Source organism: Gadus chalcogrammus, chromosome 5, assembly GCF_026213295.1.
Source record: "Gadus chalcogrammus isolate NIFS_2021 chromosome 5, NIFS_Gcha_1.0, whole genome shotgun sequence".
NCBI classification, from domain to species: domain Eukaryota; kingdom Metazoa; phylum Chordata; class Actinopteri; order Gadiformes; family Gadidae; genus Gadus; species Gadus chalcogrammus.
The window spans coordinates 22,256,109-22,382,485 of record NC_079416.1 but is presented as its reverse complement, the minus strand read 5'-3'; the positions used below and the strand labels follow the sequence as shown (position 1 = coordinate 22,382,485).

At 47.5% G+C, this 126,377-nt stretch overlaps 10 protein-coding genes and 1 long non-coding RNA gene across 25 annotated transcripts in view; 4 read left to right on the top strand and 7 right to left on the bottom strand.

Moving 5' to 3' along the window:
- The window catches only part of mapkbp1 (mitogen-activated protein kinase binding protein 1), a 23,146-nt gene extending 20,258 nt beyond the window's left edge, over window positions 1–2,888 (top strand). Inside the window, 3 exon segments of the mRNA XM_056589796.1 lie at window positions 38–1,261; window positions 2,085–2,161; window positions 2,667–2,888. Coding sequence (XP_056445771.1) covers window positions 38–1,261; window positions 2,085–2,161; window positions 2,667–2,888 — 1,523 coding nt within the window.
- Window positions 2,889–5,597: 2,709 nt separating this feature from the next.
- On the bottom strand, window positions 5,598–34,271 carry LOC130382187 (rootletin-like). The gene is made up of 92 exons (XM_056589795.1): window positions 33,089–34,271; window positions 32,333–32,395; window positions 31,862–31,945; window positions 31,703–31,765; window positions 31,298–31,423; window positions 30,581–30,685; window positions 30,266–30,382; window positions 29,994–30,047; window positions 29,713–29,775; window positions 29,541–29,603; window positions 29,286–29,372; window positions 28,778–28,846; window positions 28,594–28,656; window positions 28,459–28,521; window positions 28,236–28,298; window positions 27,920–28,006; window positions 27,451–27,603; window positions 27,308–27,370; window positions 27,113–27,175; window positions 26,797–26,883; window positions 26,331–26,399; window positions 26,146–26,208; window positions 26,003–26,065; window positions 25,801–25,887; window positions 25,444–25,512; window positions 25,259–25,321; window positions 25,115–25,177; window positions 24,952–25,014; window positions 24,637–24,723; window positions 24,167–24,235; window positions 23,982–24,044; window positions 23,839–23,901; window positions 23,637–23,723; window positions 23,030–23,098; window positions 22,845–22,907; window positions 22,701–22,763; window positions 22,538–22,600; window positions 22,223–22,309; window positions 21,935–22,003; window positions 21,750–21,812; window positions 21,606–21,668; window positions 21,443–21,505; window positions 21,128–21,214; window positions 20,709–20,777; window positions 20,523–20,585; window positions 20,379–20,441; window positions 20,216–20,278; window positions 19,888–19,974; window positions 19,702–19,770; window positions 19,517–19,579; window positions 19,374–19,436; window positions 19,172–19,258; window positions 18,533–18,685; window positions 18,390–18,452; window positions 18,193–18,255; window positions 17,877–17,963; window positions 17,296–17,364; window positions 17,111–17,173; window positions 16,968–17,030; window positions 16,805–16,867; window positions 16,490–16,576; window positions 16,071–16,139; window positions 15,886–15,948; window positions 15,743–15,805; window positions 15,400–15,462; window positions 15,084–15,170; window positions 14,786–14,854; window positions 14,601–14,663; window positions 14,458–14,520; window positions 14,256–14,342; window positions 13,763–13,831; window positions 13,578–13,640; window positions 13,435–13,497; window positions 13,128–13,190; window positions 12,812–12,898; window positions 12,307–12,459; window positions 12,172–12,234; window positions 11,973–12,035; window positions 11,661–11,747; window positions 11,042–11,188; window positions 10,899–10,961; window positions 10,702–10,764; window positions 10,386–10,472; window positions 9,835–9,903; window positions 9,650–9,712; window positions 9,502–9,564; window positions 9,304–9,366; window positions 9,087–9,140; window positions 8,335–8,397; window positions 8,165–8,227; window positions 7,419–7,547; window positions 5,598–7,161 (listed from the first exon to the last, which is right to left on the bottom strand). The coding sequence occupies exons 1-92, from the start codon at window positions 33,480–33,482 to the stop codon at window positions 6,881–6,883; spliced, it is 7,413 nt and encodes a 2,470-aa protein (XP_056445770.1). The 5' UTR covers window positions 33,483–34,271; the 3' UTR covers window positions 5,598–6,880.
- A 1,277-nt stretch (window positions 34,272–35,548) lies between these two features.
- On the bottom strand, window positions 35,549–39,526 carry jmjd7 (jumonji domain containing 7). The gene is made up of 8 exons (XM_056589794.1): window positions 39,357–39,526; window positions 38,911–39,064; window positions 38,275–38,413; window positions 37,649–37,763; window positions 37,379–37,435; window positions 36,406–36,501; window positions 36,102–36,178; window positions 35,549–36,019 (listed from the first exon to the last, which is right to left on the bottom strand). Exons 1-8 carry the CDS (start codon window positions 39,418–39,420, stop codon window positions 35,549–35,551), a joined length of 1,173 nt encoding a protein of 390 aa, XP_056445769.1. The 5' UTR covers window positions 39,421–39,526.
- Window positions 39,527–39,806: 280 nt separating this feature from the next.
- tbpl2 (TATA box binding protein like 2) lies at window positions 39,807–43,960 on the top strand. Its single transcript, XM_056590944.1, has 8 exons — window positions 39,807–39,943; window positions 40,728–40,884; window positions 40,984–41,230; window positions 41,500–41,587; window positions 41,927–42,018; window positions 42,647–42,814; window positions 43,502–43,596; window positions 43,682–43,960. Exons 1-8 carry the CDS (start codon window positions 39,896–39,898, stop codon window positions 43,756–43,758), a joined length of 972 nt encoding a protein of 323 aa, XP_056446919.1. The 5' UTR covers window positions 39,807–39,895; the 3' UTR covers window positions 43,759–43,960.
- A 66-nt stretch (window positions 43,961–44,026) lies between these two features.
- atg14 (autophagy related 14) lies at window positions 44,027–54,336 on the top strand. 2 transcript variants are annotated; one of them, XM_056590941.1, is made up of 11 exons: window positions 44,027–44,509; window positions 44,961–45,023; window positions 46,108–46,150; window positions 46,272–46,353; window positions 46,925–47,162; window positions 47,401–47,633; window positions 47,841–47,958; window positions 48,211–48,301; window positions 48,471–48,556; window positions 49,693–49,867; window positions 50,544–54,336. In XM_056590941.1, exons 1-11 carry the CDS (start codon window positions 44,238–44,240, stop codon window positions 50,664–50,666), a joined length of 1,524 nt encoding a protein of 507 aa, XP_056446916.1. In that variant the 5' UTR covers window positions 44,027–44,237; the 3' UTR covers window positions 50,667–54,336. The 2 variants fall into 2 exon arrangements, with proteins under 2 accessions (XP_056446916.1, XP_056446918.1); XM_056590943.1 differs by having other exon boundaries at window positions 44,028–44,509; window positions 47,404–47,633.
- A 9,488-nt stretch (window positions 54,337–63,824) lies between these two features.
- fbxo34 (F-box protein 34) lies at window positions 63,825–68,566 on the bottom strand. The gene is made up of 4 exons (XM_056589793.1): window positions 68,384–68,566; window positions 66,523–66,667; window positions 65,241–65,787; window positions 63,825–65,135 (listed from the first exon to the last, which is right to left on the bottom strand). Exons 3-4 carry the CDS (start codon window positions 65,784–65,786, stop codon window positions 64,080–64,082), a joined length of 1,602 nt encoding a protein of 533 aa, XP_056445768.1. The 5' UTR covers window position 65,787; window positions 66,523–66,667; window positions 68,384–68,566; the 3' UTR covers window positions 63,825–64,079.
- Window positions 68,567–69,207: 641 nt separating this feature from the next.
- On the bottom strand, window positions 69,208–76,163 carry lgals3b (lectin, galactoside binding soluble 3b). 4 transcript variants are annotated; one of them, XM_056591173.1, is made up of 9 exons: window positions 75,924–76,163; window positions 74,025–74,041; window positions 73,606–73,711; window positions 73,177–73,198; window positions 72,937–73,134; window positions 72,795–72,894; window positions 72,237–72,325; window positions 71,878–72,043; window positions 69,208–70,145 (listed from the first exon to the last, which is right to left on the bottom strand). In XM_056591173.1, exons 1-9 carry the CDS (start codon window positions 75,994–75,996, stop codon window positions 69,987–69,989), a joined length of 930 nt encoding a protein of 309 aa, XP_056447148.1. In that variant the 5' UTR covers window positions 75,997–76,163; the 3' UTR covers window positions 69,208–69,986. The 4 variants fall into 4 exon arrangements, with proteins under 4 accessions (XP_056447148.1, XP_056447147.1, XP_056447149.1 ...); XM_056591172.1 differs by having other exon boundaries at window positions 72,937–73,198; XM_056591174.1 differs by lacking the exon at window positions 75,924–76,163 and adding an exon at window positions 74,570–74,736 and having other exon boundaries at window positions 69,210–70,145; window positions 72,937–73,198.
- Window positions 76,164–90,043: 13,880 nt separating this feature from the next.
- LOC130383247 (B-cell receptor CD22-like) lies at window positions 90,044–97,574 on the top strand. Of its 4 annotated transcripts, none has more exons than XM_056591356.1 (11): window positions 90,044–90,116; window positions 90,217–90,302; window positions 91,334–91,720; window positions 91,941–92,162; window positions 92,974–93,237; window positions 93,392–93,652; window positions 93,839–94,093; window positions 94,214–94,304; window positions 94,385–94,442; window positions 95,786–96,021; window positions 96,132–97,574. In XM_056591356.1, exons 2-11 carry the CDS (start codon window positions 90,248–90,250, stop codon window positions 96,202–96,204), a joined length of 1,902 nt encoding a protein of 633 aa, XP_056447331.1. In that variant the 5' UTR covers window positions 90,044–90,116; window positions 90,217–90,247; the 3' UTR covers window positions 96,205–97,574. The 4 variants fall into 4 exon arrangements, with proteins under 4 accessions (XP_056447331.1, XP_056447329.1, XP_056447330.1 ...); XM_056591354.1 differs by having other exon boundaries at window positions 94,382–94,442; XM_056591355.1 differs by lacking the exon at window positions 90,044–90,116 and having other exon boundaries at window positions 90,123–90,302; window positions 94,382–94,442.
- Window positions 97,575–99,665: 2,091 nt separating this feature from the next.
- Window positions 99,666–126,377, bottom strand: part of LOC130382752 (uncharacterized) — a 35,671-nt gene continuing 8,959 nt past the window's right edge. For 4 of the 6 annotated variants that reach the window (XM_056590643.1, XM_056590640.1, XM_056590642.1 and 1 more), the window contains exon 6: window positions 99,666–104,877. In XM_056590643.1, coding sequence (XP_056446618.1) covers window positions 100,423–104,877 — 4,455 coding nt within the window. In that variant the 3' untranslated portion in view covers window positions 99,666–100,422. Of the gene's footprint in view, window positions 104,878–105,160; window positions 105,246–105,348; window positions 105,549–105,756; window positions 106,295–108,024; window positions 110,094–126,377 lie in introns of those variants that run through there. The other 2 variants (XM_056590639.1, XM_056590638.1) reach the window with 2 other exon arrangements.
- On the bottom strand, window positions 116,375–122,827 carry LOC130382755 (uncharacterized). Of its 2 annotated transcripts, XR_008895618.1 has the most exons (6): window positions 122,462–122,827; window positions 122,099–122,168; window positions 119,003–119,176; window positions 118,634–118,833; window positions 118,448–118,532; window positions 116,375–117,372 (listed from the first exon to the last, which is right to left on the bottom strand). It is a non-coding gene; the product is annotated as an uncharacterized LOC130382755 (long non-coding RNA). The 2 variants fall into 2 exon arrangements; XR_008895617.1 differs by lacking the exons at window positions 122,099–122,168; window positions 122,462–122,827 and adding an exon at window positions 119,965–120,238 and having other exon boundaries at window positions 116,377–117,372.
- Window positions 123,614–126,377, bottom strand: part of LOC130382754 (uncharacterized) — a 5,332-nt gene continuing 2,568 nt past the window's right edge. Inside the window, exons 4-8 of one of the 2 annotated variants that reach the window (XM_056590644.1) lie at window positions 126,112–126,146; window positions 125,596–125,795; window positions 125,410–125,494; window positions 124,666–124,782; window positions 123,624–124,315 (exon numbers count right to left, since the gene is read on the bottom strand). In XM_056590644.1, coding sequence (XP_056446619.1) covers window positions 124,292–124,315; window positions 124,666–124,782; window positions 125,410–125,494; window positions 125,596–125,795; window positions 126,112–126,146 — 461 coding nt within the window. In that variant the 3' untranslated portion in view covers window positions 123,624–124,291. Of the gene's footprint in view, window positions 124,316–124,665; window positions 124,783–125,409; window positions 125,495–125,595; window positions 125,796–125,981; window positions 126,147–126,377 lie in introns of both variants that reach the window. The other variant, XR_008895616.1, reaches the window with a different exon arrangement.

Here is a 126,377-nt window from a genome sequence, read left to right as displayed (position 1 = left end):
CACACACACTTTCCTTACCTTCTCTCTCTCTCTCCAGCAGAGAAGCCCATCTCTCGCCCCTCCAGGGAGGTGGCCCCCCTTCCCCAGCGCCCCACGACCCTCCCCTCCTCCCCCCGACGCCCCGCCCCCTCTACCCTGCCCACCTCCCCCCGGCCACGCCCATACCCGCTGGCGGTCTGCCCCGTCGCCATCAACAACCACAGCAGCAGCGCTAAACTCAGCCCCGTCAGCGCTAGCATCCCTGCTGGCGTCGTCGCTAGCAGCCTCGCCGCTAGCAACGTCACCGCTAGCAACATCCCTAGCAGCCCCGTGGCTAGCAGCGTGGCTAGCAGCGTGGCCAGCAGCGATGCGTACGTTAGCTTCCCTGCTAGCGACGCGGCGGCTAGCGGCCTGCGGCGCGCGTCCCGCTCCTACATGAGCCCGACCACCAGCTCCATGGCCAAGATGTCCCGCTCCGCCTCGCTGGGGGACGGCCTGGACACCCTCGCCGAGGACCGCCCGCCAGGGGGCGGGGCCTGTGCTATGCCCGCGCCCCCCAGCGCCAGCGTGGTCCCCACCCTCATCTCCGGCCCATCCGTCGTCGCCGCCTCCTCCTTTGGTAACCACGGCAACCTGCAGGCGAAGCTCAGCGTGGAGTTTGGCCACGCCCTCCCCGACAAGCCCAGCCTGGCGGCGTTCTCGCCGGCCGCCAGGACGGCCCCTGGCTCCTCCTCTTCCTCACCAGCGCCCCTGCGGACCCCCCAGGGCCCCCAGGCCCCAGTGCAGAGCTCCACCTCAGAGACCTGGAACGAAGGGGTGGTCCCCACCGCGGAGCTGCACCACCAGACCTCCCAGGCCCCAGTGCAGAGCTCCACCTCAGGGCCCTCGAGTGTGGAAGTGGTCCCCACCGTTGAGCTGCACCACCAGATCCCCCAGGCCCCAGTGCAGAGCTCCACCTCAGAGGCCTGGAGTGAGGACGTGGTCCCCACCGCGGAGCTGAACCACCAGACCTCCCAGGCCCCAGGGCAGAGCTCCACCTCAGAGCCCTCGAGTGTGGAAGTGGTCCCCACTTTGGAGCTGCACCACCAGACCCAAGCACAGAGCTCTACCTCAGAATCCTGGCCAGAAGGAGGGGTCTCCACAACGGAGCTGCACCACAAGGACCCAGCGCAGGGCTCAACTCCAGATCCCTGGAGGGAGAGAGTGGTCCCCACCGCGGAGCTGCACGTCCAGGCCCTAGACACCAGCCAGGACGAGAAAAGAGGCGATGACGAGTCTTCAGGTGAACCTCCACAAACTATCACCTGTCTTACCTCACCATCTGTCTCTCCCACACCTTGTGACCTGTCTGTGGTGCCCCTGTCTCACCTGTCTGAGGTGGCTGCCTGTCTCCCTGACCTTTCTCCCTGACCCGTCTCTCTGACCTGTCTCTCTGACCTGTCTCTCTGACCTGTCTCTCTGACCTGTCTCTCTAACCTGTCTCCCTGACCTGTCTCTCTGACCTGTCTCTCTGACCTGTCTCCCTGACCTGTCTCTCTGACCTGTCTCTCTGACCTCCCACCCTGACCTGTCTCTCTGACCTCCCACCCTGACCTGTCTCCCTGACCTGTCTCTCCGGCCCGTCTCTCTGCCCTGTCTCTCTGCCCTGTCTCTCTGCCCTGTCTCTCTGACCTGTCTCCCTGACCTGTCTCTCTGACCCGTCTCTCTGACCCGTCTCTCTGACCCGTCTCCCTGACCTGTCTCTCTGACCCGTCTCTCTGACCCGTCTCCCTGACCTGTCTCCCTGACCTGTCTCTCTGACCTGTCTCTCTGACCCGTCTCCCTGACCCGTCTCTCTGACCCGTCTCTCTGACCCGTCTCCCTGACCCGTCTCTCTGACCTGTCTCCCTGACCTGTCTCTCTGACCTGTCTCTCTGACCCGTCTCTCTGACCTGTCTCTCTGACCTGTCTCTCTGACCTCCCACCCTGACCTGTCTCCCTGACCTGTCTCTCTGACCTGTCTCCCTGACCTGTCTCTCTGACCTGTCTCTCTGACCCGTCTCTCTGACCCGTCTCTCTGACCCGTCTCTCTGACCTGTCTCTCTGACCTGTCTCTCTGCCCTCAGTGAGCCTGGAGGTCTGCAGAGAGGCGGCTGCTGAGCTCCAGAGGACCTTCAGGAGGGCAGCGCACCTCCACAGCCTGGTACACACACACACACACACACACACACACACACACACACACACACACACACACACACACACACACACACACACACACACACACACACACACACACACACACACACACACACACACACACACAGCCTTGTACACACACACACACAGTCACACACACACACACACACACACACACACACACACACACACACACACACACCTCCACAGCCTTGTACACACACACACACACACACACACACACACACACCTCCACAGCCTTGTACACACACACACACACACACACACACACACACACACACACACACACACACACACACACCTCCACAGCCTTGTACACACACACACACAGTCACACACACACACACACACACACACACACACACACCTCCACAGCCTTGTACACACACACACACACACACACACACACACACACACACACAAACACACAAACACACACACACCACATAGGTTACATGTTTGTGTGTGTGTGTGTGTTTTACCTCCAGGTGAGCAGTAGCTCCGCCCCCGCCTCAGCCCCTGATAAAGATGAGATGAACAAGGTCCTATCAGAGGCCTTTGGCAGCCTGAGGGCGGAGCTAAACACCCCAACCCTGGGAAGGCTGGACCCGCAATGCATGCTGGGAGGAGAGGAGCGGGCCCTGGACCTGCTGGAGCGCTACTCCCAGCTCCTCCTGCAGGCTGTGGAGAAGAAGCTGGAGCCCCACTAGACACCCCCCACGAGACCCCCATCACCTCCTGGACCACTGGACCCCCCCCCCCCCCACGGGACCCCCATCACTTCCTGGACCACTGGACCCCCCCCCACGAGACCCCCATCACCTACTGGACCACTGGACCCCCCCCCACGAGACCCCCATCACCTCCTGGACCACTGGACCCCCCCCCACGAGACCCCCATCACCTACTGGACCACTGGACCCCCCCCCCCCCCCACGAGACCCCCATCACCTCCTGGACCACTGGACCCCCCCCACGAGACCCCCATCACCTCCTGGACCACTGGACCCCCCTCTCCCCCACGAGACCCCCATCACCTCCTGGACCACTGGACCCCCCCCACGAGACCCCCATCACCTCCTGGACCACTGGACCCCCCCCACGAGACCCCCATCACCTCCTGGACCACTGGACCCCCCCCCCCACGAGACCCCCATCACCTCCTGGACCACTGGACCCCCCCCACCTCCTGGACCACTGGACCCCCCCCCCCCCCCCCCCCACGAGACCCCCATCACCTCCTGGACCACTGGACCCCCCCCCACGAGACCCCCATCACCTCCTGGACCACTGGACCCCCAACCCACGAGACCCCCATCACCTCCTGGACCACTGGACCCCCCCCCCCCCCCCCCCCCACGAGACCCCCATCACCTCCTGGACCACTAGACCCCCCTCACCTTCTGGTCCTGGTCCTGGACCACTGGACCCCCTCCCCTTCCGGTCCTGGACCACCTGGCCCCCCCCCCTGTACTGAGGCCCGTGCTGACGTTCCTCCTGGTGTCTCCGGTTCCTCTGGGTTACTGTGCGGATCTTCAAAGAACGCTATGCTCTCCGTGGACCTCAGGACCTCAGGACGCGTCCTTTAGAACAGTGTTCAGTCTAGACCATCTGGGCGAGAGGACTACAGTGTGTGCGTGCGTGCATGCGCGCGCGTGTGGTACATACATGTAGTTTATGGGAGCCGAAGTGAAGCAGCCTCCCCTCCGTTGCTACGACAACCAGACCGACAGTCGCTTTGTCGTCGGACCTTCCTTAGTCAGTCGCTATGGCGACGGCGTGAACACGCGCTCCGTGTGTATTCCCGCCGGCACAGCGCAGTCCTTTGTGTGCAACGCACTGCACACAGAGCACTGCTACTAAACTAGAGTACTAATACTGATACTATGCTAAAATACTAATACTGCTACTACACTAGAGACCCGAGTAAAGTCCACTCCACTACGTTTCGGGACCTAGTTCATTATTTATTAACAGTTTCTTATTTTTCAGCACAGTAACTTTTGAGCTGTAACATAATGTTACCATTGTTTGCACTCAAACCGTGTTATACTAATAATAATGATTATATTATGATAATATATTGAAAATGATGTGGAAGACTGGTTGGACAGACCAAATCTGATTGGTCCAGACACCCTTCCTATCACCACAGACAGGAAACAGTTACAATAGACCATGTATGGGACTGCCCATATATGGTAGTGACGCTGCGCTAGCTGCAGTTGAAGCTAGTCTGTTAGCTTGTTGCTATCATGTTAGCTTGCTGACGAACCCTGACCTACACTACGAGGTCGACACTACAGCCATGCGCTACATAGGACCAGTGCCTTGAATGACAACCAGCAGTCTACTGGAGTTCAAGCTGGAACTTGAACTGGTTTTTAAAAAAAAGGCTACTGATCGCTAAATCGACACAAGGTACCCAAAAGAAAGTACTCTGCTGTTGTCAAAGATAGATTAGCAAGTCTGCATTTAATAATCCAGCTCGACCTTTCGTCTTCCTGTAAGAGTCACCATCACCAGTTGTATTTATCCAATGACCAGAGGTCATGTTGTACAGTAGGCATTCCGTTGTTCGGGCGTTTAACCAGGTACATTTTATTCCTTACAGTGTTAACTTAACGTTGTCTTCCTGCAGAACCCTGGTTCTGAGCCTGTGAATAATCATGAACAAAATCAGGTGAACTTTTCCCCCTTAACGCCGTTTACATGACCCGTGGTTTATAACTCCTATGTGCACAAGATAGAACTTAAATTCCTCTTTTTCCATCACTGTACATTCTTAAATAATTGAGTCTTATTTGAATAACGTTTTTTTTTAATAACCTTGTCTATTTAATATGTCCTATTTAATATGATGATCTCGAAGATTTCCGTTTAGTTCCTTTTGGCGACCCCTATGGCGATAAGTGGTAATTTCAGGTGTTTTTGGACCTCAGTTCCATGGCCTCCCAGAGAGCCCTCTGAAGTCTCAGTTGGCATTGGCCCCTTGGCCACGCCTCAATAACTAAACCAGTTGGGTTCGGTTGGCTTTGGATTTGCACTTGTTTCTTAAGTTTCATTGTCTGTAGTGATGGATCTTTCTGGCTTTGTTCGGCCTTAGTTTCCGTTTAATCGCTAGCAGACACGAAAAAACCCTACGCCGGCTCACACACACAAAGAAACACACAAAGAACCACACACAGAGAAACACGAGACTGCTTAGAGCCAGAAGGACTTGATGTCGCTTTTCAGTGTCGTAATGGAATAACTGGGCTTATCGAAAGAGATATTGTGTTTTGCTCGGCTCATCTTTGCTCATGTTTGTTCAGTGTCCTCAACCTGGCAACCAACATGAGCTTGGAGTCTGGGTGGAGACAACTCTCCACTGTTGTACGTTTGGGCTTCACTGCAGTAATCATTTTGAACACTCTGGGTCCATGTTTTATAGCACCTTTAATTAAGAACTAATTCTTAGTTACAATAATGGCCTGGCAAGAGAGCACTGCTGGGTGTTACCTCATTCGGTCTTTTAACAGACATTTATTAACATGCATTTTCGAGATTAATACTTTAAATAAGGTTGTTTAAGCAAACCACGGCCACACGGAGCCGTCATGCATGGTCAGTGGCGCCCCCTATTGGTGTTTTATAATATAACGGATTTGTAGTGCAGACGACGCTCCATTTCTCTGTTAGAGATGACTAACAGATGGCTTTTGTAAAGGGTTAAGGGTCACACCGCTTTGATTTTAATAAAACAGATCTTAATAATGTGTTTTTAAAGACCAAATGTATATAAATGGGTTAAATTACTGCTTGTCTTTGCACTGCTGGCGTCAACGTATTCTTCCTACTGTTTGTTCTCCTCTCCCCTGAAAGACAATAAAAGATTTGGTGACACGTTTTAAGAGCTTCTCAGGCTCCATCAGTATCACCATGGAGACGCATAACATGTGTAGTCCATAATTATGGATTACAACATGACGTAACTATGGACTATAACATGACCGTAACTATTGACTATAACCATAACAGGACTTTATCAGGCTATAACGGGACTTTATCAGGACTATAACAGGCTTCATCAGAACTTTATCAGGCCTAAAATGATGGGCTATATAACAATGGATGGATGAGGCAAAAAGTTGTTTCCTGTTCAGACCGTGATGACCTTGTTTAGAAACCAATCACTAATCAATACATCTGACCATTCATCTTGAGTCCAGGTTCCATAGATCTGCATATTGATTGATCGATTGCAAGGTCTCTATTGATCAATTGATGCATCGATCTATAGACCATGAATCTATCTATAGATCGATCAGTCTATTGATCTATAGACCATGGGTCAATCTATAGATCGATCTGTCCATCAGTCTATGGATCTATAGACCATGGGTCCATCTATAGATTGATCATTCCTTCAGTCTATTGATCTATAAACCATGGGTCGAGCTATAGATCGATCGGTCCATCGGTCTATCGATGTATAGACCATGGGTCCATCTATAGATCGATCAGTCTATTGATCTATAGACCATGGGTCCATCTATAGATCGATCAGTCTATTGATCTATAAACCATGGGTCGAGCTATAGATCGATCGGTCTATCGATGTATAGACCATGGGTCCATCTATAGATCGATCAGTCTATTGATCTATAGACCATGGGTCCATCTATAGATCGATCAGTCCTTCAGTCTATTGATCTCTGGATCACAGAGGGAAGAGCAGGAATCCTGAGAAGAGGCTGAAGTTGCGGTTGTCGTCATAGAGACGGTAGCTCCCAGGGAGACGGAGGCTGACGGTTTCCCCGGCCTCCAGGAGGAGGGGCGTGGCGGCCGAGCTGCTAGCGTAGCCGCCGTGGCCGTTGAGCTCCAGGCTGAACAGAACCCGCTCCTCGTTCCGGTACAGGTACACCCCCCGGTAGCCCTTCAGGAAGTCCGCCACCGTGAACAGGAAGCAGTAGAGGCCTCTCAGCGGAGCCCTGAAGATGCCTGCAGGAAGTCATCATGACACACGGATGAACGTGAGCACGCTATAGGCTGACCCGAACCGCGGTTTCCGCACACTTCGGCAGAGGATCCAAACACACAGGAACCGGATTGGCCAACCCAGAGGTAATCAGGAAGTTACGAGAGATAGACACTCCCCTTTCTGTCCATTTACAGAAGGTACAAACGATAGAATGCTACCTCAACACCCCACTGAGTACGAGTTAGTGTTGGCTGTAGTAGTTAGCACTAGTTAGTACCCGTGGTCTGGTTGTAGGCCTGGCCGACGTTGGCGAGGGTCTTGGTGAACACCAGGGTGGTCTCCATGCCGAAGGGTCCGATGGCTCCGGAGTCGCTGAGTCCGGCGGAGAAGGCCACTCGGGGCCGTTCTGGGAGGGGAGGGAGGTTTTAGGGTGAGGTACCGCTGCAGGCCACCCGGGGGCGCTGGCGCTCTACCTGGACAGGTCTGGGAACCGCACATTCATTTTCTCGTATTTGAGGCGTGGTTTACGATTGCCCGGAGTCGTTTATGGGCGCTACGAATGTCTATCATATGAGTCTGTACGCAGCTCATAGCCAATCAAAGCCGGTTGGTAGCACGGCAAAGACATCCTTCTTGGTAATAAGAGTTTAACGCCGAAAGTTGTTATTTTTCAAAATAAATTTGCGTTCTAAACTACTTAGAACACTATCTAAGGCTGCATCGAAAGGTAACGCGTCTGTTGCCATTTTGGATCCGTAAGCTTCGGTGTGTCGCATAGACGTTGTCATCTTCTTGCCGTCCCTCCCCGTTCTGTGATTGGTTCCCTCAGGCGAAAATCGGATCCATGGACCATGCTGCCTAGCAGCGCGAAATTAATTCGCACGCAAGGCAGCATGGGTGGAACCCTACAGCTCAATGCGATGTATTCTGACGTTTCGGATTATACGTCATGAGATGGCCATCTCAAACCCGAAGTCTATCTGAGAGATTCTCGTTCATCGTATATAACAGCAGGAGCCCAACCTCGGTTCTGACTCATCCACTGGTCCAAACGCCGCTCGGTTCTGTCCGTCCGGATCTCCATGACTACAGACAGACGGGTCCAGAGCAACACGCATCGTGGATAACAGGTTTTTAGATAAGTTACTACATGTGGCCACTAGAGGGCGATGTGGTGCAGGTAGACGGCAGACCTGAGGCGTTGGCGTGGAGCTCCGCCAAGAGCCGGCTCAGAACCCCGGCCCTGTCAGCCACACCTCGAGGAGGAGGAGGAGAAGAAATACCAGGACATTTTTGTCATTATGTTAATAGCAATCAATATAGGATGTTTTAACAATTCAAAACAAATCTGTATGGAGCCACGGTGTTCCTAGAGCTGATTCTGTAGTAGGAGGGGACTACTGAAATGTATGACACGGCTCTTCTCAATGCGGTGGAATGCTCCGTTCACTTGCATGGTCCTTCCCGACTTCTGGCGGTGAATAATTTTTCAATAATTGACCGTTTCTAAGCATATAGTAACCGCTGTCAAGGAAAGAGAATTTTTTGCCTCTGATTTACGTCTTTGGTATCACTCCGCAAGGTTGCGGAGTGATACCACGGTTGCTAAGCGACGTCAAATAGTCAGTTTTGGGCGGACTATTTCTCTGCTGATCAACACTATGGTAAATGTAAAAAGACACCGTTGTGAAGTTATTTTTTCGTTTTGGCAAGTAGCCGTGTAATAAACGGGATAATGTATAGAACATCGCCGGTCAAAAACGAAAATAGGCCCCTTCAGGGCGAGGAAAGACACCTCCGCTTCGCGTCGGTGTCCTGTTCGCCCTGTCGGGGCTTATTTTCCCGATAATGACCGGCGTTCTATACATGATCCCTTACGTACAAAGAGATGTATCTCTTGAAAGGGTATAAAGGGGGCGAAAACATTACAGCAAGTCCTCCATACTTGCTGTTGTATTCTCGCTGGCGTTCATCCTGGCCTCCAGGGTAGACAGTTCAGCTGAGTGACCTCAATCAGAAATTAATAATGTCAGTGATTACACTGGAAACAGGCAAATTTAGGCTACAGTTAGGTTCTTGTAGGCTGTAGCCAGGCTAATGTAGGCTGTAGCTAGGCTACTGTTTGCTGTAGCCTAACTAAAGTAGGTAGTAGCTAGTCTCACCGTTGTTCTGGGTGTGCAGCTCCTCAACAAGGATCTGTGTGGATCTCAGTTCTTCCTCCAACCCTGAGGAATGATAACACTACAACTAGACAGGACCTGAATACCAATGTAGGCGATAGACACACCCTCGACCTGAGTCTAATGTAGGCTAAGTACCTACGATCATGTTGACTGTCGCTACAACAACGTAGGCTATACCTGAGCTCTCTGTCTTCAGGGTCTTCAAAGAGTCCTCCTCAGCCTCCAACCTGGACTCCAGTGCTGTAAATATACATCTCTGATACAATATATCCGAACTATCCAATCAAACTATTTGATTAACGGTGTGGAAATGTACCGGTTTTACCTTCTCTCAGGTTCTCCCCAGCGGTCACTCTGGCTGCCATGGCAACCCGCTCACCTTCCTGGACTGAGAGAGTCGTCATAGCAACAGAAGAGTCAGAGGCGCTTCTCGAGTCTGGAAGTCCAGAACTTTCCAGCGTTCAGACAGTAGCTCAGCAAATGTATGGGACCAGTTAAGAAGTGAAATACCTTTGGTCAGTTCCTGCAGTTCCTCCAGCTGCCTGTTGGTGGCGCTCCCTGTGGCCTCCAAGTCTGAAACTAGAGTAGAGAATGACATGACGAGGTCTGGATTCATCTGGACATCACATCTGGAGGGAGGACATTCAAGGTTTCTCTGGCCAATGGAGGACGTCTTAGTTTAGATCTTAGATATCTAGAGGATCTTCAAGTCCAGCAAATCTAATTTTTCACATATTTTACGCAGATGTGGAAACATGGGAGCAAAGGATGGAGGAATAATCTATTGTGCTATTCTTCTCTGAACACATTCTTGTCAGGTGTACCAGTACTCTGTTGGGTCTTCAGGTATTACTGTGTGGGGTCCAGAGGTGTTCCTGTGTTGTGTTGGGTCTACAGGTGTTCCTGTGTAGCGTTGGGTCTAGAGGTGTTCCTATATTAGGTCTAGAGTTGTTCCTGTGTTGTGTTGGGTCTAGAGGTGTTCCTGTGTTGTGTTGGGTCTAGAGGTGTTCCGGTGTTGTGTCTAGAGGTGTTCCTGTGTAGTGTTGGGTCTAGAGGTGTACCTCTGTTCAGTTGGGTCTCCAGGTGCTCCATCAGGGATTGGCTGATGTTGACTCTGGTCTCCAACCTCAGCAGCTGGGAGGTGTGGTCTGGAGGCAGAGAGAACAGCTGCTGGGAACCAGGACAGACTGACCTACAATGAGGAGGACCACACCTCCTGTTCTGGCCAATACCCTAGAAGCACCTCCTCATACCCCCTCCTCACATTGGAGGAGATACAAGGAGAAGTAGCAGCCTTAGGGTGAAGAGGAGAACCTTGAAGAACCACCAGAAAGCAGCTAGGGAACAGGAAGTCAGCAGAACCTCTAGCAGACTCACTGTTGTTCTGGGTGTGCAGCTTTTCAACGAGGATCTGTGTTGATCTCAGTCCTTCCTCCAACCCTGAGGAAAGATCACACTATAACTAGACTGGACCCGAGTACTAATGTAGGCTATAGACACCCTGGACCTGAGTTATAATGTAGGCTAAGTAGCTAAGCTCATGTAGGCCGTTGCTATAGTAATGTAGGCTGTACCTGAGCTCTCTGTCTTCAGGATCTTCAAAGCGGCCTCCTTAGCCTCTAACCTGGACACCAGAGCTGTAAATATACATCTCAGACATGTTTTAATCATCCAATCAAACAAGCAGATCAACGGCATGAAAATGTAGTGGTGTTACCTTCTCTCTGGCTCTCGCCAGCGGTCACTCTGGCTGCCATGGTAACTCCCTCAGCTTCCTGGGCAGAAAGACTTGTCGTAGCAACAGACAAGTCATGTTGCAGTTCCTCCAGCTGCCTGCTGGTGGCGCTCCCTGTAGCCTCCAAGTCTGAAATTAGAGTAGAGAATGACATGAAGAGAGGTCTGGACTCAACTGGACATCACATCTGGAGGGAGGACATTCAAGGTTTCTCTGGCCACTGGAGGACGTCTTAGTTTAGATCTTAGGTTAGATATCTAGAGGATCTTCAAGTGCAGCAAATCTCATCTTTCACATATTTTATGCAGATTTGGAAACATGGGAGCAAAGGAAGGAGGAATAATCTATTGTGCTATTCTTCTCTGACCACAGTCTTGTCAGGTGTACCAGTACTCTGTTGGGTCTTCAGGTATTACTGTGTTGGGTCCAGAGGTGTTCCTGTGTTGTGTTGGGTCTAGAGGTGTTTCTGTGTTGTGTTGGGTCTAGAGGTGTTCCTGTGTTGTGTTGGGTCTAGAGGTGTTCCTGTGTTGTGTTGGGTCTAGAGGTGTTCCTGTGTTGGGTCTAGAGGTGTTCCTGTGTTGTGTTGGGTCTAGAGGTGTACCTCTGTTCAGTTGGGTCTCCAGGTGCTCCATCAGGGATTGGCTGATGTTGACTCTGGTCTCCACCCTCAGCAGCTGGGAGGTGTGGTCTGGAAGCAGAGAGAACAGCTGCTGGGAACCAGGACAGACTGACCTTCAATGAGGAGGACCACACCTCCTGTTCTGGTCAATACCCTAAAAGCCCCTCCTCATATCACCTCACATTGGAGGAGATACCAGGAGGAGAAGCACCATAAGGGGAAGAGGAGAACCTTGAAGAACCATCAGAGAGCAGCTAGGGAACAGGAAGTGAGCAGAACCTGTAGCAGACTCACTGTTGTTCTGGATGTGCAGCTCCTCAACGAGGATCTGTGTGGATCTCAGTCCTTCCTCCAACCCTGAGGAAAGATCACACTATAACTAGACTGGAGCCGAGTACTAATGTAGGCTATAGACACACCCTGAACCTGAGTACTAATGTAGGCTAAGTAGCTAAGCTCCTGTAGGCCGTTGCTATGCTAATGTATGCTATACCTGAGCTCTCTGTCTTCAGGGTCTTCAAAGCGGCCTCCTCAGCCTCTAACCTGGCCTCCAGCGCTGTAAATATACATCTCAGATATATTTCAATTATCCAATCATGCAAGCAGATTAACGGTGTGAAAATGTTACCTTTTCTCTGGCTCTCGCCAGCGGTCACTCTGGCTGCCATGGCAACCCGCTCAGCTTCCTGGGCAGAAAGAGTCGTCGTAGCAACAGACAAGTCATGTTGCAGTTCCTCCAGCTGCCTGCTGGTGGCGCTCCCTGTAGCCTCCAAGTCTGAAACTAGAGCATAGAATGACATGAGGAGGTCCGGACTCATCTGGACATCACATCTGGAGGGAGGACATTCAAGGTTTCTCTGGCCACTGGAGGACGTCTTAGTTTAGATCTTAGGTTAGATATCTAGAGGATCTTCAAGTCCAGCAAATCTCATCTTTCACATATTTTATGCAGATGTGGAAACATGGGAGCAAAGGATGGAGGAATAATCTATTGTGCTATTCTTCTCTGACCACAGTCTTGTCAGGTGTACCAGTACTCTGTTGGGTCCAGAGGTGTTCCTGTGTTGGGTCCAGAGGTGTTCCTGTATAGTGTTGGGTCTAGAGGTGTTTCTGTGATGGGTCTAGAGGTGTACCTCTGTTCAGTTGGGTCTCCAGGTGCTCCATCAGGGATTGGCTGATGTTGACTCTGGTCTCCACCCTCAGCAGCTGGGAGGTGTGGTCTGGAAGCAGAGAGAACAGCTGCTGGGAACCAGGACAGTCTGACCTACAATGAGGAGGACCACACCTCCTGTTCTGGCCAATACCCTAGAAGCACCTCCTCATACCCCCTCCTCACATTCGAGGAGATACAAGGAGGAGTAGCAGCCTTAGGGTGAAGAGGAGAACCTTGAAGAACCACCAGAGAGCAGCTAGGGAACAGGAAGTGAGCAGAACCTCTAGCAGACTCACTGTTGTTCTGGGTGTGCAGCTCCTCAACCAGGATTTGTGTGGATCTCAGTCCTTCCTCCAACCCTGAGGAAAGATCACACTATAACTAGACTGGAGCCATGTACTAATGTAGGCTATAGACACACCCTGAACCTGAGTACTAATGTAGGCTATAGACACACCCTGAACCTGAGTACTAATGTAGGCTATAGACACACCCTCTACCTGAGTACTAATGTAGGCTATCGACACACCCTTGACCAGAGTACTAATGAACGCTAAGTAGCTATGCTTATGTAGGCTTTCGCTAATCTAAAGTAGGCTATACCTGAGCTCTCTGTCTTCAGGATCTTCAATGCAGCCTCTTCAGCCTCTAACCTGGACTCCAGCGCTGTAAATATGAATCTCAGATATATAAAAATTATCCAATCAAGCAAGCAGATTAACAGAGTGAAAATGTCCTGGTGTTACCTTCTCTCTGGCTCGCCCCAGTGGTCACTCTGGCTGCCATGGCAACCCGCTCAGCTTCCTGGGCTGTAAGAGTCGTCATAGCAACAGACGAGTCAGAGGCGCTTCTGGAGTCTGGAAGTCCAGAACTTTCCAATGTTCAGACCGTAGCTCAGCAAACGTGTGAGACAAGATAAGAGTGTAAATACCTTTGGTCAGTTCCTGCAGTTCCTCCAGCTGCCTGCTGGTGGCGCTCCCTGTAGCCTCCAAGCCTGAAACTAGAGTAGAGAATGACATGAGGAGAGGTCTGGACTCACATGGTCATCACATCTGGAGGGAGGAGACTAATGGTTTCTCTGGCAACTGGAGGACATCTTAGGTTTGATTTTAGATAAGATATCTAGAGGATCTTCAAGTGCAGTTGATGACAAATTTCATCTTTCACAGATATGGTTTGCAGATGAGGAAACATCGGAGCAAAGGATGCCGGAATAATCTTTAAGTGGTTTTATTCTCTGACCCAAGTCTTGTCAGGTGTGCTGGTTCTCTTTTTGGTCTAGAAGTGTACTAGACCCTGTTATGGTGAGTCTAGAGGTGTTCCTGTGTTGTGTTGGGTCCAGAGGTGTTCCTGTGTTGGGTCCAGAGGTGTTCCTGTGTTGGGTCTAGAGGTGTTCCTGTGTTGTGTTGGGTCTAGAGGTGTACCTCTGTTCAGTTGGGTCTCCAGGTGCTCCATCAGGGATTGGCTGATGTTGACTCTGGTATCCACCCTCAGCAGCTGGGAGGTGTGGTCTGGAAGCAGAGAGAACAGCTGCTGGGAACCAGGACAGACTGACCTTCAATGAGGAGGACCACACCTCCTGTTCTGGTCAATACCCTAATAGCCCTAAACTAAGGTAGGCTATACCTGAGCTCTCTGTCTTCAGGGTCTTCAAAGCGGCCTCCTCAGCCTCTAACCTGGACTCCAGCGCTGTAAATAAGACCTCAGGTATATTTCAATTTTTCGAATCAAACAAGCAGATTAACGGCATGAAATCGTACTGCCATTACCTTGTCTCTGGCTCTCCCCAGCGGTCATTCTGGCTGCCATGGCAACCCGCTCAGCTTCCTGGGCTGAAGGAGTCGTCGTGGAAACAGACAAGTCAGAGGCGCTTCTGGAGTCTGGAAGTCCAGAACTTTCCAATATTCCGACCGTAGCTCAGCAAACGTGTGAGACGAGATAAGAGTGTCAATACCTTTGGTCAGTTCCTGCAGTTCCTCCAGCTGCCTGCTGGTGGCGCTCCCTGTAGCCTCCAAGTCTGAAACTAGAGTAGAGAATGACATGAGGAGGTCTGGACTCATCTGGACTTGAGCCGGGTCTAGAGGTGTTCCTGTGTTGTGTTGGGTCTAGAGGTGTTCCTGTGTAGTGTTGGGTCTAGAGGTGTTCCTGTGTTGTGTTGGGTCTAGAGGTGTTCACGTGTTGTGTTGGGTCTAGAGGTGTTCCTGTGTTGGGTCTAGAGGTGCTCCTGTGTTGTGTTGGGTCTAGAGGTGTACCTCTGTTCAGTTGGGTCTCCAGGTGCTCCATCAGGGATTGGCTGATGTTGACTCTGGTCTCCACCCTCAGCAGCTGGGAGGTGTGGTCTGGAAGCATAGAAAACAGCTGCTGGGAACCAGGACAGACTGACCTTCAATGAGGAGGACCACACCTCCTGTTCTGGTCAATACCCTAAAAGCACCTCCTCTTATCACCTCCTCACATTGGAGGAGATACCAGGAGGAGAAGCAGCATAAGGGTGAAGAGGAGAACCTTGAAGAACCACCAGAGAGCAGCTAGGGAACAGGAAGTCAGCAGAACCTCTAGCAGACTCACTGTTGTTCTGGGTGTGTAGCACCTCCACGAGGATCTGTGTGGATCTCAATCCTTCTTCCAACCCTGAGGAAAGATCACACTATAACTAGACTGGACCCACATACTAATGTAGGCTATAGACACACCCTGAACCTGAGTACTAATGTATGCTATAGACACACCCTGAACCTGAGTACTAATGTAGGCTATAGACACACCCTGAACCTGAGTACTAATGTAGGCTATAGACACACCCTGAACCTGAGTACTAATGTAGGCTATCGACACACCCTTGACCAGAGTACTAATGTACGCTAAGTAGCTATGCTTATGTAAGCTTTCGCTAATCTAAAGTAGGCTATACCTGAGCTCTCTGTCTTCAGGATCTTCAATGCGGCCTCTTCAGCCTCTAACCTGGACTCCAGCGCTGTAAATATAGATCTCAGATATATAGAAATTATCCAATCAAGCAAGCAGATTAACAGAGTGAAAATGCACTGGTGTTACCTTCTCTCTGGCTCTCCCCAGTTGTCACTCTGGCTGCCATGGCAACCCGCTCAACTTCCTGGGCTGTAAGAGTCGTCATAGCAACAGACGAGTCAGAGGCGCTTCTGGAGTCTGGAAGTCCAGAACTTTCCAATGTTCAGACCGTAGCTCAGCAAACGTGTGAGACGAGATAAGAGTGTCAATACCTTTGGTCAGTTCCTGCAGTTCCTCCAGCTGCCTGCTGGTGGCGCTCCCTGTAGCCTCCAAGTCTGAAACTAGAGTAGAGAATGACATGAGGAGAGGTCTGGACTCACATGGTCATCACATCTGGAGGGAGGAGACTAATGGTTTCTCTGGCAACTGGAGGACATCTTAGGTTTGATTTTAGATAAGATATCTAGAGGATCTTCAAGTGCAGTTGATGACAAATTTCATCTTTCACAGATATGGTTTGCAGATGAGGAAACATCGGAGCAAAGGATGCCGGAATAATCTTTGAGTGGTATTATTGTCTGACCCAAGTCTTGTCAGGTGTGCTGGTTCTCATTTTGGTCTAGAAGTGTACTAGACCCTATTATGGTGAGTCTAAAGGTGTTCCTGTGTTGTGTTGGGTCTAGAGGTGTACCTTTGTTCAGTTGGGTCTCCAGGTGCTCAATCAGGGATTGGCTGATGTTGACTCTGGTCTCCACCCTCAGCAGCTGGGAGGTGTGGTCTGGAAGCAGAGAGAACATTTGCTGGGAACCAGGACAGACTGACCTACAATGAGGAGGACCACACCTCCTGTTCTGGTCAATACCCAAAAAGCACCTCCTCATATCACCTCCTCACATTGGAGGAGATACTAGGAGGAGATGCAGCTTTAGGGTGAATAGGAAACCTTAAGGAACCACCGGAGAGCAGCTAGGGAACAGGAAGTAAGCAGAACCTCTAGAAGACTCACTGTTGTTCTGGGTGTGCAGCTCCTCAACGAGGATCTGTGTGGATCTCAGTCCTTTCTCCAACCCTGAGGAAAGATCACACTATAACTAGACTGGACCAAAGTACTAATATAGGCTAAGTAGCTAAGCTCATGTAGGCCGTTGCTATGCTAATGTAGGCTATACCTGAGCTCTCTGTCTTCATGGTCTTCAAAGCGGCCTCCTCAGCCTCTAACCTGGCCTCCAGCGCTGTAAATATAGATCTCAGGTATATTTCAATGATCCAATCAAACAAGCAGATTAACGGAGTGAAATCATACTGCCATTACCTTGTCTCTGGCTCTCCCCAGCGGTCATTCTGGCTGCCATGGCAACCCGCTCAGCTTCCTGGGCTGAAGGAGTCGTCGTGGAAACAGACAAGTAAGAGGTGCTTCTGGAGTCTGGAAGTCCGTAACTTTCCAAAGTTCAGACCGTAGCTCAGCAAACGTGTGAGACGAGATAAGAGTGTAAATACCTTTGGTCAGTTCCTGCAGTTCCTCCAGCTGCCTGCTGGTGGCGCTCCCCGTAGCCTCCAAGTCTGAAACTAGAGTGGAGAACGACATGAGGAGGTCTGGACTCGCATGGTCATCACTTCTGGAGGGAGGACATTCAAGGTGTCTCTGGCCACTGAAGGAAGTCTTAGGTTAGATATCTAGAGGATCTTCAAGTCCAGACAATCTCATCTTTCACATATTTTACGCAGATGTGGAAACATGGGAGCAAAGGATGGAGGAATAATCTATTGTGCTATTCTTCTTTGACCACAGTCTTGTCAGGTGTACCAGTACTCTGTTGGGTCTTCAGGTATTACTGTGTGGGATCCAGAGGGTCTAGAGGTGTACCTGTGTTGTGTTGGGTCTAGAGGTGTTCCTGTGTTGTGTTGGGTCTAGAGGTGTTCCTGTGTTGTGTTGGGTCTAGAGGTGTTCCTGTGTTGTGTTGGGTCTAGAGGTGCTCCTGTGTTGTGTTGGGTCTAGAGGTGTTCCTGTGTTGGGTCTAGAGGTGTTCCTGTGTTGGGTCTAGAGGTTTTCCTGTTTTGTGTTGGGTCTAGAGGTGTACCTCTGTTCAGTTGGGTCTCCAGGTGCTCCATCAGGGATTGGCTGATGTTGACTCTGGTCTCCACCCTCAGCAGCTGGGAGGTGTGGTCTGGAAGCAGAGAGAACAGCTGCTGGGAACCAGGACAGACTGACCTACAATGAGGAGGACCACACCTCCTGTTCTGGTCAATACCCTAACAGCACCTCCTCATATCACCTCCTCACATTGGAGGAGATACCAAGAGGAGTAGTAGCCTTAGGGTGAAGAGGAGAACCTTGAAGAACCACCAGAGATCAGCTTGGGAACAGGAAGTCAGCAGAACCTCTAGCAGACTCACTGTTGTTCTGGATGTGCAGCTCCTCAACGAGGATCTGTGTGGATCTCAGTCCTTCCTCCAACCCTGAGGAATGATCACACTACAACTAGACTGGACCCGAGTACTAATGTAGGCTATAGACACCCTGGACCTGAGTTATAATGTAGGCTAAGTAGCTAAGCTCATGTAGGCCGTTGCTATGCTAATGTATGCTATACCTGAGCTCTCTGTCTTCAGGGTCTTCAAAGTGGCCTCCTCAGCCTCTAACCTGGCCTCCAGCGCTGTAAATATAGATCTCAGGTATATTTCAATGATCCAATCAAGCAAGCAGATTAACGGCATGAAAATGTAGTGATGTTACCTTTTCTCTGGCTCTCGCCAGCGGTCACTCTGGCTGCCATGGCAACACGCTCAGCTTCCTGGGCATAAAGACTCGTCGTAGCAACAGACAAGTCATGTTGCAGTTCCTCCAGCTGCCTGTTGGTGGCGCTCCCTGTAGCCTCCAAGTCTGAAACTAGAGTAGAGAATGACATGAGGAGGTCCGGACTCATCTGGACATCACATCTCAAACTCACATTTTTCAAACTCGCACACAACGTCTAACTGATCACTGTTTTGTTTGTTTTTTTGTTTTGTTTTGTCTTGTTTTTGTTTTATTTATTTCTTATTGCTTATGTTTATTTATTTATTTATTTATTTATTTTTTCCACAATGTCTTGTTTTTTAAAAAATGTATGATGACTATATGCTCTGTAAGGTGACCTTGGGTGTTTTGAAAGGCGCCTCTAAATTAAATGTATTATTATTATTATTATCTGGAGGGAGGAAATTCAAGGTGTCTCTGTCAACTGGAGGACGTCTTAGTTTAGATCTTAGGTTAGATGTCTAGAGGATCTTCAAGTCCAGTTGATCGCAAATCTCATCTTTCTCGTCTAGAGGTGTTCCTGTGTTGTGTTGGGTCTAGAGGTGTTCCTGTGTAGTGTTGGGTCTAGAGGTGTACCTCTGTTCAGTTGGGTCTCCAGGTGCTCCATCAGGGATTGGCTGATGTTGACTCTGGTCTCCACCCTCAGCAGCTGGGAGGTGTGGTCTGGAAGCAGAGAGAACAGCTGCTGGGAACCAGGACAGACTGACCTACAATGAGGAGGACCACACCTCCTGTTCTGGTCAATACCCATATAGCACTAAACTAACGTAGGCTATACCTGAGCTCTCTGTCTTCAGTGCCTTCAAAGCGGCCTCCTCAGCCTCTAACCTAGACTCCAGCGCTGTAAATATACATCTCAGATTTTATCCAATTTTCCAATCAAACAAGCAGATTAACGGCGTGAAAATGTACCGGTTTTACCTTCTCTCAGGTTCTCCCCAGCGTTCATTCTGGCTGCCATGGCAACCCACTCAGCTTCCTGGGCTGAAGGAGTTGTCGTGGAAACAGACAAGTCAGACGTGCTTCTGGAGCCTGGATGTCAGGAACTTTCCAAAGTTCAGACCGTAGCTCAGCAAACGTGTGAGGCGAGATAAGAGTGTAAATACCTTTGGTCAGTTCCTGAAGTTCCTCCAGCTGCCTGCTGGTGGCGCTCCCTGTAGCCTCCAAGTCTGAAACTAGAGTAGAGAATGACATGAGGAGATCTGAACTCATCTGGACTTGAGCCAGGTCTAGAGGTGTTCCTGTGTTGGGTCTAGAGGTGTTCCTGTGTTGTGTTGGGTCTAGAGGTGTACCTCTGTTCAGTTGGGTCTCCAGCTGCTCCATCAGGGATTGGCTGATGTTGACTCTGGTCTCCACCCTCAGCAGCTGGGAGGTGTGGTCTGGAAGCAGAGAGAACAGCTGCTGGGAACCAGGACAGACTGACCTACAATGAGGAGGGCCACACCTCCTGTTCTGGTCAATACCCTAAAAGCACCTCCTCATATCACCTCCTCATATCACTTCCTCACATTGGCGGAGATACTAGGAGGAGATGCAGCTTTAGGGTGAATAGGAAACCTTGAGGAACCACCAGAGAGCACTCAGGGAACAGGAAGTAAGCAGAGCCTCTAGAAGACTCACTGTTGTTCTGGGTGTGCAGCTCTTCAACAAGGATCTGTGTGGATCTCAGTCCTTCCTCCAACCCTGAGGAAAGGCCACACTATAACTAGACTGGACCCAAGTACTAATGTAGGCTAAGTAGCTAAGCTCATGTAGGCTGTCGCTAAGCTGACGTTGGCTTTACCTGAGCTCTCTGTCTTCAGGGTCTTCAAAGCGGCCTCCTCAGCCTCTAACCTGGACTCCAGCGCTGTAAATATAGACCTCAGGTATATTTAAAAATTTCAAATCAAACAAGCAGATTAACGGCGTGAAATCATACTGTCATTACCTTGTCTCTGGCTCTCCCCAGCGGTCACTCTGGCTGCCATGGCAACCCGCTCAGCTTCCTGGGCTGAAGGGAGTCGTCGTGGAAACAGACAAGTCAGAGGTGCTTCTGGAGTCTTTATGTCCGGAACTTTCCAAAGTTCAGACCATAGCTCAGCAAACTTGTGAGATGGGATAAGAGTGTAAATACCTTTGGTCAGTTCCTGCAGTTCCTCCAGCTGCCTGCTGGTGGCGCTCCCTGTAGCCTCCAAGTCTGAAACTAGATTAGAGAAGGACATGAGGGGAGGTCTGGACTCATCTGGACATCACTTCTGGAGGGAGGAGACTAATGGTTTCTCTGGCAACTGGAGGACATCTTAGGTTTGATTTTAGATAAGATATCTAGAAGATCTTCAAGTGCAGTTGATGACAAATTTCATCTTTCACAGATATGGTTTGCAGATGAGGAAACATCGGAGCAAAGGATGGCGGAATAATCTTTGAGTGGTATTATTCTCTGACCCAAGTCTTGTCAGGTGTGCTGGTTCTCTTTTTGGTCTAGAAGTGTACTAGACCCTTTTATGGTGAGTCTAGAGGTGTTCCTGTGTTGTGTTTGGTCTAGAGGTGTACCTCTGTTCAGTTGGGTCTCCAGGTGCTCCATCAGGGATTGGCTGATGTTGACTCTGGTCTCCGCCCTCAGCAGCTGGGAGGTGTGGTCTGGAAGCAGAGAGAACAGCTGCTGGGAACCAGGACAGACTGACCTACAATGAGGAGGACCACACCTCCTGTTCTGGTCAATACCCTAAAAGTACCTCCTCATATCACTTCCTCACATTGGAGGAGATACTAGGAGGAGATGCAGCTTTAGGGTGAATAGGAAACCTTGAGGAACCACCAGAGAGCAGCTAGGGAACAGGAAGTAAGCAGAACCTCTAGAAGACTCACTGTTGTTCTGGGTGTGCAGCTCTTCAACAAGGATCTGTGTGGATCTCAGTCCTTCCTCCAACCCTGAGGAAATATCACGCTATAACTAGACTGGACCCAAGTACTAATGTAGGCTAAGTAGCTAAGCTCATGTAGGCTGTCGCTAAGCTGACGTTGGCTTTACCTGAGCTCTCTGTCTTCAGTGTCTTCAAAGCGGCCTCCTCAGCCTCTAACCTGGACTCCAGCGCTGTAAATATAGACCTCAGGTATATTTAAATTTTTCCAATCAAACAACCAGATTAACGGCGTGAAATCATACTGCCATTACCTTGTCTCTGGCTCTCCCCAGCGGTCACTCTGGCTGCCATGGCAACCCGCTCAGCTTCCTGGGCTGAAGGAGTCGTCGTGGAAACAGACATGTCAGAGGCGCTTCTGGAGTCTGGATGTCCGGAACTTTCCAAAGTTCAGACCGTAGCTCAGCAAACGTGTGAGACGAGATAAGAGTGTAAATACCTTTGGTCAGTTCCTGCAGTTCCTCCAGCTGCCTGCTGGTGGCGCTCCCTGTAGCCTCCAAGTCTGAAACTAGAGTGGAGAATGACATGAGGAGATCTGAACTCATTTGGACTTGAGCCGGGTCTTGAGGTGTTCCTGTGTTGGGTCTAGAGGTGTTCCTGTGTAGTGTTGGGTCTAGAGGTGTTCCAGTGTTGGGTCTAGAGGTGTTCCTGTGTTGTGTTGTGTCTAGAGGTGTTCCTGTGTTGGGTCTAGAGGTGTTCCTGTGTTGTGTTGGGTCTAGAAGTGTACCTCTGTTCAGTTGGGTCTCCAGTTGCTCCATCAGGGATTGGCTGATGTTGACTCTGGTCTCCACCCTCAGCAGCTGGGAGGTGTGGTCTGGAAGCAGAGAGAACAGCTGCTGGGAACCAGGACAGACTGACCTACAATGAGGAGGACCACACCTCCTGTTCTGGTCAATACCCTAAAAGCACCTCCTCATATCACTTCCTCACATTGGAGGAGATACTAGGAGGAGATGCAGCTTTAGGGTGAATAGGAAACCTTGAGGAACCACCAGAGAGCAGCTAGGGAACAGGAAGTAAGCAGAACCTCTAGAAGACTCACTGTTGTTCTGGGTGTGCAGCTCTTCAACAAGGATCTGTGTGGATCTCAGTCCTTCCTCCAACCCTGAGGAAAGACCACACTATAACTAGACTGGACCCAAGTACTAATGTAGGCTAAGTAGCTAAGCTCATGTAGGCTGTCGCTAAGCTGACGTTGGCTTTACCTGAGCTCTCTGTCTTCAGGGTCTTCAAAGCGGCCTCCTCAGCCTCTAACCTGGACTCCAGCGCTGTAAATATAGACCTCGGGTATATTTAAATTTTTCCAATCAAACAAGCAGATTAACGGTGTGAAATCATACTGCCATTACCTTGTCTCTGGCTCTCCCCAGCGGTCACTCTGGCTGCCATGGCAACCCGCTCAGCTTCCTGGGCTGAAGGAGTCGTTGTGGAAACAGACAAGTCAGAGGTGCTTCTGGAGTCTTTATGTCCGGAACTTTCCAAAGTTCAGACCATAGCTCAGCAAACTTGTGAGACGAGATAAGAGTGTAAATACCTTTGGTCAGTTCCTGCAGTTCCTCCAGCTGCCTGCTGGCGGCGCTCCCTGTAGCCTCCAAGTCTGAAACTAGAGTCGAGAAGGACATGAGGAGATCTGAACTAATTTGGGCTTGAGCCGGGTCTAGAGGTGTTCCTGTGTTGTGTTGGGTCTAGAGGTGTTCCTGTGTTGGGTCTAGAGGTGTTCCTGTGTTGGGTCTAGAGGTGTTCCTGTGTTGCGTTGGGTCTAGAGGTGTTCCTGTGTTGGGTCTAGAGGTGTTCCTGTGTTGGGTCTAGAGGTGTTCCTGTGTTGGGTCTAGAGGTGTTACTGTGTTGGGTCTAGAGGTGTTCCTGTGTTGGGTCTAGAGGTGTTCCTGTGTTGTGTTTGGTGTAGAGGTGTTCCTGTATTTGGTCTAGAGGTGTTCCTGTGTTGTGTTGGGTCTAGAGGTTTTCCTGTGTTGGGTCTAGAGGTGTTCCTGTGTTGGGTCTAGAGGTGTTCCTGTGTTGGGTCTAGAGGTGTTCCTGTGTTGGGTCTAGAGGTGTTCCTGTGTTGTGTTGGGTCTAGAGGTGTTCCTGTGTAGTGTTGGGTCTAGAGGTGTTCCTGTGTAGTGTTGGGTCTAGAGGTGTACCTCTGTTCAGTTGGGTCTCCAGGTGCTCCATCAGGGATTGGCTGATGTTGACTCTGGTCTCCACCCTCAGCAGCTGGGAGGTGTGGTCTGGAAGCAGAGAGAACAGCTGCTGGGAACCAGGACGGACTGACCTTCAATGAGGAGGACCACACCTCCTGTTCTGGTCAATACCCTAATAGCACTAAGCTAACATAGGCTATACCTGAGCTCTCTGTCTTCAGGGTCTTCAAAGCGGCCTCCTCAGCCTCTAACCTGGACTCCAGCGCTGTAAGTATTCATCTCAAAGTTTATCCAATTTTCCAATCAAACAAGCAGAATAACGGTGTGAAAATGTCCTGGTGTTACCTTCTCTCCGGCTCTCCCCAGCGGTCACTCTGGCTGCCATGGCAACCCGCTCAGCTTCCTGGGCTGTAAGAGTCGTCGTAGCAACAGACGAGTCAGAGGCGCTTCTGGAGTCTGGAAGTCCAGAACTTTCCAATATTCCGACCGTAGCTCAGCAAACGTGTGAGACGAGATAAGAGTGTCAATACCTTTGGTCAGTCCCTGCAGTTCCTCCAGCTGCCTGCTGGTGGTGCTCCCTGTAGCCTCCAAGTCTGAAACTAGAGTATAGAATGACATGAGGAGAAGTCTGGACTCATCTGGACATCACATCTGGAGGGAGGAGACAAATGGTTTCTCTGGCAACTGGAGGACATCTTAGGTTTGATTATAGATAAGATATCTAGAGGATCTTCCAGTGCAGTTGATGACAAATTTCATCTTTCACAGATATGGTTTGCGGATGAGGAAACATCGGAGCAAAGGATGGCGGAATAATCTTTGAGTGGTATTATTCTCTGACCCAAGTCTTGTCAGGTGTGCTGGTTCTCTTTTTGGTCTAGAAGTGTACTAGACCCTCTTATGGTGAGTCTAGAGGTGTTCCTGTGTTGTGTTGGGTCTAGAGGTGTTCCTGTGTTGTGTCTAGAGGTGTTCCTGTGTAGTGTTGTGTCTTGAGGTGTACCTCTGTTCAGTTGGGTCTCCAGGTGCTCCATCAGGGATTGGCTGGTGTTGACTCTGTTCTCCGCCCTCAGCAGCTGGGAGGTGTGGTCTGGAAGCAGAGAGAACAGCTGCTGGGAACCAGGACAGACTGACCTACAATGAGGAGGACCACACCTCCTGTTCTGGTCAATACCCAAAAAGCACCTCCTCATATCAATTCCTCACATTGGAGGAGATACTAGGAGGAGATGCAGCTTTAGGGTGAATAGGAAACCTTGAGGAACCACCAGAGAGCAGCTAGGGAACAGGAAGTAAGCAGAACCTCTAGAAGACTCACTGTTGTTCTGGGTGTGCAGCTCTTCAACAAGGATCTGTGTGGATCTCAGTCCTTCCTCCAACCCTGAGGAAAGATCACACTATAACTAGACTGGACCCAAGTACTAATGTAGGCTAAGTAGCTAAGCTCATGTAGGCTGTCGCTAAGCTGACGTTGGCTTTACCTGAGCTCTCTGTCTTCAGTGTCTTCAAAGCGGCCTCCTCAGCCTCTAACCTGGACTCCAGCGCTGTAAATATAGATCTCAGGTATATTACAATTTTTCCAATCAAACAAGCAGATTAACGGCGTGAAATCATACTGCCATTACCTTGTCTCTGGCTCTCCCCAGCGGTCACTCTGGCTGCCATGGCAACCTGCTCAGCTTCCTGGGCTGAAGAAGTCGTCGTGGAAACAGACAAGTCAGAGGTGCTTCTGGAGCCTGGATGTCCGGAACTTTCCAAAGTTCTGATCGTAGCTCAGCAAACGTGTGAGACGAGATAAGAGTGTCAATACCTTTGGTCAGTTCCTGCAGTACCTCCAGCTGCCTGCTGGTGGCGCTCCCTGTAGCCTCCAAGTCTGAAACTAGAGTCGAGAAGGACATGAGGAGATCTGAACTCATTTGGGCTTGAGCCGGGTCTTGAGGTGTTCCTGTGTTGGGTCTAGAGGTGTTCCTGTGTTGGGTCTAGAGGTGTTCCTGTGTTGTGTTGGGTCTAGAGGTGTTCCTGTGTTGGGTCTAGAGGTGTTCCTGTGTTGTGTTGGGTCTAGAGGTGTTCCTGTGTTGTGTTGGGTCTAGAGGTGTTCCTGTGTTGGGTCTAGAGGTGTTCCTGTGTTGGGTCTAGAGGTGCTCCTGTGTTGGGTCTAGAGGTGTACCTCTGTTCAGTTGGGTCTCCTGGTGCTCCATCAGGGATTGGCTGATGTTGACTCTGGTCTCCACCCTCAGCAGATGGGAGGTGTGGTCTGGAAGCAGAGAGAACAGCTGTTGGTAACCAGGACAGACTGACCTTCAATGAGGAGGACCACACCTCCTGTTCTGGTCAATACCCTAATAGCCCTAAACTAAGGTAGGCTATACCTCGGTACTCTGTCTTCATGGTCTTCAAAGTGGCCTCCTCAGCCTCTAACCTGGACTCCAGCGCTGTAAATAAGACCTCAGGTATATTTCAATTTTTCGAATCAAACAAGCAGATTAATGGCATGAAATCGTACTGCCATTACCTTGTCTCTGGCTCTCCCCAGCGGTCATTCTGGCTGCCATGGCAACCCGCTCAGCTTCCTGGGCTGAAGGAGTCGACGTGGAAACAGACAAGTCAGAGGTGCTTCTGGAGTCTTTATGTCCGGAACTTTCCAAAGTTCAGATCGTAGCTCAGCAAACGTGTGAGACGAGATAAGAGTGTAAATACCTTTGGTCAGTTCCTGCAGTACCTCCAGCTGCCTGCTGGTGGCGCTCCCTGTAGCCTCCAAGTCTGAAACTAGAGTAGAGAATGACATGAGGAGATCTGAACTCATCCGGACATCACTTCTGGAGGGAGGATATTCAAGGTGTCTCTGGCCACTGAAGGAAGTCTTAGGTTAGATCTTAGGTTAGATCTTAGGTTAGATATCTAGAGGATCTTCAAGTCCAGCAAATCTCATCTTTCACATATTTTACGCAGATGTGGAAACATTGGAGCAAAGGATGGAGGAATAATCTATTGTGCTATTCTTCTCTGACCACAGTCTTGTCAGGTGTACCAGTACTCTGTTGGGTCTTCAGGTATTACTGTGTGGGGTCCAGAGGTGTTCCTGTGTTGTGTTGGGTCTAGAGGTGTTCCTGTGTTGTGTTGGGTCTAGAGGTGCTCCTGTGTTGTGTTGGGTCTAGAGGTTTACCTCTGTTCAGTTGGGTCTCCAGGTGCTCCATCAGGGATTGGCTGATGTTGACTCTGGTCTCCACCCTCAGCAGCTGGGAGGTGTGGCCTGGAAGCAGAGAGAACAGCTGCTGGGAACCAGGACAGACTGACCTTCAATGAGGAGTACCACACCTCCTGTTCTGGTCAATACCCTAAAAGCCCCTCCTCATATCACCTCCTCACATTGGAGGAGATACAAGGAGGAGTAGCAGCCTTAGGGTGAAGAGGAGAACCTTGAAGAAACACCAGAGAGCAGCTAGGGAACAGGAAGTCAGCAGAACCTCTAGCAGACTCACGGTTGTTCTGGTTGTGCAGCTCCTCAACAAGGATCTGTGTGGATCTCAGTCCTTCCTCCAACCCTGAGGGAAGATCACACTATAACTAGACTGGAACCGAGGACTAATGTAGGCTATATACACCCTGTTGAGTGTGTAATGTAGGCTAATTAGCTAAACTCATGTAGGCCGTTGCTATGCTAATGTATGCTATACCTGAGCTCTCTGATTTCAGGATCTTCAAAGCGGCCTCCTCAGCCTTTAACCTGGACTCCAGAGCTGTAAATATACATCTCAGATATGTTTTAATTATCCAATCAAACAAGCAGATTAACGACATGAAAATTTAGTTGTGTTACCTTCTCTCTGGCTCTCGCCAGCGGTCACTCTGGCTGCCATGGTAACCCCCTCAGCTTCCTGGGCAGAAAGACCCGTCGTAGCAACAGACAAGTCGAGTTGCAGTTCCTCCAGTTGCCTGCTGGTGGCGCTCCCTGTAGCCTCCAAGTCTGAAACTAGAGTAGAGAATGACATGAGGAAGGGCCTGGACTCATCTGGACATCACATCTGGGGAAAGGACCTTCAAGGTGTCTCTGGCCACTGGAGGACGTCTTAGTTTAGATCTTAGGTTAGATATCTAGAGGATCTTCAAGTCCAGTTGATAGCAAATCTAATCTTTCTCGTCTAGAGGAGTTCCTGTGTAGTGTTGGGTCTAGAGTTTTTCCAGTGTTGTGTTGGGTCTAGAGTTTTACCTGTGTTGGGTCTAGAGGTGTTCCTGTGTAGTGTTGGGTCTAGAGGTGTTCCTGTGTAGTGTTGGGTCTAGAGGTGTACCTCTGTTCAGTTGGGTCTCCAGGTGCTCCATCAGGGATTGGCTGATGTTGACTCTGGTCTCCACCCTCAGCAGCTGGGAGGTGTGGTCTGGAAGCAGAGAGAACAGCTGCTGGGAACCAGGACAGACTGACCTACAATGAGGAGGACCACACCTCCTGTTCTGGTCAATACCCTAAAAGCACCTCCTCATATCACTTCCTCACATTGGAGGAGATACCAAGAGGAGTAGCAGCCTTAGGGTGAAGAGGAGAACCTTGAAGAACCACCCGAGAGCAGCTAAGGAACAGGAAGTCAGCAGAACCTCTAGCAGACTCACCGTTGTTCTGGGTGTGCAGCTCCTCAACGAGGATCTGTGTGGATCTCAGTCCTTCCTCCAACCCTGAGGAATGATCACACTATAACTAGACTGGACCTGAGTACTAATGTAGGCTATAGATAGAACCTAGGCCTGAGCCTGTAGCTAGGATAGTAAAGCGTGTAAATTAGCTATGTTGTAGCAAAGCTCATGTAGTTTGTGGCTGAGCTAACATAGGCTATACCTGAGCCCTCTGTCTTCAGGGTCTTCAAAGCGGCCTCCTCAGCCTCTAACCTGGACTCCAGAACTGTAAGTATACATTTCAGGTATTTTCCAATCAAACAAGCAGATTAACGGCGTGAAAATGTACTGGTGTTACCTTCTCTCTGGCTCTCCCCAGTGGTCACTCTGGCTGCCATGGCAACACGCTCGGCTTCCTGGGCTGAAAGAGTCGTCGTAGCAACAGACGAGTCAGAGGCGCTTCTGGAGTCTGGACGTCCAGAACTTTCCAATATTCCGACCGTGCTCAGCAAACAAGTGAGACGAGATAAGAGTGTAAATACCTTTGGTCAGTTCCTGCAGTTCCTCCACCTGCCTGCTGGTGGCGCTCCCTGTGGCCTCCAAGTCTGAAACTAGAGTAGAGAAGGACATGAGGAGGTCTGGACTCATCTGGACATCACATCTGGAGGGAGGATATTCAAGGTTTCTCTGGCCACTGGAGGACGTCTTAGGTTAGATCTTAGGTTAGAAATCTAGAGGATCTTCAAGTCCAGTTGATAGCAAATCTCATGTTTCTCGTCTAGAGATTTGCCTGTGTTGTGTTGGGTCTAGAGGTGTTCCTGTGTTGGGTCTAGAGGTGTTCCTGTGTTGGGTCTAGAGGAGTTCCTGTGTAGTGTTGGGTCTAGAGGTGTTCCTGTGTAGTGTTGGGTCTAGAGGTGTTCCTGTATTGGGTCTAGAGGTGTTTCTGTGTTGTGTTGGGTCTAGAGGTGTTCCTGTGTAGTTTTGGGTCTAGAGGTGTTCCTGTGTTGGGTCTAGAGGTGTTCCTGTGTAGTGTTGGGTCTAGAGGTGTACCTCTGTTCAGTTGGGTCTCCAGGTGCTCCATCAGGGATTGGCTGATGTTGACTCTGGTCTCCACCCTCAGCAGCTGGGAGGTGTGGTCTGGAAGCAGAGAGAACAGCTGCTGGGAACCAGGATGGACTGACCTTCAATGAGGAGGACCACACCTCCTGTTCTGGTCAATACCCTAATAGCCCCTCCTCATATCACCTCCTCACATTGTGGGAGATATAAGCAGGAGATGCCGTTAGGGGGAGTAGATAAACGTACCTGATACCTTCCTCTGTAGCTCCAACAGAGTGCTCTCATTGGACATCGCTTTGGACTCCATTGCTGGAAGGAAGTCCCAACACACAGGCTTTCATTATGTTAATATTAAATATATTGGTTTATTGTTACACACACTGCTGGACTACATAAACCACTGCGAATCCCTCCATACCTTCAGTCCCGTTCGCACTGACATCTAGCCGGTCCTCCAGAGCAGACAGCGAGCTCTCCTGGTCTGAGAATCAACCAATCAAAACCCTCAGTTACTGCCATAACCAATCACATGATTACTGTCAAAAATAATCACATTACCTAGAATACTGTCAAAACTTGAAACCATCACATCCACAGTTATAAACCATGGTGTCTATGAGTCCCCACATTACATTACAAAACTCGACTTAACAGCTCTGCCCGAACATGCAAGCACTGGCATCAAGATGGGGGTCCTACCTGTTAGCCGGCCGTCAAGTTCCCTTAGCTGCCCCCTCACAGCGGCTAGCTCAGCTGAAAGGACCAATTAGACCTTTATCTTTCATGTGTTGGGTTAGGCCCTAACCCAAGTTATGCATGTTTCAGCTAACCCTAACCGTTAGGGATAGCTGAAACACTTTGGGTTAGCCAAAAGGGATCTACCAAGTGACACGTTTTTACCTGCAGACATGTAAGTATCTCTGCAGGTGTGTTACCTTTGCAGGTGAGTGCACCTGTGCAGATGGGTGTACCTGTATAGGTGGGTGTACCGGTGGAGGTGGGTGTACTGGTGGTAAGTCTGGTCATCAGATCCAACCGGTTCTCGGTTTCGTTCATCCTTCTCCTTAAATCGGACAGTTCAGTGGACCCTAGAGAACATTAGGATCCATAAGAGAACGTTACTGAGTAGAGAGAATTACTGCCTAATATATTACATCTAGATTTTATTATATGACGTTCTTTTATATTTCATTAAATGAAATTAAAGGGTTTTATATTTTAGATTATTTAGTTTATTTGTGACCATCAATACTGGCTCCTATGGAAGCGACCAGGTAGCTACACACCTGTACTTCCTGCCAACAGCTGCACCACCTGTATGGAGGTCGAACCCAGATGCATCTCTACGGAAACTAGTCTGGTTTCCATGGATACCAGTGTCTCTGTATGGTCTGAAATCATAAACCACAAACCCCTGCTGGCCTCTGATACAACCTCACATATTTGTATTCATCACTTCCTGTTGTACACCTTATGCTTTTAATCACATAGGGGTGTATGTCAGGTAGGGTTAGGTTGTATCAGTGGCGGACTCAGGGGGAGGGGCAGGGGCAACCGCCCCCCCCCCCCCCCCCCCCCCCGTGCCTCCATGGTTGAAATAGTGCCCTCAAGAGTGGCGAATACGAGAGAAAGTGCCATATTGGCTGCCCCTTTACATGTGAAAAAAATGATTGGGTGCCCTCTGCTGCACCTTCATACAACAAATTATGATGATGAGCCCCAGAACAAGAAAATTCGATAACGTGCCTCAATGAGTGCCCTCTTCATGCCCTTACAGTGCCTACATGGTTGAAAAGAATTGCCTCGAGTGGTGAATACGAGAGAAAGTGCCATACATGATGCATCATAGCTTTTTGCAGGCTGGTTGGGCCCCATGTTGTGCAGAATGTGCCCTTTTGATTTTTTCGCCCCTGCCCTTCAAACAGTCTGAGTCCGCCACTGGGTTGTATAAAGTAGGTTAGGCGTATGGGTTAGGGTTAGGTGTATGGGTGTACGACCCTTACTGTCATTCTGTGTCTGGAGGATGTTCAGCTGGGCAGAGCAGGAGTCCATCCGGTTCTGCAACTCTGCCATCTTAGCACTTCCTTCTGAAGTCCCAGAATTATCTCCTGGTCGCACCACTGAGAACACTGGAGACCAGGTTACCAGCTAAACTACCCACTGGACACCAGGTTACCAGCTAAACTACCCACTGGAGACCAGATTACCAGCTAAACTACCCACCGGAGACCATGTTACCAGATAAACTACACACCACTAGAGACCAGGCCACCTACTGAACTAGATACCACGAACCATTTGGTTAACGGCTAAACTACACACTGGAGACCAGGTTACCTGATCAGGTTTCTTTATGGTTTTGTGTGTTCTTTTGTCGATGTGTGTAAACGTGTAGTTGTGTGTCAGACCTGAACGTTGTCTCCTGAGTTCCTCCATCTGATTCTCAGCGGAACACATCCTGGCCGACAGCACTACACACAGACACACACACACAATGCAGAGTTGCCGTGAGTAGTAGTGTATAGTTAATGGGACGCTGGGACCAGGCAAAGACAGGTGAGTCTCACCTGCGTTCGTCCTCCTGAGCTGCTCCACTGTGCTCTCGCTCGCTCTTAGCCTCATCACCAGGAAGGGCAGCTTCTCCAACAGCTCTGCAGACAGGACACACACACCTGGTTACCAAGGCAACCCTGGTCAGGTGTCAGTCAGGTTACTGCTGAGGGAGACAGGTGAGGGTGAGACAGGTAACCGTGAGGGTAAGACAGGTAACAGTAAGGGTGACACAGGTCACAGGTGAGTTAGACAGGTGACAGGTAACAGATCAGGGTTAGAGAGGTGATGGAGAGATCGGTAAAAGGTGAGTCAGACAGGTAACAAGTGAGGGTCAGACAAGTAGCAGGTCAGAGTTACAGAGGTAAGGATGAGGCAGGTCCCAGGTGAGTGACACAGGTAACATTTGAGTTTGACTGGTAATAGGTGAGTGAGACAGGTAACAGATGAGTTAGACAGGTTACACAGGTGAGAGTAATAAGACCCACCTGTGTTCTTATTCTTCAGGTGATCCACCTCGGCCTCCTGGGCATCCAGCCGGGGCTCCAGAACTGAAACCACATCACTCATCACCCATCACTCCATCATCCATCACTCATCACTTCATCACTCATCACTCATCACCCATCACTCCATCACTCATCACTCCATCACTCATCACTTCATCACTCCATCACTCATCACTCCATCACTCATCACTCCAGCCTCATCACTTCATCACTCATCACTCCATCACTCATCACTCCAGCCTCATCACTCCATCACTCCATCACTCATCACTCCATCACTCATCACTTCATCACTCATCACTCCATCCTCCCTCCAACATCCGGTCCCACTTCCACGTGGCCCACATCCATTACTGCTCAAGGTTACTACGGCCACCTCCCGGTAATCTAGAGGCATGGAGTCGTTTCCTCCACCAGGTTCTTCATAGCACTGAACAGGTTGGCTGTCAACAACTGTCCCGTCCATCTGTCTAGAACGAGGAACACTGTGGGGAGGAGCTTATGGAACAATCATGGCCTAGCCCAGAAAGTGTCGCCACAGAGAGCGGAGCGGAAAACCTTTGAGATGACCGTTTACGTCAGCAGTACAACAAGCGAGTGGGAACAAGCACCAGGTCAAGCACGTTGGACCTGAATCCGGCCGGCTAAATCAGCCGCCGGTTGACTTTGGTTCTAATTAATTCCCGAGGAAAAGACCCAGGCCAGCTCAGAGTCAAGGCCTGGGTCTGAGTTTACCTGAGTTCTGCTCCTCCAGATCCTCTATCCTGGTCAAGGACCGGGTCAGTCCGAGCACCTGGTCCTGGGTGAGGTTCACCTGGACCTGCAGGACCTCCAGGCCCCGGACCCGCTCCGAGGTCTCCAGGGAGGCCAGCTGCTGGTCCTGGACCCTGGTCTCCAGGCCCCTGAGGACCAGCCGCTGGGACACCGCCTGCTCGCTCAGCCGGAGGACCAGGTCCTTCAGACCCGTCAGGTGGTCCCAGAGGACCAGCACGTCTACCCCCTCCCCCTGGACCCCCACCGGGCCCGGGTCGGGCGTAGACTGGGCCTGACCAGGACCCGAGGACCCGGCTAGACCTGGTCCGGAGGCCAGGAGAAGCAGGACAACCAGCAGCACCCCAACACAGCTCATTCTGCTGGCAAGTCTGGCAGGATTACACCTCCTGGTACACACACACACACTTATACACACACACACACACACACACACACACACACACACACACACACACACACACACACACACTTATACACACACACACACACACACACACACATACTTATACACACACACTTATTCACAAACACACACACACACACACACACACACTTATACACATACACACTTATACACACATACTTATACACGCACGAACACACACACACACACACACACGTATACAAACACGCACACAAACTTAAATACTCACACACACACACTTATACCCACATACATACTTATACACACCCTCGTACACACACACACACACACACACACACACACACACACTCGTTTGCAGCACTCAGTAAGGGACACACATGGTTGGTTTGAGGATTCTTCTGGAATATTCTAATCAATGTGTCTTTCTTCGAAGTAAGATCTACCTATTTAAATACTTATTTTGTAACATTCAGTTTAAACTCAAACCACAGGAAAAAATGGAGATTTGGTGTTGGCATACCTAACATAGCAGAGGGCTAATCTCTTTTAGCTCTTGCTAAACACATAGCGTGACGGCTAAAGATTTCACACACTCACACCTCCATCCCATGACCCTCTAACACGCGAGCATTGTCAGATAGTGCGTTGGTTAATGACCGTTCTCTGTATTCACTGTCCACCCCCTACCTGCTCCTTAACGACCTGTCTCTGTACTGTCTAACCCCTACCTGCTCCTTAACGACCTGTCTCTGTACTGTCTAACCCCTACCTGCTCCTTAACGACCTGTCTCTGTACTGTCTAACCCCTACCTGCTCCTTAACGACCTGTCTCTGTACTGTCTAACCCCTACCTGCTCCTTAACGACCTGTCTCTGTACTGTCTAACCCCTACCTGCTCCTTAATGACCTGTCTGTACTCTCTAACCCCTACCTGCTCCTTAACGACACACGACAACAGCATCAGTACTGCTGTGTGTAGTCGGAGAGCAGTAATAGTGCAGTAGTAGCAGCAGCAGTAGTAGGGAGGGACGTAGCAGTAGCATTAGTGATGTAGCTGTAGTAGCTGTAGTAATAGTGACATAGCAGTAGTGATAGTGCAGAAGTACCAGTAGCATTAGTGACGTAGCAATAGTAGTAGTAATGGTGCAGCAGTAGTTCTGACGTAGTAGCAATAGTAGTAACGCAGCAGCAGTAGTGACGTAGTAGTAGTAGCGACGTAGCAGTAGTAGTGAAATAGCTGTAGTATTAGCAGTAGGTAGCAGCAGTAGCAGTGAGTTAGCAGCAGTAGTAGTGAGGTAGTAGCAGTAGTAGAGAGGTAGTAGTGAGGTAGTAGTGATGCAGTAGCAGTATTAGTGAGGTAGTACGTAGTGAGGTAGCAGTAATGATGTAGCAGTAGTAGTGAGGTACTAGTGATGTAGTAGCAGCATCAGTAGTAGGGAGGGACGTAGCAGTAGCATTAGTGATGTAGCTGCAGTAGCTGTAGTAGTAGTGACATAGCAGTAGTGATAGTGCAGAAGTACCAGTAGCATTAGTGACGTAGCAATAGTAGTAGTAATAGTGCAGCAGTAGTTCTGACGTAGTAGCAATAGTAGTAACGCAGCAGCAGTAGTGACGTAGTAGTAGTAGTAGCGACGTAGCAGTAGTAGTGAAATAGCGGTAGTATTAGCAGTAGGTAGCAGCAGTAGCAGTGAGTTAGCAGCAGTAGTAGTGAGGTAGTAGCAGTAGTAGAGAGGTAGTAGTGATGCAGTAGCAGTATTAGTGAGGTAGTACGTAGTGAGGTAGCAGTAATGATGTAGCAGTAGTAGTGAGGTACTAGTGATGTAGTAGCAGTAGTGGTGAGGTAGTAGTGATGTAGTAGCAGTAGTGGTGAGGTAGTAGTGAGGTAGCCGTAGTAGTGATAGTGCAGCAGCAGTAATGACGTTGCAGCAGTAGTAGTGAGGTAGTAGTGATGTAGTAGCAGTAGTAGTGAGGTTGTAGTAGCAGCAGTAGTGAGGTAGTAGTGAAGTAGTAGCAGTAGTGGTGAGGGGGTAGCAGTATTAGTGAGGTAGTAGTGATGTAGTAGCAGTAGTGGTGAGGTAGTAGTGATGTAGTAGTGAGGTAGTAGTGATGTAGTAGCAGTAGTGGTGAGGTAGTAGTGATGTAGTAGCAGTAGTAGTGAGGTAGTAGTGATGTAGTAGCAGTAGTAGTGAGGTAGTAGCAGTAGTAGTGAGGTAGTAGTGATGTAGTAGCAGTGAGGTAGTAGTGAGGCAGCACCAGCGATGCAGCCCTGGCTCTGCCTGACGTGGTAGTAGCATTATTAGTGAGGTAGTAGTGATGTAGTAGTAGTGAGGTAGTAGTGAGGCAGCACCAGCGATGCAGCCCTGGCTCTGCCTGACGTGGTGGAACCAGAGGGAGGGGAGGTACAGCATCTCGCCCGCCGCCACGCGGCACAGCAGGGGTCTGGCCCCGCGGTACGACCCGTAGCGCTCCAGGTCCGGGTCCAGGGGGTCCAGGGGGATCCAGGGCACCTGGGGGGAGGGGGTAGGTGTTGGTCATGTGACGCTGTGTGAAGAGTGTGACGAGGAAGAGGACGACGACGAAGACTCCAACCTTCTCGGCGTCCGTCTGCTCGTCCACCTCAAAGCGTCCGTCCGCGGCCTGCCTGTAGACCGCCGGCGGGTACAGGCCTGGGGAAAACACGTTGCCATGGTTACCACCTTCGGTGACGCGCGTTCCCATGGTTACGGGGGAGATGTACCTGCGGAGGCACTCGTGGCTGTTACCGTGGTTACCTAACACCGTGTGAGAGTATGACCGGCGGTAAAGTGTGTAGCGACGGTCACCACTCACATTGTTGCCACGGTTACCGCTAAGAAGTGTCACTCTGGTGACGGTGGTCGGTTGTCACGGTTACCGTATGGGATGAAAGGCCGGTCGCTCGGCGGGAGGAGGATGAAAGTCTTCTCTCCAGAAATCACGCAGTACAGGTTCTCATAGTGGTCCTTGTGTACTACACACAAACACACACACACACACACACACACACACACACACACACACACACCCAAACACAGATTTTTATTGTGTGACTACTAGGGGTGAAACGGATCAGTGTGTCCACGGTTCGGTTCAGATAACCGTTTTGGGCCTCGGTTTCGGATACGGTTCGGATTAGGATCATGTCCGTGATAGTAAATAGGCGGACTTTTTTTTGACGGAGGGTTTGGGGGAGAAACACAAAAATGAATGAGACCCACAGGCTATTTGCAATGTGTTAATTGACTGCAATCAGACAACTTGCAAGGCTTTTTTGTGCAATAAATGTTCCCCTAAATGCATTTGAAAACATGGTGCACTGAGTGTAACATGTAAGGGATAACGGCCGACGAGGCTTAGAACTCTGGCGACGAGCGCAGCATGAAGCCAGAGTTGCCTCTACCTGTCCATTATTTCCATCGAACCGGTCGACCTCGAAGGCCGTTATCCCGCTTATCACCCGTTTGTATTTATCTCCTGTATATTTAGAATATAATTGTATCAATTACTTTCTTTAAATTTAGGAATCGTGCGCTTGAAAAGCCCAGTTTGTTTTGAACGCTGACAGGCTGAAGGGAGGGGCGGGAAAAGTCTCATTGGCTCGGGCAGCACTGGAGAGAATGCATTCCGCTGGGTCCTAAACACCCTTTTGTATCGGACGTAGGCTACAGTAGGCAAAATACGCTACATAAGGCAATGCCTTCATGAAACCGAAATCCGCGGATCTCCAGAATGCTCCGAACTGTGGTAAACGAACCGAACGGATTCGGATACAATTCGAATCCGCTGCAGGCCTAGTGACTACTAGGACCAATGTGATGTTCCCATGGCAACCTAGACACGGTCCTTACAGGAAGTGACAGCACTGGCTTCTCCCATCCAAAAGTTCACCGCATCAGGTGACCTCCCTAGAGAGAGAGAGAGAGAGAGAGAGAGAGAGAGAGAGAGAGAGAAAGAGAGAGAGAGAGAGAGAGAGAGAGAGAGAGAGAGAGAGAGAGAGAGAGAGAGAGAGAGAGAGAGAGAGAGAGAGAGAGAGATTAGTGTTGTGTGTCATGTGTGTGTGTGTCATGGACGTGTGTGTGTGTGTGTGATAGGGACCGTGTGTGTGTGTGTGTGTGTACCCAGGGCCTGGCTCATCCAGGGTATGTCCTCCTCTATGTCCGCTGTCAGCTCCGGCAGCTCCTCCGTCAGGTTGGAGCACTGCTTCTGGACGTAGTACACCCCCGGCTGCTCCACCTGCACATACACACACACACACAACCACACACACACACACACACACACACAACCACACACACACACACACACACACACACACACACACTGATGTTCACCTTCCTGCAAAAATGTTCTGCCTGTCCAGACGCTGCTTCCTGTGTAGCTGTTCCGATTCCTATGTATATGTTCTACTTCCTGTGAACATTTTCTGTTGCCTGCCTCGATATTTTGCTGCCCGGGTAGTCTTTCTGTTTCTTGTGAAGATGTTATATTTCCTGTATAGAGGTTGTACTTCCTGTCTGGAGGTTGTACCTCCTGTCTCGAGGTTGTACTTCCTGTCTAGAGGTTATACTTCCTGTCTAGAGGTTATACTTCCTGTCTAGAGGTTGTACCTCCAGTCTAGAGGTTGTACCTCCTGTCTATAGGTGGTTCTTCCTGTATAGAGGTTGTACCTCCTCTCTGGAGGTTCTACTTCCTGTCTGGAGGTTCTACTTCCTGTCTGGAGTTCCCACTTCCTGTGCGGCCCCACCTTGCCCTCGATGACGTCCAGCAGCGAGGAGAAGGTCATGCTCCGCTCCTCCGGCATCACGAAGCGCCCGTCGCTCACCGCGTCCGCGTAGCCGTCAGGGGTCACCGCCACGCTGATGACCTTTGACCCCAGCTTCTCCCTGGTGGGATGACATCATGAGCTCTGGTCTGGGTTCTCGAATCTCAAATCTAGGGATTGTATATAAACCACACCAGACCTCATGGACTATCTAGAATCTAGAGGTGTCCGGTCTGGTTAATACAGTATACACTCAAGGTTTCTAGATAGTTCTATAAACCCGGTGCTCTGCTCTGGTTTATATACACTCAAGGTTCTAGATAGTTCTATAGACCCGCTGGTCATGCTCTGGTTTATATACACTCAAGGTTCTAGGTAGTCTAGAGACCCAATGGTCTGGTCTGGTTTATATACCTCTCAACCTCTAAATCAGTCTTCACTCCCGCACCTGCTCATTGACCTGAAGTCATCCGTGTCCATCACAGGCGTTTCTAAACGAACTCACTTGCTGTGTTTCGTGTTGCTAGCACTGGACCACAACCATATATGGGCGTCCCCTTCGAGTTCAGCACACATCAGTCTGAGGCATGACACGGTTCACCTCCAGTGGTGTCTGACCTGAAGTAGTCTGGGCTCCATCTGGACAGGGCTGGCCAATGGTTGAAAGCATTGCGGATGATGCAGGGCTTATTTGGACCAATCCAGTCGCGGTAGAACTCCAGTGGGGCGGGAGGGAGCTCGAGGTAAGGCACGGATTGGTTCAGGTAAAGTTCTGCAGACAACCAATGAGATGTTCTTATTTCACAGAAGTCAGGCACTCTGCTGAGTGATCAGAACAAACATCCTCATTCATAATAACGTAAAGTAGTGCTCTAGAAACATTCACAGACCACATGTCCTCACGGCTCTGCGAGTATTCGTTTAACTTTGTTTCACTTTACAAATTGTAAACCCATTGATAAAGTCGCCAGTGGTAGACAGTAATAGATAGTTAATAGTCATTAAGCAGCTCTATTACAACTTTGTCTTGTCGTCTGCTTTATTATTCCCATCTATAAACTCGCCTCGCGCTTCTTCAGAAAAGTCTCGCAAACATTTGTTCAATCCCTCTGGTTTCTCCGCCATCATGGATCATCAAAAAACGATTAAGTTAGTAATCTAGACTATATATTAGATATATGTTTGTATAAAATAATAGAGGACAAGATTTTGACAACACGCCATGCTGCTTTGTTTACATGGTGTGCGCATGTGCAGTGAGGTTTTCCTTCCGGTGTGGATTCTAGGAAAGAAAAACAGGCCGACTGTCGCCCTCTATTGGCAAGAAAATTGTTAAAATTGTTAAAATAGTTCAATAGTTGAGTTTAAATATCATCTGATATTTAACTCAATAGACTTACTTCAATGTATCCACATATAATCCTATATGTACCGGCAGTACTGCAATAGCAGTTTATTAAACTGAAATACCTATACAAAGAAAGAACTAAAGAGGTCCACTTTCATCACACCTGCAGCCAATCGAGCCTGAACCGATCATTAGAGAGCCGGCGGGTTGTAATCATGGGAATGATATCGTCTCTATTTAACCGCCCGAGCAGGCATGGATGATTGCGCGTTGGAGCGGTTCTTTGACGATTCAATTGCAAATGTAAGTAGGAAAGGATGGCTGCTGAGTGCAATGTTTGAGGGAGTATTCGGTCACCCTCGGTCTCACTCCGTCCTACTCGGTGTCACTCGGCTGCACTCAACTTTGTTTTGTTTGTTTGTTTGTAAGGGGTGAGGTTTTATCCCGTGTAAAATAAAAAAGGTTGCAAAATTGGTTTTAAAGGTCTCGTTATTTTGTCTGTGAATGGATGTTGGTTGTGATAAACGTCAAACATTGGGATCCGGACATGAAGTTAGGATAGTTTAGTGAACAGGTAAGCCAGCAGAATGAGCTGCTTGGTCCACAAACTAGGCATCCTTGAGTATATATGTTTCACCCCTACCTGCTCCTTATTTGTATGCATGTATGCAAGGGTTAACTGACCGTTACCCTTATATCATATGTATGTGTGTATGTATGTTTCATATAGCTACGCTTTGGATTAAAGTGTGCCAAATCCAGTAGGCCTATCAGAACTTAAACTCAAACCATAAGATAAAATCGTTAACAGCATTGAGGGAACGAACTGCACTCGGATGAAATGGAAACCCTAAATCAATCATTTGGTCTTTCCCTGTCTCTATCCTTCTGTCTCTATTTTCTCTATCTCCATCAATCTGTTTTCATTCTTAGTTCTACGTGTTGGTTTGTCGTCCAATTTTGACTTGTAGTTCTCCGCGTTTGACTTGTAGTTCTTCACGTTTGACTTGTAGTTCTTCACGTTTGACTTGTAGTTCTTCATGTTTGACTTGTAGTTCAGTGTTGATCTGCAGCGGTGTGTTTCCAGGATTTGGCCTTCTTGATTGACGAGGGCCCCGAGGGGCCTGCTCCGGACGGCTCCTTCGGGGGGGCGGAGCCTAAGAAGAGCCGTGAGGGAGACCTGGACCTCAGCTTCCTGCCTGATGACCTCAGCTCGCAGGAAGCAGCCAACCGCAGCTCGGCCGGTACTGATGCTGCTAGCACGGCTAGCAACGGTTGAAGGATGGGAGAGGATGGAGGGACAGGGTGCTGATGTGCTTATGTCTGGTGTGGTCATGTGACAGGTCATGTGACGGGTCACGTGACGGGTGATGCCAGTGAGTCGGTTGGAAATTATGAAGGCGCCCACAATGTCTCCCAGGACAGCGGCATCTGTCCGGACTACAGTACCCAGAACCCACCTGGGGCCCAGCAGCCAGCAGGGTCCATGGCGGGAATGGGGGCTTCTCCCTTCTGCTCCATGACCCCCATGACCCCTATGACCCCCATGACCCCTGTGACCGAACGCTCTGGAATCATTCCGACGCTACAGTTAAGATTTATCCCTAACTTACCTTAACCCTATTATTAACTAACCCGGACCAACCCATATCTTAAGATGAACTAGTCCTCACCAATCGTAACCCTATTATTACCTTGCCCTTGTCTAAACAACCCAAACCCTAAAACCAAAAGACATTGTGTGTGTGTGTGTGTGTGTGTGTGTGTGTGTGTGTGTGTGTGTGTGTGTGTGTGTGTGTGTGTGTGTGTGTGTGTGTGTGTGTGTGTGTGTGTGTGTGTGTGTGTGTGTGTGTGTGTAGGAACATTGTCTCCACGGTGAATCTGGGCTGTTCCCTGGACCTGAAGTTCATCGCCCTCCAAGCCAGGAATGCAGAATACAACCCCAAGGTACACACACACACACACACACACACACACACACACACACACACACACACACACACACACACACACACACACACACACACACACACACAGAGAGACAGACAGGGAGAGTGATACACACACACACACTGAGACACACACACACACACGCACACACACACAGAGACAGACAGGGAGAGTGATACACACACACACTCACACACACACACACACACACACACACACACACACACACACACACACACACACAGAGACACACTCACTCACTCACTCGATCAAGTCTGGTATTGGTCATATATGTTGTGTGTATGTGTTGTTGTTGTATGACGATGTGTGTGTCAGCGTTTTGCTGCGGTCATCATGAGGATTCGGGAGCCGAGGACCACAGCGCTGATCTTCAGCTCTGGGAAGATGGTCTGTACCGGAGCCAAGAGGTAGCACCTCTACATGTTCTACATCTATAGCCCTCTCATAATGTACATCTATATGGCTCTACATGGTGTCCATCTATACTGCTCTACGTGCTCTACATCTATACTGCTCTACATCTATACTGCTCTACGTGCTCTACATCTATACTGCTCTACATCTATACTGCTCTACATGGTGTCCATCTATACTGCTCTACGTGCTCTACATCTATACTGCTCTACATCTATTCTGCTCCATATCTCTACTGCTCTACATGGTGTCCATCTATACTGCTCTACGTGCTCTACATCTATACTGCTCTACATCTATTCTGCTCCACATCTCTACTGCTCTACATGGTGTCCATCTATACTGCTCTACATCTATACTGCTCTACATCTATTCTGCTCCACATCTCTACTGCTCTACATGGTGTCCATCTATACTGCTCTACGTGCTCTACATCTATACTGCTCTACATCTATTCTGCTCCACATCTCTACTGCTCTACATGGTGTCCATCTATACTGCTCTACGTGCTCTACATCTATACTGCTCTACATCTATTCTGCTCTACATCTCTACTGCTCTACATGATGGTGTCCATCTCTACTGCTCTACGTGCTCTACATCTATGTGTGTGTGTTGCAGTGAGGAGCACTCTCGGCTGGCCGCCAGGAAGTACGCCCGCGTGGTGCAGAAGCTGGGCTTCTCCGCCCGCTTCCTGGACTTCAAGATCCAGAACATGGTGGCCAGCTGTGACGTCTGCTTCCCCATCCGCCTGGAGGGGCTGGTGCTGACCCACCAGCAGTTCAGCAGGTAGGCTGTCTCACCCTCCAGCAGGTAGGCTGTCTCACCCACCAGCAGTTCAGCAGGTAGGCTGTCTCACCCACCAGCAGGTAGGCTGTCTCACCCACCAGCAGTTCAGCAGGTAGGCTGTCTCACCCTCCAGCAGTTCAGCAGGTAGGCTGTCTCACCCACCAGCAGGCTGTCTGACCCACCAGCAGGTAGGCTGGTCTGACCCACCAGCAGGTAGGCTGTCTCACCCTCCAGCAGGTAGACTGGTCTGACCCACCAGCAGGTAGGCTGTCTGACCCACCAGCAGGTAGACTGTCTCACCCACCAGCAGGTAGGCTGTCTCACCCTCCAGCAGGTAGGCTGTCTCACCCTCCAGCAGGTAGGCTGTCTCACCCACCAGCAGTTCAGCAGGTAGGCTGTCTCACCCACCAGCAGGTAGGCTGTCTCACCCACCAGCAGGCTGTCTAACCCACCAGCAGGTAGACTGGTCTGACCCACCAGCAGGTAGGCTGTCTCACCCACCAGCAGGTAGTCTGTCTCACCCACCAGCAGGTAGGCTGTCTCACCCACCAGCAGGTAGGCTGTCTGACCCGGTTCTCTCTGTGTGTGTGTGTGTGTGTGTGTGTGTGTGTGTGTGTGTGTGTGTGTGTGTGTGTGTGTGTGTGTGTGTGTGTGTGTGTGTGTGTGTGTGTGTGTGTGTGTGTGTAGCTACGAGCCGGAGCTGTTCCCAGGGCTGATCTACCGCATGGTGAAGCCTCGCATCGTCCTGCTCATCTTCGTGTCGGGGAAGGTGGTTCTGACAGGTTGGTTGCTAAGGGTTGTGTTGTTGCTGTCAGGGTAGCGCTGTATGTTGTCACGGTAACACTGTGCTGTGTCTCCTCCTTCCAGGTGCTAAGGAACGAGAGGAGATCTACGAGGCGTTTGAGAATATTTATCCTATCCTTAAAGGATTCAGAAAGCAGTGAATGTTGTTGCTGATGCCGGCCACTCACATCGCATTTATTTACTGTACAGTTTAAGTAATTCTTAATTTGACTTATTATGCATTCAGCTTAGTTTATTTAACTTATAGATTGTGTTATCTGTGTCTGGTTTGGATGACAAAGCAGCTGATATTGGTTAAAATGTATTTGTCGGTCTTGGTCAATAAAATCTTATTGTCATATGTGGTTGACTCCGCCCCCTGTCTGGCCGTGACTCCGCCCCCCCCATCCCTCGTCACCACATAAACAAACACTGTCACGTGGTCAGGAGAAACAGAAAGCGAGTCGCAGTTTCGTAGTTCAAAACAAACCACTTCCCTGGTGTTGTCCTGTAACGAGCGCGTTTGTTCTCTGAATATTAATATTTACGATCGAGATGAGGACCTAAAGCCCCTCTAAACGAGGCACTGTAAGCCTTCTAAACTCCGAGCTGTGGTTAGCTTAGCATCGAGCGGGGCTCCATGGACTCCCCAGCGGGATGTGGGGTCCGCTCGCTCGGCCCAGGTGACGCTGCCGTCCCCGGGCCGCAACCCGCGGGACGGCCGCCTCTTCGGCCGTACCACCTGCACGGCTCCCCGGGGAGCGTGACGGTGGAGTCGGTGGACGACGCGGAAGGTCTCTCCGTGGCCGTGGAGCGCTGTCCTCTCTGTGGCTCCGCTCGGAGGAAGCTCACCTGTAGCCGCTGCGTTCAGTCCGGGGACTTCGTGTACATCGACGGGAGGAACCCTGAACGGTGAGTGTGAGGAGGGGGAAGTGGGGGGGGTCCATGACACGTTGCTTGTGTCGGATCTGAAGTTCGAAGAGACGACAGCTAGCCTGGCTGGTTAGCATTAGCAGATATCTTCTATATTTACATAACCGTTAGCCGCAGGCTAGTTAGCCCCCGTTGTTTTTGTCGACCCAGTTTTCCGAGAGTCGTTATTTTGGTTTCCAGTCAACCTTTTATAGTAACATTACCTTGAAACAGCAATAAGCCTTGCCCTTTATTCTGTCAATCCTGCCGATGTCAGAATCTATTTGAGGTCCTGAGTGTCGTCTGGTTCTTAGAATCTAGCGGCCAGGCTGTTGTTGATCTGATGGTACAGGATCCCAGCTACTGCTGGACTGCTAAACTCGGAGCGTTTGTTTGATGTGGTCGAGCTGGCGGGTGTTTAGTTGAACTTCCCCTTCGCCCTGCTGTGTAGATACATAGAGAAGCTGGAGCGACTGACAGCGCTTAAAGAAGAGAAGGACCAGCTGCAGAAGAGGTAAGATGCACCTTGATAAAGGAAGGTAAATGACATATACTTTATTGGTATACAGTGGTATCATTTATCTGCAGGCACTACAGGTTATATATCATGTATAGGTAAACTACAGGTTATTAATAACATCCAGAATAAAGCCAGACTAAACTTAGGATACAGGTTAAATGGTAAATGGACCGCATTTATACAGCGCTTTTCTAACCAGTGTTCACTCAAAGCACTTAACAATATTGCCAAACAGTCACACATTCATGCACACATTCACACACGACGGCGGTGTCAACCATGCAAGGTGACAGCCAGCTGGTCAGGAGCAGTTAGGGGGAGGCGTCTCGCTCAGGGACACCTCCACACTCGACAGGTGGAGGTAGACATGTCAACGATGTAGAATACAGGTATCAGCACAACCGGTGTAGTGTACCTTGGTGCGGACTGACCTGTCTCTCCCCGTCTTGACCTGTCTCTCCCCGTCTTGACCTGTCTCTCCCCGTCCTGACCTGTCTCTCCCCATCCTGACCTGTCTCTCCCCGTCTTGACCTGTCTCTCCCCGTCCTGACCTGTCTCTCCCCGTCTTGACCTGTCTCTCCCCGTCTTGACCTGTCTCTCCCCGTCTTGACCTGTCTCTCCCCGTCTTGACCTGTCTCTCCCCGTCTTGACCTGTCTCTCCCCGTCTTGACCTGTCTCTCCCCGTCTTGAACTGTCTCTCCCCGTCCTGACCTGTCTCTCCCCGTCCTGACCTGTCTCTCCCCGTCCTGACCTGTCTCTCCCCGTCTTGACCTGTCTCTCCCCGTCTTGAACTGTCTCTCCCCGCCCTGACCTGTCTCTCCCCGTCTTGACCTGTCTCTCCCCGTCCTGACCTGTCTCTCCCCTTCTCTCCCCATCCTGACCTGTCTCTCCCCGTCCTGACCTGTCTCTCCCCTTCTCTCCCAATCCTGACCTGTCTCTCCCCGTCCTGACCTGTCTCTCCCCTTCTCTCCCCATCCTGACCTGTCTCTCCCCGTCCTGACCTGTCTCTCCCCGTGTTGACCTGTCTCTCCCGTGTTGACCTGTCTCTCCCCGTCCTGTTCTGTCTCTCCCCTCTCAGTGTGATCGCAGCGATGGAGCCCACCCTGCAGGCCGACCAGATGGTGAGTGGCTCCGGGGGGTTCTCTGCATGCTCGGGTTCTCTCACTCCCTCCCAACCCCCCCCCCCTGCCGTCGGCAGCTTGTCGCCGTGACGACTTAATGTCACCTGTGGTCCTCCCACAGAAATGGAAGATCATGGCGTGTAAGATGAAGATCGAGCAGCTGAAGGAGGCGGTTGCCTGGGGCAACGAGGAGGTCTGCAGCGGTACGTTCCCCGTATAAGTAGAAGTGTTGTTGATGAGCCAATGTTTCATACGATAAAAGAAACGTAGCTGAAGTCTATTGTAACCATGGAAGTACCACTATAGTATTCTAGTAGTAGTAGTAGTAACATAAAGTTGGAATTATACTGTATTGTACTATAGTCAGTGATTGAGAACATTCTGGTGGACCACCAGAATGTTGCCCTGATAACCAAAGATTTGCCTGACGTAGGACCCCTGTCGCCTCCTCCCCTCCCCCTTTACCTCTTCATCTCCTCCTCCTAAACCTCCTTTAACTCCTCCTCCACCTCATCGCCACCACCTTTACCTCCACCTTCTCCTCCCCACCTCCTTCATCACCTCACCTCCTCCTCGATCTTCTTCTTTTGACTTCCTCCCCCTCCTCCTCCACTTCCTCCCCCTCCTCCTCCACTTCCTCCTCCTCCTCCACCTCCTCCCCCCCCTCCTCCTCCTCCTTCACCTCCTCCTCTTCCTCCTCCTCCTCAGCCCCCCTCCCCTCCTCCTCCTCCTCCTCCTCCTCCTCTTCCTCTTCCTCTTCCTCCTCCTCCTCAGGTAAGGAGCTGCTCCTTCGCTCCCAGGAGGAGAGCGGCAGGCTGCAGCGGCGGGCGAGCCGGCACCAGGAGAAGCGGGACAAGATGGAGCGCCACACGCGGCGGCTGGCGGAGCTCCTGGAGCGCCGCGGCCGCGAGCTGGGGCAGCGCCTGGAGAGCCTGGCCCAGGTCCGCCGCGAGCAGGTCCTGGACCTCACCGCCCACGTGTTCCCCACGCGGGAGGACAAGCTGCCCAGCAGGTCCACACACACACACACACACACACACACACACACACACACACACACACACACACACACACACACACACACACACACACACACACACACACACACTATAGAAGACGTGTTGTCGTCTTCGCTATCGTCTAGCCCGCTGAGGTCACGGTTTCCGTTAGTCGTCTCCCTTCAAACCACGCCTGGACTCCAAGTCCCACGATGCACCTGGCCCCTCACCCCCCCCCCCCCCCCCCCCCAGCAGGGACCCGGCGGACGTGGCCCTGGAGAGCGAGCCGGCGCTGCCGTCCAGCACGGTGAGCGAGCTGGCGGAGGCGCGGCGCACCACCTACCTGTCGGGACGCTGGGTGTGGGACGACCACAACGGGGACACCAGCATCAGCATCACCGGGCCCCACGTCACGCTGCCTAGCAACGGGGACTGCTCCGCCTACTACAGCTGGGCCGAGGAGAAGGGCGCCAGCCAGGGGCCGGGTGAGCGGAGGGGTGGGGCGGGGCCAGAGGGTCTGAGGGTCGCTGAACTGAGGGGGGGGGGGGGGGGGCTGTGTTCTGATTTCAACGTGTGTGTGTGTGTGTGTGTGTGTGTGTGTGTGTGTGTGTGTGTGTGTGTGTGTGTGTGTGTGTGTGTGTGTGTGTGTGTGTGTGTGTGTGTGTGTGTGTGTGTGTGTGTGTGTGTTGCAGAGCTGGAGCACATAAGCCCCGCCCACACCATTAGCGCAGCGCTGTGCTACGCCACCCAGCTAGCTAACATCCTGTCTCACATCCTGGACATCAACCTGCCCAAGAAGCTCTGCAACAGGTAACGCATGACCCCCCCCACTGTCACATGACCCCCCCTTCACAGGACCCCCGTCACATGACCCCCCCCCCCGTCACATGACCCCCCCCCCCTTCACAGGACCCCCGTCACGTGGCCACTGTCGCATGACCCCCCCTGCCACATGACCCCCCCCCTGTCACATGACCCCCCTATAACTTTACCCCCCATCACATGACCCCTCTATCACATGACCCCCCCCCCCCCCCCCCCCCCCCCCCCTTGTATCTGCAGTGAGTTCTGTGGGGAGAATCTGAGCCGGTACCGCTTCACCCGGGCCCTCGCCAAACTCAACACCAACATCCTGTTCCTGTCCTTCTCCCAGGTCCACACACACACACACACACACACACACACACACACACACACACACACACACACACACACACACACACACACACACACACACACACACACACACACACACACACACACACACCCACCCAAAGTCCTTGTTTGGGAATAAAACTGTGTGTGTGTGTGTGTGTGTGTAGCACGTCGACAGTGAGAAGCTCCACCCTCACCACACCCTGAGGAACGTCATGTTCCTGGTCTCCCCCGACAACAAGAAACTGGGCAGGTGAGAGTCACCTGTAGAGTAACCAGCTAACCAACACTTCCTGTGTGTGTGAGCAGGACGGGTTGGTTAGCTGTAGGTTAACCCTGTGTGTGACAGGACGGGTTGGTTAGCTGTAGGTTAACCCTGTGTGTGAGCAGGACGGGTTGGTTAGCTGTAGGTTAACCCTGTGTGTGTGAGCAGGACGGGTTGGTTAGCTGTAGGTTAACCCTGGGTGTGAGCAGGACGGGTTGGTTAGCTGTAGGTTAACCCTGGGTGTGAGCAGGACGGGTTGGTTAGCTGTAGGTTAACCTGTGTGAGGCAGGACGGGTTGGTTAGCTGTAGGTTAACCTGTGTGTGGCAGGACGGGTTGGTTAGCTGTAGGTTAACCCTGGGTGTGAGCAGGACGGGTTGGTTAGCTGTAGGTTAACCTGTGTGTGGCAGGACGGGTTGGTTAGCTGTAGGTTAACCTGTGTGTGGCAGGACGGGTTGGTTAGCTGTAGGTTAACCTGTGTGTGGCAGGACGGGTTGGTTAGCTGTAGGTTAACCCTGGGTGTGAGCAGGACGGGTTGGTTAGCTGTAGGTTAACCCTGTGTGTGAGCAGGACGGGTTGGTTAGCTGTAGGTTAACCCGGGGTGTGAGCCGGACGGGTTGGTTAGCTGTAGGTTAACCTGTGTGTGGGCAGGACGGGTTGGTTAGCGGTAGGTTAACCTGTGTGTGGCAGGACGGGTTGGTTAGCGGTAGGTTAACCTGTGTGTGGCAGGACGGGTTGGTTAGCGGTAGGTTAACCCTGTGTGTGGCAGGACGGGTTGGTTAGCGGTAGGTTAACCTGTGTGTGAGCAGGACGGGTTGGTTAGCTGTAGGTTAACCCTGTGTGTGGGCAGGACGGGTTGGTTAGCGGTAGGTTGACCTGGGTGTGAGCAGGACGGGTTGGTTAGCGGTGGGTTGACCTGTGTGTGGGCTGGACGGGTTGGTTAGCGGTGGGTTAACCTGTGTGTGGCAGGACGGGTTGGTTAGCGGTAGGTTGACCTGTGTGTGGCAGGACGGGTTGGTTAGCGGTAGGTTGACCTGTGTGTGGCAGGACGGGTTGGTTAGCGGTAGGTTGACCTGTGTGTGGGCAGGGCGGGTTGGTTAGCGGTAGGTTAACCTGTGTGTGGCAGGACGGGGCCGTTCGAGGTGGCCGTGGACCTGGAGGAGTCCATGGAGTTCGTGGAGCCGGAGGCGGACGGGCCGGCGGAGGAGAGCGCCGAGGAGGGGGTCACCGACGACGAGACGGACCTGGGGGTGGACTGGGAGACGGTGCCCAGCCCCCGCTTCTGCGACATCCCCTCCCAGGTAGACCCCCACCTGGTAGACCCCCCCCCGACCCAGACCCAAACCTGGTAGACCCCCCCCCCCCCCCCCAGACCCAAACCTGGTTCCTCCCTGGTTTAACCCAGGTACCTAACACGCAACGCAAGGGGGTTACGGACCCCTTACGTCCTTGCGGACCCTAATTGCGGACCCTCCTTGCGTTCACTGCGCCTCCCAAAAATTGCGGCAGCAAGGGCTGTGATTGGTCCGTTCACAAAAACCCGACGCAGACCTTGCGTTGCGTGACGAGGGACCATCATCAGCCCTAACCCAAACCCCTTCCAAGCTCTAAAAGCAACCGGGACCTCTTTTGGTTGTGTTAAGAGTCACGGTTCGCAGAGACTGGTAAAATATTATATTATTCCTTTAATCATAATATGTATGCCCAGTGTTGAGAGGATGGTTGCATGTCCTCCATGTTGTATGAATGCTGCTGTAACCCTGGGATGGTTGTGGTTCCTCCGTGTTGTGTGTTGCTGATGCTGTACCCTGGGGATGGTTGTGGTTCCTCCGTGTTGTGTGATGCTGATGCTGTAACCATGGGGATGGTTGTGGTTCCTCCGTGTTGTGTGAATGATGCTGTACCCGGGGGATGGTTGTGGTTCCTCCGTGTTGTGTGATGCTGATGCTGTAACCATGGGGATGGTTGTGGTTCCAGCCCATGGAGATGTCCCAGAGCGCTGCCCTCCAGCTCTCCCAGCCCGCGGCCCCCGGGGGAATGATCTCCTCCGCCGCCGCCTCCGTCACCTCCTGGTTCAGAGCCTACACGGGCCAGCGCTGACCACCTCCGCAAACCTCCTCCTGGTCTAGACCCTACACCACCTCCTGGTCTAGACCCTCCACCTCCTCCTGGTCCAGACCCTCCACCTCCTCCTGGTCCAGACCCTCCACCTCCTCCTGGTCCAGACCCTCCTCCTGGTCCAGACCCTCCACCACCTCCTGGTCCAGACTCTGCACCACCTGGTTCAGGGCCAGCCCCCCTAAGGAGAACCTCGTGGTCCAGAGCTGAACCAGTACCGGGCTGCAGATGATGTTCACCTGCACTTGAAGAATGTGTCTTCGTCTTCTTCTGATTGGTCCGTCAGCATGATGACATCACGTCCTGGTCCAACCCTGGACGGGTTCCAGGAGGACCTACAGGTCGACACGTGTCCCTTCGTCTGCCTAGAGGTCTCTGTATGCCCGCTGAGCGTGAGTGGGTGGTGGTGGTGTTTCTCCTCTGAGCTCTGGAGGAACCAGCCGCAGAAACGCTCATGTTCTCATCAAAACCCTGATTTAAAACCCATTCAGCTGAAAACGGTCACCTCCTTCCACACTCTGAAGAGTGGCTGCTGGGCTGGACTTAAGTACGGTATCATCTGTGACGTTATGAAAATACAATCCTTTGTGTATTAAAAATAAATAAAAAGATGCCACAAATGACCACAACACCTAGCTTGATGTGATACACTGACCCGGGGTCTGAAGGAGCAGAGATTTAGGGAAATATTGAGTCCAAACCAGGGATGGAAGACGGGCGGCCACATCCTCACTCAGACTGGCCCACACATAATTAAAAAATATATTTTTTATTATTTTATTTTTTTCGAGTTACAGAAAACTCGGTCAAGAAAGAGGAAGCTGAGTAACTGTTCATGGAATTCAAAGGCAAACCCATGTGTCTAGTTTGATGTATGTGAGCCCTTTGCATTGATAAAAATACTAATCGTTCATGTGGCTGTTTAAGCATGGAAAACATGAAATTAGTGTATGTTGGTTCAATTCAATCAATTCAATCATACCGTGCATAGGTTATGAATCTGGATGATTTTTTTAGGTAGTGGCCATCCCCAAAATGCAACAAGAATACAGGAAATCCTATCTACCAAATTCATTCAATTTTGTAGCTTCTCTCAGCTTACGTTTATTTGAAGTGCGCAGTCATGTGGCCCTCTTTATCATGAAAGTTGCCAATCCCTGGTCTAAACTGAGAACATAATGGGAATAGAACAATTCTTTAAAGGTGACATATTATACCACCAATTACAATTAGGGCAATTAGCAGAAGCGTTTATCCATAGTGACTCACATCGGTTAATACAAACATTGACTCCGAAGGCAGAGTCAACCATGCAAGGCGACAGCCAGCTCGTCAGGAGCAGTTAGGGTTAAGTGTCTTGCTCAGGGACACATCAACACTCAACTAGGAGGGGGACCGAACTAGCAACCCTTGACAACTGCTCTACCTCCTGAGCTAAGCTGTTCCCCCCTGCCACCAGGTGTGAGTTATTAGTCATTACAAGCCGTTTTCAAAATCTTCTGACATCTTGCGTGGCCACCTAGATGTGTGCTGGGTAGATGAGCAACATTTGCTAAAGTCCACCGGGTAGGCTGATAGACTGATCTATCAGTCTAACAAACATCTAGGCAGACACGCCCACTTGTGATGTCAGAAGAGGCCAATTTTCAAAACGGCTGGTAACGGCTAATCACTCACACCTGGTGGTATAATATGTCACCTTTAAATTAAACGCAACATACCCTCAGCTTGTCATGAGGGGACTTTAACCGTGATCTCTAGTGATCTGGGGTCTCATTTATAAAACTGTGCGACGCGTGGGTGTGGGTGTGCGTGTGTGTGTTTCTATTCTATTCTATTCTATTCTATTCTATTCTATACAGTGTTACCCTTTACGTTTCATTTGATAAAAACAACAGTGTTACCCCTTATGTTTTTTTCATGACGACCAATAAAAAACAACAGTGTTACCCCTTGTGTTTTTTTTCATGACGGCCGATAAAAAACGAGTGTTACCCCTTATGTTTTTTTTCATTACGACCGATAAAAAACAACAGTGTCACCCCTCATGTTTCATTTGATAAAAACGACAGTGTTACCCCCTATGTTTTATTCGATACATTTTGACAGTGTTACCCCTTATGGATTTTTCATGACGACAGATAAAAAACGACAGTGTTACCCTTTACGTTTCATTTGATAAAAACAACAGTGTTACCCCTTATGTTTTTTTTTCATGACGACCGATAAAAAACGACAGTGTTACCCCTTATGTTTTTTTCATGACGACCGATAAAAAACGACAGTGTTACCCCTTAGGTTTTTTTCATGACGACCGATAAAAAACAACAGCATTACCCCTTATTTTTTTTTTCATGACGACCAATAAAAAACGACAGTGATACCCCTTATGTTTTTTTTCATGACGACCGATAAAAAACGACAGTGTCACCCTTTGTTTTATTCGATACATTTTGACAGTGTTACCCCTTATGGATTTTTCATGACGACAGATAAAAAACGACAGTGTTACCCTTTACGTTTCATTTGATAAAAACAACAGTGTTACCCCTTATGTATTTTTTCCCATGATGACTGATGAAAAACAACAGTGTTACCCCTTATATTTTATTTGACAAGGACAATTATTTATTTATTTTCAAATATGTTTTTTTTCATGACGACCAATAAAATATGACAGTGTTACCCCTTATATTTTATTTGACAAAGACGACAGTGTGACCCCTTATTTTTTTTTCATGACGACCGATAAAAAACGACAGTGTTACCCCTTATGTTTTTTTCATGACGACCGATAAAAAACGACAGTGTTACCCCTTATGTTTTTTTCATGACGACCGATAAAAAACAACAGCGTTACCCCTTATTTTTTTTTTCATGACGACCAATAAAAAACGACAGTGATACCCCTTATGTTTTTTTTCATGACGACCGATAAAAAACGACAGTGTCACCCTTTGTTTTATTCGATACATTTTGACAGTGTTACCCCTTATGGATTTTTCATGACGACAGATAAAAAACGACAGTGTTACCCTTTACGTTTCATTTGATAAAAACAACAGTGTTACCCCTTATGTATTTTTTTCCCATGATGACTGATGAAAAACAACAGTGTTACCCCTTATATTTTATTTGACAAGGACAATTATTTATTTATTTTCAAATATGTTTTTTTTCATGACGACCAATAAAATATGACAGTGTTACCCCTTATATTTTATTTGACAAAGACGACAGTGTGAGCCCTTATTTTTTTTTCATGACGACCGATAAAAACACGACAGTGTTACCCCTTATGTTTTTTTCATGACGACCGATAAAAAACGACACTGTTACCCCTTATGTTTTTTTCATGACGACCGATAAAAAACAACAGCGTTACCCCTTATTTATTTTTTCATGACCACCGATAAAAAACGACAGTGTTACCCCTTATGTTTTTTTTCATGACGACCGATAAAAAACGACAGTGAAACCCCTTCAGTTTTTTTTTCATGACGACCAATAAAAAACAACAGTGTCACCCCTCATGTTTCATTTGATAAAAACTACAGTGTTACCCCTTATGTTTTTTTCATGATGACCGATAAAAAACGACAGTGTTACCCCTTATATTTTATTTGGCAAAGACAACAGTGTGAACCCTTTTTTTTTTTCATGACGACCAATAAAAAACAACAGTGTTACCCCTTATGTTTTTTTTCATGACGAGTCGTCATGAAAAAAAACATAAGGGGTAACACTGTTGTTTTTCATCGGTCGTCATTGACGACCGATGAAAAACGACAGTGCTACCCCTTATGTTTCATTTGATAAAAACTACAGTGTTACCCCTTATGTTTTTTTCATGATGACCAATAAAAAACGACAGTGCTACCCCTTATGTTTCATTTGATAAAAACGACAGTGTTACCCCTTATATTTTATTTGGCAAAGACAACAGTGTGACCCCTTTTTTTTTTTTCATGACGACCAATAAAAAACAACAGTGTTACCCCTTATGTTTTTTTTCATGACGACCGATAAAAAACAACAGTGTTACCCCTTGTATTTTTTTCATGACGACCAAAGAAAAACAACAGTGTTACCCCCTATGTTTTATTTTATGAATATCGACAGTGTTACCCCTTATGTTTATTTCATGACGGCCGATAAAAAACAACAGTGTTACCCCTTATGTTTTTTTTTCATGACGACCAATAAAAAACAACAGTGTTACCCCTTGTATTTTTTTCATGACGACCAAAGAAAAACAACAGTGTTACCCCCTATGTTTTATTTTATGAATATCGACAGTGTTACCCCTTATGTTTATTTCATGACGGCCGATAAAAAACAACAGAGTTACCCCTCATGTTTTTTCCATGTTGACCAATAAAAAAAGACAGCGGTACCCCTGTCGACGTTTTTGCAGGGATCCGAACCAGAGCTGTTTGGAGTATTAACCTCCGAAGTTATCAATGCACCATCAAGACACCGAATAAAGTCAACACAATGGTTATACTTGACTTTATAATTTGCATGAAATAGAAATAAGTGTCTTCCAACAGACGACATCAACCAGACTTGAACCCCGGTCCCCAGGGGGTTAGCTCACAGCTCTCTCCACTTCCCACTGAGATTTATTACTAAAAAATGTCTGTGGTTATATATGACAATAAAAAACAACAGTGTTACCCCTTATATGGTTTTTCATGAAGACCAATAAAAAACAACAGTGTTACCCCTTATGTTTTTTTTTCATGACGGCCGATAAAAAACAACAGTGTTACCCCTCATGTTTTTTCCATGTTGACCAATAAAAAACGACAGCAGTACCCCTGTCGACGTATTTGCAGGGATCCGAACCTGAGCTGTTTGGAGTATTAACCTCCGAACTTATCAATGCACCATCAAGACATCAAATCAAGTCAACACAATGGTTATACTTGACTTTATAATTTGCATGAAATAGAGATAAGAGTCTTCCAACAAAGGACATCAACCAGACTTGAACCCCGGTCCCCAGGGGGTTAGCTCACAGCTCTCTCGACTTCCCACTGAGATTTATAATTTAAATATGTCTATGGTTATATATGATGATGCAATAGACATGATAGCATTACGTTTGAAATTAAAGATATTGTGTTTTCTACAGAAATTGAGCCGCTGTCTCCAGTGGGTTAGGCAGAGTGCACTCCACTGCACCACTGAGGCGATGACAATTCACACTGATCAATCATCAATAAAGAGGATATACATGACATTAAAATGTATGTGTGTGACAACCAATAAAAAACGACATTGTTACCCCTTATGGTTTTTTCATGACTGATAAAAAACGACAGTGTTACCCCTTATATTTTATTTGACAAAGACAACAGTGTTACCCCTTATGTTTTTCTTCATGACGACCAATAAAAAACAACAGTGTTACCCCTTGTGGTTTTTTTCATGACGACCAATCAAAAACAACAGTGTTACCCCTTATGTTTTTTTCATGACGGCCGATAAAAAACAACAGCGTTACCCCTTTTTTTTTTTTTCATGACGACCGATAAAAAACGACAGTGTTACCCCTTATGTTTTTTTTCATGACGACCGATAAAAAACAACAGTGTTACCCCTTATGTTTTTTTCATGACGACCGATAAAAAACAACAGCGTTACCCCTTATGTTTTTTTCATGACGGCCGATAAAAAACAACAGCGTTACCCCTTTTTTTTTTTTTCATGACGACCGATAAAAAACGACAGTGTTACCCCTTATGTTTTTTTTCATGACGACCGATAAAAAACAACAGTGTTACCCCTTATGGTTTTTTTCATGACGACCAAAGAAAAATGACAGTGTCACCCCTCATGTTTCATTTGATAAAAACTACAGTGTTACCCCTTATTTTTTTTTTCATGACGACCGATAAAAAACGACAGTGTTACCCCTTATGTTTTTTTCATGACGGCCGATAAAAAACAACAGCGTTACCCCTTAATCTTTTTTTCATGATGACCGATAAAAAACGACAGTGTTACCCCTTATGTTTTTTTTCATGATGACCGATAAAAAACGACAGTGAAACCCCTTACGTTTTTTTTCATGACGACCAATAAAAAACAACGGTGTCACCCCTCATGTTTCATTTGATAAAAACTACAGTGATACCCCTTATGTTTTTTTCATGATGACCGATAAAAAACGACAGTGTTACCCCTTATGTTTTTTTTCATGACGACCGATAAAAAACGACAGTGTTACCCCTTATGTTTTTTTCATGACGGCCAATAAAAAACAACACCGTTACCCCTTTTTTTTTTTTTCATGACGACCGATAAAAAACGACAGTGTTACCCCTTATGTTTTTTTTCATGACGACCGATAAAAAAGACAGTGAAACCCCTTACGTTTTTTTTCATTACGACCAATAAAAAACAACAGTGTCACCCCTCATGTTTAATTTGATAAAAACTACAGTGTTACCCCTTATGTTTTTTTCATGATGACCGATAAAAAACGACAGTGCTACCCCTTATGTTTCATTTGATAAAAACGACAGTGTTACCCCTTATATTTTATTTGGCAAAGACAACAGTGTGACCCCTTTTTTTTTTTCATGACGACCAATAAAAAACAACAGTGTTACCCCTTATGTTTTTTTTCATGACGACCGATAAAAAACGACAGTGTTACCCCTTATGTTTTTTTCATGACGGCCGATAAAAAACAACAGCGTTACCCCTTTTTTTTTTTTTCATGATGACCGATAAAAAACGACAGTGTTACCCCTTATGTTTTTTTTCATGATGACCGATAAAAAACGACAGTGAAACCCCTTACGTTTTTTTTCATGACGACCAATAAAAAACAACGGTGTCACCCCTCATGTTTCATTTGATAAAAACTACAGTGATACCCCTTATGTTTTTTTCATGATGACCGATAAAAAACGACAGTGTTACCCCTTATGTTTTTTTTCATGACGACCGATAAAAAACGACAGTGTTACCCTTTATGTTTTTTTCATGACGGCCAATAAAAAACAACACCGTTACCCCTTTTTTTTTTTTTCATGACGACCGATAAAAAACGACAGTGTTACCCCTTATGTTTTTTTTCATGACGACCGATAAAAAACGACAGTGAAACCCCTTACGTTTTTTTTCATTACGACCAATAAAAAACAACAGTGTCACCCCTCATGTTTAATTTGATAAAAACTACAGTGTTACCCCTTATGTTTTTTTCATGATGACCGATAAAAAACGACAGTGCTACCCCTTATGTTTCATTTGATAAAAACGACAGTGTTACCCCTTATATTTTATTTGGCAAAGACAACAGTGTGACCCCTTTTTTTTTTTCATGACGACCAATAAAAAACAACAGTGTTACCCCTTATGTTTTTTTTCATGACGACCGATAAAAAACGACAGTGTTACCCCTTATGTTTTTTTCATGACGGCCGATAAAAAACAACAGCGTTACCCCTTATGTTTTTTTTCATGACGACCGATAAAAAACGACAGTGTTACCCCTTATGGTTTTTTTCATGACGACCAAATAAAAACGACAGTGTCACCCCTCATGTTTCATATGATAAAAACTACAGTGTTACCCCTTATGTTTTTTTTCATGACGACCGATAAAAAACGACAGTGTTACCCCTTACGTTTTTTTTCATGACGACCAATAAAAAACAACAGTGTTACCCCTTATGTTTTTTTCATGACGACCAATAAAAAACAACAGCGTTACCCCTTATGTTTTTTTTCATGACGACTGATAAAAAACGACAGTGTTACCCCTTATGTTTTTTTTCATGACGACCGATAAAAAACAACAGTGTTACCCCTTATGGTTTTTTTATGACGACCAAAGAAAAATGACAGTGTCACCCCTCATGTTTCATTTGATAAAAACGACAGTGTTACCCCTTATGTTTTTTTTCATGACGACCGATAAAGAACGACAGTGTTACCCCTTATGTTTTTTTCATGACGGCCGATAAAAAACAACAGCGTTACCCCTTTTTTTTTTTTTCATGACGACCGATAAAAAACAACAGTGTTACCCCTTCTGTTTTTTTTCATGACGACCGATAAAAAACGACAGTGAAACCCCTTACCTTTTTTTTTCATGACGACCAATAAAAAACAACAGTGTCACCCCTCATGTTTCATTTGATAAAAACTACAGTGATACCCCTTATGTTTTTTTCATGATGACCGATAAAAAACGACAGTGTTACCCCTTATGTTTTTTTTCATGACGACCGATAAAAAACGACAGTGTTACCCTTTATGTTTTTTTCATGACGGCCAATAAAAAACAACACCGTTACCCCTTTTTTTTTTTTTCATGACGACCGATAAAAAACGACAGTGTTACCCCTTATGTTTTTTTTCATGACGACCGATAAAAAACGACAGTGAAACCCCTTACGTTTTTTTTCATTACGACCAATAAAAAACAACAGTGTCACCCCTCATGTTTAATTTGATAAAAACTACAGTGTTACCCCTTATGTTTTTTTCATGATGACCGATAAAAAACGACAGTGCTACCCCTTATGTTTCATTTGATAAAAACGACAGTGTTACCCCTTATATTTTATTTGGCAAAGACAACAGTGTGACCCCTTTTTTTTTTTCATGACGACCAATAAAAAACAACAGTGTTACCCCTTATGTTTTTTTTCATGACGACCGATAAAAAACGACAGTGTTACCCCTTATGTTTTTTTCATGACGGCCGATAAAAAACAACAGCGTTACCCCTTATGTTTTTTTTCATGACGACCGATAAAAAACGACAGTGTTACCCCTTATGGTTTTTTTCATGACGACCAAAGAAAAACGACAGTGTCACCCCTCATGTTTCATATGATAAAAACTACAGTGTTACCCCTTATGTTTTTTTTCATGACGACCGATAAAAAACGACAGTGTTACCCCTTACGTTTTTTTTCATGACGACCAATAAAAAACAACAGTGTTACCCCTTATGTTTTTTTCATGACGACCAATAAAAAACAACAGCGTTACCCCTTATGTTTTTTTTCATGACGACTGATAAAAAACGACAGTGTTACCCCTTATGTTTTTTTTCATGACGACCGATAAAAAACAACAGTGTTACCCCTTATGGTTTTTTTATGACGACCAAAGAAAAATGACAGTGTCACCCCTCATGTTTCATTTGATAAAAACGACAGTGTTACCCCTTATGTTTTTTTTCATGACGACCGATAAAGAACGACAGTGTTACCCCTTATGTTTTTTTCATGACGGCCGATAAAAAACAACAGCGTTACCCCTTATTTTTTTTTTCATGACGACCGATAAAAAACAACAGTGTTACCCCTTCTGTTTTTTTTCATGACGACCGATAAAAAACGACAGTGAAACCCCTTACCTTTTTTTTTCATGACGACCAATAAAAAACAACAGTGTCACCCCTCATGTTTCATTTGATAAAAACGACATTGTTACCCCTTATGTTTTTTTCATGATGACCGATAAAAAACGACAGTGCTACCCCTTATGTTTCATTTGATAAAAACGACAGTGTTACCCCCTATATTTTATTTGGCAAAGACAACAGTGTGACCCCTTTTTTTTTTTCATGACGACCAATAAAAAACAACAGTGTTACCCCTTATGTTTTTTTTCATGACGACGATAAAAAACGACAGTGTTACCCCTTATGTTTTTTTTTCATGACGACCGATAAAAAACGACAGTGTTACCCCTTATGTTTTTTTCATGACGACCGATAAAAAACAACAGTGTTACCCCTTATGTTTTTTTTCATGACGACCGATAAAAAACAACAGTGTTACCCCTTATGGTTTTTTTATGACGACCAAAGAAAAATGACAGTGTCACCCCTCATGTTTCATTTGATAAAAACGACAGTGTTACCCCTTATGTTTTTTTTCATGACGACCGATAAAGAACGACAGTGTTACCCCTTATGTTTTTTTCATGACGGCCGATAAAAAACAACAGCGTTACCCCTTATTTTTTTTTTCATGACGACCGATAAAAAACAACAGTGTTACCCCTTCTGTTTTTTTTCATGACGACCGATAAAAAACAACAGTGTCACCCCTCATGTTTCATTTGATAAAAACTACAGTGATACCCCTTATGTTTTTTTCATGATGACCGATAAAAAACGACAGTGTTACCCCTTATGTTTTTTTTCATGACGACCGATAAAAAACGACAGTGTTACCCTTTATGTTTTTTTCATGACGGCCAATAAAAAACAACACCGTTACCCCTTTTTTTTTTTTTCATGACGACCGATAAAAAACGACAGTGTTACCCCTTATGTTTTTTTTCATGACGACCGATAAAAAACGACAGTGAAACCCCTTACGTTTTTTTTCATTACGACCAATAAAAAACAACAGTGTCACCCCTCATGTTTAATTTGATAAAAACTACAGTGTTACCCCTTATGTTTTTTTCATGATGACCGATAAAAAACGACAGTGCTACCCCTTATGTTTCATTTGATAAAAACGACAGTGTTACCCCTTATATTTTATTTGGCAAAGACAACAGTGTGACCCCTTTTTTTTTTTCATGACGACCAATAAAAAACAACAGTGTTACCCCTTATGTTTTTTTTCATGACGACCGATAAAAAACGACAGTGTTACCCCTTATGTTTTTTTCATGACGACCAAAGAAAAACGACAGTGTCACCCCTCATGTTTCATATGATAAAAACTACAGTGTTACCCCTTATGTTTTTTTTCATGACGACCGATAAAAAACGACAGTGTTACCCCTTACGTTTTTTTTCATGACGACCAATAAAAAACAACAGTGTTACCCCTTATGTTTTTTTCATGACGACCAATAAAAAACAACAGCGTTACCCCTTATGTTTTTTTTCATGACGACTGATAAAAAACGACAGTGTTACCCCTTATGTTTTTTTTCATGACGACCGATAAAAAACAACAGTGTTACCCCTTATGGTTTTTTTATGACGACCAAAGAAAAATGACAGTGTCACCCCTCATGTTTCATTTGATAAAAACGACAGTGTTACCCCTTATGTTTTTTTTCATGACGACCGATAAAGAACGACAGTGTTACCCCTTATGTTTTTTTCATGACGGCCGATAAAAAACAACAGCGTTACCCCTTATTTTTTTTTTCATGACGACCGATAAAAAACAACAGTGTTACCCCTTCTGTTTTTTTTCATGACGACCGATAAAAAACGACAGTGAAACCCCTTACCTTTTTTTTTCATGACGACCAATAAAAAACAACAGTGTCACCCCTCATGTTTCATTTGATAAAAACGACATTGTTACCCCTTATGTTTTTTTCATGATGACCGATAAAAAACGACAGTGCTACCCCTTATGTTTCATTTGATAAAAACGACAGTGTTACCCCTTATATTTTATTTGGCAAAGACAACAGTGTGACCCCTTTTTTTTTTTCATGACGACCAATAAAAAACAACAGTGTTACCCCTTATGTTTTTTTTCATGACGACCGATAAAAAACGACAGTGTTACCCCTTATGTTTTTTTTTCATGACGACCGATAAAAAACGACAGTGTTACCCCTTATGTTTTTTTCATGACGACCGATAAAAAACAACAGTGTTACCCCTTATGTTTTTTTTCATGACGACCGATAAAAAACGACAGTGTTACCCCTTATGGTTTTTTTCATGACGACCAAAGAAAAATGACAGTGTCACCCCTCATGTTTCATTTGATAAAAACTACAGTGTTACCCCTTATGTTTTTTTTCATGACGACCGATAAAAAACGACAGTGCTACCCCTTATGTTTCATTTGATAAAAACGACAGTGTTACCCCTTATATTTTATTTGGCAAAGACAACAGTGTGACCCCTTATTTTTTTTTTTTCATGATGACCGATAAAAAACGACAGCGTTACCCCTTATGTTTTTTTTTTTCGGCCTCGCAAACACACTCCCACTCACTTCTCTTTTGTTTTGCATTTATCCCTGTTGACAGGGTTCCAATAGCATATGCTTGCGCATTTCTAACTTGTGGAGCAAAATCTCGAGCTCAGACTCCGTGAAGTTTCGTTTTTTGCCTCTGTTCATGGTGCCAGGTGATCGGATTAAGAGGTGAATCTCAGGTCCAGAGGCCTATTTAAATGAAATTGCATATTTACATGAGGGCGTGGACAGGGAGGAGTTTGGCACCTCGGCATGTGCGCTCAATTCCACGTTGATCGAGATGTACAAAAGAAACGTGCTTGGATCCATGCGTTCGCACACTTTGATACATACATCTGAATTTATTTGTGCGTAAGACAGTTTCTGGGTTTTGGCGTACGCCAAGTTTCAGTATGAAATTCACGCAAGTCTTAGTACATGAGGGCGAGGCCCCTGGTCTTTTAGAGTGCCCTATCCAATGCGCTACAGAGCTGAGCATTGGGACATTGCCAGGAGTAATATTCAACATTATATTCACACCCAATGAGGCAATACAATTATAACGAAATATGTATGAACGACATTCCTCAGGCAAAGTGTTAACCATGAGGTGTTGTTCAATTCTAGATGTTTATGGTCTTTGATACCATTACATCAACAGGTTCCATTCTGTATCTATTCTACATCATTTCAAACCTTTGATCATCTGAGACAACCCAACTACTGACAGACACCAGTAGGGGGTATCCATGGCAACCCTATATCCATGACTACACTACTACCAACCCGTGTCCATGACAACGCTCCTACTAGCATCGGAGGTCACAGATGTTCAGCATTAGCGTGTGAGGCCAGCTCAATAAAAGGAGTCGCATTCTTCGATCATAAAACCAAACGGATGCACTTTATTAAGCAAAATATCATTCAGGAACAGCCGCCAAACCCAAGGACCTTAAACAATACAAAGATAAGAGTTCCACATTATAGTTTCTCATGGCAAAAAAATAGATTTTTTTTAAATTCTCAACTCCAGCATTGTTTTGTAAAGCGTTTCTTTGCCGCGACCGGGGACCTGGGGCATTGTGGGTAATACATTCAAACCTCCCAACTTCATAAATATGTACAGAGATCTTCTTTCCTCACATGTCATTGGTTCCAGTGAGTGTTGCGCTGAGCCGTGCGGGGGGGGGGGTGGGGGTGGGGGGTGGGACGTAGAGATGGCGCGGCACGCGGCCCCCTCACAGGAAGCAGACCCATGGCAGAGAGGACTACTTCCTGCTGGTCGTGTGTTTGGTGGGCGGTGGGCAGCAGAGGATCAATCCCCACATGCTAATGGCAACACACACACACACACACACACACACACACACACACACACACACACACACACACACACACACACACACACACACACACACACACACACACACACACACACACACACACACACACACACACACACACCTCAGGCCTCGTCGGCGGACTCCCCCCTCCTCCTCATGTAGAGGGCCGAGGTGAAGCTGTGGAAGTCCGGCACCCACCGGTTGTCGTGGAGACCCACGTTGCAGCCGGGCGCGTCCTTGCGGGTGCCGTGGCAACACATCCAGTGGCCCGGGCCGTAGGGCAGCGCCTGGCAGTAGGGCTTGTGGTGCCAGCGGCACAGCGACACGTCGCCGCGGCGATACCGCCGCTTGCACTGCTTGCAGGGGTCGTCGCGGTAGCGCGGGTCGCCCACCCAGCGGGAGTCGGCGGCGCGCACGCCGTAGGCGTCCATCAGCGAGGCGAAGTGGCGGCAGCAGCACTTGAGCGCGGCCAGGCTGTGCGTGGGCAGCAGCGACAGGATGTGCAGGAGGAGGTGCTGCGGGAGGAGCAGCAGCGCGGGCTGCGGCTCCAGGAGGAGCTGCAGCTGGAAGCGCGCCTCCAGGAAGTCCTGGGAGGCGCCGGGCTCCTGCTCTAGTGCTCCTCCTCCTCCTCCTCGGGGCGGTGCCCTCCTCACGTCCAGCTCTGGGGCTCCACAGGAGTCGGGGCTGGGGAGGAGGAGGAGCGGCGGGGAGGTGGGAGGAAGGGCCCGTGACGACCTGCTCCCTCCTACGGCTGGTTCTCCTCGGGGCCGGGCGGAGGAGGAGGAGGAGGAGGAGGAGGAGAAGATCTGGACCAGCGGCGAGGAGAAGAACAGCTTCCCTGGCTCCTCCTCCTCCTCCTCCTCCTCCTGCCCACAGCGCAGGGTCTGGGGGTCTGTGGGGGGGCGGGCCCGGGGTCTTTGGACCTCCAGCCGGGCCTCTGAACCGGAACCCGGGGCCGGCGTGGGCGGGGCCGAGGGAGGCTGGGGCGAGGAGGAGGAGGAGGAGCAGGAGGAAGAGGAGGAGGAGGAGGAGCAGGAGGAGGAGGAGTGGGTCAACAGCACGCGTCCCACCCCCCTTAGGAGCCGCCGGCCGGGTCCCGAGGGGCCCTTCACACACTCGGACTCCAGCCGGGCCACCAGGTCCCAGACGCGCACCGCCTCCCCCCCGCCGCCCGGCCCCTCCTCCCCCGGCCCCCCAGCGGGGGGCCGGGGGAGGGCGGGGCCGGGCGGCGTGCGGGTCGGGGTGAGGCTGGAGGAGCTCCGCTGGAGGGCGAGCAGCGGGACGGAGGTCATCCGCTGCTCCAGGGAGGCCACCATCTCGCCCACCGACACCGCCTCCTCAGGCTCCGCCCCCCCTCCCCCCGCCGCGAGGCCCCGCCCCCCGGACCGCCGCGGCCGCTTGGCAGAGCGGCTCTCCCGCTCCCAGCCCCCCTTCACCTTCAGCCCCCCCCCGCCCGTGGAGCCGAAGGCCTCCTCCGGGTCCTCGGCGCCCGTCGGCGGTGGCGGCGGCGATGGCGGCGGCGAGGAGGCGAACATGGCGATCTTCTCCCGGACGTAGCCGGGCCGCACCACGCTCCACGGCTCCTCCTGGTCGTCGTGGCAACCCGGCGGAGGGGGGGCGGGGCCGCGGGACGAGGTCTTGTCGTTGCCGCGGTGGGTCGGCCCGTTGCCGTGGCGATGCGACGTGTTGCCGGACAGGACGCTCAGGGGGTGGCGGGTCCCCCCTCCCGGGTTGCCGCGGTTACCGGCGGCGGCGGCGGCGCGGAGGACCTCCCCCTGCTGGGCCCTCCTGGGGGAGCGCTGGGGGAGGGGGTAGGCCTGCAGGTGCATCCTGCCGACAGAGGGGCTCATCAGCTTAGGGTGGGGTGAGACAGGGTGGGGTGAGACAGGGTGGGGTGAGACAGGGCGGGGTGAGACAGGGTGGGGTGAGACAGGGTGGGGTGAGACAGGGTGGGGTGAGACAGGGTAGGGTGAGACAGGGCAGGGTGAGACAGGGTAGGGTGAGACAGGGTGGGGTGAGACAGGGTAGGGTGAGACAGGGTTGGGTAAGACAGGGTGGGGTGAGACAGGGTGGGGTGAGACAGGGTGGGGTGAGACAGGGTGGGGTGAGACAGGGTACGGTGTGGTAAATAGGTACTGTAGGGTAAGACAGGTTATGGTGGGGTAAGACAGGGTACATCAATGGGGTGAGACAGAGTACGGTAGGGTAAGGCAGGGTAGAGTGAGACAGGGTATGGTAGGGTAAGACAGGCTATATACGGTAGAGTGAGACAGGGTATGGTAGGGTGAGACAGGCTATATACGGTAGAGTGAGACAGGGTATGGTAGGGTAAGACAGGCTATATACGGTAGAGTGAGACAGGGTATGGTAGGGTAAGACAGGCTATATACGGTAGAGTGAGACAGGGTATGGTAGAGTGAGACAGGGTACGGTGGGGTAAGAGCGGCTACAGTGGGGTGAGACAGGGTAGGGTGAGACAGGGTACGTATGCTACAGCAGACGGCCTCACCAGAGGGTCTACTATACAGCTGCACGACTAAGAACCAAGTGCTGGGAGGAGCCTACCTCCAGACAGGCTGACGATTGGTTGGTGCTGAGGTCGTCGGGGGCCGTCGCTCGTCACATCACAGTCTCGCCACACTCTGACTGGAGGAGGAGGACGAGGAGGAGGAGGAGGTCAAACATCGAGTGGGTCACACAGCGGTTTTCTCTAGAAAAGGGTAGGAGTGCATCTTCATAGTGAGCATGTGTGAGGACATGTGATGGGCAGGGTGTGGCTGTGTACATTTACATCCAGGGCATTTGGCAGACGCTTTTAACCAAAGCAACTTACAATCAAACATTTGTCGTCAGAAAGTGAAACAAGGCCAAGCACTAACTAATCTCTAGGTTAACCCATTCCCCGTACACAACCAAGATAGATAGGATAGGATGCACAACTGAGTACTATAGTATGATTGAGTATGATTAAGTGCCAGGACGACGTACAACATACTATAAGTAGGAGGGTTTGGGAGGGAGGGACTGGCTTCTGCAGAAGCTGGTGAGCAACACTGCTGGGAAAATCAGCAGGGAGCTCGTTTCACCACTGCGGTGCCACAACAGAGAAGAGCTAGCAGGAGCAGGTCAAGGTAAGGTAGACCCCGCTAGCCTAGCCATAGCCACACACATCTACGCTACGGCTGGGGGGCTCATCTCAGGGCCCCTGGGGGACAACCCTGCTCTGCATGCATGCATAACAAAAGTCAGGTTGATGGAACGTTGCAAGAAAGGTTCTGGTCCAGTAGGGTCGGAGGGAAGAAGCTCTGAGGACACAGCGAGCCGTCACTAATCACCCACCACCCACCACCGGGATGACTGATCTCCGCCCGCAGCCAAACCCAGCTCATCATTCATGCGCTGACACACCGACATGGCTGTCACTAAGGGGAATGGGAGCTGGGATTAGCACCAGAAGCCCTCTGAATCAGCAAATCAATCGTTGAGTACATGTCTGTCATCATGAGAGAGAGACATGTCCTGGAACAGCTGAGGACCTGTCTGTCATCATGAGAGAGAGACATGTCCTGGAACAGAAAGGACCTGTCTGTCATCATGAGAGAGAGACATGTCCTGGAACAGCTGAGGACCTGTCTGTCATCATGAGAGAGAGACATGTCCTGGAACAGCTGAGGACCTGTCTGTCATCATGAGAGAGAGACATGTCCTGGAACAGAAAGGACCTGTCTGTCATCATGAGAGAGAGACATGTCCTGGAACAGAAAGGACCTGTCTGTCATCATGAGAGAGAGACATGTCCTGGAACAGAAAGGACCTGTCTGTCATCATGAGAGAGAGACATGTCCTGGAACAGAAAGGACCCGTCTGTCATCATGAGAGAGAGACATGTCCTGGAACAGAAAGGACCTGTCTGTCTTCATGAGAGAGAGACATGTCCTGGAACAGTTGACGACCTGTCTGTCATCATGAGAGAGAGACATGTCCTGGAACAGAAAGGACCTGTCTGTCATCGTCGGAGAGAGACATGTCCTGGAACAGTTAATGACCTGCCTGTCACTAGCAGCGAAGCTAACCTGCTAACTATGTCCCATCAAGAAGCTAACAACTGCTACATAGCTAACAACACATACAGGTAACCGAGTGGTGGTTCCGTGAGGACAGCTTTAGAACACCTTAGAACAGCTGTAGGACAGCTTAGGACAGCTCTGTAGAACACCTTAGAACAGCTCTGTAGAAACACCTTAGGACAGCCCTTAGAACACATTAGGACAACTCTATGACACCTTAGAACAGCTCTGTAGAACACCTTAGAACAGCTGTAAGACACGTTCACATCATGAATAAGCCATGTTAACATGGTCGGTGTTGTGTGACGTTAGACCAGTAAACCAGTAAACAGTAAAAGGGGCCAAGGGGCGACACTGACCTGGAGACTCGATCAGAGGAGCGCGTCCCCGCGGCTCGATGAGAGATCGATCGGTTGACGCCGTTGTTGAGATGCATGAACACTCCTCCTGAATCTATAGGGTCGGTCTCATGTTCGCCCCCCAGCCCTTTAATGCGGGCGAACTTCCCTGACTGAGCTTGTTTGCCCGAGACGTGACGTCGCGACGCTCAGCGCAACGTCTTGACGTCACGCCGCAGGTTTCGCGGCGCACTGAACGCGCGCGCGACCTGACCGGCACGCCCGTGCACGGAGCATGACGCGCGCTGTGGCCGCGCCCAAACACCCGCGGCCGCGAGTTCTGAGTTTCCTAGAAGAACATCTGAAGAATGTTGTTCTCCGCCATTCCTCAATATCACAACCTGTCATGTTCTTAGCAACTGCTTCCAATATTTCTGAAGAACTCAACTTATTTCATTCCATTCTTGCCAACTTGTTTGTTGGAGAAGTGCTAGCCAAACAGGAAGTGTAGTAGATAGAGTAAATAGGTAAACAAAAAGGTAAAATCTACAGTAAATAAGTTAAAAAACGGAAGAAATGGTGTAGTTGCTAGTAACTTAGCATACACGTAGTTGCCTATACTTATGTATGTTTCTATACTATTATTGATAAATAATGATTATATCGTAATATATTTGATTCAGTGAGCCGCAATACATTACAATGAGGTACAAAATATTGTTAATAGTATATAAACTATAAAATCAATATTAACCAATACAAATACATTAACTCTCAATGTCACAATATTATTTATATCTTAAAGAAATATAAGATGTTCAGTTCGAAGAATCCCAGTTAATAAACAAAAAATCCATAAGAAATTATCTACAAAGTAAGAAACAAACATCCTTCAGATATCTTTAAGGGATTTTTTCTTATTTTTAAATCCAAGGTGTGATTATCTTGCTCTTAAGATACTTTTACTATTTACTTTTATATGCAAGTGAGTTTTAATTTAGTTATGAAGTAGTTAGGTATTCAGAGTGTGTCTGTTGATACCTATTGTTTTTACATTTACATCATAACTGTATTATAGGTGTAACTCGATAGCTTAGGTCCGGAGATATGTTTGATGGTAAGAACCGGTTTTATAAAACTGCATTGGTGTTCAAAACCAGTTCTGAAATTCAGCCCAAGCTATTGTCATTCGACATGGCCTTATATTTGTTTGATCATGGGTCTTGCCTACCTTTGCGCAATGAACAGAAGAGACATTGGATCATTTAACAGCTTTGATTGTTCCTATTTTGTAAGTGGCACTGAATAAAAGCATCTGCTAAATTACTTCAAGTGAATGCAAAATATTTCAGAGATCTGTATCAGTAATGGGATGGTTGAGTCTGGAGATATCTATTGGGTTTAATAATCGCTTTATTGTCGGACTACATTTAATATTTCAATCTCCATGCTCTCACTACACCCCATCAATCTATATATATAAAACACATTTTCAGTTTTCAACCAGCAACCAGTAGAAGTTAATTCATAAACAACCTAACATGAGCAACAGCAATAAGGTATCTTTTGGTCCTTTGTATCCACCGACCCCGAAGAGGTGGGGGGGGGGGGGGGGTTAGGGTCTTCAGGGCAGGCGGTCGACGAGCACGGAGGTGAGGGTGACGTCTTTGTAGATGGACAGCAGGTTGATGGAGCGCAGGTCCTTGACGCGGTGCTGGTACTCCAGCAGGTGGGAGCCGTTGACGGCGACCCTGTACGCTGTGCTGGTGCAGAGAACCTTCATCTGCCAGGAGAACCGGGGGGTTAGTACCGCTCAGGTCCTGGTCGCTGCCTGACCCCGAGGGGTGGGCGTCGGTACTCCACCCCTTTAAAAAGGTGTCGACCAAAACAACCCAGTACAGAGTAGCATCGAAACTTCCCCGTTCAATCGATAACTCCATTCTATACGTTTTGTATCCAGATATAGTAAAATATAATTTTCCCAACGATACCCAGCCCTACCAACCCCAATTGGTCATTAATGACCTGTTGGTACTGTCTAACCCCTACCTGGTCATTATTGACCTTTCTCTGTACTGTCTAACCCCTACCAGATCCTTAATGACCTGTCTGTCTCTGTACCGTCTAACCCCTACCTGCTCTTTAATGACCTGTCTCTGTACTGTCTAACCCCTACTTGGTACTTAATGACCTGTCTCTGTACTGTCTAACCCCTACCTGGTCCTTAATGACCTGTCTCTGTACTGTCTAGCCCCTACCTGCTCCTTAACGACCTGTCTCTGTACTGTCTAACCCCTACCTGCTCCGTAATGACCTGTCTCTGTACTGTCTAACCCCTACCTGCTCCTTAATGACCTGTCTCTGTACAGTCTAACCCCTACCTGCTCCTTAATGACCTGTCTCTGTACTGTCTAACCCCTACCTCCTCCTTAATGACCTGTCTCTGTACTGTCTAACCCCTACCTCCTCCTTAATGACCTCTCTGTACTGTCTAACCCCTACCTCCTCCTTAATGAACTGTCTCTGTACTGTCTAACCCCTACCAGCTCCTTAATGACCTGTCTCTGTACTGTCTAACCCCTACCTGCTCCTTAATGACCTGTCTCTGTACTGTCTAACCCCTACCTGCTCCGTAATGACCTGTCTCTGTACTGTCTAACCCCTACCTGCTCCTTAATGACCTGTCTGTACCGTCTAACCCCTACCTGGTCCTTAATGACCTGTCTCTGTACTGTCTAACCCCTACCTGCTCCTTAATGACCTGTCTCTGTACTGTCTAACCCCTACCTGCTCCGTAATGACCTGTCTCTGTACTGTCTAACCCCTACCTGCTCCTTAATGACCTGTCTCTGTACTGTCTAACCCCTACCTGGTCCTTAATGACCTGTCTCTGTACTGTCTAACCCCTACCTGCTCCTTAATGACCTGTCTCTGTACTGTCTAACCCCTACCTGCTCCGTAATGACCTGTCTCTGTACTGTCTAACCCCTACCTGCTCCTTAATGACCTGTCTCTGTACTGTCTAACCCCTACCTGCTCCTTAATGACCTGTCTCTGTACTGTCTGACCCCTACCTGCTCCTTAATGACCTGTCTCTGTACTGTCTAACCCCTACCTGCTCCTTAATGACCTGTCTCTGTACTGTCTAACCCCTACCTACTCCTTAATGACCTGTCTCTGTACTGTCTAACCCCTACCTGGTCCTTAATGACCTGGGTCTGTACTGTCTAACCCCTACCTGCTCCTTAATGACCTGTCTCTGTACTGTCTAACCCCTACCTGCTCCTTAATGACCTGTCTCTGTACTGTCTAACCCCTACCTGGTCCTTAATGACCCGTCTCTGTACTGTCTAACCCCTACCTGCTCCTTAATGACCTGTCTCTGTACTGTCTAACCCCTACCTGCTCCTTAATGACCTGTCTCTGTACTGTCTAACCCCTACCTGGTCCTTAATGACCTGTCTCTGTACTGTCTAACCCCTACCTGGTCCTTAATGACCTGTGTGTTGGCTCACCTCAAAGGGCTGTCCCTGGACGAAGGGGAAGGCCCCACCCCGCTCCTCCTTGCCCCACTTCTTGCTGATCTCGCTGTTCCTCACGATCACCTTATGGCCTCCCTCGTTGAAACGCACGTTGAAGTGGAACGCAAGGTCATGGCTGCTTTTGATGTTCATTGTGAACCTGTTACACACAAACACACATACAAGCCGAAACACACACACAAGCACAAACACATGCACCAACAAACACACACACACACACACACACACACACACACACACACGCACACACACAAACACACAAGGTATATGATTATTATTGGTTGATTCTGGTTATTAATGGTGGCAGATTTGTGGATCCAGCGTTCACTCACGTGTTTGCGTGGGGTTTGACAGTGCCCTTGACGGTGATCAGAAGTTTGTCAAAAACTCCATTTGGAAGCTTTTGATCGAAGGGTACATTCTGTGAACACAACAACAGGTTAACTCTGCCTGTCTGTCATAAATATGTCTGTCTGTATGTCTGTTTGAAATCGATATGTCTGTCTGTCCTTCTGTAATCCATCCATCTGTCTATCTGTCTGTCCGTCTGTAGTCTGCCTGTATTTCCTGCTGTAATCCATCTGTCTGTCTGTCTGTCGATCTGTCTGTGTGTAGTCCGTCCGTCCGTCCGTCCGTCCGTCCGTCCGTCCGTCCGTCCGTCCGTCCGTCCGTCCGTCCGTCCGTCCGTCCGTCCGTCCGTCCGTCCGTCCGTCCGTCTGTCTGTCTGTGTGTAGTCTGTCTGTCTGTCTGTCTGTCTGTGTGTAGTCTGTCTGTCTGTCTGTGTGTAGTCTGTCTGTCTGTGTGTAGTCTGTCTGTCTGTCTGTCTGTGTGTAGTCTGTCTGTCTGTGTGTAGTCTGTCTGTCTGTCTGTATCCACCGGTCTGTCTTTACCATTGAGACACTCTGGGCAGAGGGCGTGGGTCCCCCCGGACCGGGCCAGGTGGGCTGGGCCGGGGTTTGGGCCCCCCCTGGACCTCCTGGTCCGGGCCAGGTGGGCTGGGCTGGGTGCTGGGGTCCCCCCTGTCCGGGCCAGGTGGGCTGGGCTGGGGCCCCCGCTCCACCGGGCCAGGTGGGCTGGGCCGGGTTCTGGGGTCCCCCCTGTCCGGGCCAGGTGGGCTGTGCCGGGTTCTGGGGTCCCCCCTGTCCGGGCCAGGTGGGCTGTGCCGGGTTCTGGGGTCCCCCCTGTCCGGGCCAGGTGGGCTGGGCCGGGGGTCCCCCCTGTCCGGGCCAGGCGGGCTGAGCCGGGTTCTGGGGTCCCCCCTGTCCGGGCCAGGCGGGCTGGGCTGGGGCTCCTCCTGGGGGAGGGGTTAGAGCGCGTCACCGAGGGAACGCTTCACCTGTCCCAGGCCCAGTGCTTAATGTCAACCTGGTCAGGTAGGGTTAGTTAGTGGTAATGGTTACCTGGTCAGGTAGGGTTAGTTAGTGGTAATGGTTACCTGGTCAGGTAGGGTTAGTTAGTGGTAATGATTACCTGGTCAGGTAGGGTTAGTTAGTGGTAATGATAACCTGGTCAGGTAGGGTTAACGTTTATCTGGCGAGGTAGGGTTAGTGAGTGGTAATGATTACCTGGTCAGGCAGGGTTAACTAGTGGTAATGTTTATCTGGCCAGGTAGGGTTAGATGGCGGTAACGTTTACCTGGTCAGGTACGGTTAGTAAGCGGTAATGTTCACCTGGTCAGGTCGGGTGATCGGGCTGACTTACCTGGCCAGGTGGGGTTAGTGGCACCGCCCGGCCAAACAGCGCCCCCTGCTGGCGGGTTGGAGCCGCCGCCCGGCCACACCCCCCCTTCTCCGAGAGCATCGCTCAGCTGAGCGGAGGGAAGGCCGTTAGGATGAGGGGGGGTGTGTGTGTGTTTTGTGTGTGCTGTGTGAGGGTGTGTCTTTTTTGATCTTTTAACCAGTCAAACTGGTTTATACTGGGAACATACTTACATACAATACATACAAACCCTTTCCCACACACCCTACCAGTACATACAATAGTGTGTGTGTGTGTGTGTGTGTGTGTGTGTGTGTGTGTGTGTGTGTGTGTGTGTGTGTGTGTGTGTGTGTGTGTGTGTGTGTGTGTGTGTGTGTGTGTGTGTGCGTGTGTGTGTGTGCGTGTGTGTCATCTGTACTTACATCCATACTGTTTGGTCCTGAAACAAAAAGAGGAACATGGAATGGGAACTTATGTGTGACACACAGACAAGTTTCAACATGAATAGGATTCAACACACAAACACACAACCATCACACACAACACACACGTTATCAACTATACGCAACACCAGAAATGACAACACAACAGACTGCAACATACGACACCACAGAACACACTACAATACAACACAACACACTACAACCCAACACACTACAACACAACGCAACCGACCACAACAGGAAACACTACAACACCACAAACTACAGCACAAAACAACACACTGCAACACAGAAAACGACAATAAAACACTACAACACAACACACTACAACAACAACACACACCACACTACAACACAACACAACACAACACAACACCCTGGAACGTATCAAAAAACAACACACTGGAAAAAACCACAGCATAACAGACTGGAACGCAACACACTAAAACAAAACACTACAACACAACACACTACAACACGAAACACTGCAACACAACACACTACAAAACACAACTTGTTCTTACGAGTCTGAAGTTTGACAATGTTCCTTCTCTGGAGACTCGGGAGAGAGAGAGGGAGACAGAGAGAGAGAGAGCGGGAGACAGAGACTGAATGTCTGAGGCACGGAGAGGCAGTGAGAGAGAGGGGGAGCCACGGAGAAAGAGAGAGAGGCAGAGAGAGAGAGAGGCAGGGAGGCAGTGAGAGAGAGGCAGAGAGAGAACGAGCGAGGGGGTTTCGGGCGGTACGTAATAAAGCAGACAGCCACTCCTAGAAACGCCCTGATTCCAACTCCTCTCAGAGAAAACACCCAAACACACACACACACACACACACACACTTACACACACACACACACACACACACACACACACACACACACACACACACACACACACACACACACACACACACACACACACACACACACACACACCCCAAAAAACACAGAAACTCAGGTGTGAACCAATGGAATGTCTTGTGCCAACAATTATAGACAGAAACAAATTTGCAACGTATTATGGGGTATTAATGTTGCCATGGAAACGAGCAAGGCAGGGTGCGCAGAGTATGACTAACCCTGCCGGGGTTGGGGGTTCTGTTCCCTGTGTAGCTCAGTAGGTAGAGCAAGTCAACAACACTGCAGAATAAGCGTCGTATGTTTTGACTCTGAATGACTCATATTCTCCATGAATAGTTCTGGTCCCACCCCACTAATCCCCCCCCCCAACCCCACAAACACACACGTACACGAATGCACGCACGCACACACGCACATGCACACACACACACACACACACACACATAACAACACACACAATTCATTGCACGCACATGCAAAGAGACATTCAAATACAATTACCTGGTCCAAGCGACTCCACACTCTCTACCTTACAACTCTAATAGAACTACAACTCTAAGGGAACTACAACTCTAACTACCGCTGTAATAGAACTACAACTCTGATAGAACTAAATCTTTAACGGGACTGCAACTATTTTTTAACTACACAACACAACTGCAACTACTATTTAACTACACCTCAGATAGAACTACATCTCAGATTGAACTCCAACTGTAACTCCAACTATAAAATAACTAAATCTCTGATTGAACTATATCTCTAAAAATTCTAGTTCAACCCTCAAGATCATGTGAGGTAATTTCAACACTGCCCCCCACATCGTATGCGGTGAGTAACTAATTAAAACAGTTATTTGACATATTTTGGACCTTCAACTGAGAATGCCTTAAGAACAATCAGCATACCAATACAGAAGTTGGTTAAACCTGTACAATTAATTAACGTTAGTGTTATCATATTCAATATACGATCATATTCAACGCAACAAAGTTTTGTGTGAGCAGAGAATTGTTTACCAGAGTCGTGTATACAGAATGACGTGTTTCTCCCTTCCCACTTCCTGTTTGGTATCAAATCCGAACGCAGCATAAAACTACATCTCTGATAGAACTAAATCTCAATAGAACAACAACTGACACAACAGCTATAATAGAACTACAACTCAAAAATAAGTACAACTATAAAAGACAACTACAACTCTGATAGTGCTACAGCTACAATGGAAGACCTAGAGAAGATTGGAGATACATTTTTGAAGGATACCTTTCGAACAGAAGTGTCGTTGAAAGGCCAACAGAGGGCGCCAGTGTAACATGTTATTGAGTTATACATTCACGGCCTCCACTGCTTGGAAATCATTCCGTTTATATGATGGTTTAGCTCCCTAGGGACTGCAGAATCCCCCTCACCTCTTGAGGGAACACCTAAGGACCTGGCTTTAGTGGTGAACTTCGACCTCGCTCCTTCCAGGCCGATGACCTGTGGTCTGATTCCGACCGGACCCACTCGGTCCCGTTGTTATATTAAACATGGACTACAGGACGCAAAATGTTGCTCTGATTTTTATGCTTTGCCTCATGCTTTTGAAGTGTTGTGTAATTGTGTGAAAGTTGCGTTGTCTAAAGGTGTTCTATAATGGAATTAGAGTGATTCTGAGAATGTAAATCCACGCTTGGATACCCGCCCACATGCAGCCCGTATGTCTGAGAACCGGACCGGTTCCTATGGGACGACCCCACCCCCCGAGGTCAGTCTGGACCAGACCCCACCCCCCGAGGTCAGTCTGGACCAGACCCCGCCCCCCGAGGTCAGTCTGGACCAGACCCCGCCCCCCGAGGTCAGTCTGGGGACCCGACCCCGCCTCCCGCGGTCAGTTCAGGCAGACGCTAACAGGTAGCAGCCTGCAGGGGGCGCCGTCGAGCACCGGGCCAGCGTGTGAAAGGCGTCCACCTCGCAGGAGACCTGACACGGTGAACGCCGCATCGCCTTAGATTTGATCTATTTCAGGTGAAACGATCTGGGATCTGGCTCCCATCACAGTTGGCATAGCAACCAGACCGGGCTGCGTTCCTCGATCGTCGGGATGACTTCACTTTCTATTGGATTCCTTATCGCCTCCTGTCTCTCCACCCGTAGCCTACAGTCATCACATTCCTAGTAACGATAAACATCAGGCGGACGAAGAGAGATATGGGTTTGGTTTTCTTTGTCTGTCTGTCTCCACCTGTCTGTCTGTTTCCACTGAGTTTGTCCCTCTTTGTTCTCGGTTCTCGCCCACGCTAAGAAATATCTTTAGTTTGCATGGATTTTACCCCCCACCACACACGCACACACACACACGCACACGCACACGCACACACACACACACACACACACACACACACACACACACACACACACACACACACACACCCTTTGTGGGAGGGTTCAGTAAGGTTATTCATGGACCCTGCAGGCTCCCCCAGATCGAGACCGTACCATTCCATTACAGCTGCTTTCTCCACCAGCTCGGAACGTTCCAATCTTAGCCTGAGGGGAGAAAACCAATTAAAATGTATCTTCATTTAGCTGCACTACTACTACACTGTGTGTGTGTGTGTGTGTGTGTGTGTGTGTGTGTGTGTGTGTGTGTGTGTGTGTGTGTGTGTGTATGTGTGTGTGTGTGTGTGTGTGTGTGTGTGTGCGCGTGTGTTATACCCAAACAAGAACGCCAGATCTATGTTACCATGGAAACCTCTCTGCTGTCAGCCTCCTGAGATGCCATAAAAAAAAAAGGCCAGTGTGTGTGTGTGTGTGTGTGTGTGTGACGTGTTTGTGTGTGTGCATGTGCGTACATGTGTGTGTAAATTAATCCATGGTCATTCAAGTCACTATGGTAACCAATCTGCTTTTATCATCCGAATGCAAGAATCCTGTGGTACTACTGTGGTACTACTGTGGCAAGCAGTACTAGAACATAGTAGTACCAGACAGTTCTAATACTATACAGTATTGGTATGTACTGTCTACTACTAAACAGTAGCTGTATTGGAGTACCTTTTAATTTTTTATTTTGTGATGTCAAACAAGCACACAAAGAGGGGGAGACAGAGAGGGGGAGATAGAGGGGGGGGGGGGGGGCCAGAGGAGGGGGGGACAAAGGGGGTGAGACCGTAAGGGGAGACAGAGAGGGGGGGACAAAGAGGGTGAGACAGAAAGGGAGAGAGGTAGGAGACCATTTTCTTTGCATTATTTTGGAACACTGGTTTATCGCCCAATCCTCTCGCTCTCTCCATCTCTCTCTCACACACACACACACACACACACACACACACACACACACACACACACACACACACACACACACACACACACACACACACACACACACACACACACACACACACACACACACACACACACACACTCCCCCTCTAGGTTAATCCATTACCCAAATGAAACACACAAATCAGTGCTGGCAGCTTTAGTTTGTAACCGGGAATGTTCCTAGACATCAAGGTGATGGGTGTAGGAAGCTACTGCTAGCCTGTTACTGGTTCTACTGGGAGCTGCCCAGTACAACTCGTCTTCAACTGGTTATACTGGGAGCTGCCCAGTACAACCACAGTCGGCTGCTGGTTATACGAGAATGTGTATGTGTGTGTGTGTGTGTGTGTTTGCATGCATGCATGTGTGTGTGTGTGTGTGTGTGTGAGTGTGTGAGTGTGTGGATGCACGCTTGTGTGTGTGTGGGTGTGTGTGTGTGGGTGTGTCCAGAGGGTATCTTGTCCTGCCTGGAATAGATTGATATCTATTGCCCCCCTCCCCCCCTCCCCCCCTCCCCTCTCTCCCTCCCTCTCTCTGCTCAGGCCAGTCTCTCTCTCAAGGCCTGTTAGATGAAAGAGAGAGAGGAGAGAGGAGAGAGGAGAGAGGAGAGAGGAGAGAGAGAGAGAGAGAGAGAGAGAGAGAGAGAGAGAGAGAGAGAGAGGCCCTATCTGTGGGTCTGAACTAGGTGCTGGTGGAACCCGTGTGTGCGTGAAGAGTGTGGACTGGGTTTGAAACGTCTTTAATTTTAATGGGACACTGAACAAACCTTTTCTCTACATTATCCCCAACGTAGAAACCCAGGCCGCTGAACGACTGTTACTGTATGACTGTATCTGAAATGACATTCGTTTAGAGGACAGGAGGAGAATCCTCCGCCAACGTGGAAGGTTCCACTCTGCTCCGAAGGCAGGGGACGGTCCTCTGACCTGGCCCAGTGAGTGGAGCGTTATATACAACCTGGGTCGTTCCAACGCTCGTACACACCGACACTGCTGAAAAAAACAACTCCTTCCTCGACCTTCTCGGCCCTAACGCCTCTTCTAACATCCTTTAGGGTTCGAACTCCGGCTGAAACGGCTCACTTATATTTAAACATCAACGTGATAAACGGCCCGGCCCAGGAACCTTCCTGGACCATTAACCCCACTGGACCAGAGACTTTCCTGGACCAGTGAACCCCCCCTGGACCAGAGACATTAATGGACCAAAGACCCCACCCTGGACCAGAAACCTAAGAGATAGGAGTCCACCATCACTACAATTTATTTAAACCTAAAACTTAAAAGTCCAGTGTATCCATTAAAAACATAGTCCGAGTAGGTCCAGTATGAAACAGTCCCAGTAGATCAAGTATGAAACAAAGTCCGAGTAGGTCCAGTATGAAACAGTCCCAGTAGGTCCAGTATGAAACATAGTCCGAGTAGGTCCAGTATGAAACAGTCCCAGTAGGTCCAGTATGAAACAGTCCCAGTAGGTCCAGTATGAAACAGTCCCAGTAGGTCCAGTATGAAACAGTCCCAGTAGGTCCAGTAGGTCTTACACGGTGGTCATGTGTTTCAGAGAACCAGACCTGAAGAGGAGGAGTTTCTTCTTCAGCTGGCGTGAAGCCTTGATCCTAACAAGGTCCTGGCTCCAACCCGCCTCCTGTCTCCTGTGACCCACTAACCCTGCTCCTCCTCCTCCTCCTCCTCCTCCTCCACCTTTGGCTCCATCACCTCCTCCTCCTCCTCCTCCTCCTCCACCTTTGGCTCCATCACCTCCTCCTCCTCCTCCTCCACCTTTGGCTCCATCACCTCCTCCACCTCCACCTCTTGCTCCACCTCCTCCTGCCACTTCACCTGCCCCTCCACCTCTTGCTCCACCTGCTCCTCTACCACCTCCTCCTCCACCTGTGGCTCCTCCTCCCCCTCCACCTTTGGCTCCACCTCCTCCTCCTCCTCCTCCACCTCTGGCTCCACCTCCTGTTCCTCCCCCTCCCCTCTCCTCGGAGGAGCAGCCCCCCGTGGTGTCCTCCTCGTGGGAGGTGGGGTGGGAGTGCTCCTCCAGGAGGGTGGAGGAGGGGGGGAGGAGGAGGAGAGGAGAGGGGGGGAGGAGAGAAGGGGAGGAGCTCCTCAACGGGCCGGGGTTCGCTCGACTCCGCCCACACCTGTCTGGGCGCCGCGGGGCCTCCGAGAGGAGGTGGGGGGTCGCAGGTGGAGCCACGGCCCCGCCCGCATCGCTCCCCTGGGGGGGGTGGTGTCGGTGGGAGTGGTGGTGGTGGTGGTGGGGGTGGGGGTGGTGGTGACGCCGGTACCCCCTGGTGGTTCTGGATGGCGTGGTGTGTTTGTCCAGAAGCTGGGCCTCAGAGAGAACATGGGAGGCCCGGTGTGTTCTCCTGGAACCCGACCCAGGGCCCCTGAGAGACCCAGAAGAGCCTCTGATAGACCCAGAAGAGCCCCTGATAGACCCAGAGGAGCCTCTGATAGACCCAGGGCCCCTGAGAGACCCAGAAGAGCCTCTGATAGACCCAGAAGAGCCTCTGAGAGACCCAGAGGAGCCTCTGAGAGACCCAGAAGAGCCCCTGATAGACCCAGAGGAGCCCCTGAGAGACCCAGAAGAGCCCCTGATAGACCCAGGGCCCCTGATAGACCCAGAGGAGCCCCTGATAGACCCAGGGCCCCTAAGAGACCCATGCCGCCTGGTCCCCTTGTCGCCTCTGGCTCTGGCTTCCTGATTGGTGGACGGGTTCTCCTCCGGCTCCGCCTTAATGTTCTTACCGCCAGCTCTGCCGTGCTTACTTCCTGCCTGCACCGGGGCATTGGTCATGTGACCCGTCCCTTCCGGTGGGGGGTTAAAAGAGGAGAGGCCAAGCGCCAACCTGTCAGTCGGCCTGGAGGGGCGGGGTTTGTGGTTCTTTCTGGGCGGGGCTAAGCGCGAGCGGCCGGTAGGATGCGCGAGGGACGACTCCCGGCTCCTGGGAGCGGAAAGGTAAGGAAAGGGACCGCTCCCCTCCCCTGGCCCCCCCGCCCCCCCCACCCCCCCCGGCCCCCCCCTCAGGGGGGCTGCGCTGGGAGGCGGGGGACGGTTCGTGTTCCTGATCCGGGTCCCGGCCACGCTGCAGACCCCTCTGGGGGGGTTGCCCCCCAGCGCGCCCCCCCGCAGCGCGCCCCCCCGCAGCGCGCCCTGGGAGGGGTCGGTGGTGATGGAGGTCCGGGGACGGCCAGGCCTGGGGGGCGGGGCCCTTCGCTGCAGCAGGGCGGAGATGTAGCCGTCCAGACGGGCGTGGCGATCCGCCGCCACCGGGGGGGGGGGTCCGGTCAGACCGGAAGACCCCCGGGGACCCGGGGGCTGGGGACCTGGGTCGGGATCCGGGGGGGTCACGGGGGGGTCGGGGGGGGGGATGGGGCTCTGCAGGGAGGAGTGGGCGGTGGATGGGGGCCGGAACGTTCCGGAAAAAAGATGGGTGACCTCACCCTCATCTAGAGAGAGAGAGAGAGAGAGAGAGAGAGAGAGACCAGAGAGAGAGAGACCAGAGAGAGAGACCAGAGAGAGACCAGAGAGAGAGAGACCAGAGAGAGAGATCAGAGAGAGACCAGAGAGAGAGACCAGAGAGAGACCAGAGAGAGAGACCAGATAGAGACCAGAGAGAGACCAGAGAGAGAGACCAGACAGAGAGACCAGAGAGAGAGATAACCAGAGAGATAACCAGAGAGAGACCAGAGAGAGACCAGAGAGAGAGAGACCAGAGAGAGAGAGATAACCAGAGAGAGATAACCAGAGCGAGACCAGAGAGAGAGAGACAACCAGAGAGAGAGACCAGAGAGATAGACCAGAGAGAGAGAGACCAGAGAGAGGGACCAGAGAGAGATAGATAACCAGAGAGAGAGGACAGAGAGAGAGAGACCAGAGAGAGACCAGGGAGAGGTACAAGAGAGGGACAAGCGATAGAGAGACCAGAGAGAGATGAGAGAGAGAGAGAGGGACCAGAGAGGGACAAGAGAGAGACCAGCAAGAGAGACACAAGAGAGAGAGAGACCAGAGAAAGAGAGAGACGTAGAGAGACAGAAAAAAGAGAGAGACCAGAGAGAACAGAGAGAGAGACCAGAGGGAGGGACCAGAGAGAGACCAGCGTGAGAGACCAGAGAGAACAGAGAGAGAGACCAGAGAGAGACCAGCGTGAGAGACCAGAGAGAGAATTATGTATGATTTGATCCAATGCTGAACAATGACAGCTCATGTTTGTATGGTAAACACAGTCCCCGCAAACAAACGTGTGTTAGCTTTTATACTCTCTCTATCTTACCACTCAGAGGGGGCGGTCCATGTAGGAGACAGTGGGAGGAGCCAACGGTGTGGAACTGGGAGGAGCCAACGTTGTGGTACAGGGAGAAGCCAACAGTGTGGTAGTGGGAGGAGCCAACAGTGTGGTAATGGGTGGAGCCAATAGTGTGGTAGTGGGCAGAGTCAAAGTTACTGGAAGGACAGCTGGACAAACTTTCACTGAAGACGGAGTTGGACGAGTTAGAGAGAGAGCCTGACACAGCATCACTCAACTCATAGAAACCTAGAGAGAGAGAGAGAGGGAGAGGGAGAGAGAGAGAGAGAGAGAGAGAGAGAGAGAGAGAGAGAGAGAGAGAGAGAGAGAGAGAGAGAGAGAGGGAGAGGAAGACAGAGAGAGAGGGAGAAAGAGAGAGAGAGATGACATGAGGCTAATCTGAATGGATAGCATGAAGTCAACATGCAGCTCACATACAGCATACATCTAGCATTAAGCAAACCTAGCTAACCTGCAGGGACATACAGCGAGCTTAAAGCTAACATTTAGATAACATATCACCAAAATATAGCTAACATGAAGTTAGCATGAAGCTAACATGCAGCTAGTAGACTGTAGATAGGTTAAGCAGAACACAGCACGAAGTCGTTGTTAATGTTTAAATAGGGATGGCCTCTGCCGCCTCTCACCTGAGCTGGCCCGGCTGTCTGTCTCCTGGTCACGTGACTCCTCTCCGTCCAATCGGAGATCATTCATCTGGTGATCCAACTCCTTCAGCTGGCCGATCAACCCCGCATCCCGCGTGAGCAAACAGCCCTGAAACACACGCGCACACGCACGCAAACACACATGCACGCAAACACATAAGCACACGCACGCAAACACATAAGCACACATGCACGTAAATGCACGCTCACAAGCATGCAAACACACAAGCACGCGCACACACGCGCACATCAGTACGCACGCACACAAACATACACACATATACACGCTAGCACACACACACACACACACACACACACACACACACACACACACACACACACACACACACACACACACACACACACACACACACACACACACACACACACAGATTATCTCAGCAAATACATCTGTAGACAGGGAAGTCACTCTACAGGTAACCAACCATCATCTGGTTAGTTAGTCACTCTACAGGTAACCAACCATCATGTGGGGGTCATGTTGGAATCCTCTAGTCTGATCTGGTTCAGGTTGGTTCATCATGATGCAACGATGAGTCGATTTACAAAAAATAAGAAAACATTTGCTGCTTCATCAGAAATTCTACGTTTTGGTTCATGGAACATTATTAAATGAATAGGCGTACGAAAGTATTGTTTTTATTTAATTATTTAAAAAAATACTAAATAAATACTAAATACTGTACAAAATAACTGTATTTATTATGCGCTATATTGGTCAGATAATGAAGGCACATTGAAGACATGACTTTGGACTGACTTATGATTGACTTTGTTGTTATGAGATTGTATATAATAGGATACTAAATGATGACCAGGGGAAATCAAAGCAGCACATCGCTGGACTATCGGCGTCAGGTGTAGCCTAGGTCATACCAGATTCTGCTCCACGAGCTGCTCCTCCATACCCGGGTAGACCCCCCGGTGGTACCCGGTGACCCGGTTCTCCGCCTCCCGGGAGCTGACCGGAGTCAGAGGACCGGCGTCAGACCGGAGCGTCAGCGCGTGCCGAACCCGGAGCTTCTGTCTGCGTCTCCGGTAGCAGAGCTCCGCGAGACCGCACCGCGCCGCCTCGAGCCCCTCCAGTGTGCGCGCCGGGTCCACGTCCTCCCGCGCCCGCCACGCGTCCCGCTCCTCCTCCGTCCCGCACCTCCTCACCTCGCGCGGCTCAGCGGGAGGCAGAGAAGAGGTCTCCGGTCGGACCACCGCGTCCATCCTTCTGCTGCGGACGGAATGGTTTACACAGGCGCGCGTTACCGGAGCCCACCCCGCCGCGAGGTCACTGCGGCAGAATCACGCGATGATAACAAAGCGGGAACACCGTTGGTGACCGATCCGGTTCACACCAACTTTCAGATCAGATGTGGATCCATGATGCTCGGGAGGAGCCGTCAAGTGAGGCGCGCTCACCGTGACTTCGGTTACTGAAGAACACGCACGCACGCACGAACGCACGCACGCACGCGCAAATACACCCACGACCACACACACACACACACACACACACACACACACACACACACACACACACACACACACACACACACACACACACACACACACACACACACACACACACACACACACTTATATTGCACGTAACATAAGTCTATCAATCAAATGTTTTTGACAAGCAGGACTATTGTTTTCTAATACGCGCGTGTCTCGTGACCGTTCCCCAATGACGTCATTAATCATGCACGGCTCCAGCGCAGGTAATAACGGGACAGTATGAGGTCACACAGCAGTAGGCCTACAAGCATACGGACGCGCTACAGGTTCAAGTGACAGAACAGTGCCCCCTCGTGGTCGGTTATAGTTATACTATCTGTTATAGTTTTGCTTTCAGTTATAGCTTTACTCTCAGTTATAGTTTACTATCAGTTATAGTTTACTATAGGTTACAGTTCTACTATGGGTTATAGGGTTATAGTTTTACTATCGGTTATTGTTTTACCATCGGTTATAGTTGAGCGGTTATCGTTTTACTATCGGTTATAGTTTACTATATCGGTTACAGTTTGCTATTGGTTACAGTTTACTCTCGGTTATAGTTTTACTATCGGTTATAGTTTTACAATTGGTTATAGTTTACTATCGGTTATAGTTTCACAATCTACTAGGCCTATAGTTTACTCTCTACTATAGTTTACTATCGGTTATAGTTTACTATCGGTTACAGTTTACTATCGGTTATAGTTTACTATCGGTTACAGTTTTACCATCGGTTATAGTTTACCAGCGGTTATAGTTTACTATCAGTTATAGTTTCTTCAACCTCACCTGGGCCCACCCATGAGGCTCTGGGTGTGAACACGACCTCCCTGAACGAAGCTCCCCTATTGGCCGGTGGACAGCAGGGCCTGTAAACCTGCGTTCGGGGCTGCTGCTGGAGAAGAGACTCAGAGCCCCCATTCTATGATCCAGTGGGCTCCACCACCCCCCCCTCTCCCATCTGGTTAGGGATGAAGAGTTTTTTTAACAAGGGGGAGGGGTAAGGGGAAGGGGTAAGGGGTAGAAATGGGATACGGCCTTACTTTCGAGCAGACAACGACGATACACTACTTTATGGTCCGTATACGTAGGGTGGTCACTGGGTGGTGGGCTAAGTGACATCGTCAGTCTGGTTTAACAGTCTGACGGCCTGGGGAAAGAAACTCCTCCTCATCCTCTCTGGGTTGGCCCTCAGCAGGCGGCAGCGTCTCCCTGAAGGAAGCAGGGTGAACTGACTGTTGTTGGGGTGGCTGACATCCTAGTGATCTTATATTTATATCTTATATTATGGAAGACATTTGACCAAAGACATATGACCAAAGACATATGATGGAATCTGAAAAAAGTGACCCTTTTATTTATTATTGAAATTATAACAAGAGTACTATATTTATTGGGGGACGTGGGTTTAAAAATCGGATGAATCGGATTGTTGCTTTGACGAATCCATAACTAGAGAGTGCACTGCGCAGCCCGTCCCCCACCATTTAGAAAATAATCTCCCGATTGAAATGTTATTGGTTTAATATTAAATTAATTAAATATTAAAATATATATTGCATATATATAAATATAAAATGATTTAGTTATAATATTATAAGTAGACCGTAGCTTTTTTTTTGCAGTTGATCGTATTTTATTCCTATAGCCAGGGGTGTCAAACATCCGGCCCGCCGGCCGGATCCGGCTTGTAGAGCATATATTTCCGAGCATGTAAAAAAAAAAAAGTTAACCTCTAGCCCATTCCTGTGATGAGTTATGATACTTTAAAGAAATTACCAAAATGCTCACTCCAGCCGCTAGGGGGCAGCCAAAATTAAAAAAGGAAGGAATCCCACACTTGTCCTTGTTTCACCACAATTAAGAAATGATCAAGGGTGACATCCCCATTACCAAAATGTCTTTGTCCAAAAGATTGAAAATTGAAAAAAACATTGAAAAACCAGAGAGAAAAAATTTGAGTTTTCCAGGAAAAATGGACTGAGAATTATTTATTCACAGAGGTGAATAAAAAATCTGTGCGTTTGGTATGTAATCAGCAAGTTTCAGTGTTCAAAGAATATAATTTTCTGCGCCACTATGAGAAAAATTTAACCATTTGAATGGACAACTAAGAAAAGAGGAGATAGACAAATTGTTAGTTGGTCTGATGAAACAGCAGTCTACTTTTACTTTCAGCTGCGAGGTCAGTGATGCAGCAGTGAGAGCCAGCTACCTTATCGCTCACGAGATAGTGCAAAAAAAGCAGTTGTGTTGCAAAGCACTAAAAATGGATCATGAAATGAGTGTGATTGTAAAAACTGTAAATTTCATCATAGCGCGAGGTCTGTATCATCGTCCGTTTGACCTATTCTCAGAGATAAAGACATTCAGGCTGGCGTACCATACCACACTGAAGTACGGTGGTTAAGCTGAGGTACCGTGCTCAAGCGTTTCTTTAAGCTACGAGAGGATATTGGACAGTTCATGGAGAAAAAGGGTAGCACAGTGAAGGAACTTAAATATCCGCAGTGGGTGCAGGATGTTGCCTTTATGGTGGATATTACACAGCACCTGAATAATCTTAACAGTATCTTAACTCAGTATAACGACAGCATCCGCGCATTCAAGTTAAAACTGTCACTCTGGGCGACGCAGCTATCTAGCGGTGACAACGCCCATTCCCCATGGCCAACAGCTGTGCGTGCGGCCGGACGTGATGCTGATATGGATCAATACAAAGACAAGATAACAGGATTGCCGCAGCAGTTCGAGCAGAGGTTTCAGGTCTTCAGTGAACTAGAGAAGGAATTTGCCGTTTTTCGCTCGCCATTTAGCCTTCTGACATGCCAGCTGACATCCAACTCGAGATAATTGACTTGCAGTGTGATACCAATGTGAAGGAGAAATTTGCGTCGGTGGGCTTGGGCACATTTTATCAATATCTCTTGCCAGGGTACCCCAAATTAACATTCCTGGCTGCAAAGGTTTTATCCATGTTTGGGACTCCCCATCTTTGTGAACAGGTGTTCTCTGTAATGAACCTAAATAAAACAAAGCACAGCTCAAGGTTAACAAACACACACTTGAGTGACATTGTGAAAGGTTCTGCTACTCAGGATTTGACACCGGATATCGATGCACTCGTAAAGGCTAAAAGATGCCAAGCTTCAAGAGCCAGCAGCAGCAAATAGACTGCAGTGAGAAAAAAAAGTTAATCAGCAAGTAGGCCTGGGCCTAATTCTTGTGACGCTCTTTCAGAAATGTTTGCACTATGATGAATACAGATCTTTGAAAATAAGTTTGCAGCACATCATTCTCAGCTTCAGTAGCCTAGAAAACAGTTTGATCTGATGTATCTCATTGCTCATGCACTGCTATAACTTTTATGTTCGTTTATTTTATTTATGTAGGCAAATTTACATTATCAAGGGAGGCAGTATGATAGCTTTCTTCATAGCTCCCACTTGAGTTTGTTCAGTGTGGTGAGTTGGTTCAGGTGTTACATATATATGATGTAAAAATGTATTCACTCAACTCTATAAAAATAAACCGGTTGTTAATGAATGTGAAATGCGTTTTATTTCAATTCCATTGGCTGTGAATAAATGTGTTGTGCTAATATAGATTCTTGTGATCCGTGATTATGTCGGCTACAAATGTAGGCTGAATGATAAAGCATAGTACTGAAAAACAAAGCTAATGATTTGGAGTTGACGTAGGTTATTTTGCCATTATTTTACTGGTCCGGCCCACTTGAGATCAGATGCGCTGTATGTGGCCCCTGAACCAGTGTTTGACACCCCTGTTTTAGCGTTACTGCCATCTTCCTATAGTACTAAAGGGCCATAGCACCACATAGATGAGTACCTGGGTCAATATTTGATCTCAATAAATTGAAGTAAAGATAGAGAGGTTTTCGTAGAGGTAGGGTTAGGCAAAGTCTCCAAGAAATCAATAAATCAAATGCAAACCAATTCAAGATCGACCATATCAACTTGATGAAACACAAACAGGTGGCTACCTTGAGACCCAATTACCAAAAATTGGACACATTATTTAGAACATTATTATTATCATATGAATGGCTTTAATCTATTCTCTTTAGATGTTTCAGAGCAGAAGAGCGTCAGCAGAAGAGATCCTGAAGGAATAGTTCTGCTCTCGCCTCTCAGCCCAAATGCTTTGGGTTTGATTCCAACATCCCCAATAAATAAAGTACTCATGTAATTAAATCCATAGCAATAATGTGAAAACCCCAGTCGATAATGTAACTTTTACATTAAGGCTAACTTATTTCTGATTCCATCATGTCTTTTGTCATGTGTCTTCCATAATATGTTTTCCATCATGTCTTTAATTTATGTTTAGTGTAATTGTTTTTGCTAGATAAACCCGCTGTAAAACATCAGCAGCATTGGCTAAAGTGTTGCTTTACGAATAGGCTACTATAGCATATCGGATTAGCAACAATTGTTGTGTGCGTGTCCCCTTTATACTGCTCCTGTTTTTTTATTAAATAAAAAATCTCATTCAGTTGTCTGCACGCTTTTCCTCCACCAATGTCGTCGGCCGTCTGCTCAGAGAGGTTGGAGCGAGGACTGTGAGCGTTACCGCCCGGAGGCTAGCTAGCTTGACCCGCAGGCGCGTACGGAGCTCCGAAAACGGGAGAGAGAGGGAGGGAGGGAGGGAGGGAGGGAGGAGTGCCGCCGCTCCCAAAACGCGCACTACGCGCTGCGCGTAGGGCCCCAAGTCCTGAGGGGCCCCCCAAAAAAAAAAAAAAAAAAAATTATATAAAATTTCTTACTTAAAAGATTTTGGACATTCCAATACTTGTGTGTACTGTATGTATGTTTTGGCTGTTCTGTGAACTGTGTTTACAAAGTAGATTTAACTTATGCGTTTTAATAAAATGTTAAACTGGCAGAAACCAATTTTTCTTTTCGGGGGGGGGGGGGGGGGGGGGGGGCATAAAGGAGTTATGCTTAGGGCCCCAAAATAGCTAGCAGCGGCACTGAGGGAGGGAGGATATTGGGGAAGCTTTACTATATAATTGTCTGATCATACAACTTTTATTTGTATCATCTGTACATATGCAACCATATGAGAATTAAGACTCACAACAGATTTGACAAAAGGGAAAACTATAAAACACTATGGTGCACGTGTGTGTGTGTGTGTGTGTGTGTGTGTGTGTGTGTGTGTGTGTGTGTGTGTGTGTGTGTGTGTGTGTGTGTGTGTGAAGAACATGAAGAAACTTTGTCCTATTCATTGTGGTCAAAAAATTTGATTCTATGTTAGGCCCAGTAGTTAACACCTTCTGTTCCTTCTTCTGCAAATCAGGGTGTGAGGAGGAAGGAAGTCTTTCAGTCCTGTTTTGTTTCTGTTCAGCTCACTGCATGGACTGGAACCACAGACTAGAAATCAGACCACCTTCCTCCTCTACGGTAACTTTTACCTTTTACTTATATTGTTAACCAATCTAATTCATAGAGTTTTGCTTGTGTGTATTTTTTAACATGCAGGTATGTTTAAATCTCTCCCCAGAACAAGAGAGTGAGAGAGGAGAGGACCCACCATGACTTTAAGATCAGCAGCCAGAGGATTTCTAGCTTTCCTTCTCTCAGTTCAAGGTGGGTTCATTTAGTGTGACCATTTTAACTGTTTCAATAACGTGATATCCAAGCAACTGGAACCATGAGAGGTTGAAACCAAAGCAAGGTTAGAATAATGGTAAATGGAACATTAAACATCACCGTCTAGAAAGCTGTCTTTGGTTAAACAGACCACAAGAATAGAGAGTGGTCCTCTTTGCATCGTTCAGTCATTGTAAAAAAGCACTTTGCTGCTGGTTGTTTCGAGTGAAAGTGCTGGTTTTATGAGAACAATACTCATTTGAAGTTGATGGTTGCTAGACAATCCTGAACTATTTATTGCATCGAAGTGTTCATAAAAAAAAAGTCGAAATCTACTGCTTCCCTCCCATTTAGTCTATTAATGATGATTAAAACATGGAATCTGCTGCAATGTTAGAATTCTGATTCAGTGATTCGATAGAAACTGCATTCCATCTCCTCTCCTCTCCCCTATCTCCTGCTCTCCTCTCCTTGTCCTCTCTCTTCTGCTTTTCTGCTCTCCTTTCCTTGTCTGCCCTCCTCTATTTTTTCTCCTCTCCTCTCCTCCTCCTTTTCTCTTCTCTTCTATTTTCCTTGTTTCCACTCTTCTTCCCGACTTTCTCCTCGCCACTATTCCCACGTTCTCTCCTTGGCTCCTCTCAATTCTAAAGCTTATGGTCACATTTCTCCAACAGAAGCACATAGAGTCTAGACTATAGAGCCGAGGCCCATAGAGACTAATCACAGCCTGGTAGCCTACACCACCTAATTCATTAACTGTTACAGTGTGTTATTCAGTTAATGTAATGTAGACAGTTCTGCATTTCAGCGGGGGGGGGGGTCGTGTTGAACTTGATTCCCCCCTGGCTACGTCTCTAGTGTGACTTGGTGTTCTGGAACGTTCCTCTCACAGCTCAGTGGTCAGCATGTATCTGTAGTTTTCATCTCCACCCACCAGCCTCCATCTCTTTATGTATCTTCTGATCTGTTCATCAGGTGAACCTCTGTGTCTTGCTAATTCTCAATGAGATGTGTTTGTTTCTTCACAGCGCTTCGGGGTAACGGTGACTTGAGAGTTACTTACTCATCTAGTAATGTCTGCGCTCTAAGAGGAGCGATGGTTCTTATCCACTGCACTTATGAATACCCTGTCATCGTACCGTACCGCCCTACAAGAGTCAGAACACTGTGGTTTACTGAAGGAGACAACTATCAGGCTCTTGATCTAGAACCCAATGGAGTCTCAGTCTATACAGGTCGTATTGAATACAGTTGTGGAGAGGTCGGCTGTACCGGGTCCAGATGTCATGGGACATGTGCCCTGAAAATCAGAGACCTGAGACGGAGTGACTCTGCTGTCTACAAGTTTAGGTTCACAACAAACCAACCAGGTGTTGAACATACTGGTGAACCTGGAGTGAAGTTATCTGTTACAGGTAAACTTGGATTAGCAATGAGTGTAGTGTGTGTGTGTGTGTGTGTGTGTGTGTGTGTGTGTGTGTGTGTGTGTGTGTGTGTGTGTGTGTGTGTGTGTGTGTGTGTGTGTGTGTGTGTGTGTGTGTGTGTGTGTGTGAGAGAGTGTGTTTATTGGTTCTAGAAGGTTTGTGTTACACGTTATTTTAATTATTTTGAATAATTGTATGTATTTGTTCTCAGACCCTGATCTCCAGGTGAAGGTGTCCTTTCCTTACCCTACCATTCCTACCTGGACAAAACTGGAGTGTCACAGTAGGTGTGGTCTAGCTGGGGATCCTCCCTACATCTGGTTCAGGAATGGACAGAATGCAGGACAGGGAGTGAACAACAGGGTCGTAACTCAGTTTGGAGACATCTATTCATGTGCTGTTCAAGGATTCTCTCCCCACTCTCCTTCAGTGTGTAAGTCCACTCCACAGTACACTGACATGATAACAGATGTAATGGACCCTTTAGGGTACAGAACTACATGTTACTATATGAACCAGTGTAGCGTCTGTTCTGAACGGGCCTGTTCTGAACGGGCCTGTTCTGAACGGGCCTGTTCTGGACGGGCCTGTTCTGGACGGGCCTGTTCTGAACGGGCCTCTTCTATACGGGCCTGTTCTGGACGGGCCTGTTCTGGACGGGCCTGTTCTGGACGGGCCTGTTCTGAACGGGCCTGTTCTATACGGGCCTGTTCTGAACGGGCCTGTTCTGAACGGGCCTGTTCTGAACGGGCCTGTTCTGAACGGGCCTGTTCTGAACGGGCCGATCACTTGGCCTCCCGTATTGCTGCTTGCAGCTTTCTCGAGCATCGCTCCTTTAAAATACTTCACACTCGACACGGCACTTCCTGTGTTCACAGTAATACGCCCGACACTGACATAGATCAAAGGACACACAGACATACAGAGACACTTCTAATTATTGTTAGACTAATATAATGGTTGTGTATCCAGCATGAATACACACACGCACACCACGCCCACGCCCACGCCCACGCCCACGTACACGCACACGCCCACGTACACGCCCACGCCCACGCCCACGTACACATGCATGTATGCATGCATGTATGCATGCATGTATGCATGCATGTATGCATGCATACATGCATACATACATAGATACATACATAGCCTACATACATTCCTCACTTTATCGTAGATGGACTCAAACTGCCGGCATTAATGATTAATGAATATAATTAATGAAATGTAACTGTTAACAGACGCTCCAAAGACCCCCTCAGTGACCGTGAGACCCTCTGGTGAACTAGAGGAGGGCAGCTCAGTGACTCTGAGCTGCAGCAGTGATGCTAACCCAGCAGCTAACTACACCTGGTTCAAGGTTATTAATCAGCGTTACTATAGACACATGAACCAGGGACCACAGGTCATCTTTAGAAGCATCCTGTCTACAGACTCTGGACAATACTGCTGTATAGCTCAGACTGAGCTAAGGACATCTAAATTGATCTATATATACGTGAAATGTGAGTGAAACATATATTTAACATCATATTACAGATGTTATCAAATAAATATTTGAATCTTGTCCACATTAGTCACCAGTAAATTCATTCATTATTAATACTGCCATGAATATAAATGTACATGCTGCTTTTACGTGTTTCTACGTGTCTCCAGATCGGCCCAAACACACATCTGTGTATTCAAGTCCCTCTGGTGGAATAAAGGAGGACAGTTCAGTGACTCTGAGCTGCAGCACTGATGCTAACCCAGCAGCTGACTACACCTGGTTCAAGAACAACCAACCTCTGCCCTGGGGACCAAGTCGACGTCATACCTTCCCCTCAGTCCGCCCTGAAGACAGCGGAACATACCGCTGTCACGCAGAGAACAAATATGGACAACTGAGCTCTAACTCAACATTCATGGATGTCCAGTGTGAGTTGAAAACATGTTCAATATGTAAACAACGTTTCTATATCTGGTCTTTCAAAAGACAGAGCTGTTATTCATGTATTACTGCTTGCCTGTAAACACACATGACTTACTTATTATACTGCTATAGCAGTTGCTGCTATACACGGTTTCATAACTTAAGGATGGATATTGTTATTTTATGTTCAGATGCTCCAAAGAATCTCTCAGTGACCGTGAGACCCTCTGGTGAACTAGAGGAGGGCAGTTCAGTGACTCTGAGCTGCAGCAGTGATGCCAACCCTGCAGCTAACTACACCTGGTTCAAGGAACATGCAGTCTCAGTGGAGGAATCAGGACAGACCTACACCATCACTCGTATCACTTTGGAGCATGCAGGAAACTATAGCTGCCAAGCTCATAATGCAATCGGACTTCATAATTCCACCTTTTTGTTAATTAAAGGTAATTGTTTATTCAAAAGACGCACAGAGCTTCCACACAGTCAAAGGAACACAGTTGAACAACGGCCGTCTTATGTTGCGGTTTGTAATCTGTGTTTGAAATCCTTTTCATATGTTCCAGTGACATCCTCATCATCACAGACGATGGCAGCTTTAACAACCATCGGCGTATTACTGGCCATTATTCTCCTCCTCGTCATCCTCTGGACGAGGTGAGATCGCTCTCTTTCTCGTATCCCATTCCTTAACTTCACCTGTTGCTTCTTCATCTCTCTGTTCCCTTCTTAAGAAGAAAGGGGGCCTCCAGAAAAGCATGTGGACAGGGAGGAAGGCCAGATACCGTGCTGGAGGTGAGACACACGGTGGAAGTACCCCGAGACCACAACACAAGGCTAGGAGAGACTATACTTCACTGTGTCTGTTTTTTCATAAAGAACAGTCTGAAGCTCAACCCTCGACATGGACATTTCTGAACTGGAGATAAATTAGATTATGTTTCCATTTTACGTATGAAAACAATGCCCATTTTAGTGGGAATGTGCTATAGACCCCCCAAACAGAATAAGAATAGAAGTTGGAAAAATCTGATTGCTGCTGTCATACTGATTTGACCAGAGATTGTACCTTACTGGGCGATCCTAATGCTTGTACAAGACGAGGGTCTATCTTACCTGGCGATTTTTATACAAATGTGGAAAGTCCAACAAGTTCCTCAACAAGTAGTTTCCGCCGTGAAGTTCAATTAGTTGGTTTATCAACAAAATGAGGAGCCAATGCTGTTTATTTAGTATAATTTCTATTCAAAACAAAGTTATGCCAAAGCTGAAGATAAAGATGTTGGTCTGTGGGGGAGAGAGAGGATGAGAACAGGATGAAGGAGACTATATATTTTTGATCAGCTCCTAAAGTGTAGTGGAGGGATAGAGACTGGTGTCTGGCAGGGAGACGGTCTCATCGACTGACAGTGGGGTCAGAGACAGGGCACTGGCAGGGAGGGGACGAACAGCATGAGGTAAAACCATATCTAACCATTTAAAAATGAATACAATCCTCAACAAGCCTCCATTTGAGACGTCTCACCAATCCGATGAATTCATTCCTCAACAGTGTTCATCTGGGAATAGAAACTTCATTATCAGTCTCGGATTTACAAAGTCATGTTTGCTTAAAGGGGGAGATCTAAGGTTAGACCTAGGGTAAGATCTAGGGTGAGATCTAGGGTGAGATCTAGGGTGAGATCTAGGGTGAGACCTAGGGTGAGATCCAGGGTGAGATCTAGGGTGAGATCTAAGGTCAGACCTTGGGTGAGGTCTAGGGTGAGATCTAGGGTGAGATCTAGGGTGAGATCTAGGGTGAGATCTAGGGTAAGATCTAGAGGACAAACTGGGATGTCGTGAGACTTCTGCCAGTGAGCAGAATGGGAAGATTGGTGAATTGAAGTAATTACGGTATGTGTAATTTTGTTTCTTAAAATAAAATTAAGATGATGTTCAAAGATAAAATGGTTTTAAGAGCTCAACAGATGGAGGAAAGCTTGTAGTAAGTGAGTGAGGCCTACAGCAGCCTGCATGGTGGGACCACTAGTCACTACCAAGGCTCTCTGGATGAACCAGACACACATGACCTTCAGGACTGCATCCAGGAAGTGTAAACTGTTTTCTAAATGTGCTCTGATGTCCTCAATCTCCCTCAGCCACTTCCTGGTCCCGTGTATGAGAACGTCTCAGCTCTGACCAATCGCTCGGCTCCTGCAGCACAGAGAGAACCAATAGAAGAGCAAGACGACCTTCACTATGCCAGCATCCACACCTCTCGCTCAAAGAACCAGGAAGTGCTTCGCTGTCGGGCTGGCTCTCGTGTCCAATCGGACCAGGCAGACGCAGTCTTCTACTCTGTGGTCAACATTAAAACACCCAACGCCGCCCCTGGGTAAGATTCTCTTGGTATTTCTAAAGAGGAAAATAGACTCTACGTTTTGGGACTTTATCAACCCAATGGATCTGCTTCACATGGTCACTGAATTTCTGTCTTCTTTTCAGAGAAACTGACCAGACAGAGGCGGCAGACCCTTCAGCGTTGTACAGCACTGTCAAAAAACACCCCAGAGTTTGAAACAGTTGTGGCAGCAGGATTTAATTAGTTGGACTAGGTAGAGAGTCGCATCCATTTAGTTAAACAGGACAATACGCTGGCTGCATATGGCGCTTAATTACCTGGAGTGATACATGATCTGATGAATGTTGAATTGATGTGACTTATTTACTTGATTGTGTATGTTCCTCTTGTGATGGCCCGAGCGAGGCCACATCTTATCCAGGGCCTCTTTCTCTGGTGGATGTAGCTGTGCTTCATCGCTACCACCTGCTGGTTACCAGCATGTACTGCAATTGTGAATGGATGGCTTAACGGTACCACCTGCTGGTAACCTGAATGTACTCGACCTGTGAGGGGAGCAGTGGCGTCACTAGGCAGTTTCATTCTGGGCTAAAGCCCTGAATCTTATATTTTTGAAAGAAAATTATGCCAACTTGCTTTTTCTTTTGTCTTCTTATTTTTTAGCTTGCTTACACTAGAAACAAACATGGGGATTCCAGGGGCATATCAAAATACAGTATCTAGGTGCTTCTAGATAGTCCTTCTGGCAAGAGAATCAACGGTTTAAAAACATAACCGGACTGTTTACCACCTCAAGTGCAGTGGTGGGTAGTAACGCGTTACAAGTAACGCAAATGAGTAGAAAAGTACTTTTTTCGGGTAACGAGTACTTTTCACGTTCCTTTTTTAAGTCTGTAATTTTACTGTTGCTCGAGTAAATATTTGATTTAGAATTTTACTCTTTACTCAATTACATTTTCCATTGTGCCTTCATTAAAATGAGCATTTTGATAAACATATTATCTTCGTTGACTGTAATACAAGCGTACACGTTAGCGACGCCCCCTCACTAGATTGCGATATTGTTGCGATTCCATAGCCGGGGAGACAGCTCACCGTTACGTTGGGGCTGAGGACTCGAACCAGACCATGCTATGCGTAGGCTGAATCTCAATTGCGTCAAGACAAATCTGATCCAAATCTAAAATTACTAAAATGACCCCTCTCTTCATCCCACACCACAAACATGACACACAAAATGTCGTGGAACAGAACATGGTGGCTACATCATAAGCTATAATTGCACTTTGAAAATCGTGCATTTAAAGCTTCGCCACCGGGATGCGTTGCAGCACCTGTCGCACCCCTATTTCCCATGGACCTAGCTATTTCCAGCGCCACTATTGCAGTGATGGACGCTAGTGGTGGACTTATTGATTCGTTTCCGTGATTCAGTTCGCCGCGAATCGTTCGTTCGTCCAGTCGAGTTTCCGGCAGCACTAACTCCACTGAGTCTGACTGACTCAGCCGAGAACCGTGCAATGGGGTCCATTCCATGATGCGATTTATCGCTACAGGAAACCAGGCTGAACGTACGAACCAGGCTGACCAACATACGATTTCATGAACGACTCGGCCTAGTTTCCGGTAACGGTGAATCGCATCATGGAATGCACGCCATTGCACGGTTCTCAGCTGAGTCAGTCAGACTCAGTGGAGTTAGTGCTACTGGAAACTTGTTCGTTCGTTCAGTCGAGTTTCCGGTGAATCGAATGGTGAACGAGACGACCGAACGAACGAGAGAGACGAACCGGTTCGCTTCGTTCGTCCTAAAGACTCGTTCATTCGAACCGGTTCGCAAACGAACGAGCCAACACTAATGGACGCTGATGGAGCAGCTCCCACTCCCGTGGTCAACCCCTGGGCACATCTGGCCACACTGATCCTTCCCATGGGAAGGAAGGGAGAAAACATCATTATGAAATGCTTAATGTGTCACCCTAAGCTTACCACAATATCAGCCTTCAAGAACTCTACATCCAACCTCCGCGAACATGTTGAGGTAAGTTGCATTGTTTTCAGTGGTTCTCCTCGTGCTACCTAGCGAGCTAGTCCTACCTGCATTCGTCCTAGAACAACCCTGGAAGTAAGTTGTAACTTGTTCTAGCTATCATGTTCTGGTCGTGCAACAAACTTGTTGGGGAGCTACGGTAGTTCTACCCTAGCGAACAACACTATCCACTAGGCTTGTAGGGTATCTATCAAGTTAAAGGCCCACTATGCAACTTTTTTAGCCAAAATTACATTAATTATGCTGGTTGAGAGTTATTCTGATGGTTCTGCAACCATCAGAATATGTATGCTTCCTTTCCTTTGTTTCCACGGGTGTTTTGCTGTTCATCTGCCTCGTCCCCCGGATACAGGCTGAATCCCCGAATCCAGGTTCTTGTTTATTTCGATTATTATGTTGGCCAACACTCTTACTGATTATTCTGTTCAACCTAAAATAAAACAATTATAATCTAGGGTATAATTTCTCCCAGTCAACTATAAAAAAGGTTGGATTTATGTTTATTGCAATACAAATACACCGTTTTAAAAATGTATAACCTTGTCTACACTTCATGATCATCTACTTCGGACATGGCTCCACCTATTCGCCGGCTTCTTTGAAAACAAATGCACATGGCTAGCGTAGAAGTGCATGGGGAAGGGTCGTCAACGAGTTGTTACGACAGGGTTGTAAAATATCTACTACGAAGCTGTAGGGGGCACTGTGTAGAGAAAAGTGCGTGCCAAACCAAGAAAACAGCGAAGAAATGCCACCACTTGTGTTTTCTGACAGGTGTATTCCTCGCTCTTTCGACTGAAAAATGATTTGGATTCCTCCTTATATTCCGGGTGCATTGTAATGAGTCGCTGGCTGGCTTCATGGCTTCCTTTGCTAGCACCTTGAGACGCATCACACATTCTGGTCTCCCGCTGCAGTTTTCAATTAAACCAAACTTAACTGTCATATTTCCTAAATTTATCTGATTTAGGCTCAGCTTCAGTGGTCCGACTCAAATATTTATCTATGGTCGCAAGCTCGTAGACCCTAACTAAGCTAAGCATGCCCTGACTGAAGTGCGACTTAATGTTTCACATCATATTAGAGTTTCTATTGGTCCAAAGTTAATGTGGGTGGGAATAATGGCCACCATGCTAAAGCCACACACCCCAGCTCGATCCCTCCGCTCAACTACCTCAGCTGGACGCCTGGTACCGCCATCGCTAAGAGCTAGCAAAGGCCGTTCAGCAAAGTCTCAACTTTTCTCGGTTTTGGGACCTCAGTGGTGGAACGAGCTCCCTGCCGCACTCAGGAACGCAGAGTCACTATCTTCCGAAAAAGACTCAAGACTCACCTGTTCAGATTCCACCTCGACACTGCATAGCCACCCTGCCCCTTCTGGCCACCATTATACACTGAAATTCATTGTGTTGTATTGTATTATAGTACTTAACTGTGTAGCAACTGCAGTAATTGCTATCATGGCTGTAACACGGGGAATTGATTAGCCTAGCGATTGTGGTACTTGCACTTGTTTCTATGAACATCCTTTCTGTACCGACAGCGATATATTGATGCACTTCTTATGACAAATGTACTTATTGTAAGTCACTTTGGATAAAAGCGTCTGATAAATGCCCTAAATGTAAATGTAAACTATGCTTTTCTTATGGCACAAATTATTTATTAAATTGTATCAAACAAATGCCTTACATATATCACATGAAAATACATCAACTACAATTGAGGATAAAAAGACACAATAAAGTCCAGGGCTTATTTCCATTTTGGTCCTCAACACAAAACATCATGACAAGACAAAGACAGTGTGTGAAAATCAATGAAAACATTTTTCTTAAATCAAATAAAAGAAAAAATAAATTCTGTACACACCGAAATGAAACCTGCATCGAACAGTCAGACCCATGCCGAAAAACTTCGTTACGAATACGCGTATCATTACACCCTTAAATGCATTTTTTTATTTTTTATAAAATAACCCCTGGCCTACAGAATGTATCAATATGTTCTGCAGAACAGAGACATAACATTTCAGGCCCGACAGTCCCTCTGTGAGAGTTAGCTGCCTGACGACCCTCCACGTCAAGTCTGAGCTCCACAAACACGCAAATGCACTACACGTATGTAGGCCACCTTAGAGCTTCACCCTCTTTCGCCCAGCCTTCCTCTCTTGCCTCATTTCTTGACTCTTTCTACGTTTTTGCCTTCTCTTGGATTGGCGCAGAGAATTTATTTTATCTACTTCATTCGAGTCCATCAAGTTCCCGTTCAAATTAAGCGTGTTTTTCACCTTCAAAACTGATCTGTTATCCCCCTCACTTGATGTAATAGAATGTTGTGGGTCATTTGCATTCTGATTGCATTCATTAATTAGATTTAGTTGATTAAAACTCATTTTTTTCTAAATTCACTTTTAATAACCATTTGTCTAAATCGCCTTGATTTGATTTCAAACTCTCGCACATATAATCAAAAAGATGAATCAATAATTCGAGTCGGGATGGAACGTGGATCAAATCATCATCTTGTTTTGTGATTTCGTCTGGAAAAAGTTTTTTGAGATCTTCCAAAAACCGTTTGATTTGCAATATCACATTTGAAACATTTCGGGGCATAATAACTGGTGTGATTATAAGCAGACTAATCTTTTCCAGGTCAAGAATAATTTGAACAAATGGATTGTCCTTCATAGTGTCCAATACCCATGGTAATACTGTAAGCAGAACACGTGTTTGCCCAGGAGACGGGTGGAGGTTAATATCCCATGATGACAACGTATCGCCTATCTCTAGGCAGGAGGCAGGGAAATCATGAAGATCAGCTTTGAATTTGTCAACGTCAATTTGTGCTAACAAAACGAGTTGTTCTAGCACATTCTTGATTACTAACGGGGCAATGTCCTTAAGAAAGATATCCTGAACTGTTGGCCGTTCGGGAGTAAAAGCAGGGGATTCCAATAATTGGCGCCTTATTTTGATTCTATGTCTTTTTTTAAGACTCTTGCTTAGAAACTTGGCTTCCGCCTTATACATTTTATTAAACTGTTGGATTTGTTTGTCTAATGCACCTTTTCCAGAAATATCCCAACAAAAAAGCTTGAAGTTTATATCTTTAAATTCATATCGATAATTCCTTTTGTCGGACGCAAATCTCTCCTCTTCAGGTGATTTTTCAAATATAGTAAAGTCGTGACGTTTCTTTGATGGATAGTGACTTGAATGAATTTTACTACGGCGGATAAGCTCTGGGGTGAATGATTGTTTCACCCTTTTACCCCCAGCCTCCCGCTCTTGCCTCATTTGATTCTTTCTATGTTTTTGCCTTCTCTTGGATGGGCGCACACTATTTATTTTTACTTCATTCGAGTCCATCAAGTTCCCGTTAAAATTAAGCGTGTTTTTCACATTCAAAACTGATCTGTTATCCCCCTCACTTGATGTAATAGAATGTTGTGGGTCATTTGCATTCTGATTGCATTCATTATTTAGATTTAGTTCATTAAAACACTCATTTTTTTCTAAATTCACTTTTAATAACCATTTGTCTAAATCGCCTTGATTTGATTTCAAACTCTCGCACATATAATCAAAAAGATGAATCAATAATTCGAGTCGGGATGGAACGTGGATCAAATCATCATCTTGTTTTGTGATTTCGTCTGGAAAAAGTTTTTTGAGATCTTCCAAAAACCGGTTGATTTGCAATGTCACATTTGAAACATTTCGGGGCATAATAACTGGTGTGATTATAAGCAGACTAATCTTTTCCAGGTCAACAATAATTTGAACAAATGGATTGTCCTTCATAGTGTCCAATACCCATGGTAATACTGTAAGCAGAACACGTGTTTGCCCAGGAGACGGTTGGAGGTTAATATCCCATGATGACAACGTATCGCCTATCTCTAGGCAGGAGGCAGGGAAATCATGAAGATCAGCTTTGAATTTGTCAACGTCAATTTGTGCTAACAAAACGAGTTGTTCTAGCACATACTTGATTACTAACGGGGCAATGTCCTTAAGAAAGATATCCTGAACTGTTGGCCGTTCGGGAGTAAAAGCAGGGGATTCCAATAATTGGCGCCTTATTTTGATTCTATGTCTTTTTTTAAGACTCTTGCTTAGAAACTTGGCTTCCGCCTTATACATTTTATTAAACTGTTGGATTTGTTTGTCTAATGCACCTTTTCCAGAAATATCCCAACAAAAAAGCTTGAAGTTTATATCTTTAAATTCATATCGATAATTCCTTTTGTCGGACGCAAATCTCTCCTCTTCAGGTGATTTTTCAAATATAGTAAAGTCGTGACGTTTCTTTGATGGATAGTGACTTGAATGAATTTTACTACGGCGGATAAGCTCTGGGGTGAATGATTGTTTCACCCTTTTACCCCCAGCCTCCCGCTCTTGCCTCATTTGATTCTTTCTATGTTTTTGCCTTCTCTTGGATGGGCGCACACTATTTATTTTTACCTCATTCGAGTCCATCAAGTTCCCGTTAAAATTAAGCGTGTTTTTCACATTCAAAACTGATCTGTTATCCCCCTCACTTGATGTAATAGAATGTTGTGGGTTATTTGCATTCTGATTGCATTCATTATTTAGATTTAGTTCATTAAAACACTCATTTTTTTCTAAATTCACTTTTAATAACCATTTGTCTAAATCGCCTTGATTTGATTTCAAACTCTCGCACATATAATCAAAAAGATGAATCAATAATTCGAGTCGGGATGGAACGTGGATCAAATCATCATCTTGTTTTGTGATTTCGTCTGGAAAAAGTTTTTTGAGATCTTCCAAAAACCGGTTGATTTGCAATATCACATTTGAAACATTTCGGGGCATAATAACTGGTGTGATTATAAGCAGACTAATCTTTTCCAGGTCAACAATAATTTGAACAAATGGATTGTCCTTCATAGTGTCCAATACCCATGGTAATACTGTAAGCAGAACACGTGTTTGCCCAGGAGACGGTTGGAGGTTAATATCCCATGATGACAACGTATCGCCTATCTCTAGGCAGGAGGCAGGGAAATCATGAAGATCAGCTTTGAATTTGTCAACGTCAATTTGTGCTAACAAAACGAGTTGTTCTAGCACATACTTGATTACTAACGGGGCAATGTCCTTAAGAAAGATATCCTGAACTGTTGGCCGTTCGGGAGTAAAAGCAGGGGATTCCAATAATTGGCGCCTTATTTTGATTCTATGTCTTTTTTTAAGACTCTTGCTTAGAAACTTGGCTTCCGCCTTATACATTTTATTAAACTGTTGGATTTGTTTGTCTAATGCACCTTTTCCAGAAATATCCCAACAAAAAAGCTTGAAGTTTATATCTTTAAATTCATATCGATAATTCCTTTTGTCGGACGCAAATCTCTCCTCTTCAGGTGATTTTTCAAATATAGTAAAGTCGTGACGTTTCTTTGATGGATAGTGACTTGAATGAATTTTACTACGGCGGATAAGCTCTGGGGTGAATGATTGTTTCACCCTTTTACCCCCAGCCTCCCGCTCTTGCCTCATTTGATTCTTTCTATGTTTTTGCCTTCTCTTGGATGGGCGCACACTATTTATTTTTACTTCATTCGAGTCCATCAAGTTCCCGTTAAAATTAAGCGTGTTTTTCACATTCAAAACTGATCTGTTATCCCCCTCACTTGATGTAATAGAATGTTGTGGGTTATTTGCATTCTGATTGCATTCATTATTTAGATTTAGTTCATTAAAACACTCATTTTTTTCTAAATTCACTTTTAATAACCATTTGTCTAAATCGCCTTGATTTGATTTCAAACTCTCGCACATATAATCAAAAAGATGAATCAATAATTCGAGTCGGGATGGAACGTGGATCAAATCATCATCTTGTTTTGTGATTTCGTCTGGAAAAAGTTTTTTGAGATCTTCCAAAAACCGGTTGATTTGCAATATCACATTTGAAACATTTCGGGGCATAATAACTGGTGTGATTATAAGCAGACTAATCTTTTCCAGGTCAAGAATAATTTGAACAAATGGATTGTCCTTCATAGTGTCCAATACACATGGTAATACTTTAAGCAGAACACGTGTTTGCCCAGGAGACGGTTGGAGGTTAATATCCCATGATGACAACGTATCGCCTATCTCTAGGCAGGATTCAGGGAAATCATGAAGAGCAGCTTTGAATTTGTCAACGTCAATTTGTGCTGACAAAACAAGTTGTTCTAGCACATACTTGATTACTAACGGGGCAATAACCTTAAGAAAGATATCCTGAACTGTTGGCCGTTCGGGAGTAAAAGCAGGGGATTCCAATAATTGGCGCCTTATTTTGATTCTATGTCTTTTTTTAGGACTCTCGCTGAGAAACTTACTTATGGCCTCAGATAATTTGTTCAAGAGTTGGATTTGTTTGTCTAATGTACCTTTTCCAGAAATATCCCAACAAAAAAGCTTGAAGTTTATATCTTTAAATTCATATCGATAATTATTTTTGTCAGACGCAAATCTCTCCTCTACAAGTGATTTTTCAAATAGGCCTATAGTAAAGTCGTGACGTTTCTTTGATGGATAGTGACTTGGAAGAATTTTAGTATGGCGGATAAGCTCTGGGGTGAATGATTGTTTCACACTATTGTTTCCAGATATGAGATGCAAAATACTACTTGATTTCCTCGGTCTAAACTTAAAAGGCCATTTTGCATTTATGACACATGTTAGATCTACCAAATAGTAAACCATATTCCCCCCTTCTTTTACTCCTTCACCACTTCTTTCGAAGTCATCAGGGTTCATCGATGCGGCTCCGGTCTGCTGCTGCTCAGTCACATCAGACCCATTTGACATGCTCTAAAAAAACAAGGGAGAAGTGAGCATCAATCAGGCATCATCTATTGATAACCTGAAGACACTACAGACTTCAGCTCTTTTCCTCTCCATCGTTACAAGAATCGTACCATCGATACTCAAACCCTCATGTCACTTTAGCTAGTGAAAAAAAAAGTCCACAAATTCAAATTGTCTAGTGGAATCCTGAATCCATTGTCACGATTGATTAAAAAGTAAATTGAGCAATATAGAGGGCATAACCATTTCTGCTAGATGCGCTGTGCGGAACTGTGAATGCGTTTACCTGTGGGGTGGCGACATCATTCTCCATGGTCGAAGATCCAGGAGCCTGATGGCCTCCAAACCCCGGTCCGTCTCTCCTCTCCGGGCTGCATCAAGCGGAGGTTACAAGGTGCTTAGAGTGGGATGGGTTATTGAGACAAAACATTTAACCCATTAACACACTGTGCGTGTGTGTGCGTGCGTGGATACCTTGGGCCCTGGCCTGGCATGGAGGTTCTTTCTGGACCGGGGGGGGGAGGGGAGTCCAAGGAGGCCCAGTCCAGGTCTTTGAGCCTGGGGAAGGTTTTCATAACCTCGGGGTCCTTCAGCACCAGGGAGATGAACTTCTGACAGCGACCCTCCCCTTTTAGCAGCAATATACGCAATATAGCTGCCGAAGAATCATCTTTCTAACACACACACACACACACACACACACACACACACACACACAAATGACCAGCCTGGTACAAAGTGTATCAATATATACACTCATAGCAAACATATACACACTGAGAGGAAGCGAGAGACAGACAGACAGGAAACATGAGGGAGAGAAGGGGGGAGGGGGAGAGGCAGGGAGACAGAGTGAGGGGAAGGAGAAATAAAGAGTAGTACCATTTTTTTAAATTCTCTCGAGGTTATTAGTTGGTTCTGCATACAGTGATCCAAAACAAATTCTGGGTCGTACAGAATGTCAGACAAGACAATCATTTTTTTTTGGATAAATTCTAAATGGACATTTTTCTTGCCAGAAGTATTCATCTTCTTCTTCGGAGACAGCAGGCGTTTCTGGGAGATGAGAAGCAACAAACACAGACACACACCCCAGTCTCACGGAAATACGTGACCATAAAATTGAAATTACGTGTCACAGATCACGAATGAATATGTACCGTATTTTCCGCACTATAAGTCGCAGCAGCTAAATTGAATGATGTTAACATAAGCCGCACTGGAGCCCGCCGCTTAAAAATCCATTGATTTAGGAAGCCCCTAGTGGCCGTTGGCTATAAAATTCAAAGAACGGTGCGGTTTAACCGCACCGTTATATGAACCGCAGAATCGCAAAATGGGAAAAAAGGCGCGGTTTAAAGTTCGAAAATTACGGTAGATTAAATCACATGACGTGACAATGTCGTGTATTTCCGTGAGACTGGGACACACACACACACACACACACACACACACACACACACACACACACACACACACACACACACACACACACACACACACACACACACACACACACACACACACACACACACACACACATTATTTCATGACACATGGTTGGCGGCACGAGCACTTAAAAAAGCCGGTTTCCTATGATCTATCATTTCACTCTGTGGGGAATTGTTGGCATATTGGCGCCCCTCCGGCTGGAACGGACAAGGAAAAGTCGGAAAGCCTACAAAAACTATAGATCATTAATGTGACGATCACATTATTAAAAATAGACTCGGAGCAAGGATTTACAAATTATTTTTTTGGGAGCATGCATTTGCAAGTAGTTCGCCGCCCAAATGGACGCGCCTGGTATAGAGCAATACTTTAATGGATTAGTGCTGAAGTCAGTCACGCCTCGAATTTCTTCTTGCAATTGAGATATTTAAGTTTCTCTTTGCCCCCTTATTGTGATGATAAAACATGGCTGTTTGTGGCATTGTATTCTTCCAAAGTGATTATGCGTTTCTCCAAACAGAGGCCCCGAATTAATTCAGCATTGTCGATAATAAAAGCAAATGTCGTCAGATGACTCAAAATTGAAATGTTTTTCTTGATCCTGATCATCCTCCATCATTAATGTTAAAGCGACGGCAGGCGTTTCTGAAACACACACATACCCACAAATTAGCCAGTAGCTATGCATTTAGCCATGGTGCTGGCTAATGACTAACAACAAATTAAGTTCCATAACTTCACTTGGGGAACAAAGAACGGAAGAAAAACATCTCCAATGTTCCGTCCAAGACTATATAGGTGTGTCTTACTTTTTCTCCACTCCTTTTTCCCCCCTGTTTCTATCTTTTGTTCTCTCTCAAAACCTTCTGAAGTATTTGAATCAGGTGACGATCAAGCATTTAGAAGTGACGCATTTCTCTCTGAATGGCTGTGGTTCAGAGGGCAGTGTTGGGCAGTGGCCCAATGCTAATCCAATGAACACGTAGTGCAGCGTCAACATCCAGTGCGTAATGGCGGACCATACGGCCTTTAGTTAGATTGAATTTCCTTGTTCTAAGCACCTCCATAGACAATGTTGCATGCTCGCCCTGTGCCCAGACAGGCCGGGCTTTCACTAACGATCTAATCGTGGAAGGGCTAGCCCGCCCCATACATGACATTAGTTTGCTGTTTTTTGCACTTGCTCTTAGTAAAAAAAAAAAAGCAAAAACTTCTATGAGCACACAGACTGAATTAAAATAAAAACATGTCCATTGGACAATCGACATTCAGTGAGTAGGCTACTGGCCATGGGTACTGGCGCAGCATACGTGGCACCGTCTCTGGTGGGGCGAGGCCTTCACTAGCCTAGTAGCTACAAGACTCAGGAGCCTAGCTTCATACCTCAGGAGCCTAGCTTCATACCTCAGTAGCCTAGCTTCATACCTCAGGAGCCTATCTACACGACTCAGTGACCTAGCTCCATACCTCAGTAGCCTAGCTTCATGCGTCAGAAGCCTAGCTACACGACTCAGTTGCTTGTTTGTAGCATTGTGAATTAACCTGGGCGATGCCCTTTAATGTAGAATAACCAGAAGCAACGCTCTCTAAACATGAATGTAGATTAACCGGTAGTAGCTCAGCTCACTAAACTCAGTTGTTTTTATATCCGATAAAAGCAAGCGATACAAATGGGTTTGATACTGCTTTTAGGCCTACCTGAAGCAAGTTATCCTCCTGAGTTGAGACCTCTGATACACCCAGACGCACACGACAAATTGGAAACAGGTTCAGTGCACCTGTACCTTTTGAAGGTATTAGTCCCGCCCATTCAACACTCATCCAATGATGAGTTGCCTCATGTGTGGTCAGACTGGGACATCACTAATGATCCAATGAAGTGAAGGAACTACTCATCCCATCAACCATGGCGAATGATACCTTCATGACTTTCAACCTAACAATAGTTTAGCGCGCATCTTCTCGAATTCAGCGTTTTAATTGTTAAAGTGTTTGTTTTGCCAAAGTGGCTACGAGGGGGGACGTCACACACACTAAAGTCTGAAATCACGGAGTGCGTGTCCAGGTAAGATAAGCTGCTGTCTAAACACGTGCTATTAAACATCTGGAGGAATGCGAGGGAGCGGAGTCCTGCCTTGAGCGGAGAGTCGTGACTAACCCGAGCCGAAGTCACTGAGCTGGAAGAGTCGGTTTACAAGATCAACTAATAATAGATACATTGATAGTAAACACATTCATAACGAATACGCTCATTAAAAAACCGGATGCACACTTTAGTTCGTTCCACGACTGCCACGCATGTGCATACTAAATAGGCTAACACATACATCTAATAAACCGATGACTAAAATACGTCCATACGAGGCCTGTGCTGTACCTGCTTTATATACTGTATATAGAGGCCTTTATCTTGGAATAGGTGAGTGGCCTATTTTAGGCCAGAGGGCCAATATTTGATGTATACTTTTTTGTCAAATGTGCATTTAGCCTACTACAACAACATTAATACTCCAACTCTTAATGAAATTTGGAAGTTGTATTTGCATTTACGCTAGGCTAGGACATTTAAAAAAGAAAGAAAACCTTTTCGTTTTCTTCGTTTTAAATAATTACAAATAAATACATACAGGTCATTCTGATATGCCTAAACATATTTTGCTCTCAGATCAGAACTGATTCTCACCGTTAGGACTACTGAAGTGTAAAACTGTGAAGTTTTACTTTATGTATTCAATAGAAAACGTGAGCCTCAAAAACTAGCCTAAACTATTTTACACACATGTTATGATATAAATATGACTAATATGGATATCAGTAATAATCCAAAATTGCGAGAGACTTTTCCCCAGCATGTGAAAGCGTCTCAAGGAGAAACAAAGTTACAAGTGACTTCACTTCCCAATTCAGAGTGTGAGATAAAACGACTCCTTCCACGTTCACGAAGCGCAATGACCACGCAAACGCAGTCCTGAACCTTTATGGTCCTGCGTCGGGTTTTAGTAGGCCTCGACGGAAGGTTACGATTTTTGGGAGGCGCACGTCCCTAGCCTAGTAGCCTAGCTTCATACCTCAGTAGCCTAGCTTCATACCTCAGTAGCCAAGCTTCATATCTATGTAGCCTATCTACACGACTCAGTAACCTAGCTCCATACCTCAGTAGCCTAGCTTCATGCCTCAGAAGCCTAGCTATACGACTCAGTTGCTTGTTTGTAGCATTGTGAATTAACCTGGGCGATGCCCTTCAATGTAGAATAACCAGAAGCAACGCTCTCTAAACATGATTGTAGATTAACCGGTAGTAGCTCAGCTCACTAAACTCTAATGTAGAGTAACCGGTAGCTCAGTTGTTTTTATATCCGATAAAAGCAAGCGATACAAATGGGTTTGATACTGCTTTTAGGCCTACCTGAAGCAAATTATCCTCCTGAGTTGAGACCTCTGATACACCCAGACTCACACGACAAATCGGAAACAGGTTCAGTGCACCTGTACCTTTTGAAGGTATTAGTCCCGCCCATTCAACACTCATCCAATGATGAGTTGCCTCATGTGTGGTCAGACTGGGACATCACTAATGATCCAATGAAGTGAAGGAACTACTCATCCCATCAACCATGGCGAATGATACCTTCATGACTTTCAACCTAACAATAGTTTAGCGCGCATCTTCTCGAATTCAGCGTTTTAATTGTTAAAGTGTTTGTTTTGCCAAAGTGGCTACGAGGGGGGACGTCACACACACTAAAGCAGGCCTATTCAACTAGCGGCCCGTGGGCCAAATGCGGCCCCTCTTACTTTTTTTCTGGCCCGCAAGAGGTTGCATGCAAAAAATAAAGGAGAAACATAGTTGCATGCAAATCAGGTTTCTGTGTGTAGCCGGTGATACTAGCCAGTATCAGTACCCCACAATCAGGAACTGGCATCACTTATTCTGACAATGTTTAACTCAACCGATACGTGTGAGTCTAGCTTATCTCATATGAATGCCATCAGAACAAAGGCACGTTGCTCCATGACCTATGAGAAGCTGCATGAGTGTCTCAGGATGAGCCAAACTAGGCAAACAAGGCAGTGCAATCTTTCTCACTGACTCACTGGCTCAAAATGTCTCGTATGTACAGTAGTTCTGTTTTGTGATGATTCAAACAACATTGTTGAATTCTAAATAAGTGTCCAAAATATGTGGGAACAAAATCTTTTATACTGATACGATTAAAAGTGGAATGCGTCTGACAAGTTTATTCCATGTAGTAGTATTATATATATTAAGTTAACACTACTTTAAGTACGATTTATTTGTAGCGATTCATTCACGTAGTTTTACTCTGTCTGGCCCATGAACCCCCAGTGGTTTTCTTTTTCGACCCACTTGTTAAGGAGGTTGAATAGCCCTGCACTAAAGTCTGAAATCACGGAGTGCGTGTCCAGGTAAGATAAGCTGCTGTCTAAACACGCGCTATTAAACATCTGGAGGAATGCGAGGGAGCGGAGTCCTGCCTTGAGCGGAGAGTCGTGACTAACCCGAGCCGAAGTCACTGAGCTGGAAGAGTCGGTTTACAAGATCAACTAATAATAGATACATTGATAGTAAACACATTCATAACGAATACGCTCATTAAAAAACCGGATGCACACTTTAGTTCGTTCCACGACTGCCACGCATGTGCATACTAAATAGGCTAACACATACATCTAATAAACCGATGACTAAAATACGTCCATACGAGGCCTGTGCTGTACCTGCTTTATATACTGTATATAGAGGCCTTTATCTTGGAATAGGTGAGTGGCCTATTTTAGGCCAGAGGGCCAATATTGGAAGTATACTTTTTTGTCAAATGTGCATTTAGCCTACTTAATACTCCAACTCTTAATGAAATTTGGAAGTTGTATTTGCATTTTACGCTAGGCTAGGACATTTAAAAAAAAAAAAAACCTTTTCGTTTTTTTCGTTTTAAATAATTGCAAATAAATACATACAGGTCATTCTGTTATGCTGCCTAAACATATTTTGCTCTCAGATCAGAACTGATTCTCACCATTAGGACTACTGAAGTGTAACACGGTGAAGTTTTACTTTATGTATTCAATAGAAAACGTGAGCCTGTAATAATCCAAAATTGCGAGAGACTTTTCCCCAGCATGTGAAAGCGTCTCGAGGAGAAACAAAGTTACAAGTGACTTCACTTCCCAATTCAGAGTGTGAGAGAAAACGACTCCTTCCGGTCCTCTGGCTGTGTGCTCGATGCTTTGCGCCAGAGACTTGAGCGCACAGAAGCCGAGGCCGCGTGAAGGACGTAAGGGGTCCGTAACCCCCTTGCGTTGCGTGAACGTGGAACCATAAAGAGCCCTACACGACAAGACCCGTGCAGCTCGAGCTCCTGGATGAGAAGGACCTACACCGCGCTCCCATGGACTGCACCATAAAGGTAGCCCTGCAAGGATTCAAACACGCAGCCTCCGGGAGCCGGGGCGTCTCGCAACTCTTTAATCTGCTTTTCCACCCACAGCTCTGAGAGGCGAGCCCCGCTCTTTCCTTCTGCTACCAAGTTTCCTCTTCCTTCCCGTTCTTGGTTGTATGTGCGCCAGTGCCGGTGCGCCATGGACGCTGAATGGGAGGAGCCCCGGGGTCGCAAACGCCGTCTTCTCCCGGGCGGTTCTGGTGAGCGGCACCTGCCAGTACCCCTTGGTGAGGTCCAGGATGGTGAGGTAGCGGGCGGGACCGAGCCGCTCAATTAGTTCATCGACCTTGGGCATGGGGTAGGCATCGAAGTCCGAGACCTCATCGAGTCACCGGAAGTCGTTGCAAAACCTGAACGTCCCATCGGGTTTGGGGACCAGGACGATGGGACTAGACCAGGCGCTGCGTGTCTCCTCTATGACTCAGAGCCGGAGCATTCTGGCGACCTCCTCCCGGATAGCGTTCTGTCGTGTTCTTGAAGAAAGTAGTCCAATCTGGATCGCTTTTAACTCACTTTATTTGTTAAAGTGTTTCGGTATGGTGACTATGAAGCAGGAGGACGTGGGGCAGGAGCTGGTCCCAATTCTTCCCATCTGTGTCCATGACCTTCCTTACCATTTGCTTGAGGGTCTTGTTGAAGCATTCCACAAGTCCGTCGGTCTGGGGGTGGTACACCGAGGTTCGGAGCTGTTTCACCTGGAGGAGGCTATGTTCTTTCATCACCCGGGACATGAAACAGGACTCCTGGTCTGTTAGGACTTCTCTGGCTATCCCTACCCGACAAAATAGCAGCGTAGTCTACCAAGACTAAAATATATCTATGACCCCGGCTGGTCTTCGGGGGAATGTCAATTGCTATCCGGTCGACCGGTACCTCAATAATTGGCATGAGGATCAGAGCGTTTCGGACTGAGGGTCTCGGGGCCGTACGCTGGCATTCAGGGCATGTCTGACAATACCGGACGAGGTCTCCTTTCACCCCAGGCCAATAAAAAAAATCCTCTAAAATCCTGTCGCTGGTTTTATCCATGCCTAAGTGGGCCCCTAACACACACACACACAACATCGTCTCTCGTATCTTACAAGTATTGATTCTCGCATGAAGGCAGGAGGTTTGAGCCTGTGGTTAGTCCGCAGTCCATGGAGGGATGTGTTAATTCTATGCATAGATACACGTTATGAAGGTCAACATGTTCACATTTGTTCCCGCAAATAGTATTCAGTTCTTCAGCTTTCATTTAGGTAGCCCATAATTAAAATAATGTGGATTTGAATTATCAATCTTTTTTCAGCTGGCCCAAGATTGATCCATGTCAGTTTAGGAGTTTAAAGGCGAACGTCACACTCCCTCTCTCCCTCACTCTGGGTCCAGGCGTTCTAGGTAGGAGGGGGGTGGGGGATTGTTATCACCATGGTAACGACGCCAACGTTGTGTTCGTTATTTCACTGTACCTTTGTGTAGGGGGGTTATAGTGAGCGTGGTCATGTGGGAGATTCCCCACAGACCCTGGCGTTGGACTTCAGGTGGACAGGAAACTGAACACTCTGGCCAGGCGCAGCTCCACACACACACACACACACACACACACACACACACACACACACACACACACACACACACACACACACACACACACACACACACACACACACACACACACACACACACACACACACACACACTCCTTCATCATACAAGACATGTGACCATGTTTAAAATTAAACCCCAAAAACATTTTTGGGTTCCCTACTCCATTATAACCTAACTATAAACGGATATTTAAATGTTTATTTGAGATTACCAGAACGAACACGATCATCATCAGTCAAGCGTCAAATTTAGACAAGCATTTATTTGAAAATATCAATAAAAAACATTATCGTATAGTAGTAAAACCTCCCTCCTCCCCTCTGGCCGATGACATCATCAGTTATCCTCATCCTCCTCTTCCTCGTTGATCAGCGAGGGAAGAAGGACCTGAAGCTTCCTGCGGTCACGCATCACATCCTGTTCCTGTTCCCCTGCACAACACACAAACGCACGTCTTGGAACTCCGTCTACTGAGGGGTGTGTGTGTGTGTGTGTGTGTGTGTGTGTGTGTGTGTGTGTGTGTGTGTGTGTGTGTGTGTACCTGGCAGGGTGGGGTCGTAGGGTCTCACCAGGGTAGGTTGTGCTCTGAGAGCCTCTAGAGGCCTGGAGGACTGATAACACACAGCTGTTAGACAGGACATCATCTATAGTAATATAATAATCACATTATGAAAGTTCAACCAACCGTCTCTTAGGATCTGTCCAATCAGAGAGAAGCAGGCGCGTGGTTTAGGGACAACTGTGTTGGGAATAACAATGTGTGTGTGTGTGTGTGTGTGTGTGTGTGTTACCTTCGGTGTGCTCTCCATCGGTGGGGGTGAGTGTGATTGGTCGGTCTGCAGCGAGGAGTTCATCACAGCTTCACCGATTGGCTCGGCCTTTAGGTCTCCCATGGTTACCGGGCCCTGATTGGTCGGTGCGTAGCGTAACCCTGGGAACACAGCAGAACCACAGCGTGTCAGACCCCGGGGGTCCCGGAGCGCCGACTTTGGCTCAGCCTGGCTCCGCCCTCTTCCGCTACCTAGCTAAGATGGCTGCCGTTGAGTACGAAAAGTGTACATCGATCCACACTTCGCGGTTTGACCGTTTTGAGTACACCATCCGGGTCCTTTCAGTACTTATTTTCGCCCGATCTGAATTGGAACGCCCTACGTACTCAAACTTATTGGCCGGTGGACAGCAGGGCCTGTAAACCTGCGTTCGGGGCTGCTGCTGGAGAAGAGACTCAGGCCCTGTCCACTCAAAGCCGAAATGAGCGAAACCGTTCCGATCTATCCGGTTTCGGAGTATCTCCGTAAAGACGGAGTCAAGCGAAACCGGGTTGATCTGTAGAAACGCTGTAGTACACATGCCAGGCCCATAAGGGGCGCGGCTTCTGCTACTGAAATCCAGAAGAAATGTTGATAAGAAGAAGAGGCGAGCATGCGCATAAAGGCTGCCCCCCGAACCACTAACAACACAAACAAACAGTCAGTCAACAGTCTCAATAAAAAATGTCTTAGCAACCCAACAAGGGACATGATCTGCTGCAGAACGATTACAAGCAGTCCGCCATCATCTTTGTTGTTGTGAGTTCTGAGACTACGCGGGCTTAACAGTCATTGGCTAGAGGGTCGAGGGGTGGGGCGATGACGTCATGGTTCACGGTTTCAGGCGTTCACACGAATCCAAAACGAAACCGGGTAGATTTGAAACGAACTCCAAGAGGGTGGTTTCAGAAGTTTACGGTTTCGGTCAGCGGATACGCCGGCTTTGTGTGGACGGAAGGCCGAACCGTACAAGACCTTTGCGGTTTCGCGATGAAATCGGCTTCGTGTGGACGGGGCCTCAGAGCCCCCATTCTATGATCCAGTGGGCTCCACCACACCCCCCTCTCCCATCTGGTTAGGGATGAAGAGTTTAGGCCCAATCATTTTCTACCCCTTACCCCTTCCCCTTACTCCTCCCCCTTGTTTTGAAGGGGTAAGGGGAAGGGGAAGGGGGAAGGGGTAAGGGGTAGAAATGGGATTGGGCCTTACTTTCCAGGAGACAATGACAATACACTACTTTATGGTCCGTGTACGTAGATACCTCTAAAGGCAGAGCAAAATGACTCTTTAAATAAAACTCACTTCAACTTAATGTCAACCATTGTAGTATACCTTTGAAGTACATCTTTAACAACTAAGTAGAACAAGTATTAGTAAAAATAGGTTAATACACATGCTGGAGCTGAGCCCCCCTTTAGACACTTTAGTTCTGCAGGGAAGCCAGTGGGAACACTGAGAACACTGGGAACAGTGGGATGGTAAAGTCAGCTGCTGATGTTTTACAGTGGGTTTATTGAACAAAAAATTACAATTACACAAAACCAATTAAAGAGATGATGTAAAACATATAAAGGAAGACATATGACCAAAGACATATGATGGAAGACGTATGACCAAAGACATATGATGGAAGACATATGACCAAAGACATATGATGGAAGACATATGACCAAAGACATATGATGGAATCTGAAAAAAGTGACCCTCTTATTTATTTATTAACTTTAACATATTTGCCCTATTATTGATATCATATTTTCCATCCAGAATAAAAAGTATATCCGCCATTTTCACAGAAAAATATCCTAAAAACGGTCCAATAGGAAAGATGCTCCCAGCGTCTATTCGAGCCGTAGTCGGGTTAAAACCGGAGTGAATGGGCTGCTGGAGCACCCGCTCTGAACGTCAAACATCGCCCGGGGATGGCGTTACATTGTAGTCAATTGAACTCTCCGTCTGCAGACGACGCTGAAATTTGAAAATTGTGCGTGGTGACACGCAAAAAAGTAGAAATTACGTGTCCCAGATCACGAATGAATACATTAAATGACGTGACTGTCACGTATTTCCGTGAGACTGGGTTGCAGACTCACCTCTTAGGTCTTTCCTGGTGCTTTTCTCTTGGGCTTTGGTGTTTTACTCTTGGTCAGAGCTCTGGTCTTTGCTGCTTTTCTCTTGGTTAGAGCTCTGGTCGTTGGTGCTTTTCTCTTGGTTAGAGCTCTGGTCTTTGGTGCTTTTCTCTTGGTTAGAGCTCTGGTCTTTGGTGCTTTTCTCTTGGTCAGAGCTCTGGTCTTTGGTGCTTTTCTCTTGGTCAGAGCTCTGGTCTTTGCCCCTTTTCTCTTGGTTAGAGCTCTGGTCAGTGCCTGTTTGTGAGACATGCTGTGTTTGAAAAATAAGCCTTTGATTTTGTTAAATTTTAATATGCCTTTCATCAGCAGTGGTTTGGGGTTTGATAACTAAAATTAAAGTGCTCAACTACTGGTGAATGACGTTGCAGAACATATATGGTACAAGTTTGTGTTGATCGCATAGAAAAGAGAATAATCTATTACAAATTATATGGTAATAACGAGGTAACACCATGGAAACAAACGACTTCGTACCCAGTATTTAAGAAGATGTATCATGACAGAGGAAAACGGTTCCTGCAGAGGTTGTTACCAGGTAAGTAATTCCATAGTTTCTAAGGTAAATCGAATTAACCTTTTCTAAATGGGTGTAGCTATGAATAATAACAATGCAAGAAAGGTAGTAGTATTTTATTGGAAAGTACTATGCTAATTTCTAGATAGTACATCATTAAACTTGGGGTGTCACCAACATAAACCTTGGATAACTACAATTGCAAATTGAATTAATAGGCGTTTCTAAGAATTGGTTGCCTAATTTCCTAGGAAGTACACAATAATATCTGAGTTATTACCAACCTAAAACAGTTATAACTACACAGTACTTAGTTGAGTTGATGGGTAATAGTGGAGGTTTTACTATACTTCAGCTGTAATTCCTCTGTATTTACCAAACTTGAACAGCGCCAAACTTGTTCTACTATTTTAGATCTAGAGAATGGTCAGACATATTCCCCCCTTCTTTTACTCCTTCACAACTTCTTTGGAAGTCATCAGGGTTCATCCATACGGCTCCGGTCTGCTGCTGCTCAGTCACCTCAGACCCCATGACATGCTCTAAAAAAACAAGAAGGGAGAAGTGAGCATCAATCAGGCATCATCTAGTGATAACTTGAAGACACTTCAGACTTACTATAGAAACTATAGACTAAAGAGATGGCTATTGACTTTAGGAGAGACAAAGCATTTCGTTCAACGATTATCCACGGGCAGCCCATACAGTGTGTCCATGAGTATAAGTATCTGGGGGTGGTTTTAGACCACAAGTTGAAGTGGGAGCCGTGCACGGAACTCATTCAGAAAAAAGGACAGCAAAGGCTTTACTTTTAAAAAAAAAGCTGATTTCATTTGATGTAGACCGTAAAATGGCTAAGATGTTCTACACTGCTTATGTGGAGAGTGTCTTGACCTTCTGCATAATCTGCTGGTTGGGCAGCGCAGCAGAAGCACAGAAGAGTAGGCTTAGGAAAATAGTGACCACTGCCAGCAAGCTGTTGGGTACTAATTTAAATAGTCTGGAAAACATCTACAGAGAGAGAGTTCAGAGTAAAGCAGAAATTATTTTAGCAAATTCAAAACACCCACTTTTCTCCACCTTCGAACTATTACCTCAGGTAGTTGGTTTCGATACCCAGCCCTCTCCAAAAATAGAACAAAACAGTCATTCATTCCACAATCCATCAGCCTTTTAAACAAACATTTAAAAAGAAGGTTTTAATTGTTGGTTTAAAATGCCAACATCTTTAGATGTGTCCCTGAACTATGTGGAAAATATGATGATTTGGGGGTTTTGTCCTGTCTGTGGTTGTTTATCTTTATTTACTTTTTGTTGTTTGTTTTTTATGTCGTTGTTAACGGTCATGTGTATCTGTCTTTTCACTGAGAACAATTTCCCCAAGGGGACAATACATTTCTAACTAACTAACTTCTGCTCTTTTCCTCTCTATCATTACAAGAATCCTAAACCCTCATGTCACTTTAGCTAGTGAAAAAAAGGGTGTCCACAAACTTAGATTGTCTAGTGGAATTCTAAATCCATTGTCACTTTGACACCATTGATTAAAAAGTAAATTGAGCAATAAAGATAGCATAACCGTTTCTGCTAGATGCGTGGAACTGTGCATGCGTTTACCTGTGGGGTGGCGACATCATTCTCCCTGGGCGAAGATCCAGGAGCCTGATGGCCTCCAAACCCCGGTCCGTCTCTCCTCTCCGGTCTGCATCAAGCGGAGGTTACAAGGTGCTTAGAGTGGGATGGGTTAATGAGACAAAACATTTAACCCATTAATACACTGCGTGTGTGTGTGTGCGTGGATACCTTGGGCCCTGGCCTGGCATGGAGGTTCTTTCTTGAACGGGGGGGGGAGGGGAGTCCAAGGAGGCCCAGTGCATGGCTTCAAGCCTGGGGTAGGTTTCCTGAACCTCGGGGTCCTTCAGCACCAGGGAGATGAACTTCTGACAGCGATCCTCGCCTTTTTGCATCAATAGACGCAATATAGCCGCCGAAGAATCATCTGTCTAACACACACATACACACACACAAATGACCAGCCTGGTACAAAGTGTATCAATACATACACTCATAGCAAACATATACACACAGAGAGGAAGCGAGAGACAGACAGACCGAAAACATGAGGGAGAGAAGGGGGGAGGGGGAGAGGCAGGGAGGAATAAAGAGTAGTACCTTTTCTTTGTATTCTCTCCAGGTTATTAGTTCGTTCTGTAAACAGTGATCCAAAACAAATTTTGGATCGTGCAGAATGTCAGACAAGTTAATCAGATTTTTTTGGATAAATTCAAAATGGACATTTTTCTTGCCAGACGAATTCATCTTCTTCTACGGAGACAGCAGGCGTTTCTGGAAGGTGAGAACGAACACACACACACACACACACACACACACACGGTTGGCGGCACGAGCACTTAAAAAAAGCTTAGGGGGTTAAGAGAAAATTTAAGTTTCTCTTAACCCCCTTATTGTGATGATAAAACATGGCTGTTGGCATTGTATTCTTCCAAAGTGATTATCCGTTTCTCCAAACAGAGTCCCCGAATTAATTCAGCATTGTTGATAATAAAAGTCAATGTCGTCAGATGACTCTGGACAAAATGGCGTTTCTGAAACACACCCATACACACACATTAGCCAGTAGCTATGCAGTTAGCCATGGTGCTGGCTAATGACTAACAACAAATGAAGTTCCATAACTTAACTGAAGGAACAAAGAACAGCAGAAACACAACTCCAAAGGCAATGTTCCGTCCAAGACTATATAGGTGTGTCTAACCTAACCTGAACACGTGGTGTAGGATCGACATCGAGTGCGTAATGGCGGACCATCCGGACTCGAGTTAGATGGAATTTCCTGATTTTAAGCACCTCCATCGACAATGTTGTATACTCGCCCCGTACCCAGACAGGCCGGGCTTTCACTAACCATCTAATCGTGTAAGGGCTAGCCCGCCCCATACATGACATTAGTTTGCTGTATTTGCACTTGCTGGCAGTAAAAAAAACGGGTTCGATTAACTGGTTGCTCAGCTTCGTAAACTCAAATGAGAGTAACCGGTCTGGTAGCTCTGTTTTTTTTCCCATTCGATGAAAGCAAGCGATACCAACGGGTTTAAAACTACTTTTATGCCTACCTGATAGGAAAGAAAAAGCAAATCGTCCTTCCGAGTTGAGACCTCTGATGAACCCACGACAATTTGTGCACACTTGTACCTGTTGAAGGTATCCGTCCCGCCCATTCGATGATAATCATCCAATGATGAGATACCTTGTGCGTGGTCATCAGTAAAGATCCAATGAAGTGAAGGAACTACTCATCCCATCAACCATTGCGAATGCTGCCTTCATGACATCCAACCTAATAGTTTAGTGCGCTTCTTTTGAATGCAGCGTTTGTCATTGTTAAAGTGTTAGTTTTGTGCTCCCCAACTCTAATCGCGGAAGGAAATCACGGAGTGCGTGTCCGGGTAAGATAAGCTGCTGTCTAAAAACACGCTATTAAACATCTGGAGGAATGCGAGGGCGCGGAGTCGTGCCTGGACGGGGAGTCGTGACGGGGGCCGTGGGGGCCGAGCCGAAGACACGGAGCTGGGACTGGAGAGTCTGTTTACAAGATGAACGAATGATGGATACATTGATAGTAAACACATTCATAATGAATACATTCATTATGAATGTATTCATTATGAATGTATCACTGTGTGTGTACCGGATGCACCCTATAGGTCGTTCCACGACTGCCACGCATGTCCAGACCTAGGCTACACCTGGCGCCGATAGTCCAGCGATGTGCTGCTTTGATTTCCCCTGGTCATCATTTAGTATCCTAGTATATACAATCTCATAACAACAAAGTCAATCATAAGTCAGTCCAAAGTCATGTCTTCAATGTGCCTGCATCATCTGACCATAGCGTATGACCATGGAACGTTACTAAACGAAAAAAAATACTTTCGTACAGTATTCATTTAATAATGGTCCATGAACCAAAACGTAGGATTTCTGATAAAGCAGCAAATGTTTACTTATTTTCTGTAAATCGACTCATCGTTGCATCATGATGAACCAACAAACCATGACCTGAACCAGATCAGACGAGATGATTCCAACATGACCCCCACATGATGGTTGGTTACCTGTAGAGTGACTCACTAACCAGATGATGGTTGGTTAACTGTAGAGTGACTAACTAACCAGAGGATGGTTGGTTAACTGTAGAGTGACTAACTAACCAGAGGATGGTTGGTTAACTGTAGAGTGACTAACTAACCAGATGATGGTTGGTTAACTGTAGTGACTAACTAACCAGAGGATGGTTGGTTAACTGTAGAGTGACTAACTAACCAGAGGATGGTTGATTACCTGTAGAGTGACATCCCTGTCTACGGTTAGCTCAACCCCCCTCCCTAGGGCCCCCCCCCCCTCACTAGAGCTCACCCCCCCCTCACTAGAGCTCACCCCCCTCACTAGAGCTCACCCCCTCACTAGAGCTCACCCCCCCCCCTCAATAGAGCCCCCCCCTCACTAGAGCTCACCCCCCCTCACTAGAGCTCACCCCCCCTCACTAGAGCTCACCCCCCTCACTAGAGCTCACCCCCCCTCACTAGAGCTCACCCCCCCCCACTAGAGCTCACCCCCCCCTCACTAGAGCTCACCCCCCCTCACTAGAGCTCACCCCCCCTCACCAGAGCTCACCCCCCCTCACTAGAGCTCACCCCCCCCCACTAGAGCTCACCCCCCCCTCACTAGAGCTCACCCCCCCTCACTAGAGCTCACCCCCCCTCACCAGAGCTCACCCCCCCTCACTAGAGCTCACCCCCCCCCACTATAGGTCACCCCCCCCTCACTAGAGCTCACCCCCCCTCACTAGAGCTCCCCCCCCCCCTCACTAGAGCTCCCTCCCCTCACTAGAGCTCACCCCCCCTCACCTCACCCCCCCTCACCAGAGTGCTTCAATCCCCCCGGCCTCCGGCTGAGCTCTGCCGGAGGCCGGGTGAAGTCTGCCCATCATCATATATTTGATGTAAACAGACAAAAATGGTCGGAAAGCCAACAGAAACGCTAGATGGTTATGGTGTGACAATCACATGATTAAAAATAGACTGGGAGCGCTGGTTTATTCAGGAACTAGTTCGCTGCCCCACCTGCCCATATGGACGGCACGCGCCTGCTATCACGTCATCCGAATCCAAGTTCATATGGACCTCTTTCTCTGTCGCCATCACAGAACTGGCATCACTGGTGTGTGTGTTCGTTATTTCACTGTACCGTTGTGTAGGGGGGGTCGTGTGGGAGATTCCCCACACACCCTGGCGTTGGACTTCAGGTGGACAGGAAACTGGCCCCACACACACACACACAGACACACAGACACACACACACACACACACACAGAGAGAGATGACATGAGGCTAATGAATGGATAGCATGAAGTCAACATGCAATGCAGGGACATAGTGAGCTGAAAGAACAAAAAAAACATTTAGATAACATATGATATAACCAAAATATAGCTAACATGAAGTTAGCATGAAGCTAACATGCAGCTAGTATACTGTAGATAGGTTAAGCAGAACACAGCTCGAAGTCGTTGTTAATGTTTAAATAGGGATGGCCTCTGCCGCCTCTCACCTGAGCTGGCCCGGCTGTCTGTCTACTGGTCACGTGACTCCTCTCCGTCCAATCGGAGATCACTCATCTGTTGGTCCAACTCCTTCAGCTGGCCGATCAGCCCCGCATCCCGCGTGAGCAAACAGCCCTGAAACAGGCACACACACACACACACAGGTGCACAGGCACACAGGCACACACACACACACTGTGTGGCAACCCGGTACTCGATTGGGCCGGGTTCCACGGATAAATGACACGTTTAGCGAGGGTTAAAGCCTTCCAAGGCATTTATTGCAGACAGTTTAAACAAACAAGGCACTCGCGGTCTCTAGGGCCTCCGTGGGCCTCCGTGGGCCTCTAGCTGCTCGTGGGCCCGAGCGCTTCCTCCTTCCTCACTCCCCTCCCCGGTCTTCCCAAATGTCAGTCCTTTTATAGTGGCTCCTCGGCTTTCGGGCCAGGTGTCCCCCAATCACGCTGATTGGGGTTTGGTCGGTGCTCTCCGTCGCCGGCTGGTGGGTGACGGTGGTAACGGCCATCCAGGACCAACCCTCGGGCTGGTCCGGGCCGCCACAACACACAGTTTATCTTGGCAAATACATCTGTAGACAGGGATTTCACTCTACAGGTAACCAAACACCATCTGGTTAGTTAGTCACTCTACAGGTAACCAAACACCATCTGGTTAGTTAGTCACTCTACGGGTAACCAACCATCATGTCGGGGTCATGTTGGGTCATTTAGTCTGATCTGGTTCAGGTCATATTTTGTTGGTCCATCATGATGCAACGATGAGTCGATTGACAGAAAATAAGAAAACATTTGCTGCTTTATCAGAAATTCTACTATTCTACTACTACTTCTACTTATTATGTGCTATATGGGTCCGATAATGAAGGCACATTGAAGACATGACTTTGGACTAACTTATGATTGACTTTGTTGTTATGAGATTGTATATAATAGGATACTAAATGATGACCAGGGGAAATCAAAGCAGCACATCGCTGGACTATCAGCGTCAAGTGTAGCCTAGGTCATACCAGATTGGGCCTAAGGCCCAATCCCATTTCAAACAAACGGAAACGGAAACAAACCATGGAAACGAACGAGGCTTCCTTTAACAGCACAGCTTCAGCTTACTTACTGGGTAAATTGTCACGTTTTAATTAGTAACGTTGCAGAACGTACATGGTACAAGTTCCAGTTTACTGCATGGACAATGGAATGCATCTAATACAAATTATATGGTAAGAACGTGGTAACACCATGGAAACAAACGACTTCGTACCCAGTATTTAAGAAGGTGTATCATGACAGAGGAAAACGGTTCCTGCAGAGGTTGTTACCAGGTAAGTAATTCCATAGTTCCTAAGGTAAATCGAATTAACCTTTTCTAAATGGGTGTAGCTATGAATAATAACAATGCAAGAAAGGTAGTAGTATTTTATTGGAAAGTACTATGCTAATTTCTAGATAGTACATCATTAAACTTGGGGTGTCACCAACATAAACCTTGGATAACTACAATTGCAAATTGAATTAATAGGCGTTTCTAAGAATTGGTTGCCTAATTTCCTAGGAAGTACACAATAATATCTGAGTTATTACCAACCTAAAACAGTTACAACTACACGGTACTTAGTTGAGTTGATGGGTAATAGTGGAGGTTTTACTTAGTACTTCAGCTGTAATTCCTCTGTATTTACCAAACTTGAACAGCGCCAAACTTGTTCTACTATTTTAGATCTACAGAATGGTCAGACATATTCCCCCCTTCTTTTACTCCTTCACAACTTCTTTGGAAGTCATCAGGGTTCATCCATACGGCTCCGGTCTGCTGCTGCTCAGTCACCTCAGACCCCATGACATGCTCTAAAAAAACAAGAAGGGAGAAGTGAGCATCAATCAGGCATCATCTAGTGATAACTTGAAGACACTACAGACTTACTATAGAAACTATAGACTAAAGAGATGGCTATTGACTTTAGGAGAGACAAAGCATTTCGTTCAACGATTATCCACGGGCAGCCCATACAGTGTGTCCATGAGTATAAGTATCTGGGGGTGGTTTTAGACCACAAGTTGAAGTGGGAGCCGTACACGGAACTCATTCAGAAAAAAGGACAGCAAAGGCTTTACTTTTTAAAAAAGCTGATTTCATTTGATGTAGACCGTAAAATGGCTAAGATGTTCTACACTGCTTATGTGGAGAGTGTCTTGACCTTCTGCATAATCTGCTGGTTGGGCAGCGCAGCAGAAGCACAGTAGAGTAGGCTTAGGAAAATAGCGACCACTGCCAGCAAGCTGTTGGGTACTAATTTAAATAGTCTGGAAAAGACCTACAGAGAGAGAGTTCAGAGTAAAGCAGAAATTATTTTAGCAAATTCAAAACACCCACTTTTCTCCACCTTCGAACTATTACCTCAGGTAGTAAGTTTCGATACCCAGCCCTCTCCAAAAATAGAACAAAACAGTCATTCATTCCACAATCCATCAGCCTTTTAAACAAACATTTAAAAAGAAGGTTTTAATTGTTGGTTTAAAATGCCAACATCTTTAGATGTGTCCCTGAACTATGTGGAAAATATGATGATTTGGGGGTTTTGTCCTGTCGGTGGTTGTTTATCTTTTTCTTTTTTTTACTTTTTGTTGTTTGTTTTTTATGTCGTTGGTAACGGTCATGTGTATCTGTCTTTTCACTGAGAACAATTTCCCCAAGGGGACAATACATTTCTAACTAACTAACTTCAGCTCTTTTCCTCTCTATCATTACAAGAATCGTACCATCGATACTCCTAAACCCTCATGTCACTTTAGCTAGTGAAAAAAAGGGTGTCCACAAACTTAATTGTCTAGTCGAATTCTGAATCCATTGTCACTTTGACACTATTGATTAAAAAGTAAATTGAGCAATAAAGATAGCATAACCGTTTCTGCTAGATGCGTGGAACTGTGCATGCGTTTACCTGTGGGGTGGCGACATCATTCTCCATGGTCGAAGATCCAGGAGCCTGATGGCCTCCAAACCCCGGTCCGTCTCTCCTCTCCGGTCTGCATCAAGCGGAGGTTACAAGGTGCTTAGAGTGGGATGGGTTAATGAGACAAAACATTTAACCCATTAACACACTGTGTGTGTATGCGTGCGTGGATACCTTGGGCCCTGGCCTGGCATGGAGGTTCTTTCTGGAACGGGGGGGGGAGGGGAGTCCAAGGAGGCCCAGTCCAGGTCTTTGAGCCTGGGGAAGGTTTCCTGAACCTCGGGGTTCTTCAGCACCAGGGAGATGAACTTCTGACAGCAATCCTCGCCTTTTTGCATCAATAGACGCAATATAGCTGCCGAAGAATCATCTGTCTAACACACACACACACACACACGCAAATGACCAGCCTGGTACAAAGTGTATCAATATATACACTCATAGCAAACATATACAAACTGAGAGGAAGTGAGAGACAGAGAGGAAACATGAGGGAGAGAAGGGGGGAGGGGGAGAGGCAGGGAGACAGAGTGAGGCGAGGGAGGAATAAAGAGTAGTACCATTTCTTGGAATTCTCTCAAGGTTAATAGCTTGTTCTGTACACAGTGATCCAAAACAAATTTTTGATCGTGCTGCAGAATGCAAGACAAGTTAATCAGATTTTTTTGGATAAATTCTAAATGGACAGACGTATTCATCTTCTTCTTTGGACACAGCAGGCGTTTCTGGAAGGTGAGAAGCCACACACACACACACACACACACACACACACACACACACACACACACACACACACACACACACACACACACACACACACACACACACACACACACACACACACACACACACACACACGGGGCGGCATTATTTCATGACACATGGTTGGCGGCACGAGCACTTAAAAAATGCAGTTTCCTATGATCTATCACAGGAGTGCCCAACCTGTCGATCGC

What these genes read in the sequence shown, in the direction of transcription:
- jmjd7 (XM_056589794.1), bottom strand. Translation starts at nt 39,420, where the DNA reads ATGATGGCGGAGAAACCAGAGGGATTGAACAAATGTTTGCGAGACTTT. An exon ending in TGGAGCCCAGACTACTTCAG is followed by an intron (nt 38,414 to 38,910) that starts GTCAGACACCAC and finishes TCATCCCACCAG; the next exon opens with GGAGAAGCTGGGGTCAAAGG. An exon ending in TGGACGTCATCGAGGGCAAG is followed by an intron (nt 37,764 to 38,274) that starts GTGGGGCCGCAC and finishes GTGTATGTGCAG; the next exon opens with GTGGAGCAGCCGGGGGTGTA.
- atg14 (XM_056590941.1), top strand. Translation starts at nt 44,238, where the DNA reads ATGGACTCCCCAGCGGGATGTGGGGTCCGCTCGCTCGGCCCAGGTGAC. An exon ending in TGTTCCTGTCCTTCTCCCAG is followed by an intron (nt 48,302 to 48,470) that starts GTCCACACACAC and finishes GTGTGTGTGTAG; the next exon opens with CACGTCGACAGTGAGAAGCT. An exon ending in TCTGCGACATCCCCTCCCAG is followed by an intron (nt 49,868 to 50,543) that starts GTAGACCCCCAC and finishes TTGTGGTTCCAG; the next exon opens with CCCATGGAGATGTCCCAGAG.
- fbxo34 (XM_056589793.1), bottom strand. Translation starts at nt 65,786, where the DNA reads ATGCACCTGCAGGCCTACCCCCTCCCCCAGCGCTCCCCCAGGAGGGCC. An exon ending in TGGAGCAGCGGATGACCTCC is followed by an intron (nt 65,136 to 65,240) that starts GTCCCGCTGCTC and finishes CCGGGGGAGGAG; the next exon opens with GGGCCGGGCGGCGGGGGGGA.
- LOC130383247 (XM_056591354.1), top strand. Translation starts at nt 90,248, where the DNA reads ATGACTTTAAGATCAGCAGCCAGAGGATTTCTAGCTTTCCTTCTCTCA. An exon ending in CTCGTCATCCTCTGGACGAG is followed by an intron (nt 94,305 to 94,381) that starts GTGAGATCGCTC and finishes TCCCTTCTTAAG; the next exon opens with AAGAAAGGGGGCCTCCAGAA. An exon ending in ACACCCAACGCCGCCCCTGG is followed by an intron (nt 96,022 to 96,131) that starts GTAAGATTCTCT and finishes TCTTCTTTTCAG; the next exon opens with AGAAACTGACCAGACAGAGG.
- tbpl2 (XM_056590944.1), top strand. Translation starts at nt 39,896, where the DNA reads ATGGATGATTGCGCGTTGGAGCGGTTCTTTGACGATTCAATTGCAAAT. An exon ending in TTGACGATTCAATTGCAAAT is followed by an intron (nt 39,944 to 40,727) that starts GTAAGTAGGAAA and finishes GTGTGTTTCCAG; the next exon opens with GATTTGGCCTTCTTGATTGA. An exon ending in GTCTGTACCGGAGCCAAGAG is followed by an intron (nt 42,019 to 42,646) that starts GTAGCACCTCTA and finishes TGTGTGTTGCAG; the next exon opens with TGAGGAGCACTCTCGGCTGG.
- lgals3b (XM_056591172.1), bottom strand. Translation starts at nt 75,996, where the DNA reads ATGCTGCGTTCGGATTTGATACCAAACAGGAAGTGGGAAGGGAGAAAC. An exon ending in CACTAACCCCACCTGGCCAG is followed by an intron (nt 73,199 to 73,605) that starts GTAAGTCAGCCC and finishes CCCCTCCCCCAG; the next exon opens with GAGGAGCCCCAGCCCAGCCC. An exon ending in GTCAAACCCCACGCAAACAC is followed by an intron (nt 72,044 to 72,236) that starts GTGAGTGAACGC and finishes TGTGTGTAACAG; the next exon opens with GTTCACAATGAACATCAAAA.
- LOC130382187 (XM_056589795.1), bottom strand. Translation starts at nt 33,482, where the DNA reads ATGAGCTGTGTTGGGGTGCTGCTGGTTGTCCTGCTTCTCCTGGCCTCC. An exon ending in GCTGCACACCCAGAACAACA is followed by an intron (nt 22,310 to 22,537) that starts GTGAGTCTTCTA and finishes CTCTGCTTCCAG; the next exon opens with ACCACACCTCCCAGCTGCTG. An exon ending in GCTGCACATCCAGAACAACA is followed by an intron (nt 11,748 to 11,972) that starts GTGAGTCTGCTA and finishes CTCTGCTTCCAG; the next exon opens with ACCACACCTCCCAGCTGCTG.